Here is a 143,847-nt window from a genome sequence, read left to right as displayed (position 1 = left end):
CGACCTTTGGCACCATTTCGTCTTCTGTTTTCAGGAAAGGCTTTGACCTTCCCTGGTTAAGCCCTGTGAATATAAAACAAACAACCATTCGCCATTTAAAAAAAAAACACAGTTTATTTATTTATGGCAAAATTACATTTGGGTATTGAAGCAGTGATTGGAAAACTGTTTAAAATTTCGATCTAAATGTATTATCGGGTTTACTTTTTTACTCTTATAAGCATCAGGTAAATTTTAAGTTGATACCAGCCTGCTAAAAACCAAACAAGGATTTTTTCACACATTTTAAAGACTTACCAGAAAGGTGAAAGGAGTCGTCATAATCCACATCGTCATAATTCACATGTGAGACGTCGCCTAAGATAACGACCAAACATATAGAAACTGTTGTATATGGGCATTTTTTATTGGTGGATATTGTCATAAGAAGCGACTTAAGCAATAAACATCAAAATCTGAAAAAATAACCGGGCGCTTGTTTGGTTATGAGCGTGACGATATCTTTATCCCGCATGGATTTGTGGTTTTGTTTAGTAAAAAACAAGAAGTATTGACTGAGTCGCAAATATAAATCTGGAATCGGGAAACAATACTCGCATCAAAATAAGTTTGGCTAATCAACACAAAACATTTTTTTTTTACCGATACAACAAAAAGTAACGCAAATTCATACCAAATGGCGTCATTACTATGGTCAACCGTCCAAAATAGGAGTTTATTTATTTCCGTGTTATTAGGTCTAAATTTGTTATAGCTTTCAGAAGTTAAGTTATCCCCAGCATTTGTTGGCTTTCTGATGTTGTCGCATTTCCCTTTAACGGCAGAAATCGCTGACCTAATTCGCAAATCATGTCTAAATTCTCATATTAATTCGGTTTGGGATCAGCACCGATACCACCGTATTATCGGACGGGTACAGATGCTACAACGATATTATCAAACATTCCTATTCAAAATAAATAGAATATGCTCTTATGGCGCTAATCTACAATCTTACAACATTTATTTCAACACTATAACGAAACGAGTTGTCAAAGTTGAAATTGCAAAAAAGGGCATAAATATGTAAGAATAAATATAACAATAAATAATACTTGACCCACTCAATTCCAAACGCTCACTCTAATCCAAATATTGTTAGCAATATAAACCCCGTACGAAAGTGTTGTAGGATTCTAGACGAGCGCCGCGTTTGTTTTTCTAGACCAGCGCCGATTACCTAACGATGACTGTGTGTTGGTAACCGACTCATCCCCGTATGGAGCAAGCACAGGTGTAATGCTTCGGTCATCATTTGGAACATAGTCCTCTGTATTTGGAACCATATTGCCTTCAACAGACTTCGGCAACGGCTCTGGTGGCCTGAAAAGCAAAAAAAAAATAGTTCTACAAAAATAATGTCCGATAACTTTTTATCGGAGCCGATACCCGACGCCTAAAGGTTTGTATCGATACTCGTCCAATACTATACGGAGTTATCGGTGTCGATCTGACAAGTAGGTAATTAATGTATTCAGTCTCATAGTTAGAGAGATCGTGCTTTGTACTAAAAACATATTTTGTCTGAAAATGGTAGATTTTCAGCCTTACGTAAAATGTTATTTACCGCTAAACCAATTTGTGGGCATCACAGCAACTTGTCAATGGCTTATATTTTTTTAGTCTTAACAGGGTTTGATTAAAATAGGATAGATTATATGCTTGGATAAAACAATTTTGTTCGGCAGTTTATTCTTAATATTCTACTTTTTATTGCCTTTAAAGTCTCAAGCATTTCATTGTGCTTCCTTCAGGGCTGCGTACGCAGTTAAAACAAGTTAATACAGATTTCTGAGTCCGACTCCGCTCGAAAATATAAAGATGCGTCCTACGCCCGTCTGCGACTCTACAGCCTTGTATTTCGCCCGTAACACGTAACTCAAACAGGTGAGTATTCAGCAATTGACTCATAGGGCTGCCTCATACCTTTATCCACCCAACTTACAGGCGTCCTAACTAAATATTCCACCCTATTCTATTTCACTTCACGGTTTACAGCGAGTCTTAATACTTCTGCGTATGCGAACTTCGACAGCTTAATAAACAGACTTGGTTAAGTACCGAGTCCGGCTCCGACTCGGCAGCCCTTGATAAAATCGAAAGTTTAGCAAAGTTTGCAAACGATGTACAACCTGAATTGCGCTGAAACGTTTTGCTCTATTTCCTGCGTTGGCTGGACTTGAGATACATCAAAGTAGCCGTAAGGAACCTACAGTAACAGGGTATGTTATTTATTCAGAGACAAAGTTTTCAAAACCTTATGGGGAATTGTAACCCTACTCTTTTTTAGGCAAGTATTAGTACCGTTTCGTTTTACAATAAAGGTTATATAGTGATACAACCAAAAGCTGTATTGAATTTTTTTTATTCTGAGTAAAAATGTGTAGTGTTTCCCCAAGTTAGGCCACTTAAATTTAAACGACTTACAAGTGGACAGTAAATTTATTGCGGATCGTAACCCTTGATTACAAAAATATATCAAAAAATTGTATAAACACATGAGTCTAGAATTGATTCAACATCGCCTTGAAAGTTATTATTTAACACGAGCAAAGTAAAAAACGTCATAATGTATTCGAGTGGATATGTGGTCCCTCAAGAATGCAGTCTCTGCCTTATTTTCCAAACACTATTATGCCAACAAGGTAAACTACAGGGCGTTCCCAAGAAGCGATTATAACCAAACTACAGCATCGCGGTGAAAAGTTATCAAACACGTGACTTACAATGGCGCAATGACGCGTATTTGTTTAAGCTTTAAAGTTCAGGCAAACAGACATTCTTAAGCTTTGGTAAATTATTAAGTTCCTCGTAATAAATGTAACGAAATCAGAAACTAAGCTGTATAATCGAAAAGCAGAGGCGATTCCAGGACCTTTATTTGTGCGGGCTGAAAAACCTTTACACATGGCGCCGTATATGGCGTTTATAACTCTCGTGTTATAACGTGAAATCATGAAACAAGCAACCTGAAAAACACTTCCTGTTTTTTGTCATTTCTTTTAAGTTTTTTCTGTTGTGTTACCTTAAAGAGTGTTAATACATCCAAGAAGACAGCTGCATGGCGTTCGCGCTAAGCGTGCAAAATTTTGCGTTCTATGCTTGGAGAAAAAGTTTAGTTTAAAAATTACGTTACGTATTGGAACCCAAACAAATCACTTAGCTCAAAATGTTGAAAAGCTCTTACTTACGATATAATGCTATTTATCGCAATGACTTCATATTTATCGCAATGACTTCATATTGATCGCAATGGCTTCTATCTTGTAATTGAAATGCGACAATTTTAACAACAACAGATTGGTGCTTCTGATGTGCGTAATTTACCGCGAAATTTAAACAAAAAATGTTATCTGTAGGTTCTATATATAGCTACTTACATTTGCCTTAATCCGAATAGTAAAAACAAACGAATCTGTTGCACATTAATTGATAAAGATCAAATAAAGTAAAGAACTTAGAAATACAAAATTAGTTTGTTTTGATATATTCGATAAATTTATTTGACTCCTATGAACGTCATCATATTTTTTTCGTAACTAATGTTAAGATGCTCATAGTAGTAAAATATGTTTGTTATACAACATATATTCCAGTACTATGAGCATCATAGCGTGATATTCTAAACAAACTGATTCTAAGTTTTGTACTTTTATCGTAATTTATTGAAGGGTCCATAAATTAATAGCTTTGCCTCATGTCTGTACGTTTGCAATTCAAATAACTCAAGAAACTTACAATACGAAGATCTGGCTCTTCTGGTATAGCTTCGATCTCTTCGCTCGATTCACAACGTTTCATCTGAAATTACGAGTATTTATTCGAACAGTCATTTTCTCTGTTTAAAAATTACTTGACTTGCCTAAAGTGATTTAAACAAATGACTGAACTTAAATCAGATTGGGTTGTTCAAGGCAATTATAAAATTTGCTAAATGTTAACTTTCTATTTGATTCGGGTTTTGGTGAAATATTGCTCAACATGTAACGTGTTTACTAAATTTGTTTATTTTTTTTCATGCCAATTGTCAATCACCTGAAATAAGAAATCAACTGCAAGTCATGCCATTGACATAAAAATTAAACGTTAAATTATCAAAATTGGTAAGCTTGTCTTGTATATGAGCAATAATAACTCAACTAACTAATAACAAAATCCCAACATATAGCAAGCCAATTGTTTTATGCGCAAAAATTTAGATTAATAGTTAGTTTTATAAAAAAATATTAATTGAAAACATTTGATTTCAACCCAAGTCATTAGAATCAATGACTGTAGTCAAAGTCAAGTCATTTTTGTTCATAATACGTACCCAAAAGAAAATAGTGACTTCAGTCAAACCATTGATTTAAGTCATTTTAACACTGTGTCATATTAATGTAAAATCGCATATATGTTGCTTTTTATTTGTTGTTTCAGTTAAATACCTGTTCGTGTATTTTTCTAACCTCCTCTTTCAACGCGGTTGTTTCAGTTGACAAAATCTGTTAAGAAAATTGCTGCAGGTCAAAAATGTGTTTATGCAAAGACAGTACGTTGTTTTCCACAGTGGTCTTCTTATATAGCAGTGATTTACACGTATGTGCATCTTTCATAGTTTTATATTATATCATTTTCAGTTTACCAGGGTTTATTGGAATTGTACAAAAATAGTTAACAGAACACAAATAAGCGGCAAGTATGAAGTAAATAAACAAGCCTCCCTTATTTACTCAACGTACCCGAATTTCCGAAATTATGCTGTCTTTAGTTTCTTCCAACATTTCTTTGACTGTTTTATTTTGTAGTTTTTGTTTTTCTTCTTCGTCGAGTACCTGAAACGTAGTTTAGCTTGGTCGTTCGAAAACAACAAAATAACTGTCATTAGATTTTGGTATTTTTATAAAAGTAAATTGAACAATGTTGTGTCGAATACAAAAACTCGATAATGGAGGTTAAATAATTTTTATACTTTGATTTTTTAACTTTTAAAATAGAAAAAAGGGCAGTTTATCTGGCCATGAAAATCACTAGTTATAGGACTGCATAACACAGATGGCAATTCTTTTTTCCCAGTTGCTAACCTTGGTGTATTTCTTCAATTCGAATTTCGATTTAGTTTCGGTGCCTTCTCTCTGAAAGAAATCAAACCACTTTTAAGCTTTGCTACACAGTTATGTAATAAAAAGTACATTTAATTAAAAGTTCAAACATTTAAATAAAGTTGAATATTTACCCCTAGATTTAACAAAACATAAAGAATAACAAAATAACAGCATCCTAGTCCAGCGTTTTTCAACCGGATCCACAGTCCCCCGGGTATACAGTATTCTAAATAATAGAAACTTATAAAAGGTGATAACCACTGTCAAAGTCGAACACATCGCCAATTTGAATTTTCAGCCCGAAATTATTCAGTCGATTCTTATTACAAAATTTTTTAAAACACATTTTTCTCACTCACTGGTTTGTGGAGAATTAAATCTTCCTGCGTTTTGGACATCAGCTTTTTTTCTACTTAACTCGCTGTTCAATAATGAAATAAAAAAAAAAAAGCCGCGCTGGTAATTTCGCTTTTAAGAAACATAAGAGGTCCGTTTAGCCCCGCTCTGCCCCATATATAACCTCATAGTACACGGAATTTTATGAACTTAAACTTAAAAGTCTACTTTATACCTGACGTAAATTACCTGGGGTAAAGCCAATGGTAAAAACCAATCTGGAATCGTCTTTAGGCCCCAAGAAGATTGCGAGGTCCTCGCCTGAAAGTGGCCCATTTTGTGTTTGAATCCATACATCGGTTCAAAACGATTTTTGAAAGACCAGCTAGCACGGCAGTAGGTATTATCAAACATCATTTTGCACCTTTACGCTCGCGTAGGTAACTTGGCGAAAAATAAACTACAACTGTTTCATTTTGTTCGGCGCATGGCACAGTGCAACTGTCTGAGCAAACTTTCCCGAGGTAAAACCCGTCTTAAACTTTTTGACCCAACAACGCAAACAAATCACATAGTTGACATTTACAGGGGCGCTTGGCGACGTTGCCCTACCTTGCTTTTTTGCAAAGAGAATAACACTTTCTTAGTTAATTTTAAAGCTATACTTGTTGTTTTTCCTTCATATTTTATGAATTTGTGACGATGATAAATTGGTTATAATATTAGCACATTCTGTTCTGAGAAAATAATAATGGTAAAAACAGTTCCAAACGAGATTATTAATATTTATTATCACATGTGGTAATTTCACGAAAAACTCTTCAGTTCCATTTCAACCAAAATATCTTTAAAAAAACATTGCCAGTTTATGATCAACTGCAAAACGAGCCTCTCTGGTAAATGCTGGGCTACACTCAAACTAACCTATAAAAAAATCAAACAAATTCTAATCTGCTAACAGAAAACAACGAGACTCATGTATATATTGACAAATCGCTGAATCTAGCCCAAGAAAAGCACTCTCTAGGCCAGTTTTTTGAGAGGATTGCAACAACAGGTTTCCCGACTGCTGTGACTATTCAAACTCCCCAAAGGTTAATACGTATTGGCGCTTTTAAAAGTAGTCTCGTAAATCTAACTGGGGATTTTCTAGGTGGTAGCAAGATAGTTGAATGAGTAGCAATATTTGTTTTGAACATGCGTCACGAAAATGAATGCAAAACATCTTTCAAATGGAATTTTAGGTCAAAAGTTCAAAATGCGTCATCAAGGTCGGAATTCGAAAATATACAAATCCGTAACGCAACAAAAGTTAGGGTTTAGTATAGGCTTATGCAAAAATGTATGGGGTGATTAAATGGCTACTTATAAACCAATGAGCATCTTTACATTTTTGATTTATTTCGCGTTTTAGTCGTATCGGGGACTTACAAATTAAGTTAGCGGTATATAATTTAAGACGTCCGTTAATTCGCATTTCGTGGCAATTTGTCAAACAATATCGTTTTATTTGGTTATTTTATTGGATATGTCACCCAACAGTTTGCTGTATAGGTGTCGCAAGTGAGCTATGACGGCACACATAAAACTTCGATCTTTCTGCAATAATATGACAATGCTAAAGTTTAACGGGTTTAAATCTGGACTACATGCAAGTTTGTTTGGTGTTATGCATTTCACATATAGTTACGGATAAAAATTCAACAGCAAATGAACGAGTTTGGCAATATATATATATATTAGCATATAAATATATATGTATAGAACTATATTATATGGGTTGCATATAGGGGCTAGGGGCGGGTCCAGGGAGAGGGTCACAAGATCATGGCCCCAAATTGCATTTTGTGTTCACTCAAACTGTTTAAATGCAACCGTTTTTCGTGCTTATCGCGATTAACTTAACTTCAGTTGGACGCATGTTTGCATAGTAGCTCGTTACGATTTACTTGAAATGTGACGTTACGTTATAACCAAGCTTTTGTTGTCGTATATTAAAAAAATTTATGGAGTCCCAAAACAGAACTCCGAACCGCCCCTGGTTGCATATATAAATTAGGTGACTGCCTGCAAACGTTGAAAAGAAGAGAACAAACTTGTTTGATATGCATGCTTATATCAAAAAAAGAAAGAAACTGTTTGGACGAACGATTTAAAGTAACAATGGAAACTGAACAAGGTTAAATAAGAAAAACCAAATAAAAAAGGGTGTTTTGTAAATATAATTGAAGACTTCTATGCAATAACGAGACAGCTCAAAGAGCGAAAAATGACGTCAAACGATCCTCTCAAGTGGCCGTATAAGCCGCAGGGTTAACGAGCGACATAAACGTTGAGCGTTGGAACTAAGCAGTACCGTTAGACGGCAAACATCACGCGTGTGTACACTGAACAAGGACTCAATAAATCGGTTACAACATTTACATACAATTGGACTCTCTATATCTATAGTCTATAACAGTGTTTCTTAACCTTTTTTACTTGGGGGCGCACCTAGAGACGTATAAAAACGTGGCGGCGCACCTTACGAGCGAAGCGAGCGCGAAGTTTTTGAGGTTTACCGATATTTCTCTTAAATTGCTTGCATTTTTTATTATATGGGTTTTATAGTTGCATATCTTTAAAGGGACTACCAGCCTTTGAGACTAAAAACGTTATTTTGTCCATTTAAGTCTTAATCCGATTAAATTTGGACTTATTTCGAAGTGTTTTTTCATTTTGCTCGCGGCGCACCTAGCAGCCTTCCATGGCGCACCAGTACGCCGCGGCGCACCGGTTGAGAAACGCTAGTCTATAACAACATTTTCCCAACATAAACAATTCAGTGAAAAGAAGACAATATAACACATAGATAAAAGATTGCTATTAAATATACTCTTAATCTATATTAAAATCCTTTTGGTTTTTATATATCTGAATTAAATCAATTCTTACGTTATTTATACAAGTTAATTTTTTCCAACGCTACGTTATAAGCGCCCAATATATTCGTTAAAAATTCGTAAAGCAAATGTGCCTTAAATCGTAACTTTAAGTAATGCTTATGCGTAAATCCCGACACTCGGCACAAACATTTGAAACAGTCTCTGTAGATATGTGAACATTTGGCCAAATTGAATATAATTGTAATCTGGATTATATGTAATACACCAATTTTGGGAGGGTCTCGTAGGTTTTCAAGAAAATATAAGCCAAACCATTTGAACCATAGATTATCTTTACCATTAACAGTTAAACAAAAGACATATTATTGTTTTGACCAAATTATATTTTTGAGTGTAAATGTTGCAAGATATCTCTATTTTGTTGGACATCCCTACAGTTTTACAGAATATTCATCTTCGGTTTTCTTTAGCTCTTCTTTGGCAGTTGTTTTTCCGCTCTTTTTTTGTTTCCCTTAAAAGGATTCAAGTGAAAAAAGCCTGATTTGCGTCCATGGCCCTTCCCTGCAAAACGTACACAGTGATTATATTACATGAGAAAAATAGGACTTGGAAATGATAAAAAATACAGTTGAACCACATTACTGCATAATTAAAGTTAGTCTTAGAAAGATTTAAGAGTGTTTTTTTACCTTTTTCCCGTTTAGCATCGTCATTAGCTAAAACCTGCGGGATTTGTCGTCCGTGTTTTGAATTAAATGGTAACTTAACATACGTTTCGTCTGATCTACTGCTGGGTGAAGATGCTTCACTTTCAACGAGATAGTCTGCAGGTATAAAGTGCAAATTCAACACTTTCGAAACTTTAAATTAAAGTTCCGTTGAGCTAGTCGAGCCTTTTGCTGTTCATACAGCAGGATTTCTCGAACCAATCAAGGTGAGGTGGCAACACCTAATTTGGACCGTATAGTTTGGGCAAAATGACTTGACTTAAGTCTGTCGGACAAATGACTTGCGTTAAAATGACGTGTTTTTTTGAGTATTTTCTACAAAAGTGAGCTAATTATCCAACTTATTGCACATGAAACAATTGTATTGCTATATGTTGCGTTTTTCTTATTTTTTAAATCAGTTATTGTTCAAAATCGTACGAGTTTAAAAAATCTAACAGTTTAACGTTTTATTTTTATAACAAGAACGTAACTTGAAGTTGACTTGCTCTGACTATGACTTGACTGGGACTCGAATGGCGTAATTACTTGAACTGGGACTTATTTATTTAAAAAGACTTGACTGGGACTTAAGTCATTTTGAAATGACCTCCATCTACCGCAACTACATATCGTCTATCTAAATAACAAACCTACCTGATGTGTGAAAAGAACCTGCGGGCGAAGGAATGTAGGGTTCGTGGTACAACGGTGGTACATCTGAAAAAATAAGTTTTAAATTTTGCTGGAATAAGCCGAATAATGACACCTATAACATAAATTAGTATGGATGATTGAAGAACAGCTCTTGAGACAATTTTTGTACTTGTTCTAAGGCAGGGGTTCTTGAACTTTTATTTTTTGCCCCTAAAAATATTTTTTGCCTCGCGTGGACCAGTGTCAACAATAAATTAGAGATGACGTCATAAATTGACGTCACAATTTCAATAGACTTCATAAATCTACTGTTTTCGGTCCAAAAATGTTAAATAAAATACCGTACAGTCTAACTTTCAGTGATAAAACGTTTATTATTTTCAGTGATAAAACGTTTTGTTTTCAACTATATTATTTTCTTCGAAAAATTAATTACTTTTAAAATATGCATTATTAATTCAATTAGGCCCTCGTAGACCACCTAAACTAGTTCACGTACCCCCAAGGGGTCGATGGATCCCAATTTAAGAAACCCCTGCTCTAAGGCAACCGATGACGTAGCCCGGAAATTAACTTGTTATTTTTTGCGAAAGACTTTGGACTTATATATGTTTGTTACTATGCTGTAATTTCAAAACGTATAAATATATTCCGTTAGGCCCCTGCCATTTCTTATTATATGTGTATATATATTTTGCATTTATATAACTATTTCTAGAAAATTCCTTACTTCTGTACTATTTTGACGATAATATCAGTGTTTAACAACAATACACAACCATATCTCTTTCCTTTGATTATGTGGCCTGTTTAGCTCTCCCTATACCACTTACAGGGCGGTTACTGTATTTTTTGACTGGTTTGTCATAATGCTTACAGTAGGAATTACGTGCATATATTAATTAGCAAATATATACTTACCTGACGAACTTGCAGTGCTACTGCTTGCTGAATCGTCTCCATTTGGAGCATGAACAACCTTGTGTTTCACATGCAAGAGTCTTCCATCTATTGGCGTTTTTGGCAGAGTCCTTGATTTACAAAACAATATAGTTCGTAAAGAATCAACGTATTTAATTAATAATTTAGTCACTGTCAACCACTATTGTAAACAAGTCATTTTGAAGTGAGTCCCAGTTAAATAATATGTAAAAAACTTAATTACAAGGTACTTTAAATCCAAGGTTTTGCACTAAAAAACTTTAAATCCAAAGGTTTTGCACTTTCAGATAACATTTTTACCTATTTTGTCTTCCTTTAATCGTTTGTATTGTGAAGCGAGGCTTTATGATAGAATAAACAAGATATATTAAGGCACATATTCAGGATGTCTCAAAAAAGGGCTAAAATATGATGAAAAGCCAAGCAAAATCTGCGCGGCGAAGCTTAAAAATGTGTGTTTTGCGTATACGAAGTTTTAGGTTTTAGGCCGTATTTTTGTTTAGATGTTGTAACTTAAATATATATGCGGTAAAAGGTTGCAAATGCTACAAAATTCTACTATTTTAAAGTTTATTAACTTATCACTAATCTTGGGAGTTGTTGTTTTGCGGGCCAAAAAAACAGGCACGGAAGGGAACTAAATTTTCACTCGCCGGGCGGCAGGTTGCACACCCCTGTTCTAACCTATCTTCAATTGATCCATGGCTGGGGCGTATAGGACGATTCTCCACATCTGACGGTCTTTGGAGTGGTACGTACAACCTGTCGTTTTCATTTGTACGTGTCTGCATTGCAAAATAGAATTTTATTTTAGAATTAAATCGACCAAATTGCTTTAACCGCATAACAACACGCGAATAGTTGCATCGTCAATATTGCTTTTTTTTAATCTAAGACCCTGTTTATTGTTTCGTAAAATAACTTAACGGTAATAGGAACTCTGAGTTAGTGACACCTTAGTCACACGTATATAGGAGTTTACCGGTCGTAAATGTTTATCGTTCTCCGTACGACGGAATAAAATGAGCTTATAAATATAAAGCCAGTTAGAGCTGCTAACTTGTTGCAAAGTTAAAACCTAATGTTCTACCATCGTTAGGTCATCTACGCATGTTTGTAGCCGTGACAAGCTTTTTCTATAGAAATTGTTATTTTAAGAGTTTCTTTAAACAATTTTCGACAAAATGAATTCAATCCCATTAGTAGCTACCATTACATATATGAACGGTTTACTGATATGTATCCCAGGCCAAATTGGTTGATTGTAAATAATTTTGTTTCCGAGAGGCATATTTTTAAGCTAAAGCGATTTTTTCCTGAAAACCCGGCAAAAATGACTTTGAATGTTTCAAGTTCACTTGCTTGTTGGGTCATAGAAATGACGTAATTTGAGATTATAAGCCATAGGAGTTTACCGCAGCGTTAAAATGCTTAAAAAATAAAAAAAAATCCAACAGCAACAGTTGCAGCATTGTGGGCGTTCTCTGCATTTTATTTCGATACTGAAACCCAAAACTTTCGGCAAAAGTGTGTCCATCCTATCTGATACCAATTACGCACTCACTCGTGTCAAAATATTAGATATTCGAAGGCTATACAAATGCGTTGTTAACCTGATCATTAAGTCTATTTGTGCTACCGCCTGCTATAGGGTATCGTATATACGCAATATCGAATATTCCAACATGCGGGCCCAAAGGCACAACATTTGTGCTTGTTTTCTTGGCGAAAAACTGTACGAACAGCAACCCTTCACGACCAAACTGGTAGAATTCTACTATACTTTTGGTAAGAGTTGTTTACACTTTCATGCTCCGTTGGGCATTTATAACGATAGTATTTTATGTTTGTATTTGGTGATTGCATTGAAAAAAAACTAACACTCACCATTTTATAATACGGCTGTTCTTTCAATTTGGAAAGTTCCAACTCGTGCTGTAAAAAATGTGTAAAATATATCAAAACTTTGCTTACACAAGGCGGAACGCAGTTAATTATTTCAGTAATACCCTTTTTGGCTTTAAAATTCATTATTAAGCTACATTGTGGACCTGTGCGTAGTTCAACTTTGATAAAAATAGATTTCAAAGTAATACTAAACTAAGAGTCTTAGTCTTTTTAAGACATCTTGCTGCATTATAGCTGAAATATATTTTTAAATGATAGGTTTTTAAATGTGTTTTAGAAATCATTTTTCTTTTTAAATCGTCTTTTTTTATTACTATTTTTCATTTTTTTATCAGCATCCCCTAATATTTTTATATCACCCCAGAATCATTACCTGGTTTAGTTTTGTAAAGATTTCGTTCTGCATCGTCAATATCGTTGTTTGAACCAAATTGTTCCACTTTGCCGGCTCATTCTGTGTATAGTTATAACCGCTAATTACAATTAAAGCAGTCATAGGTAAGCTATCAGTACAATGGAAAAGTATTTAAAATCTCTTCAGCGTTTTTATTAATTTCCCATTGTTTAAATGTGCAACCATTTCGAAAAAGTCCCAGTTAAGCAATTTTCAACATATACTTAGTCAGGTCGAAGACCAATTCTTTGCTTTTCAAGTCACGTTCCATTTCAAAATAATAAGTTACTAAGTCCTGCGTAACGGTATTGTAATAGACGGCAACGTAATTCGCACTTGAATAAAAGTTTCAAACGATCGAAATTATTAACTTCATTTCATACCAAGAGTTTAATTTCATACAATCGCAAACCCAAAATAACTGTTTTGGGTTTAAGAATTAAGTAAATATCGCCATTAAACCGAAAAGGTAGTAGCCTGCGATACATTAAAACACTGAGTTTTGGCCAAAACATTTACTTAAATGACGATGCAAGTCACTACAACATTGCAAAGTCTGCATCGAAACAATTATGGTTTTGTTTGTTTTAAATGATAAACTAATAATTAATAAAGTAAAACGTTTGTTGTTCGTTACGCCCGTCCACATATTTCTTACGTCAATCTTTGTTTATATAAACTCAGAATTTAAGAAAACGTCAAATAAGCCTTTGTTTTAATAGCTTTTTAAATGTGTTTAACATTTTTTAGTGGTACCTGTAATCTAATGTTCTCTCGCTGTTCTTTCGCGAGCTCTTTTTGGAGTGTCTAAATCAAGATAGAACACATTAACTTTAATTACACTGGCCAACACGATTTTCGGCGCATCGTGGTTTAGGTGCCTAATGAAGTTCGTAAATCACTCTCATTTTTATCTATCAGGTTGAGTTCAAAAGTTATGCAATATCACTATTAATTTTGGAAACCAATTACAATTACCTTTTTTTCTATTAAGCTGGTTTAAATTTGGAATCATATACCTAAGAATTAACTTACAAACATGCTTTTTAAAATATAATACCCTCAGAAATAGCATTTCTCTCACTGCTATAAGCCAAAACAAGAACTAAATGAGGCATACATACTGTCCTGACGTTTAAAACAATTTCTTGTTGTCCAGTTTTATTATGACCAATAATGTAAAACGAGAAGCTAAGGCTGCCTTTGATTAGTCATTTCAGATGTTAGATGTGTACCTTATTTTTTGTTTCCAATTTCTTGATTTTTTGCTGCAAACTTTCAACCTGACAAATAGTGGCATATTTGTTTAGAAATATCAGTTAAATTCGAATCAAGCAAGCTTAAACTGATGATAAATAATGATAGCAGAGACCACTTGACGTTTTATGGCTTAGTTTTGTAAATAACAAAGATAATTATCTTTACTCGCCTTCAAATGAAGTGAGCACTAACAGTTTGCACTTCCGTTAAAAATTTAGACTAAAAGTAAAACGCAGGAAATAGTGGTTGAAAATGTTAAAGTAGTTTTACTGCTTGATGTTTCTAACGCTTAAACATAGCATTTTACCAGCATTTGCCAATTTTTAAAACAACTAACGGAAAAACTTACATTATCCATTGCGATGTGATGACTCTGTCGACAGGATTAATTACAATATGCAGTTTAGAGTTATAAAATATAACCTAAAAACGAAACAGTTGCATATACGCATCTAGGTATTAATTTTGCATCTAAGCTTTTTTTACATATCTTGCTAAATTTTATGGTTGGCAGTTAATTAGCAAGATTTATTAATCTAATAACGGTCTAACTGCCTATTATCATCCTCATGTTTGGTGGACGTTTCGCTATATTCGGTAACTCAAAGGACACAAGAAATAGAAGACTACTAATACTCATTATTTTACTTTAAATAATGTTTTATAATACGTCATATGAATTATTATAGCAAATTCATCGATGTTAAAAAATGTTTGTGAACTTATTTTCGGAATGCACCTGCCTTTGGAGTAAAAAAGCCTTGCCAATCTTTCTTTCCCAATATGGCATACCCTTACTGTTTCACTATGAAACCAAACCCTAGTTGTCTGAATGTGACCTTCAAGAAAACTGTACTTCGAACTTAGTTTGCCACAAACGAGAACCATGTTGACATAGTTTAACTAACTGTTTTTGATCGGTGGATGTCTCGAATTCCCCCTGTTACTGTCAGTTACCGCAGTAAAAACATAATTCCCAATCATGATATTTGGTATGTATTAGGGTGGGAATTGTACGATTTCATTAATTATAATTTTAATACCAATTATACCCCACCAACGATTGCAAAAACGCTACAATTGCAACAGCTTCGTCAAAAAATGTACTAAATGAAATTACAGATAAGACTATTCTTAGATACGCAAATATTTTATTTATTAACATTTATATGTCATACAATTTTCTACTTCTGTTCTTTTATGCAAAAACACTACGATACAATTGATATTTCTAAAATCTGTGCCAACTTAAAAATAGTTACCACAGCGACAAATTGAGTACTTTTCGCATAATAAACACTATTTATCTGAAAGTGAAAACCACTATTTTCCAAATTGCATAACTAAATTTTGGGCGCTCTTTTACTTATGTTCGTGAAAAGTTATGCAAAAAACAAAACAAAATAATACCGCATAACACTTTCATAAACTCAAGGAGTTCCAATTATACAAAACTTGTACTTAATTATGCTAAGCTCGACTACGTATTGTAATAATTTTAAGGCTGTTGTCCATATTTGCAAATAGCGTTACATAAGACTGGTCAAGACCTGACTAGCAAGATAGGCACCGTGCGCGTGCGGCCGTGCGTGTATTCATTTGGCTGGGTATTTTTCGATCGCAGTCAGGTCAAAAAAAAGTTAATGATTAAAGAAAGAAACGCATTTGTTCGATTTGATTTGGACAATAATAGTTTTTCGCTAATTGTTGCATCACAGGGCCTACAGGACCAGCAAACACAGTCGTTTTCAAAAATATAATTTTCTCCAACTTGAACTATGTAAATACAAATTTGTTTGGTGCTTGGCACGAACTTTTGTCCGTTTTAATACACGCTATTCACCTGAAAGGTGCTATGCGTACAATGGCATGTTGCGCAGTGTATCTCATAACTCTCTACATGAGTTCTGTTAAATTTAACTATAAATGCCGTTATTTCGAGCAATATTTAACTGATTTTGTGTACCTTATGCATCACCTATCTTATTTGTTGAAGTTTTGCGTATTTAAACAGATAAACGTTAAAAGCGATTAGACTTCATTTATCTGCATTTTTGTCCACGGGTTTGCTGCAGAACAGCGGGTGTTTTATGATTTTTTTACGTCATGTTATAACGTAAGTTTGTGACGTCATTCTATAAAAAATCCAGTCCTCAACTAAGAGTAATGGATCCGCTCATGTTGGCGAAGTAGTGGTTTTACATAGAGGACCTTCAATATAATAAAAAGTATTTTATACCGCTCTTGAGACAATGTTATTAGCTTGAATTTGCAGATTCGGCCGATTTGTACATTTTGCTTGTCAAATCGCATTTCACGTTTCACGACAGGGGTCGGGAACTTTTACCTATGGGAGCCATAAAAGCGGAATATTTTTGGCTGTATATAAGAGTCGTATAACATGTTTCAACATCTAGTTTATGTTGAAACAACATGGTGATTTGAGTAGGATTGTTTTTGCTGTTCTTATTTCAAAGACAGTGTAAATTGGGCTCGAAAAAGTGCATTGGCTAAGTTCATAGAAATGATACTAACATACATGACCTTTGGAACTATAAGAGATTCCGTCAAACGAACTAACAGCCGCCTTTAGACATACAGGATTTCGCGCAAAGCGCTGAAAAATTTGCTACTCGTCTTGTTTAAATTTTATTCATATTAAAGCTGGGATGATAGGTCTGATTTATCTGTGGTCAAAATTTCCTCATCAAAAGAGACATATGGCGCCACCAAAAGAGCCATATATAACTCGCGAGCCAAATGTTCCAGACCGCTGTTCTACGACCTATAGGTTAATAATTAATTGAATTAAAACTTGTGAGCGGTTGTCAAGCGCAAGTAAACCCTTTGTTAAAAGTGCTATACTAACAATTTAGATGATTTACATATCTTGCTAAATTTTATGGTTGGCAGTTAATTAGCAAGATTGATTAATCTAATAACGGTCTAACTGCCTATTATCATCCTCATGTTTGGTGGACGTTTCACTATATTCGGTAACTCAAAGAACACATGAAAGAGAAGACTACTAATACTCATTTTTTTACTTTAAATAATGTTTTTTATTTAATGCAATACGTCATATGAATTATTATAGCAAATTCATCGATGTTAAAAAATGTTTGTGAACTTATTTTCGGAATGCACCTGCCTTTGGAAGTAAAAAAGCCTTGCCAATCTTTCTTTCCCAATATGGCATATACCCTTACTGTTTCACTATGAAACCAAACCCTAGTTGTCTGAATGTGACCTTCAAGAAAACTGTACTTCGAACTTAGTTTGTCACAAACGAGAACCATGTTGACATAGTTTAACTAACTGTTTTTGATCGGTGGATGTCTCGAATTCCCCCTGTTACTGTCAGTTACCGCAGTAAAAACGTAATTCCCAATCATGATATTTGGTATGTATTAGGGTGGGAATTGTACGATTTCAGTAATTATAATTTTAATACCAATTATACCCCACCAACGATTGCAAAAACGCTACAATTGCAACAGCTTCGTCAAAAAATGTACTAAATGAAATTACAGATAAGACTATTCTTAGATACGCAAATCTTTTATTTATTAACATTTATATGTCATACAATTTTCTACTTCTGTTCTTTTATGCAAAAACACTACGATACAATTGATATTTCTAAAATCTGTGCCAACTTAAAAATAGTTACCACAGCGACAAATTGAGTACTTTTCGCATAATAAACACTTTTATCTGAAAGTGAAAACCACTATTTTCCAAATTGCATAACTAAATTTTGGGCGCTCTTTTACTTATGTTCGTGAAAAATTATGCAAAAAACAAAACAAAATAATACCGCATACCACAACGCATATTGTTTAGGTTAGGGTGCGGGTTAGCGTTTGGTTGAGGGTGGGTCAAGTTATTATTAATAGTAAACATAATATTACTTGACCCACCCTCACTCAAACGCTAACCCGCACCCTAACCTAAACAATATGCGTTGTGGTATGCGGCATTTGAAGAAATTGTTTTTTATTAATTTTCACGTACATAAGTAAAAGAGCGCCAAATTTTGTTTAAGTTTGGGAAAATAACACTTTCATAAACTCAAGGAGTTCCAATTATACAAAACTTGTACTTCATTATGCTAAGCTCGACTACGTATTGTAATAATTTTAAGGCTGTTGTCCATATTTGCAAATAGCGTTACATAAGACTGGTCAAGACCTGACTAGCAAGATAGGCACCGTGCGCGTGCGGCCGTGCGTGTATTCATTTGGCTGGGTATTTTTCGATCGCAGTCAGGTAAAAAAAAGTTAATGATTAAAGAAAGAAACGCATTTGTTCGATTTGATTTGGACAATAGGCTAATAGTTTTTCGCTAATTGTTGCATCACAGGGCCTACAGGACCAGCAAACACAGTCGTTTTCAAAAATATAATTTTCTCCAACTTTAACTATGTAAATACAAATTTGTTTGGTGCTTGGCACGAACTTTTGTCCGTTTTAATACACGCTATTCACCTGAAAGGTGCTGTGCGTACAATGGCATGTTGCGCAGTGTATCTCATAACTCTCTACATGAGTTCTGTTGAATTTAACTATAAATGCCGTTATTTCGAGCAATATTTAACTGATTTTGTGTGCCTTATGCATCACCTAACTTATTTGTTAAAGTTTTGCCAATTTAAACAGATAAACGTTAAAAGCGATTAGACTTCATTTATCTGCATGTTTGTCCACGGGTTTGCTGCAGAACAGCGGGTGTTTTATGATTTTTTTACGTCATGTTATAACGTAAGTTTGTGACGTCATTCTATAAAAAATCCAGTCCTCAACTAAGCGTAATGGATCCGCTCATGTTGGCGAAGTAGTGGTTTTACATAGAGGACCTTCAATATAATAAAAAGTATTTTAGACCGCTCTTGTGACAATGTTATTAGCTTGAATTTGCAGATTCGGCCGATTTGTACATTTTGCTTGTCAAATCGCATTTCACGTTTCACGACAGGGGTCGGGAACTTTTACCTATGGGAGCCATAAAAGCGGAATATTTTTGGCTGTATATAAGAGTCGTATAACATGTTTCAACATCTAGTTTATGTTGAAACAACATGGTGATTTGAGTAGGATTGTTTTTGCTGTTCTTATTTCAAAGACAGTGTAAATTGGGCTCGAAAAAGTGCATTGGCTAAGTTCATAGAAATGATACTAACATACATGACCTTTGGAACTATAAGAGATTCCGTCAAACGAACTAACAGCCACCATTGGACATACAGGATTTCGCGCAAAGCGCTGAAAAATTTGCTACTCGTCTTGTTTAAATTTTATTCACATCAAAGCTAGGTCTGATTTATCTGTGGTCAAAATTTCCTCATCAAAAGAGACATATGGCGCCACCAAAAGAGCCATATATAACTCGCAAGCCAAATGTTCCAGACCGCTGTTCTACGACCTATAGGTTAATAATTAATTGAATTAAAACTTGTGAGCGGTTGTCAAGCGCAAATAAACCCTTTGTTAAAAGTGCTATACTAACAATTTAGATGAAATTCCATGTCGCAACGGAACTATGAGCTCAATTTGGAGTGTTTTCGCATAACGGATTTTTAAAGTTTTTACCCTGATATATTAGAATAGATGTTGACACTTTATTGATTTAACATCAAGGTAACAAATTAAATACCACAGCAGTTTGACTCGCACTTTAATACTCTTTTAAATGGTTTATATACTTTTTAAACACAAACCAGCAGTGCTTACAACCATGTTTCTACCGCATAAGTTTGAATCATCGGTGTTTTTGACCAATGGAAGGCTTCGGTTTCACAACATTGCTCTTTGTGACACCTTCAATCAGTAGGCGTTTAAATGCTGATGGATCACTTGGAACTTGATGTTATTTCGGGTTATCCATATTTAAATTATGTCAAACAAGTGCTCTTTATAAAAGGGGGATATAAGACGTTTTTGAAACAGTAAACTTAATGTTTCTAAGGTTAATTTTCGTGTTAAAAAGCCGACTGGGAAACTTTAAAAATCATTTAGTGTAACCGATTCGAAAACAGCACGCTTGGATCTTTTTAGCCAATTTGATGCTTAGAATACACGATGTAGCAAGAGCGCCATGTTGTCCATAGAAATCTATTAATAAATTAAACGAGTTGTTTTGTGCTAACTGCTGTCAGATTTGGTACAAACATCCGAGTATTGGGTTGACCATTTAAAATACTTATAAACTACCATTAATGATATATTTATTCGTCTTTTCTTGGCTATGATCTTTCTTTTCATTGTGACGACGGCAGCGTTTAATACCTCGACTCTGGCAACTATATTCTGTTCGAACAAAACAAATAATATTTAATTTTACAAGATTATTACTTTTTTTCTAGTCTTCAACGTAAAGCCTGTCCCTTCAGCTTCCTTTTTCGACATTTTTTTATAAGTTGCTGTAAAATGGCAACAAACAATAGGTTAGGCTACTAAACGATACCATCGCATAAGTAACGGTAAGTATGGAGAAAAGGTCAGATAAAAAGTTAAATAGAAGAGCTAAACATACAATGCGAGAATGTTAAGGTGACATCGAAACTTATTCAAGTTTTAAAACCATCTCAAAACTTGTCAAGGTACCAGTTAAATTTAGTTTTTACCTATCCATCTAAGTCAGACCTTGGCAAAATACGGACCGGAGTTCTATTTTCTTAATATACAACCCAGGGCGACTTTCTACATGTTTGGTTGTAACATATGTATTCACTCTTTCCAGGGACGGATCTATTACACAGTATAACTCCATTTTTAGTTTGTTTAAAGATTAGAATGAAGTTGTTTTAGAGTTTCGGGCAATTTTTTGTCTTTTTGTAAGTTCCACACGCTTTTGGGCGTCTTATATACAAACGTCGCCCTATGTATTGTGACACTCCAAAAGCATAATATTTGTGAATATAGAATTTTGCGCTTCGATCGAAAATAAAGTATTCATTACGTCTTAAAAATATGAACGAAAATTAGTATGACGGCGGTCTCCTTACCTTTAAAACATACCGATTCACACTTTGTCAACCTAAGTTGTGTAATGTCATGTTTGTGTTTTTCCCGATTCGTTCACTCTTTGCAATATGTTCATTGTTTCGCAAGAAACATATCGGCAACCTAAAGCGTCAAAAGGAAAAAAAACAACCACTGTGAGTTCTGTGAAAAATTTTCTCGTATTTTAACCATGAGCTGTTGGGTTAACGCGATACGTATTGTTCTGGCTTATTGACAGTTCTTTACTCTTAAGGCCCGTTTACACTACAGCTGCACTGAGCTGAGCAAAGCGTAATTTGCATTTGAATTCTATTGTGGCGAGCGTTTCAAGCTTTGCTAAACTCAAGCCCCGTGCAGCAGCTGCAGCTAGCTTAAAAATACGCTTTGGAGCGATTTTCACGCTTTGCTAAACTCAAGCCCAGTGCCGCTATAGAAACACATTGATTTTTACGCCCAGCGCAGCTCACTGCAGCTGAAGTGAAAACAATTTCACGCCCAGTGCAGCTCAGTGCAGCTGTAGTGTAAACGGGCCTTTATTGTTCAGATTCGCATTGTCCAATGTGTTCGTTGTAAAAGCTATAAACCTCCAACCACGTTAAATCACACAAATAACACGGTTAGTCTTTACATTTTGCTTTTAAAATAGGCTTTTTCCATTCTACAACCTATGGGTTAATACATCTTTGAATTAAAACTTGTATAAGCGCGTTATTCCTTTGTTACACAATTAAGATGAAATGCCATGTCACAACGGAACCAACTATGTGAGGTAACCTTTGAGTGTTTCTTTTTTGCATGACGGACTTCAAAGTTAAACTGTTACAGCCTCTTTGGAATAACATTAACACATTATATCTTTGTAAACAAAGCAAATACACAATATACTGTATTTCTTTCGAGCATTCGAACAATATGTTTGGACTTTTGCAAACGGATACGTGAATGCCTTTTAAACCCTAGTTACCTATAAGCTACAATGGCGCATTAAACGTTAACAGTGTTGCCATTTTGCGATAAACTAGTTTCTCATAACAGTGTGGTCATTTTGCGATAAACTAGTTTCTCATTAAGTACAGGCAAATATTTTAAACAAAAGTAACGATTTAAAATCCTACGTTGTAAAGTGAATAATCACACACCCTTGCTTTATTGATGGGCCTTTTTACATGTGAGGTTCTGTTGCCATTTTTCTGGCGCAATGTTTGTAAAAACAATCAAGAAGGTAGGGCTGGTAGGGCAATTTGTTGGAAAACCTGTTTTAAACCAGCAATTTAGCATGTGTCATCGCTACAGTAATTTTTTGGAAAGGACCATACACTTTTTTTGAGAAAAGAGGACAAATCCTTCTAAAAGAGGACATATGGTAGGCCTAGCCTATGGTGTGCTACACTTTTGCCAATTTTACTAGGTAATTTTTTATCATGCCTTGGTCCGTGTAATCACTTTTAAAACAGACTTTAAATCTTCACTTTATAAAACAGACTTTAAAATCGAATTGAATCCAAATAAACGCAGTGTTCTTAATATTTATTGTTGTATGACGCCATGTTATGATGTAACTTTTAAGTCATCCCTAAAAGTCCATTCAACTTAAGTATTTGGCTTGCTGCGGCCCTTGTACAATTTAAGTAGTGCAGGCCTGGCGTTGATATGTTTGGTTAAAGCAAGATGCAAAACAAGTGCTAACAGAGAGGTCTACACTGCCACAAGATTTCGCATTTTTAATTTGCGACGCTAAAATGTTTTGTTTTGAAAGAGCAAAAATTTGTTTTACTAGGAGGAGCCCTTTCTAAAAGGCAAGTCACATGCGCCCAGTGATAATAAAACGCGCAGCATGGTGACAGTCGTTTTGTCCATTTGTGGGCTGACCAAAGCAAGCTATGTGGACTTTGTATTGAACTACGTGAACTAAGTCTGTATTGTTTTTTACCGCTAGGTAGGAGAAGATAGCTACAGAGAGCTAAAACGTTGACATTAATTTTAGGTTTTTTTACCTCTAATCCATAGCCCCTACGGGTACAGATGCATAAACATTGCATATACGCACCTACATACCACGTCATTTCTAAAAATTTGATTTTTCTGAAGTTCTACGATGTATACTTTTTGTATAAAGCTTCGGACAAAAATCGGTCTGAAACATACCATAGCAAACCATAACAAACCCCCCTCCCCAAACAAAAATTCGGCCCATATAAGTTAATGTTCTGCAAAAAACGTTGTTGAAAAGCAGCAAAAGTAAACTATTGAAAAGTTATGACACAGGAAAAAGTTGAAAAAAAAGTTTTGTAAATATCGCTAAATAAACAGAACATATGACGGCGAGTATATTTGCCAATTGTGCAGCTGTGTTGGGTAAGAATTATATACAAACAAAAGTAACAATTAAATAGTACGGCACCTTGCAAGGCCATTAAGGCACACTACATTTACTTTGGTGCTGAACGCGCAAGATATAAATAACCACTAGCATATATACAAAATAATATGCAGTTCGTACACGCAGAAAAACCTAAAAGAAAAAGTTTATTATAAAAACTACTTGATGTTACGTTTACAGGGCGCCCCTTTTACTTTTTATAGAGTGAAGAGAATACAATTTTGGAAATATATTTTAACGTGGCCATTTCAATATTTTTAAGTTTTCGAATAAAGTCTGTGCGTTTAGTTTTTGGTGTAGATCAGTTGACCATAATTTGTCGTATTTTGTTAAATAGGCTTGGCAGCGTCATCTAGCTTTCAACACTTCCTTCTTATTTTCTTTTGATCTTGAACGGATTAAGGCAGAAAAGATTTGATTTTTTGCCATTGCTTCTCTCTGACGACAACAAATAAAATACATGAGTTAAAATAATGCTTGCTATGGAAAAGCAACAATAATAGGAACTTGTTTTGATCGTATGCATTTTATGCTCCGAACGAATGTGTCTACTAAAAACAAAATAGTTACCATCAGCCATATATTGTGTTTTTTATTTTTATCTTACCGTTTGCCCGTGAAGTGTTAGCTTGGTCTGGTAAATCCCGTCCCGTCGTAGTTGGCTGTGCAAACTCAGCTTGGTCATTAAGCGAACCAACAGGTTGCTTTAAAACTATATCGTCCGTTGATGTTTTCCTGGATCTTAACTCTGTGATAATATCAGTTAGTGGATTTGAACCCAAGGCCGCCTGAATTGTTGTGGCAATAAAGGCTAAGATAACATGACGGATATTAAGTTACCGTTGTTCATTCGTTTGTTATATTTGGAGCTTATGGGTTAATTTGTTCATATGGTGCTGATCTTCCATTTTTGTTTAGGGAGTTGGGTGCATAAATTTTTTTAGAAAGAACGGTACAAGTTTACGTCATATAAAATGTCAAAACTTTTATTTTAGAAAAGTAAGATTTGCTTAAACAGGTTTAAAACTATCAGAAAATCCCTAAATTGCTTTATTTTCGTATTTACTTTGTAAAAGTCAACGAAAAATGTAGTTTTGGGGATTGGAGCACTATAGCCTTGCGGCTTCTATTCAGGTCTGATGTCAGCTAGGTTTTTGAACCGAAGTTACAGAAAGAAATTTCGGTGTTGTACGTCGTATGTAAGCGTACTAACCTGAACTGGCGAACGAGCTTGGTCGGTAAGATATTTCGTCGGGCTCTTGGTACGAATGATAATCACCTGATAATTGCAATTAATACGAAGTCAAAATGCAACTCGCTGCATTGCTTCATTTGCATAATACAACCACAAATGTACCGCAGCATACATAATTATGAATCTAAACAAGTTTTCCAAGTCTTGTAAATTTTTAAGCCTTTCAAAAAATGTAGGTTTTTTTTGCACGGGTTAAAAACAAAACTGCATTGGGTTTTACCAGCCCTATACCGACCAGTAAATTAACTTGAAAATATTTAAACTGTTCTGACCAGATGACAATGTGCTCTTGCTCGTTGATTGGTCTCCGCCGACAACCCTCACAATGGGGTTGTTGTTCGAATTCGATCCGTAGAGGTGAAGTCTTGCATCCACAGGTACTTTGGGAAGCGGAGGCAAAAGTTGTGAAGCGTTGCTTTCTGTCAGGTGCGGTCCAATTGAATAACGGTGGCTGCTAGGAATAGGCATACATGTTAGGTACCATTCAAAGTTCGACTGTAAATAGTTCGCGCAATATTGCGAAATTGTACGTCCGGAAAAATTTCTTTGGACTGGGGTGTTCAGGTTGTTCAATATGACGTTTCGATAAGATTTGACCATTTTTTATGACCCGTATCTTTTAAACATGAACCATGAAGCATATAAATCCGCTACTGAATTGCACCTTTTGTGCTTCCTGAATTCATTAATTTGTTAAACCATTCTTAATCTGTTAAATATCCAAGATAGTTGTTTGGTTTTGTGGGAAGAATTGTCCTCTTAACGTTTATGCAATTTCGAATGATATTATTATTATAACGCTTCATCCACAGTTTGGGATATTGTTTTACAAAAGGTTTTCTTGTTCGCTTTACAAGTCTTTGTCTATCAATATAATAAAACGACATTGTTAGCAATGCTTGCTTCCCGACCCAGCAAAATATATTTTGGCACCTTAAGGCTCTTATATCGAATTTAATAACTCTCCTAAAAGTGCTTTTTGATTGGATTTCAGTATTCATTTGTGATCAAATCCAGAGATTTTAACTTTGAAAGATTAAATAAAAAATAGTAACTGGAGGAGGTAACCAATATTCTTAACCCTAAAGCACTTTCGGCCTAAAAACCTAAAACGATACTCTTGAAAGTTTCAATTAGGGCTTCATGGACTTAACAAAATGCGCGATCAAGTAAAAGTCTACAAGTAAGACTAATGTCCGCCTAACCTCGCAGTCAACGAACGAGTACGGTGTGGACGATTCACGGTCGAAAGGTTCTCTCCATTTTGCGGTCTTTGTAGTGGCACGTACAATCGGTCGTTTTCGTTTGTGCGAGTCTGTTAGGCAAAAGAATAACTGTAACAGAGCAGCTGTTTCTATTTGCATTTTAAAGGATAGAAAATGATTATTATTCATTACTGATTCCAAAAATGTATAGAAGTTGAAACGACGAATGCTATAGTTTGCTTGCAAATTTAATGGTTTAGTTAGGCTATATTCGGTTGTTACCTTGCTATTTATTGACTAATTTACCATTCCAGGCTTGGGCGCCCCAGGAGGGGGCAAGGGGGGGTTGCCCCCCCCTGTAATTTCAAAATGCGATTATTTTTATTGTTAAAGATGTAATATTTAGGTTAATTTATGTGTAGGTTAAGTCGGGGCAAAACGGACCCCTTAATGCAGAACTGGGCAAAATAGGCCCGCGAGCCGGATCTGGCCCGCCAAGCAATTAAATCCGGACCGCGGCTCATTTTTCTTGAAAAATAAACCGGGGCGACTTTCTACGTGATTGGTTGTAACTATATATACACTCTTTTTGCAAGGGCGGATCTATGTCCTGCTAACTCAATTTTTAGCCTGTTTAAAGACTAAATGCTAATTGTTTTCGCGTTTCGCGCGAATTTCTTTTGTCTTTCTTGATAGTTTTTTGGCGTCTTTACAGCCAAAAGTCGCCCTCAGCACTGTAACACTCTTTGAAACGAAAGTTTGTCAAACTTAGCCAAATGTTTGTAAATGGATTTTTTGCGTTTCGATCGACAGTATAAGGTTTAAAAATATAAACAAAAATTAGAATAACGGCCGTTTCCTACCTTTTGAACAGTGGCTCTTGAAGTGGCAGGTGTAAAATTAATAGCTACCTATATATACACCGTTTGTTCAAACGAACTCGACTTTCAGACATCCGAATTTTGTAACAAAGTCTTGGCTTTTGACGCAGATGTGTCTTTTTGCAGTTTGACAATTTTTTATTTTATTTTTGTCGACTGTTTCCTGTAGGTTTGACTTTCTGTCAGCAGGATACTTCGAGGTGATAAATAAAAAAGGTGGAATACTTCATGTTTTTTCTAAAAAGGAATTGACAGTACTTGGGTTTGTATAAGGAAGGAAAGAAAACGAGAACCACTGCTCTAAAACATATATTCACATTTGTCATAAAACACATATATTCACATTTGTCATAAAACACATATATTCACATTTGTCATAAAACACATATATTCACATTTTTCAACCCAATTTAATTAGTGCCAAGTTGGGGTTTCTCCCGATTTATACCTTCTTTGCAATATGTCCATTGTATCGCAAGTAACACATCGGCAACTAGCCTCAAGAAGAAAAAAATGGCAACGTAAGTCGTTCTGTGCAAAATTTTAACATTGAGCTGTTCAACGCTCACCACTCAATGCCAACAGACCAAGGAATGTACATATGTACGAATTATCTGTGCTCAATGCGTCACCCTCTAAATCGAATTTAAAGTTTGCATCTTAAATCAAATAGCCGCGATTTTTAGGCGCTTCGCCCGATGACTTGTCACCATCAAATCGACTTCAGTTGTAGATTTGCGCACAACTCCAACGTAGTAACAGGTTCAAATGGCGTGAATTTGGACCCGGCGCGCCACATCATTTTATGTTTCTCATGCCTTAAGTCAATGATATTTTCCGATTTTTCGTTTTTTTATCAGAAAGGGTAGCAACCGAAGGGTCATAGGATAAGTTACTCTTATGCGAAACAAAAAACACTGAAAAAAGCACACATTCTCAATAAATTACTCTTTTTGCCGTTTTTTGTATCACAACGTCCAGCTGTCTCGGATTAATAAACAGACCCTTATCTACAAATTGTTTAGCAAGAAGTAACTTTACCTTTATTTAAACTAGTAGCAAAAACATAATTTTATTGTACTATCCTTATATCAACATACCCCAAACACATTTTTCCCCCTTCTACAGGTTTGTTTAAAATCGAATCAGCCTGATTTATATCCACAAACGTTTTTTCGACGATAGTCACTGTTCAGTCCAAAAATTTTGACGCTGGTAATTTTCGTTTACCAGAAAACTAAGGGATCCGTTTTGCCCAGCCTGCCTTTTATATTCATATTGCCCCGCCCCCCTCCCCCCTGGAAAATTTTCTGCGGGCGCGCCTGATTCCAGGTAAAAGAAGCTACATTACATCGCACCAGAGGCTTAACTGCCTATGTCAATTAGCTATCGGAGACAAGTAGCCTATCGTTGCTTAAACCTGGTATGGGGGTCTTCAAATCGATAAAATACATCCGTAGCAAAGCAAGTAAACGCAGAATGTACTATTTTCTATCTGCATCTATAAGCTGTTTTTCTCTTCATGAATAACCTACTTCTTGGGTAATTGGTTTATACATTTTGGTAAAGTGTTTAGGCAAAGATATCTTTTAGGTAAAGTGTGTTAAGGCAAAGTGTGTTTAAGCAAAGAAAATTGTTTTTCAAAAAAAACTCTATCCATTCACCTTATCAAAATATGAAAATATGTTTTATATCTAGTATCATAATTATTGCCAAAAAACCCTTAAACTTACCATTTGGTAATACGGCTGTTCTGGTGATGTTCTGAGAAAGTCTTTTAATTTGGACAGTTCCAGCTCCAAATGCTGTAAAACAATTGAAGGCTACATCTTACAGAAAAAAATGTGGACGTTGACTGTTCTAATTTGCACATTTGATTGATTCTAATAGTTCCTTAAATTATGCTGCTTTAGGTATTGTTAAGTTTACAAACAAAACTGTGGCCAATAAGGTCCTAAGGACACTCTCTAAAAAAATCAATTAATTACTTAAAGTAATACAGATGTCGTCAAAAGGATTTACAACCACACGAATCACACTACCTGGTTGTTTTTCGCGACTATTTCTTCTTTCATGTCATTTATTGACGCAGTAACGGTCTCCCATTTGTCCGCTGTACCCTATAACAGAAATTAACAGCAGTTACAATCAATAATGCAGTCAGTATCCTATCAGCGAAATTAATTTTATTGGGCATTTTTCTATAGAAACCGCGATAAGTTAATGTGAGGCTGAAAAGTTGCAAAAATGTTATAAGACTAAGTACAAAATAAACTAGGGATGTACAATACATTTTTTTCCACTATGTATTTTAAAGAAAAGTAATGCGACCTGTCCTGATATAAAATGACGTCATTATTATGATTAAAAAAGCTAAATTCATGAGTAAAACGTCAACAATTTTCATAATTTTAGGCTACAGTTTTTTTCGAAACATATCTTTGATTTTTAACATTATATTTTCTCCGGAATTCGGCTTGGATCGCAAAACATGAAATGCACAAATTAATTTGGTATCGTATCGATACGAATAGCACCATAGTATCGGACGAGAACCGATACAATTACTTGCTATCGGGTATTGCTTTCTATTCGATAGTACCGGGCATCTCTAATAAACTTAAAAAAAGAAGCTATTTTTGAATACGCATGTCGGCGACCTTTTGGTTGCTCTATTTCAGGGGTTCTTGAACTTTTTTTACCTAAAATTTTTTTTTTGACGTCGCGTGGACCACCATAGGCAATTTTAATAAATTTGTTGATTTCGGTTTGAAAAATGTTAGTGGTCCGAAAAATGTTAATGAGTCTAAATACAGTCAGTACAAAACCGTTTTGTTTTTAATTAAACTGCTTTCTTTGAAAAAAATGATTACCTTTTAAAGACACACTAATATTTCGATTTTGATCCTTCATGCACCAACTAAAACTAATTCACGTACCCCCAAGGGGTCCATAGACCCCAGTTTAAGAAGCCCTGCTCTATTTGTTTCGAAAAAAACTCTAATTCAAGGAAACGCAAAACACAAGTCTAGCTTTAATTAACATCGCATGGTAACTACAACATACATATACACAGTGTGTATTCTGTAATCAAACCCTTATAGGTTCGTACTGGTTAACGATAACGGCGCATATATATATATATATATATATAATAGTACACATAAAGTCTTTGTAGAGGCTTACCGAAATCAGTCAACCCCATCAGGAGGATAGTAATGCATGCCCGGAGGTCGTGAGTTCGAACCTTACCGCGACCAGTTGTTTTTCTAACCTGGCCTTGCTTGCATTATAATCCTGCTCAGGCTGACTGGTTTCAGCAAGTCTCTGCGAAAGCATCTTATGGGTCGAAAGGCATTGACTATTTTCATTAGCTACCTGTAGTTTTTTTCTCTCTTGTCGTTCTTTCGTCAGCGCTTTTTGAAGTTTCTAAATCACAGTAGAAGGAAATTAAACACTTTAGATTAATTGTAACTGTTGTAAAATAAGACTGCTGTGATTGATTGATTCTACTAGTTGTTTAAATTATTTTTTTTACTTACCTTATTTTTAATTTCCAATTGTTCGATTCTTTGTTGCAAACTTTCAACCTGACAAATAAGGGCATATTTACTTAAATTGTCAGTTAAATTGAAATCAAGTAAGACTAAACTCATGATAAAACAGCCTAAACACTTTCGAAATTTTAAGGCCCATTCCAAATTACATATTGATTTTAAAAATTTGTTACCATTTCCCTTTTAAGGTTTTAGTTTAAAAAATAAAGTACTTACATTCTCCATTGTGATGAGACGACTTGCTAAACAACAAGGATCATGGACACTTGAAGGCAATTTTAATAAAAAATATTTTAAAGCAGTGCTTCTCAACCTTGCTTGCTGAGAAATAATACAGTAGCAATAATAAAGTCAAATTTGTCAAATATGGGTTATGTCTTCGTAAGGTTTCAGTAAATGTCGTAAATTTTTTAAATTATCTTGCTGAGAACCAATATTGATAAATTGAGCCACTGCAGTCGGCGACCTAACCAAATCCAACGGCTCCCCGATTTTGAACCCACAGATTGAGTCATTACAACACTCAGTCTAAATAAATGATTATACGTACATGCGTCCGTCTTGGAGTATAGCAACTCTGGTAAACTTACTTTAATAATACTGTAGAATATACTACAATACTTATAAATTAACTGGCAAATATATTTATTATAAGACAATATTTCTGAAAAGCATTTAGCCTAGTATTGTCGAACTCTAAACAAGCTGCTATAATAGGAACGGTTATTTTGACAGGGGGTGCGATGAAACCAAATACCTTTTTATTGAATTGCTTCAAAAGCGGGTCATTTTTACTTGACCCTGTTTGGCTCGTATTACACCCTAAACAATAGCCTACACGAAATAAAGGTTGGCAGACCACAAAAGAAACCGTGTTCACGCTTTCGAACAACCTGCTTTCAAAAACACATCCATAAAGCCTCTTTTCGATGCAGAGAAAATATCATTTGGACAAATCAAGTTTGTACGGTTGGGGTCACGTACAAATAGATAACGTTATCGCAAAAAGAACACCAACTAAATAATATTACAGCAAAGTTGTACCACAATGGACGCACAGGTTTGTATAAACGTCGATCCGCCAACCATTACTTGTACCAACGTTACTTGTACGACACTTAAACTGAAATCGAGGATTCTAACCCACCCGCGAAAAACATGGGGTTTTTCGATGCGCGTTAATTTTATTGACATAAAAGTATACTGCTAAACTATTGAAGTTGGTAAAATTGTCCGATTATGAGCGACAATTTAAATAAAAAACTAACACAGATGCAATATACAGCACTTAAAGTGTTTAATGTGCAAAACTTAAAATAAGTTTTAATGAAAAACACTTAATTGAATCCCAAGTTATTTGACATAATGACTTAAGTCCAAGTCAAGTCATTTGTCCAAAAGACTTAAGTCAAGTCAAGTCATTTTGGTCAAAAGACTTAAGTCAAGTCAAGTCATTTGAAAACAGTGGCTTAAGTGCACTTAAGTCAAGTCAATGAAAAAAAAAAAAAAAACTGTGAAACAGTTACTAAAATATGTGGTAATCGGCAGTGTTTTTTAGAATTGCCTCACCAACGTACAAAAAGGCAAATAAACACACAATATGATAATTGGCATGTATTTCGCAAATAGCACCAATGTATTCAACTCATCAGTAACTGGCCTTTACATGTATATTATTTATGCTGGGCCTATGAAAGCCCTACATTTACGTTTGTGTTGAACCAAAAGGTTTATGAAAAAACTGCATTCATACAAAGCAATGTCAAGTGGCAGTTTGAAATCAACGCAATCAAAAAGATAGTGATAAAATATAAAATTTTTACTTTTACATCGGTTAAGCGCAGGGTTAAGGTTTGGTTTGGGTGACCGCTAAGTAGTTTTAAGAGACTGCAAGTGTTTCTTTTAAATACCAAAATGTTGCAAGTCCAAAATTTGGGAAACCGCTGGAGAAAATTTGGGGGAACCGTTTTAAAACACTGGTTAAGCGCATTATTTTTGTTTCTATTGTTGTCAGACTAGTAACGTAATTTTAAAGGTATAGAGAGACTGTTACAATGTATACAGTGGAAACAACGAATTGGTTGTATAAATAATTCTGTTTATTTTATTGTTGTAGATTAATTGCCAAAGCGGTCTTCAGCCAATTCTCCACAGCTTCGTTTGGCGTTTTACCGCCGCCTTACAGTTTATTTTTTCTGCTTATTTTCTTTTTCCACTTATTGAACCGAAGCAGAACAGGCTGGATTTGTGTCCATGACTCCTCTCTGAAAACACAAATGAAGAATAAATGGTAAATTTAGGGACACAAATATAGCAAAAAACGAAGAATTGGTGTATTGGTTATTATACATTATTTTTCATTTAATGTATGGAAGCATAAAAAATAATGATATGTTTGCGAATATTAGGTTAGTGTAACCTAATTTCGTTCCACACGCATATTAATAGTTCCTAAAAAGTTCTCACGTTTTTAAGAAGCAAGAATAGTGGTTTCCAGTGTTGCAATGACGTAAGTCACTAGTTTGAAATGACTTGAATTTGACTTAGGTCATTTCCGCAAATCACTTGACAATCAAGATGCTTTTATTCAATACATTTCAGTAAACATGTTTTTTTCAGGCCAATTATATTAGCAAATCAAATAAATGTTAACTACTATTAGTTTCGTTTTTGTGTGTTTGCTATGCGAAATATTGCTCAGAATGGAACGCGTTCACCTATTTTAAACGATAATATTTCTTGGCTTACTATTTGTTGACAATGACTTGCCTTGGACATATTTTGTAAATGACTTTGTTGGGACTGAAGTCATTTTGTCGATTACTTGACTTGGTATTGAGTTGAAAAATGACTTCTTTACAACTTTGTTTATTTATGAGAAACTGTCCAACGGAGGAATATATTTTCGTGTTTTCTTACCGTTTGCTCGTGAAACGTTGTTGTTAGCTCGGTCTGGTGAATTTCGTCCCGTTGTAGTTGGCTGTGCAAACTCAACTTGGTCGTTAAGCGAACCAGCAGTTTGCTTTGGAAGTGTTTCGTCCGTTTTTCTGTTTCTCAGCGGAGAAGTTTGCCTGGATCTTAACTCTGTGAGCAAATATTTTAAACAACTAAAGTTGATACTTTGTAATACAATACACGGATTTTCTTAGTAGTTTCAAAACGTTTGTAAACAATGAAATATCGATTTTATCCAATATTATGGCTTTATTGTTTTAAGTGTAGTTCGTACGATTTTAAACTACGATTTACATAGTTATGATCGTCATTTAAAATGTTCGAATCGAATTTAGTTGGATAATGTATCGTTCTTAAAAATCAAATACGATATTTTTTTGCGTTTTATCTTCGTAATTTTTTCACTGGTGATGGCACAAACGATTTTAAACTACGATTTGCGTTTTATGATTGTAATTTAAAGTCCAAAGTCCTTTTTCTTTCGATACTATATCGTTCATGAAAACCAAAGTGGAATGTAGGCTATTTTTTGTGCGGCCACAAAAGCTAACGCAGTATAGTGGAATCCTACTATCGTTTTTACTTGATTTATCGATACGGCTTCTGATCCTACATTTTCAGACTGTTATTTTGTTAATTTGCTTACCTGAACTTGCAAACGAGCTTGGAGAATAAGATATTTCGTCGGGATCTTGGTACGAATGATGATCACCTGGTAATTGCATAAAACACTGTCAAAACACACCCCCTCTGGTAATGTGGTAATTAAGGTTTAAAAACCGTAAAGTCGTCAATTCTGGTTCGTTTTTATTTCTGCTCTATGTGGCTATTGAGTTTAATTTCACACAATTTACACTCAGTAAGACAAGCCTAAAAGTTACACTGTACAGTTCTGTCTAAGGGGTCAAAAATAAAGTGTTTATATAGGGGGAAATTAACCTTACAAACGAAGACAAATTAACCTTCGAATAAATGAAGTGTGTATTTACATCATAATTCTACCTGTGAGGAAAAACAACCAGCTAAAAATTACACAGGGTCATAGACGTTTCTCCTACATATAGAATTTAATTTCAAAGTCTTCAAGAACATTTTTTAAAGAAAAGCACTGTGTATTGGTTGTCCACCAAAGCTGTAACGACCAGTAAAGTATTGGAAAATATTTTAACTACTCTGACCAGATGACAATGTGCTGTTGCTCGTTGATTGGTCCCCGCCGACAACCCTCACAATGGGGCTATTGTTGTTGCTGTTATTGTTTGAATTTGAACCAGATGATAAGTAAAGTCTTGCATCCACAGGGCGTCTTGGAAGTGGAGGTCTAATGTGTTTTGACGCGTTATATTCTGACAGGCGCGTTCCGGTTGAATAATGTCAGATAGGAAACAGGTATAAAGGTTTGGTAACTATCAAATTCGACTATAAAAAGGCTATGAAAGAATGCTAATTGCCTTTAAACTGGGCTTTTTAGGGTGTTCAACGTCACATAAATTAGATAAAACTAATGATCTCACTTCAATTACAACGTGCTTTCAAAACATGACTGCGAGTCATATAGCATCTTGACAGCATTCACTTTGAGAACCAGTATGTCACTTTAAAGAAGCAGCGAGGATTAAGTTTAAAGGTTTGTTTTTATATTTTGCACAACCATACACTTTCTTCAATTACAAGAACGTTTTTGAAGAAAATGAAATGGTTTGATTCACTTTTGTCGTCTTACCTTTGGCTTTAAACAGTAACTGACCAAGGCCACTTTTGCTAAAAATGTAAAAGATTGGAGGCTTCCGGAGTGATGGCCTAATAAGCGATTGTTAAAGGCAGCATCTGTTGTTTAATTTGTTTACAAGTGAAGCACAAAAGGTGACGGGACAGCCGCGTAAAGTTAACCAACAAAATTAGCCCCTGGAAAAGACTAACCTGACGTGTGATGGTGACGAACTTGAGCCGGATGACCTACTTCGGTCGTCTTCATCGGGTCTTACAAGTTGAACGTAGCGGTCGCGACGTTCAAAGTAGGTCTCAAAAACGCAACATGCAAATTAAATTAAATCCTAATAGAATATGAGGAGAGACTATAAAAGGGCGATCAGACCAAAGAAAAGAAAAAAAAATTGTCGTTTATTTGAAAATGTAAGCCTAATTGGACGATACATCCGGAATATGAGATTTGAGCTGTACATTGTCAAAGTAACGGATTACATTTTAAAGGACCAATTAACACTAGGACAATAATATTTTGCAAATGGTTGACCTATGTAGAATTGACCTAAAAATATTTTTTGACAAACTTCTAAACTATTAGGAATGCATTAATTTAAACAACGAATTGTTGTCGGAAGTGCTGCATTATGTTCATTAGTGTTGGCGCAGTCAGTGACTTGCTTTTGATGTTTTACTGACGACCGGTGGAACAAAATCAGTATTTTTGGCAAACAGAAAAAAATAAACAACGCACATTATCGAAATAGAAAATGGGTTCATTGCAAATTAACACCGAAACAAGACACAGCAAATACATTCTGCCAAATGTGTGAATTTTTACTTTTTTGCCAAACCAAAAAATATTCACTCTTATTATCACTGAATCAGAATTTGACATAATGCCTATCATTCCAGCAGGGTAGCATTTTTCGCATCTTTAGTTATGAGTCGGGTTGTGCAATCTCTTTGAGGCAAAAAGTATAAACACAAATAATTATAAATTAAAAAATACCGCTGCCTAAAACAAGCCTACTGCCTGCCAATGAGCCCTGTACAGTCCACAGCCTTTTTTAATTGAATTAAACCTGTAAGCCTATTGGGAACTACAAAGCAAAGGGGCGGTTAAACTTGTGCCTAATGTTTTCGTAACTATTGAGATGAAATGTACATGCCGAAACGATACTGAATTCAAGTTGGATTGTTTGCTTTGGCTTTACGGGTGACGGATTTGAATAGAGCATTCGTCAAAATTAAATCAACAACCCATTCCATTGTAAACCAAGTAAATATTGGCATTTATTGTATTCTGATACAGTTAGTGAAATCCTAAGGCTCAATGCTTAATCTATTACATACCGATTGATCACTTGGTGTTATTCCAAAGCTTTCTTTCAATTTCGCAAATTCCACCTTTAAATTCTGTCAAGCAAAATGCGCTCTTTATTAAGGGACTTTAAAAAAAGGAGATTTGAGCAGTCGAAAACACAAGTACTTTCACAGATTTGAAAAGAGCACGTTTAACGAACAATGCAGGAATGTCTATCTCTATTTTTTGAACGTAAAACAAAAACGTCTGGTCTTACATATTAGGAAACAATGGAAATTATATGTTGGGCGTGGGTGTGGTAAGCAAGCATTACCATTTTCATGTGTGGTTAAAAAAAGCCTACCATATTTAATTCGTCCCCTAAAAAGACAATTTTGTCAGCAAGTTAAAATGCAAATTTTTTTTGTGTAGTTATAGGCATATTCAGAAAACCAGAAAAAGATTTTTCCCCCTGACTTTCGTAATACAAAACATAAAAGAAAAAAATAATTAAACATCATATGCTTTCGCCGAAAACTCTTAGGTATTATGCCAAATTAGTTTGACTTAGGTATTATGCCAAAACGACACAGAAACATATAATTGTTTTAAAAATGGACATAATTATGGTAAGCTAGGGAAATCGGAAACCACCAGAGCGTTCGTAAAACGTAAAACCCTTTTTCCACACGAACGAACACACGCACCCTGTTATTTTTCGCTATGATCTCTTCTTTCATCGCTACCATGACGGCGTTTAATGCTTCGACCTTGGTAACCACATTCTGTACAAAAAAAACAAACATCATTTTGACACGACATTTTCGACACGGACTGTACAAGCACCCAACCTGCAATCTGTTCAGTTCTTTTTCGAGCTTCTGCAAAAAACAAACAAGTTACTCTTTTTGACACTGCTTGAAACGCAACGAATAACTTTAACCGATAAACTGAAAGCACAGTTTTAGTTAAAATAGAAACATAAACAACATGACAATAGTGATAACGTTACAACAAGATTAGATTTTAAACTTTTGCACCATGTTTAATATATCAATAAACTTCATACCAATCGTTTTTTCCTGGTTATCAAATTAAATGTTAGGACTGTTTGCAAAACAATCATTGCTAAATTACTACTGTAATATAACTATAAACAGACGATAAACGACTAGTTTGTCATTATGACAAAATCATTTACTAGTCAAGTTGACGGGCTGTGTACCTTGTTTTTTTCTTCCAGTTTTTCGATCTTCTGTTTGTTATTGAAATCTGCAACCTTATAAATAAAAAAAGAACAGGCAAACCAAATTTAAAATTAAAATAAGTAGACATTCGTCGTTTATTAGAAGAGTTATACTATTTTGGCAGCGGATACTTATTTCTAAACTGTAGGTGCTTGCAAAATGGCGTAGCCTACTAATGTACGCCCAATGTTGCCAAAAGTCATGTTGCAATAAATTTGTCACTCATAAACCAGTAGTGTCAAACGTAGCGTTGGTTCACAACATTGATTTGTCACGGATTCTTTTCCAAAATCATCCAGCTTACAAACCCACATTTTTTAAATGAATACCTAACCAATGTTACTGACGGCAAAATAGTGATTTCTAAACATGTTGTTGAAGACGAATTAAAACAGCAAAGGCTTAAACATATCTGTATAACATAATGTTTATTAAAAAACTTTGCCTTGTGTATATAAAGCGTTTTTTTTGTAGCCTACTTTTCATTGTACTTGTGTATCCCTGGTTGGAAACGGCTGTTATAAAGTCCAGGAAAGAATTTTCAACAAAAGATTTAGGCGAACCAGTGAAAGTTAGCATGTTGAGTAATTGATATACTGGTCGAATCATTGAAAAGCCAAACCAATACTCAGTATTGCAATGATAAACCTTCTAATTTAAAAATACATATAAAGAAAACCTATATGTTAGTGAATTAACGCAGCTTTATTGAATAGTCCTGTTATGTGTTAATAAAACCACCACTAAGCTGTACTAAATTGAGCAATTTAATACAATATGCTATATATTTACCGACATTATTGTAATGCCTTTACTTGTTCAATTAACACAAGGTTATTAAAACTGCCAACAGAGTCCTGTCTGTTTTAAATAATATATACTTACGATAAGCGATATACATCGGGCTTTGATCTCTTCGTCAGACGAGCCAAGCAAACATTCGTAGTTGACGTTTTGTTGTCCACGGTTGCTCATCGCGATTTCGTTCAACACACTTGTTACCAACTCTTCTTTAGGTTTAGGCTAACTAAAGCCAACCAGTTATCAAATATTAAGCTTGCCAAAGCAACCAGTCAGCCAAGACAACTCGGCCCCACCTGCAATCTCCCCAAGCGTAAATACCTCGCGGGGAAATTTCCGCGAGCAAATATTAGGCTTTATTGCCCACGTGATCCACTGTTGTTGGCTTTACTCAACTTGGATTGCGTCACGCTGTTTTTATCTAATGGCGACAAATCACTCTTGGCTGCTGCTGGCGATTGAAAATTTGAGTATTAAACAAAACACTTGGGAAAGATTAACGCTGGGATAAGAGCGCGTTTTTTTCCAACTTTTTAAGATAGTACCTAAATGTTACTGAACGGTTTATCAACGGTTTCTGTTGGAGAAATTGTAATTTCCTTCTATAGAGAATTTGTAATTCCTTATTTACATGATGCCTCAAATCATTATCTTTGGCATACGAAATATTGCTTAATTTAATGATGCTTTTTATTTGGCACCATTGTGAGTTATTTTTACAATTTTCACCAAAATCCATGGAACCAGAATACACATAAAAGTTAAAAAGGTAAATTCAACGATTAAAATCAACCATTAGCACATGAGTTGATAGTCTTTTTTTGTGAACCTCGAGAGATAAGCAAATAATCTTGTGGCCCTATTTGTTTGACAAACCTGACTTAGATAATGAAAAAAAATTCAGGCTTTGTCAGACAAAACACTTTTCACTGTCAACCTACGGCCTTTGTAAAAGGGTTAAAGCGAAGGGACCGCAATTCTTATTTCCGCCTACAATTTTATGACTTTACCGAAACGCCGTTCCAGACTGTTCCAGCTTACCTTTAGCCATTGCTGTTGCGCCACAGCCCAAAAGACAAGGAATACACTAACAATGCTAAATGCCTTTAAGCAAAAATTTACTTTCTAACGTCTCTTTCTTGGAGTCCGCCATTACTATATTGTACAGTTGTGCACGCCTTTACAAATATTCAAGGTCTGATGGACTTCATAGAAAATCTCAGTAAACTGCGGAGCAAGACTTTTTTTTGAAAACGTTACAAACCTGTAAAATCTTTGTTTGTTTTGTGGAAAACATTTTTATTTCTTTATATAAGCAAAAATCAGATTTCAGGGTAACTGCTTTACGTGTCCGAATTTACACAAATAATACTATCATTGGGGAAGCTCATGAGACGCATTGTCAAAATATAATTCAAATTAAACTGAAACTCAGGTTCCTTAATGACCATATCCCAAGTTAAGTTTTTTTTAAATGTCTATGGTCACCAAGCTTGTTTCATAAAGGTGCGGATAACTAAAAAACCGGCGATCGCAGACTGCGTAGGCCGTATGTATAAATTTCCTTTTAGTTAAAATTGTCATTAAAATTTGACTTATTTGAGCATCAGACAAAAATTTTCGTTGAAGTAGTAATAGTACACTGTTTTCACACCCGATCCGTTAGAAATCAGTGCATTTCTAAGCAAAAAGGTCTACGACAATCAGGGCATCCAATGGAAAAAAGGCTAGACTTTTAGACCTTGAGGTCCTGGCAATGCACTGATTTGGACCTTTAGGTAAACTCCCGGCGTAGATAAATTAAAAATATTCATTAAAAGTTCAGAAAAGATAGCAAAAAATATGAGATAGGATTAATAACACTTTACCCACCTAAACCCTAACGCTAACCCGAATCCTAACCCAAATAACGTGCGTAATTTTAATAATTCTTCAAATGCTGGGGAAAAAGGCCCAAACTCGGATGGGCATAAGATGGTTTCTCGTCCATTGTTTTTAAGATTACTAAGTCACAAATTGAGGTATTGGGGCCTGAAGCGTTATAATTATTAAATTATCGCACATTATTTGGGTTAGGGCGCTGGTTAGCGTTTGGGTTTGGTTGGGTCAAGTATTGTTAAACTTAATCTTCTCATGCACATTTGTTAATGCAAATTAGTGCATTGTCCAAGACCTCAAAGTCTAAAAGTCGGACTTTTTGATCCTTTGAATGCACTGATTGTCGTAGACCTTTTTGCTTAGAACTGCACTGATTTCTGACGGATGGGGTGGTTTTCAAATCATTACGGAAATAGGACGAGGTAAAAAAATTTAACGGAAGGGTCGACAAACTAGGTCATTTAAATTCGATGACTTGTAAACTTGATGCAACACGCAACACAATTAAATTTGCCTAAAATATAAATGTATTTCTGGACAAACAATGGCTTCTAACTTTTAACCTGTTGGTGATAAATGCCGACTGGATTGTTCTGGCAAATTCTGCAGTTGTAAGTTTAACGCCTAAAGCACAACTAATAAATTAATAAACCTTTTATTCGATTAGTTTGAGAGCGCAATTATAATAAAATAAAGCTGTTTTATTTTAATAATTTGCTTTAAAATACATTTAAGCATGTTTGTATACGTTTAAAAGAAATATTTTGTGGTTTTAGTATGCGCTTTAGGGGTTACAGAGGTGGTGTTATTCGTGATATATACATGATGATGGTTTTGATTCGAAGAGTGGTAATTACAAAGTTGGTCAGCTGTGGTCTCAGTCTCGCCTTAGTTTTTGTTTCAAGTTTATTTGTTGTTAATGTTCAATTTAAACCACTCTAAAGTCAATATAAGTTTACCCTAAAGACAAGAGGTTGTTTATATTATTCAAACTGAATTTGGTGAAATAGCGGAACTGAACTTTACGGTTGTTGTACTTCCTGTTTAAGTTAGAACAGCTGATAGTGCAATATTTGGCGCTGGTCTAGAATCCTACCACAACGCACATTATTTGGGTTAGGGTGCCATTTAGCGTTTGGGTGTGGGTAGGTTAAGCAATATTATTACATAACAATAATACTTGTCTTGACCCACCCTCAGTCCTCACCCAACAATAATCAACACCCTACTCCAAATATTGTGCGTTTATTTAATAATTGTGGTAGGATTCTAGACCAGTGCTTAATACTTTTTGGGCGCTGATCTAGAATCCTGTCACTTTTTTTTCTTTTACAGTGACCAAACAAGTTTTCAGAAATAAAATTGCTAGGAACAAATAAATTTGTGAGAATAAATATAATGTTAATACTTGACCCATCTGAACCCAACTGCTGACTCTCACCCTAACCCAAATAACGTTAGCAATTTAAGCCCCCAGACGAAAATGTGGAAGGATTCTAGATCAGCGCTGTTATTTGCATTAAGAAAGTTTTAAAAAGCATTCTGAATTTCACATATCAAATTTAAAACGAAAATTTTTTTTTTAATTTTATTGTCAGGTTTATTATTTTCCCTGAAAGAGCTTAATATGGGAACAAACTAAAACACTAAGAATCCAATTTTAACAGCTGTACTAAGTTACTAATTATACCCCATAATTTACAGACTTGAAATAATAGAAAAACTGTGAGAAGTGTATTTTTCTACTTGTTTGCAAAATGTCGCGGTTGGACTACAGCAAGTGGGATCACATTGAGGTTTCGGACGACGAAGATGACACCCATCCCAACATCGACACCCCAAGCTTGTTCCGCTGGAGGCACCAAGCCAGGGTTGATCGCATGAAGGAAAGGGACCAGGAATGGGAAGCTCTGAATAAAGGTAAAAGTTCGAAATTGTTTTAGTCAACAGAAAACATCAAATTTTTTGTTTCAGTTAATGCACAGTGGAGTGCGGTTTGTGACAAGACTTTTTCTATATTTTTTAGCACTCAAGTCTTGTAACATGTATATCATAAGCCTTAGACTTGTCTACTTTTAATACTGCATGTCTGTCTACATAGGCGAACGTGGGTGTGCAGCCGAACGTGGGTGTGCAGATCGTTTTTCAACGCCCTGGGTTTCTTGCAGGGCGTCAAAACGCCCTGGAATTCGCCCAAGTTTCGTGTGCAATTAGTGTACAACTCCACTTCTGTGAATACTTTATTTCAGCTAGCGTAATGTTCACTGCAAGTAGCACAATCGTGGCTCACTAACAGTATGCGCGACTTTCCTGAATTACATGGGGAGAAGTACCATCTGCGAAAGTGTTCTTTATCAATTTTACATTTATATTCACCAAGTTATTTAACCCAGATTATAACAGTAATGCATTAAATTACATACTAACAATGGATTGTGATTGACTGGTTCCAAAAACGCCCTGGGATTTTAAAAGTTGGGCGCCTATGTCTGTGTATAATTATTTGGATTAAGCACTACTAAAACAACTGAAAAGCTTTCGTTTCTGACATTTAATAATAAGAATTAAAACAGGATTGCTAAAAAGTACTTAAATCTTAAATGTATTTCAATGTCTTTAAATTTAAGTTTGAATTGTCTTGAAGTATTTTTAAATCCAGCCTCATTTATGTGTAGAAGGTTTTGTAGTAAAACAATTTTTGTTTTGTTTTTTTATTGTTTTGACCATGGCATATCTACCGTTTTGATTTGCAAATTACATTCAATAAATTTCAAGCTATCCAATTTGAAGTATGTATTTAAAAACCTACAAATTTTCTTTGAAAAGTGTTTTAATGTCTGTGAGTTTTTTTTTCAAGTGTGTGGAAATGCAATTTACAACTCTTTTTAGGAAATAAAAAACTATTGTGATTTTAAACAAATAACTACTTCCTTTGTAGAGTATCTATAACTTTACTAAAAGTTGACTTAGTTTTTTTCAAAATTTACTTCTTTGAAGACTTTAGGAGACAGTTTTGTATTCCTTCACACATTAAGATATGCACACTTTTTTCATCTCATACATGACAAAAATTGCTTTTTACTTTATATATATACATAAATGTTGCAATTTTTTATTGTATTGTTTTTGTCAAAATAACATAATAATTTTATATCTAAACTGTTGCTACCAGGCATAGTAATACAAAAAAAGTGTAGTTAATTACAATTACCAGAGGAGCTGTTTTTTTTATTTGTATAAGAATTTTATGTTGATTTATTTTCACCCTAAATTCAATCACCTCTGCTTTCAGGCAAAGAAGAATACCAGAAGAAGCTCAACGAAGTGGAGAAGAAATTAAAGAAGAGTGACTTGAAAGATGGGGAGCTGAAGAAGGTCCTCCTCACCAAGGAAGAGCTTGCTAAGCAGGAGGCGGACTTCAGGAAAAAAGAGGAGGAACTTCGTCAGAAGGACAAGGAAACGCCGTGGAACATCGACACGATCTGCAAGGAAGGTTTCAGCAAGTCTATCTTGAACAAGTAAGCCTTTTGCTACATTGCATATACGCTAACATTTAAAAAGATTTGTAATATTTTTGGGGAGCTAAGCACCCCAAATTAAGCGCCCATGGTACTTCGGTTTATGTTTGAGTTTGACAATATTTGTCTTACTTCTAATTCTTCATAATTTGGGTACTGTACCACACAAGTTTCTGAAATAATTAGGGTTTCATGCAAGTTTCAAAGTCGGATTGTTCCCAATACCAGCCTAGTATCAGAAAATATAGCGATACTACCACTTGACGCCAGTCATCGGCTGCTACTCCACATCCCTATACTTGGAAATTTATTTGCATCAAACAAAAATTGCTAGTTCAATTCTGTTTCCAAATGCTATTATAGTTGTACAAAAAACACTTTAACAGTAAAAAGACTAAATTATTTAAAACAAACAATTTTTTTAAAGGGAAGCGCCAAAAGAAAAAGAAGCGGAAGATGATGAAGATGAAGCTTACGAGAAACAACGTCAGTTCCAAGAAAAGTATAAGAAGGAACTCCAGCATTACGGAATGCTTAGCAAAGCTGATGAGAGCAGAAAGTTAGTTTAAATCTTAACTGCTGCTTTATATCATGAAATTCTCTTTTTTATAGTTTAATTCCTGAATTCAACAAAAGTTTTTTGGTTAAATGCTGTCATTTAGTGCGGTTATTTTGAGTTGCGAGTTTAGTTTCTCTATACAGCTTTGTATTGCTGTAACATTTACTAGTACTTCATTATGACCAATACCTTAATGTCAGGTTTTGCATTGATCCTAATATTGCTATAATATGATTGCGCTCAGGACAATAACTTTAGAATGACAATTAAGAAACACATTTTGTGTCATAACAGTTGTTGACCGAGCTTTGCGATAAATTTTCTGCTAAATTGTCTGTTAGAACTTGTAAGTTCCGCTTTTATTTTTGAATATGCAATAGCCTGAAATACACCATATATTGTGTAATTTTGTTATATATTTGTGTATTAACTGTTCATAGCTACTAAAGACTAGTAAAGGTTAATAGTAACAATTTTCTGGCATTTTACATTAACTGTTTTTTCTTAGCCTTTAATACTAGCTATTTTTTCTAGATACCTGCAAGACAACCCATACTTGGTTTGTGACAAATCAGCAAATTACCTTTGCATCTGGTGCATAGATCTGGCAGTGGCCGAGGTAAAATTAAATAAAATATAAATTGAAATATAATGAATATTAATTAATTAAAGTTAATATTTTTAAGCTCATTTTGAACTTCATTTTTTTTTAAATTGGCACTGCTAGGTATAAATCTTCTAAATTGCCTTTTAAAATCATATTTTTTTGATAAGTCCATTGCAAAATTTAAATAAATTGGTGTGCCTATGCCTTTTTGCAAACAATTAGGACTTCCCAAATGGTAAACCACAAGATGCAAATCCTAAGAAGCCAGGTTTTTTGTTTAGGAAATATGTGAAAAATCCAGGCAACCTACAGATCAATCCTGGGCCATTGCCTATAATGATCTTCGGTTTCATTTGATCCAATTAAAGCGAAATTAAACACATGATATATGTGTTAACTAGAAAAATAGTACATTTGTTTGAACTGTACTTATCCTTAAGGAAATATGCTGTTGGCCAGTAGATTTTACTCAATAGGCCATATCTAGCCTGTGGGCTGCAGATTGGTAATCCCTACTATATAATATCGATCAACTGTCTTTTTTGTGTATAACTCAATGTAATCTTTTAGATTTTTTTTTTAGAAAGACAGTCTAATGGAACGGGTCGCCCACCAAGCAGTGATCTTGCAATTTGTTCTTCAACTTGCTTCCCAAATGAAGACTGACCCTCGCAATTGCTACAATGCTTTCTTTAACCGATTCGAAAACTTGAATGCAGATTATATGGAGAGTTTCTACGACGAACTCAATGCATTCAAGGGAAGGGTAAAAGGTAATAATAAGCTTGGTTTCAAATTCAAACAAATATATATACATAGGCGCCGAACGTGGGTGTGCAGAGGGTTTTTAGAAGCCAAATATTACGCCAGTGTTAGAACCTCTGAAATATTTTAATAGTAAATTTTTTATACTATTCAAAAATATAAAGCGCTCAATTAGATAATGCATTGCTGAAAGTCTTTATAAATTTGTACCAAACCACTCTATTATCAGACTAGTAACACTGCGTATACCTGATATTGGGGGTCGGCTCCGATGTGACATGATCTGACATACCGCATTTATAAAACAGTTTAGATATGATCTGACATAACTACTTCTTGAACTTGAAAAAAAAAGTTTGAGATTTCACTGTTGTTATCTTGGTTTGTAGCCTTATTTGTCTTACTCAAAACCTGAAAAAATGTGGCTCTGTTGGTTGACAAACTATATTTTTAAATTGGTAAAAACTGTTTTAATGGTTTCAAAAAACTGTGTTTAGTTGTCTTAATTTGTTCAAGTACAGGGGCTAGTCAGCTGTTTTAATTGTTTTGTATTCAAAGTGTAATTTATTGTCGTGTTTCAAACTCTAATAACCATATAAACCTAGCTCCTTTAACTTGTAGAGCGCGCCCAGGCTCGCCTCGACGATGCAATGAAGAGGTATGAAGAGGAACAGAGAAAACAGGAAATTGGTCCTGGTGGATTGCATCCTGCTGACGTCATGGAGACCCTTCCTCGAGTAAGAACAAGCTTTCAATTTTATAAATTTTCTATTTGATTAACTTTTAACCATACGAGTGTATGTTTGATAGGCATCTGATACCCCATTTTGCTCTTCTGCTGAATGAACATAAAAGTAAAATATATAGATATGAAAGTTATATTTTAAGGCCCATTTTAAGCATAAATTTCTGATAAAGACTCCTGTTAATTTTTTTCCTTTTGCTCTTTATAATAGAGATAATGATTTTTTTTTTCTTGATTTAAAACACTTAAACTAGAGATTGGTCCCATATTATAATGTGTATTTGGAACAAATCTATGATGTTATGCAGTCCTGCTTTTTTCGTTTTTATTTTGTTTGCACCAAAAGTGTCGTATCAAATGCTTATGCAAAAACTGGTTGGTTGTTTTACGCATTAATGTATTTTCTGTAACTTGATAATTAATGAATTAGAAACTGAAGATTATACAATCCGTATTGAAACATCTTTATCAAAATGACCTTTTTGGCTTTGGACATTCGTCATCAAGCTACATTACAGATCCGTGTAGTCGATTATAGTCTACCTGAATGTCTTTTTTACAGAAACTTGCCGAATGCTTTGAGTCACAAGATATCCCGATGCTGCGCCAAGTAATCAAGGAAATGGACCCAGATCAAGCAGCCTACCACATGAAACGGTACGAGCCAATGTTGTAAACAAGTCATTTTTAAATTACTAAAGTCCAAGTCAAGTGAAATATTAATAAGTGACGTCCCAGTTAAGTCATAATTAGAGCAAGTCAAGTCCTTGCCAAAAAATTAAATGTTAAACTTATTGTATTAAAATTGGTAAATTTGTCCGATAACTTAATTAAAAACTATACCAAAACGCAACATATAGCAAGCAAGTAGCGTTATGTGCAAAACCTAAGATAAATAACCCAATTTTATAAAATATGCCCAATGAAAACACTTTATTTCAACCCAAGTCGTCAAAGTCAATTCAAGTAATTTGTCCAAGTGAAGACAAGTTATTTTTTTCAAAGGACTTAAGTTAAGTCAAGTCATTAAAAAATAACGTGTTGAGTACACTTAAGTCAGGTTATTGATTTAAGCCATTACAACACTCTTAGCTAACTTATATTTCCGTATTTTCTGATAAAGGTTGTTATTTTCGTTGTTTTAAATATGAGATGAAGCTGGTTAAATCAACCACGCGATCGCGACACATAGTATTTTTTGGAAGAAAAAAAAATATTTTTTTCCTTAAAAACATTTATAAAATGCACAACATTTTTTCCAGATGTGTCGACTCCGGCTTATGGGTTCCAAACGCCGACGGTGATTCGCTCGTTGAGGAGCCCACGCCCCCCAAGGCGGCCCCCGGCGCCGAAGAGGCCACCTACGAGACGGTTCCCGAAGCCCCCCAGGAACCTGACCCCCAAAAAGCCGACGGAACGGAAGTGTGACCCCCTAATCACGGTTTCCAGAACAACTTGTTGTTTTTTGCGAATTTCTGTCGCGCGAGGTCGCTGCTGGACGCTGTTTTTTTAATTAATTCGGGGAGCAACATTTTTTTTTTACTTTTGGACTTTTTGATTTCTCTAATGGATTTCGGATTGGCCTGACGAAACTTTTGACAACATTTTTTTTCAAAAATAGCTTTTTTTTTAATGTTTACTGTATTTTTGTTGAAAAACTACCCTAACTTTTTTTTTAAAGAGTTAATTATTATCCATTGCGAAATTAAAGATATCGCGATTATTTAAAACTCTAACAGCTATTCCACATTGAATTTTCGAATGGGAAACAAACTTCGCATTCAAATGCTGCGTCTGGTACAGTAATTAATGTATCAATGTTTAGCATTAACACCGTTTTAGTAGTAAAATGCGATTTGATTCTAATTGATTGTGAAATATACTTCGTTTGATTAAATTTAATTCTATCCTAGTTTAATTTATAAATTTTGCTTTTTTAAAAAACATTTAAATTGAAAAAAAAACGAAGTTCTAGTTTTAATCTGATTCCTAAAGTTACAAAAATACTGAAAGCTCAAGAAAAAACAGACGCAGCATGCCGAACAATTTTGGATTTCGGAAACTTTTCTTAATGTGCTGATCGCATATCACCCGAGTCTGCCGTGTGCGTCATTTTGGTGTCAAACACTCAAACAGTCTGTTGTTTTCGTAGCTTTCGATGCTTTGTAATTAGAGTCGCCAGTTAATTTCATGTACTGCTTTATTCGTCGATGGTGAAGTTATCTGTGTGTTTTGCGCCCCGCGCTGTGTACAATATCCGCCACTTTCTGACATGTTGTGTAAATATTTTTATTTCCAATAAAGCAAAAAACATGCAACAAGTTGTATTGTATCGATGTATTGTTGTTTTCGGCCATAATTATATAAACCGCTGGGTCAAATGACTTTATATACCACCAACTAATCCTGCGTAGATTTGAGGGGCAAACTGTATGTAACAAATGAGTTCTTTCGGGTCGGAGATGTGAGTTTCTTAGGCCCACGATGGGCAAGCGGTTGCCATTTTGTAAAGAAAAAGGCAGCTCCGCTAACTAGGAGTTCCCAGGTACTAATTAGTCTAATATAGACTATATAATCAACAAATCGTTGAGAAACAATTGTTACCTTGGGGATTCGACAGAACTGCTTTCCGTTGTAATGTTCGCTGTGTCTTTGAATGTAGTTTTTGTCTTTCTTTTGTATATTCCAGAAGCCTGTGCGTTTATTTTTTTACATTCTTTGCAAGTTATTTTTTTTAAATCGCCCGAGAAAAACATTTTTTTAACTGTTTGTTATTCTGTTACGATTCGATTTTGATATTTAGTGTTATTTTCAAATTGTATTCAAATCACTTCAAAAAAACATAAATTTCCAAATAATAATTCGAAAACAGGGATTTATTATTTTTTTATTTTTAGACTGCTGATATGTTTAACTTTAGAGGTCAAACCGCCTTTATAATGATTTCCTTGGTAAATTTTCGTAGCCTTAACCTCTTATGTATTTCTGTTTGCTAACTGGCTTGTTTCAAATGTTTGTTTGTGCAACCAACCACAAAATCAACCGGTCCGTTTATGAGAGCATATAATTAAGCGATGAACATTTAAATCGTATACAAAGAATACAATACTGGCTAATTAAAGGTAAAGATTTTGTCAAAATTAAAAAGTGAAATGTTCTGTATTGTATTCTAGCTTTAGTTTCACTTTAGTGGTAAATATCGACAATTAGGAAACGTTATAGCAAACGAAAATTGATTCATGAAGCAATAATATGCACAGTACAAATATACACAGGAAAATATACGTAAATCATGGAACATTCTTTGAAATCCGTTCTTTATAGACCCACTGAAAAGAGAGGAAAGGCGTTTTGAGAAAAAATGCAAAACTGAAATATTGTTTTTTCTAAAATGTAAATATTGCAGCTGTCTTAAGGCCTATTAATAAATATAGTGAATTGTTTATCAATAACGTAATGTTTATTTATAAGCATAGCCTAATAAAATAAAATGATACCTAAAATAGGAAATTTATTATCACTTTACCCAATCTCTAGTTGTACACCTGATTTTTTAAACTTCAACTTTCGTACCAAGCTTGTAAGATCCATAGAACCCTGAGTCATGCTGAGTCACGTTCCCATTGGAGTGGAACCGAACTTTGACCTCTACGCCTGGAGCGGTGACCGTGACCTTGCCAATGTTTCCACTCATTGTGCGAACCACTGACCCATCAGCCAAGATCTGAAAAGCAGGGTTAAATGTTAAATAATTGTCCTTTTTTACAGTAATAAACAACAGCCAAGTTGTGTAGCCGCCTTCTGTAAGATAATATTTGAAAATCACAACCATTGTTACGTCACAGGCGCACAATTCACCTTGGGGCCTTTTAAAGCGAAAAAGAAAGAAAGTGCCTATATTTGGGAGAGAGAACATTAATTAAAAATGACTGACGAAAATTTTAGTTTATTGTCTTACTTCTTCGGTAAAATTCGTTTAATTGCCACTAATTCTCAATTAAACTACCAACAAATTGTTCCTAAACCTATTTAAAAAAGAAACTAGAAATATAAATTTTATAAACAACAACGGAAATTAGTTCGACCTAAAATATTTGAAATATCATCGATTTACTTGTTTAGGGTAGGCTGTTAGATTTTAAATACGGGAATTGCTTTTAGTTTCATAAAAATATAATAACCAGTTTACGGTTTACAGAAAGATCGTATATAACACGGAAACGTTTGCCCTGTATTTTTGCCAATATTAGTTGCTTCGCCAACCTGCAAATAGTCGTTGTTGGTTTCGGTCCTGAAAGCAGTGAAGCTAAATACAACGCTGTATCCGACTCGCCCCTTTATATTCCATTCGCAGTCTGTGTCAGTTGGGTAGGGGGATCCCCAATTTGGCGACCTGATAACCGTTGATGAGGTGCTGGCTGTTGTATTCAAACCACAAACTGCGAATAACAGGAAACTCGTAGGTTAGAAAGTGCCCGAAACACCAAAGAATACACCGAAAACTTTTGTAGACTACGATTAATGCGTAAAAAAATACGTTGTACTATTGATAGGTAAGCAGCAATCGTTGGTCAAAAAGAAGCTTTAGAGGGGCTAGGTCACAGTTGTTAAACACAGTTGTGTGTATCGTATTTACAAAAAACACATTAAAAAGTTTTTAAACACGCGCTAAAACTGATTGAATAATTGTGTCAGTGTTTTTTTAGCATGCATCAGGGAGTATGTTTGATTTGATAGTTTGTAATACATAATATCAATCCCGAAACATTGAGTGACTTTTATTAGGGTTTCATGCAATTCTTTATTCATTGTGTTCAGAGTCATTACGTTTAACGGGCAACCATCTATGATAAAAACATTCAGTTTTCAGTTTTCTAATGTTTCACAAACCGAAAACCTAGCGTCATGAAAAACGAAATTCCAGTAGAGTGATAAAAAATGACTTGCTTTACTGAGTTTGCTTTACCTAAGAGTAAGAAAAAAATCAGTCAACGGAATGCAATACGAAATGTATTACCCAGCACGTAGCTCAAACGAAACCCGAGTCCGTGACTTGCCGCATTTGAGGAGAACCTAAGATATGTGCTTGATCTGTCCAACCAAAAGTCGTACGTTCCAACGTTGCCACTTAAAGTTGGTCCAGTAGAAGTCTAGAAAAAGAAAACATATTGTCGTCGGGATGGTGTTTTGCTCATAAACGCTTTCAATCCCGAGTAACCTTAAGTCGGTTTCCGATGAGCACTTGTTTGAAAAGTGGTAAAAACGATTGTAACAAATTTGAATGAAGTAACGATTTTGGCGATTTGGGGGGTTTTTCCGCAAAAGAAACTAAAAAGTAGCGATTTAGAGGTTTTCCCCTTAAAAATAAAAAGTAGCGATTTGGGGGTTTTCCCTCTAAAAATAAAAAGTAGCGATTTGGGGGTTTTCCCGAGAAAATAGAAAGTAGCAATTTGGGGGTTTTCCCTCTAAAAATTAAAAGTAGCGATTTGGGGGTTTTCCCCTGAAAATATAAAGTAGCGATTTGGGGGTTTTCCCAAGAAAATCAAAAAGTAAAGATTTGGGGATTTTCCCCCAAAAAATAAAAAGTAGCGATTTGGGGGTTTTCCCAAGAAAATCAAAAAGTAGCGATTTGGGGATTTTCCCCAAAATATAAAAAATAGCGATTTGGGGGTTTTTCCCAAAAAATAAAAAGTAGCCATTTGGGGATTTTCCCAAAAAAATAAAAAGTAACGATTTTGGGGTTTTCCCGAGAAAATAAAAAGTAGCGATTTGGGGATTTACCCCAAAATATAAAAAGTAACGATTTGGGGATTTTCCCTCTAAAAATAAAAAGTAGCGATTTAGGGGTTTTCCAAAGAAAATAAAAAGTAGCGATTTGGGAGGTTTTCCCCCTAAAAATAAAAAGTAGCGATTTGGGAGGTTTTCCCCCTAAAAATAAAAAGTAACGATTTGGGGGTTTTCCAAAGAAAATAAAAAGTAGCGATTTGGGAGGTTTTCCCCCTAAAAATAAAAAGTAGCGATTTGGGGGTTTTCCCAAGAAAATCAAAAAGTAGCGATTTGGGGGTTTTCCCAAGAAAATCAAAAAGTAGCGATTTGGGGATTTTCCCCCAAAATATAAAAAGTAGCGATTTGGGGATTTTCCCAAGAAAATCAAAAAGTAGCGATTTGGGGATTTTCCCACAAATATAATAAGTAGCGATTTGGGGGTTTTTCCCAAAATATAAAAAGTAGCGATTTGGGGATTTTCCCGAGAAAATAAAAAAGTAGCGATTTGGGGATTTTCCCAAGAAAATCAAAAAGTAGCGATTTGGGGATTTTCCCACAAATATAATAAGTATCGATTTGGGGATTTTCCCCAAAATATAAAAAGAATCGATTTGGGGGTTTTCCCCAAAAAATGAAAAGTAGCGATTTGGGGATTTTCCCCAAAATATAAAAAGTAACGATTTGGGGATTTTCCCAAGAAAATCGAAAAGTAGCGATTTGGGGGTTTTCCCGAGAAAATAAAAAGTAGCGATTTTGGGATTTTCCCCCAAAATATAAAAAGTAGCGATTTGGGGGTTTTCCCGAGAAAATAAAAAGTAGCGATTTGGGGATTTTCCCCAAAATATAAAAAATATCGATTTGGGGGTTTTCCCCAAAAAATGAAAAGTAGCGATTTGGGGATTTTCCCAAAAAAATAAAAAGTAACGATTTGGGAGTTTTCCCAAGAAAATCAAAAAGTAGCGATTTGGGGATTTACCCCAAAATATAAAAAGTAGCGATTTGGGGGTTTTCCCCTAAATATAAAAAGTAGCGATTTGGGGGTTTTCCCGAGAAAATAAAAAGTAGCGATTTTGGGATTTTCCCCAAAATATATAAAGTAGCGATTTGGGGGTTTTCCCAAGAAAATCAAAAAGTAGCGATTTGGGGATTTTCCCGAGAAAATAAAAAGTAGCGATTTGGGGGTTTTCCCAAGAAAATCAAAAAGTAGCGATTTGGGGATTTTCCCCAAAATATAAAAAGTAGCGATTTGGGGGTTTTCCCAAGAAAATCAAAAAGTAGCGATTTGGGGATTTTCCCCAAAATATAAAAAGTAGCGATTTGGGGGTTTTCCCAAGAAAATCAAAAAGTAGCGATTTGGATATTTTCCCCAAAATATAAAAAGTTGCGATTTGGGGATTTTCCCGAGAAAATAAAAAGTAGCGATTTGGGGGTTTTCCCAAGAAAATCAAAAAGTAGCGATTTGGGGATTTTCCCCAAAATATAAAAAGTAGCGATTTGGGGGTTTTCCCAAGAAAATCAAAAAGTAGCGATTTGGGGATTTTCCCCAAAATATAAAAAGTAGCGATTTGGGGGTTTTCCCAAGAAAATCAAAAAGTAGCGATTTTGGGATTTTCCCCAAAATATAAAAAGTAGCGATTTGGGGATTTTCCCGAGAAAATAAAAAGTAGCGATTTGGGGATTTTCCCGAGAAAATAAAAAGTAGCGATTTGGGGATTTTCCCAAGAAAATCAAAAAGTAGCGATTTGGGGATTTTCCCCAAAATATAAAAAGTAGCGATTTGGGGGTTTTCCCAAGAAAATCAAAAAGTAGCGATTTGGGGATTTTCCCCAAAATATAAAAAGTAGCGATTTGGGGGTTTTCCCGAGAAAATAAAAAGTAGCGATTTGGGGGTTTTCCCAAGAAAATCAAAAAGTAGCGATTTGGGGATTTTCCCCAAAATATAAAAAGTAGCGATTTGGGGATTTTCCCGAGAAAATAAAAAGTAGCGATTTGGGGGTTTTCCCAAGAAAATCAAAAAGTAGCGATTTTGGGATTTTCCCCAAAATATAAAAAGTAGCGATTTGGGGGTTTTCCCCAAAATATTAAAAGTAGCGATTTTGGGATTTTCCCCAAAATATAAAAAGTAGCGATTTGGGGGTTTTCCCGAGAAAATAAAAAGTAGCGATTTGGGGATTTTCCCCAAAATATAAAAAGAATCGATTTGGGGGTTTTCCCCAAAAAATGAAAAGTAGCGATTTGGGGATTTTCCCAAAAAAATAAAAAGTAACGATTTGGGGGTTTTCCCAAGAAAATCAAAAAGTAGCGATTTGGGGATTTTCCCCAAAATATAAAAAGTAGCGATTTGGGGGTTTTCCCCAAAAAATGAAAAGTAGCGATTTGGGGATTTTCCCAAAAAAATAAAAAGTAACGATTTGGGGGTTTTCCCAAGAAAATCAAAAAGTAGCGATTTGGGGATTTTCCCCAAAATATAAAAAGTAGCGATTTGGGGGTTTTCCCGAGAAAATAAAAAGTAGCGATTTTGGGATTTTCCCCAAAATATATAAAGTAGCGATTTGGGGGTTTTCCCCAAGAAAATCAAAAAGTAGCGATTTGGGGATTTTCCCGAGAAAATAAAAAGTAGCGATTTGGGGGTTTTCCCAAGAAAATAAAAAAGTAGCGATTTGGGGATTTTCCCCAAAATATAAAAAGTAGCGATTTGGGGGTTTTCCCAAGAAAATCAAAAAGTAGCGATTTGGGGATTTTCCCCCAAAAAATAAAAAGTAATGATTTGGGGATTTTCCCCAAAAAATCAAAAAGTAGCGGATTGGGGGTTTTCCCAAGAAAATCAAAAAGTAGCGATTTGGGTGTTTTCCCCACCCAAAAATAAGTTTCAATTTCGGGGTTTTACTATCGATTTTTTTTTTTTAGTATACTATCGATTTAGTGTATTTTCCGTTAAAATGCAACGAATTGGGGGGTTTCTCTGCAAAAAAAGAGCTCTCGGAGTTTTTTTAGATTTTCGAGTTTCCCATCAAAAACTATTTTTTCTCCCGAGTAACCCTTTCGTTGTTTGAATCCGCAAAAATCTTACCGTGAGCGCGTCGTCAGAAGTGTGGAACTGGGTTACGTCAAACTTGAGATACCACCCAGTTTTACCCTGCACATCCCACCGGCACGTAACCCCACCTGGGTAAGCGTGGGGCCAATCTGGTGACGTAATAATTTGGGGCGAAGTGCTGGCGGTCGTCGTGAAACCACAGGCTGTTTGAAGTCAAATCACGTTTTAAATAATTTGACATTTAATTTATTGAAAATAGGTAATAAGCGATCGTAAAAATCAGTTATTAGCGATCGTGAAAATCAGTTTGTTAATTTGTTTGCCTTTATAAATATAGTTTTTAAGTATTGAAAATAGGTTAAACAACTCTAGTTTGTTTTAATGCTTCAAGCACACGTGCTGTGTAAAGACCTCCTAATTCACCAAAAATATATCACTCTTTTAAGCTTTTAATTAATCCTTATTTCATACAACAAAAATAAAGCGTTAAAGTTAAGCAACTTTATCTTTGTGCATTACCGTTGAACCATATTTAACTTTATACGATTAAATAAGCAGACAACAATTTTCTTTAAATAATGACATAAATCAACTTCAAGGCCGCATTCTTTTATAGAAATATACTGTGTAATATTATAAAAGAAGGCTTAATTGTTTAAACAATATTGTCTTGTTTTGAATTCTGTTATTTTAATTTAATAAATTAGGGCAAAATGCGGCTAATTCTAATATTCTAATCTAATTGTTAATTGCTTGTATGCTTTATTACTAGTTCTAATCTAGTTCAAGTTTTACAAAAAATGCTATTTTTTCAACGGCAATTTATTCTCTCAGTCGAAACAAAAACCTTAAAATAATGCTTTTAAAACTACTTACTTATATTCATAAAACTACTTACTCAGCTTAAAAGAACCGAGAAATCCGATTCCCTCAGTGTCTTGGTTGGAGTGAAATCGCAGAGTGAATTCAGTCCCTTCAAGAATCAACTTGTTAGCACCAAGGTTGCCCGTGAGTTTATGAGAGCTGTTGTAATTGCTCTCAATCTGGACATAAAAAAGTTTTTTTTTTCTTTAACAAAGTTCGACAACAAAAAGGGAAACGATTTTAGTTTTTTTTTTCCAGCCGACAAAAGTAACGATTTCGGGGTTTTGCCCACATAAAAATATAGTGGTTTGGGGGTTTTCCCCGACAAAAAAGTAACCATATCGTGGTTTTCCCATCAGATTAGGTATTGTAATTGCTCTTCCTATTTTTTCATATGACGCTGATTAACCAGATTATTTACAAGATAAGCTAACAACCATTTCCATTTCCTGAGAGTTTAGGCAAAAATACAGGGTAACTGTAAGGCCTCATGGTTGCGTGCGGATTACTGAAGGCTTGACGATTGCAGGCCGAATATAAAAATTTGTGTAAAAAATTTCTTAACTTGGTTATGGTTAAACGAATAAAATATAAGTTAATTCGCCAGAAAAACGGCAGTAAGTCTTAAATGATTTTGGATCAATTGGAAATAAATTTTGTTTGCTATTGCAGGCGACAAAATTTGAACTGTACTATATTTTCGTTGAGAAAGTATGCCGCGGGCTGGTAGAAATTAACGTGCGAGTTGTATAGTTTGGTGACCCTTCTTTTGTTGCGCCATGCTCAAATCTTTTGTGACTGATAATTTGTAATAATAAACATCGGTAGGGATGCATGATACTAACGACCGGAGCCGATAACCGATAACCATTTTCAAAATCGGTACTTTTGAGATACTAAGGTGTCATCGGTGTAGATCCGATAAATAAGTTTTTGTATTACAGCCACGGTTTTCCATAAATAGCAGCACTTTCTACCATGAAAGGTAATTTTTTTTATATATAAAAATTTAAAGTTTAAAAGTAACTTAACTTATTAATGCTTATGTAAATGACAACTTGATACAAAAAAACGTAACATTTGCAGGTCGGATTTATTAACTTGATAATTTTGTCACATTAATGATTTCGTAACATTTAATAATGAATTTCGTATCGGAAATCGGAATAGAATAAAATACCAAGTTTGGGACATCAATAATAACTGGTAACTAATGTAAAACATAATAATTTTTTATAAGGATTTCTCAGTTTTCTCAGTTTTCTCATATTCAAATAAAAACGTTTTTTGTCTTAATTTTTAATTAGGTTTTAATTTTTAATTAAGTTGTTTTAAAATAAAATCCACAGGTTGTAATTGTTTTATAAATTGCTGCGATTTTACGGCAAAGGCTGTATTTATAAGCTTGGCTTTACGCTTTATCACAAGACATGTTACAACCACGAAAAACTAAAGATCTTAAAATGTGTTTTCGAATACAAATATTAAAAATGTAAAATAAACACGCTTTCCGAATCAAGAACATACCTATGTAAATGTTTGGTTGCATAAACCACTTCACTCTAACCATGTAAAACTGTATACTATAATTCGTCGGGTTACATTTGTTTTGGTCAACACTTTTCAATTGCCCTAAAGTTTTGTTTTGCATTTCAGAATAACAACTTACCAAAAGGTAGTCGTTTTCGGATTCAGTCTGAAACCGTGAAAAAGTGAAGGTAACGTTCCATCCCTGTTGACCAGTGATGTGCCACACACAGTCGGTGTTAGCTGGATAATTGTCGGGCCAGCTTGGTGAACGGATAGCTTTGTCGCTGGTGGTAGCTTGGACGTCTATACCACAAGCTGGAACAACACATTGTTGGGTGTTAAACTTGGTCGTTCTCAATCAACAGTGTTGTATTTGTAAAACCATATGTTTCGTTGTCTTTTTACAGGCGTTTTTTGTTCGTTTATGGTCTTACGACAGTTCGAACATCTCAATCGCCCAAGATATTGTAGATCACCGATTTTATAAATAAGGGCTACTTGAATGAGCAAGCGTAACACTTTCTGCATAAATTACTTAAGGTAGGCCAATTTTGATTCCTCTTTAAAGTGCAATATTGAAGACATATAGCTTTATCAAAACTTTTAACGTTAAACTAAGATTCTAATTATAATCCATCTACGGTATATACGCTTCAAGTTAGTTCCTTGAAACGTTTTGGCAATATTTTCCACATCTCAAAGTTTAAGTTTTTATCCTCAAGTTTAAACTACCGGAATCCCTTATCCAAATTAAAAGAAAATGGTTAAAAATTGCAAACAACAGAAAGCATCTCCAATTTTGTACATTTCAATGGGGGTACAAAACGCACACAGACTTACTGAGATAATAGGTTCCGATGAATCCACGGCCCTGGCTTGTGGCACCCGGGTTGAACTTTATGTAAGTGGAACTCCTATCTACGTCGAATGATGTGGGACCGAGGTTGCCAGTTAAAGTTGGGCCGTAATGCACCTGAATAAAGAAAACAGGAATAAAAGGGTAAACATAGATCAAAAAGTGTGACACAAGGGATCAGTGCTGAAACCAATATATTGAAAGATAATAGTAATTTTAGAAATTTCTGTGAGCCATAAATTTGGCGATACAACACGTTTAAGACGATTAAGACGATTATTTTAGAGCTTATACCAAACAAAAATTGCGACTGTGCAGAAAATATTGCAACGATGCACAAATGTTTAACAAAAAAACAAATTGTACTTATTTGTCTTTCGATATACAAATCCAAAACCAAAGCAAATCAAAACAACTAACTGAGTTGCACTTCTTTCAATGGTTGCAGAAGCATAAAACAATGGATTCCGTCAAACGTAAAGGGTTTCCAAAGTTTTAAAGGGTTCGCAGGCGGAAGTTTGCCTTTCCCAATACGAAATTTAAGGTATTCCAGTTTTCCGAAAATTAAAATAAATTGCTTAATGAAAACACTTCATTTTAACAAGTAATTTATCCAAAAGTCTTAAGTCAAGTCAAGTCATTTTGCTCAAAAGACTTAAATCAAGTCAAGTGATTTAAAATCAGTGACTTAAGTGCACTTAAGTCAAGTCTTTGCAAGTGCGCGTCTAACATTCACTGCGACGATAAAACGGTTTTTAAACACAATGTGTATTCCAACCAACTGAAAGAATTAATAAAGATTGGGCATCAAATTATCGCTGACCCTAAACTACATTTTTGTTTTAACTAAGTTAATTTAATTTTTTCGCAAATGCCAATAATTTTGTGTTTAACTATATGTAATTGCAAACGTTTTGGTGTGTAACACTGGTGTGTGTACTGTAGCGTGTCGTTTAGTAATAGTATTTTAGAAATAGATTTCGACTTACGGTCATTGTGTCGTCGGAGACATCCAGGGTTGTAAAGTTGAAGTGAATGTACCAGCCTGTCTTTCCGACGAAGTCCCAACGACAAGTCATACTGGGGGAGTAGCTCCCCGGCCACCCCGGTGACGTAATAGTTTGCGGGGTCAGCGTGACGTGAGTCGTAAAGCCACAAGCTAAAAAATGAAAGACTATTTTAGCAATTCACTTATGTGGTATCATTTAGGTGGTCTAAGAAGGTTAGCATCTAGGCCAGGGGTGGGCAACCTTTTTAACACAAGGGCCAGTTAGGAAATGTAATGCTTACCGGAGGGCCACACATCAAATAAACACTAATTCATATTTTCAGCTTTCACTAGAAAAACTAATGAACACTAGGCTACAACTACGGCAGTTTTGTCAGTGCCGTTTACTTGTGGATTCGGAAATAACTTTTTCTACAATCACAATGACGCCTTTTTCGTACGGATCGGCTCAGTACAATTTAATATACAGCCTTAATTCAAAACCAGCTGTTAAACTTAACATCTCAGTCAAAATGCGTAGCAAAAGCCTGTTACACCTTGACCGTACTAGACAAGTGTAACTGTGGCAAAACAATTCTTTATCACAACAACGTGACACAAGTAAAACTTTATGAATGAAGATTGTTTTGTAATAGATGCAACTGTCATTAGTTTAGCGCCTAAGATGGATTACATCGCACTTCAAACAGGAAACTGATAGAGCAAAAGTCCCAACATGGTGCACACGCATAGCCTTATTGGGGGTAAATAGCTGGAAGAAGGTAAAGGGCCGCACAAAAAATGGAAAAGGGCCGCACGTTGCCCACCCCTGATCTAGGGCAATAGACAATGTAGTATGAACTCCCGAGCTACATTTTGTCAAGTTTGGTAAACTTGTTTGGCCTTTTTCTATCTATTTACAGGGAATCCCTGGTTTAAGTGCATTTTATCTTGAAAACCAAACTCAAAATGAAGATGGATTGCTTATGTGTACATACATTATTAAACTATGCCCCGAGGGTTGTAAAAAATGTGTGCTTCAAAAAAATAAACGATCAGATATGCGCCGAAACTCATTTTTTCCACGAAGAAACGATTAAAAAAGCAAAAACATCTAAAACATTTTCTTAAGCGTTGGATGACAAAACAAGCCAAAACAAACCATATAGTACAATTAGTTGAATATTTTATCGTCAAAGGACAGCAAACGACAAATGGATATTTTATTGTCCCATAAAAGACAGCAATTGGCAAACGTACATCTTACAAACTTCTTGGGCCCAAAAATAAAGTGATATTTGATGTATTAAAAATAATTTTAAGCATTTTGTTGACTGAAAACTAAAAATTTACCACAACTACAATTTAACCATGGTTAACGAAACGTACTGAGCTTAAACGTTCCGGTAAAACCAATTCCCTGCGTGGCGGCGTCCGAGTGAAATTTCACCTTTACGTCATCCGCTTGAATCATGACGTCATTGGGACCAATGTCACCAGTCAGATTGCTGACAGTGAGCTCATCTCCAGTAATCTGAACAAAAACGTGATTTACACTTAAAGAAATGTGTTAACCTTTTAATAAATGGTACATTTATATGGCGTTTGGTAATTCTACATTATCGCACCTATATAAGGATTTTTTCTAAAATCTATAACCATTCATTAATTAAATTTGTCTATTTTGCCAGTAGTTGTGGGAAGCATGACTCGATGACCGTAAGGTTTTCTCGATGTCCATGTCATATTTTTATGTTCTTTATTTTTAAATGTTCACCAGTTACACAAACAATATTATGAATTTGTAGCGTTTGCGTTCCATATTGTTACCGAGTTGAAACTTCGGTCATTCAATTGAAACAGCCTGGTGGACTGTGTGGTCGCCTCGCTAGCCTGCTGTGTGTATTCATTAATTTAACAGCATATTGCTGATCGTGTTTCCAAAATTTCCTGTTTTTTGTTGCGTCGCCGAACCGCATTGTCACGATATTTAATTACCGCCAGCTGGAATGCTGTATATAAGAGATTTCATTTTATACCAAAAAGAACAGTCTTGCATACTGTTCATTGTGGAGTCCAGATCGCGTACGTTATACGGAGGTAATTTATTGTATGTATCGTAAGTACCTGTGTAAGTACTGATTGTCGTTTGTTTGTATATTTGCAATAAACATTATATCATTGTGCTTAAACCCACAAATTAAAGTGCGAGTGTGAGTTTAAGTTTGAGTTTAAGTGTGAGTGTGAGAGTGAGCGTAAGTGTGGGTGTGAGTGTGAGTGTGATTTTTAGTTTGAGTTTGAGTTTTAAAAATTGTGAGTGTAAGTTTGAGTTTAAGTGTGAGAGTGAGTGTGGGTGTGAGTGTGAGTGTGAGTGTGTGTTTAAGTTTAAAAAAGGTTGAGTGCAAGTTTGAGTCTGAGTGTGCGTTTGAGTTTAAGTGTAAGAGTGAGTGTGAGTGTGTGTTTGAGTTTGGAAAAGTGTGAGTGTGAATCTGAGTCTCAAAATGATAACGTAATTTAATATCGCATCAGATGACAGTACTTTGCGGTAAAAATGTCGGGTATTCCTGTAAGTAAATTCATTTGAATTACCAGCAAGTAATCATTTGACCCCTGCGTGCCGAACGAAGTGAAGCTGAAGGTCACATTCCACCCGGGAGATCCCCCGATAAACCACTCGCAATCCGTAGCGGCGGGGTAGTTGTTGGGCCAACCGGGAGAGTTGATCACTTGGTTGGAAGTGGTGGCCGATAGCATAAATCCGCAGGCTGGATAAAAATACCACTAAGTACTGTACAAAATACAAATTCTTTTTAAGACAAAAAGCGTACATATGTAGTAAGAGTTTCGGAGGTGGCCTATTTATTTTGCAGGATTTTTTCGGAATAAAACGACAATTTGGAACGTCAATATAAGTTGGGAATCTGTGTGAATCGGAGTCTTCCTTTAATATAAAAAGCAAATCCCTTTTTCGTTTGTACAGCTAATAATATATTGGCTATCTAGCATTGACAAAGTTAAACAAATTAAAAAAGCATGAAAGAATGTAACTAAAAAAAACACAACAGTTTACATTTCTTTTTTACGTAAAAAGAGAAACAAGAACGTTAAAATCGGTATGGTTAGGCTACCCACACATATCTAATGAACACTGTACCGTTTTGAGGCTATGAACACAACGTCGCTCTGAACAATCTGTCTCACTGAAGTTAGGCCATCTGTCTAAACTGTAATGACTGACAAGGCAAACAGCTAGATTTCTTGGAAACAAAATTTAAAAGATATGGATTTCTAAGACAATGATTAAAATCATCTCAAAATCAGTAAAAAATCATATATACTGAGTTTAGTTTTTCTGTTCGGCAATTCATGATTACAGTTTAGTTGAGAATGCTGACACCGTCGTACTAATGCGCCTAACACCTTACCAATACTGACGCAATTCAGTTGAATCTTATCTGTTGATTCAAGCAGGATAACTTACAAAGATAGTAAGTGCCGTAGAAGCCACCCCCTTCGCTTGTTGCGCTCGAGGAAAACTGCATGTAAGTTGACGCATAGGTGCTGTAGTAGACCGGTGGAAGTACGGTTCCTGAGTAAGACCCGCCGCCGTAAAACTAGACAACACATAATATTTTATTTAAATTAAACACATGATTCAAACTGATTGCATAACTTACTTCGGGTTTTTTACATGACAAATTTCAAAAAAATGAAACGTTAACCAACACGATTAGTAAATTAGTCCGACTGTAAACAATACCTTCTATTAAAATTAACAAAATCCCAACATATTGCAAGAAAATTAGTTTACGTGAAAAAACCTAACATAAATAACTCAATTTTATATTGAAGCTGCTTAGTGTAAACACTTTATTTCAACCCAAGTCATTGGTCCCAAAGACTTAAGTTAAGTCAAGTTATTTGTCGAAAACACTTAATTAAGTCATTGCAACTATGTAAAATGCAAGCAAATCCGAAGTATTGATTCCTTCCACCCAAGTTTGACCAATACACAATTTTACAATTATTTCGTTACGATTTTGGTGCTGTCAACAAGTAATACAGTAGATCTGTCGAGATCATTAACAAGCCTATCCAAACCACGCTAAATACTCACTGTAACTGTGTCGTCCGCTGTGTGAAACTTCGTGATGTTGAACACAGTTCTAAAACCGGCCTCTCCAAGTATGTCCCACCTACAAGTCATACCACCAGGGTAACTCTCTGGCCAACTGGGCGAGGTGATTACTTGAGGTACTTTGGTAGCCTGGGAAGTGAATCCACAACCTAGAGAAACATAAAGCTATAAAACAACGCGCAAACCAAACTAAGAATTTGTCAATTTAGCTTCTACGAAGAGTTAGAAAAATTGCCTTTTTAAGTTAAGTACAAAGCTTAAATTTTATCCCAATCTGAGATTAAGTTCTACAACGGATATATTGTGTACAGTAGGCTGGAAGCTACAAAGCTACAGATGTACCACATATAATGCTATCAGTCGTAAAATTATTGGTGAACAAAACTGGGCCCAGCATAACTTTTAACACATTCTGACAAAAGTTCGTCGGAAAAGGGAATTTAAACCTCATTCGACATTCGTGCCTGATTTTAGCCTAGGTCTACTGTCCATATTGCTAACCTAGAAAAGAACACTTATGGTTTGGAACATGCACAGAGTGGACGTTTTTGTGGTGGTGACAAAATGTTTTGGGGTATAGAATATGTTCATAGTAGGTTTAAAGGGATAAGTAGTTGAATTCAAAATTAGAAACTAAAGTTTAAGTTTTAAGGTTTCAAAATTTATGGGAAAAACATTTCAAAACGACCACACCAAATTGAAGAAGTTGGATATTCAACAGCTTTTTTGTGGAGTAAAGTTAACTTTGCTTACTTTGAACAAATGTTCCCAAAAACCCCGTCCCTTCGACTTCATCATTTGACTGGAATCGGACAACGATATTAAGGCCGGTTACCACGACTGAATCTGTTCCGAGGTTACCATGGAGACTCTTCACCACGACTCCGTCACTTTCAATCTGAATATTGCGTCACAAATAAGTCATATTTTAAATTTTAAAAGACTCTGTTCGTATATTAGTTAAGGGAAACTGAATGCTTAGTGTCGCTGGATTTGCTTTAAGACTTCATAATTATTTTTTTGTTATAAGAAAAAGCATATTTTAAATAAGAAAACATGATGTATTTGAAATCGCTTAGACTCCGTTACAAATCACCTTATAACCATCAATATTTATTCTTATAGTATTTAGATGTAAAATGGTTTATAGCAAATTACTGTTATAACAAGTGCAATGAAATAAATTTATATTATTAATAAATGCTGCTTGTTTAGGATAGTTTTGTTTTATTCCGTTTGTTTAGCAGAGAGGAATTTTTTTAAATAGGAATCTAAACGTAACTAATTAAAGCTATTTTATAACAACATCTGATTGCAATATTGATTATTAAATTAAATTATGTTGTTGATATCACCTACTTTTAATAGTTACACTTTATAGTTACGTGCATAATGACAGGATTTAAAAGTAGTTCATCCCATCAAACCTGCAAAGTGTCGCCAGCTTTTCCAAGGTCAAATTTGGTAAAGGTGAAGGTCACGTTCCACCCGACTTTGCCCTTAATCCTCCACATGCATGTTGTGTTAGGGGGGTAATTAGACGGCCAACTAGGAGACCTGATGGTTTGGGCAGACGTGCTCACGTTGACTGAATAACCGCACGCTAAAACGCAAACAAATATTTATTTTTGTACACAAAAAAAATAGTAAAACTAAGATATCAATCTTTGTTCATAGCCGTGTAGCGAATCAGCGTCTGTATTTGTTATTTACAGTACTGTGTTTGTTGTGCGTGGGCTAAAGTCTTTCTGGCGTATTTCCTGTGCGCTGCATACTGCTAGTTAACTGGCCAGTTTTAATCCTCAACACATTCGCTTTGAATGCAACGTTAGTCGTGTCCTTTCTACTGCAAAACAGTCAACGATGCGCTCCTTACTGGCAACACATGTTTTTACTGCGCTGTAAGCTCTTTTATTGAAAGCGAAATATGCTAAATTATGTGAATGTACAATAAATCTATAAGCGACCTGACAGTATGCACTTTGAAATGCTGCGACAGTTTGTTTAGTTTCGATTTAGTGGAGTTCAGATAGCACGGTGGTCATGTCTCACCTGTTCAAATATACAGCCGTATTTGTCGCAGTATAAATATGGACATTTCCAGATCAAAGAGATACTAATAATCTAGTTTGCCACAAATCCTTTAAATTTTTAAAATCCACCTTTTTTGGCAAAACTCTTTAAATTTGAACTAAAAAGTTTATGTTTCCAAAAACATGTCACTTTATCTGCTGCGCTAGACTCAGTACCACAGTGGTAGGATATACTACTGATCCGACATAGGAAGGACATATTTTAGGTAGGCCTATACACATATGTAGCCTATCCTACAGTAGAGTGAAAAATAATACAATTTTCTTACTTAACTTCTATGGTAAAGACAATTTAGTTGGTTCAAATGCATAAATGAGTAAGTATGTTTTTACAATATGTCAGACATGAACAACTTGAAGCTGCCAGCCTAAAAATTTAGAATATAGGCTACTATATTTTTTTTAAATATTTTTTTTAACGTTTTATGCTGCAAAAGATTTTGCAATATTTTGTATGTTCGTTAATACAGTATAACAATTAAAAAAAATCTGAATATGACAAGAATAAATCCTAAGTATTTTGGTTTAAAGGCCACAGTTTAACCGTTGAACTTACACAGGTAATATGTTGCCCTAAATCCGCTGGCTTGACTTGTAGCACCTGATTTGAATGTGAGGTAAGTTGAAGCTCTGTTGAGAAAGTAGCTCGTTTGACCAAGTGCACCTGTTAGTGTTGGACCGCCGTATGTCTGCAAAACAAAATAGCAACTCAAGGCTTTCAAGTTGTAAGAAACTTTTTACACAAAATAAGTGTCGGACTATAATTTGCTGAAATAAGTACTTTAATACCTCTTCTTATATGCGTTGTGTTAAATATAAAGCCTTGCTTTTTTACCGCTTGTTGGATAACCGTATGTTTAGAAGAATAAAGTTTCTAACAAGTTACACAAAATAAAATGGGCAACACAGCTTCAAACAAAAATCAGCAAGCAAAGTGTGAAAACGTATAATGTAAAGTATGCATTTCGACAAGTAAATGACAACATCGTTTTTCCTAATTCGAACGACAAAACACGTTAATACAAAGTTCTTGCGTTTACATCCTATAATACCATTGTAATTTGCAGTTGATATATTTTATAGATAAAGTATACTAATTTGGACACAACGTTTTTCTACATAACCCTTATATAGAGGGATTAGTCGAATTTAGGCTATACATGCAATATGGTTTAAACGCGGAAAAATATTGTTTACAACGCATTTAACATGAGCATTGGGCTGAGCACTCCTTTGATTTGTATTTCAAAAAATAAAAAACGACATATTTTTCCTTAAGTATTATATTGATAAGTGAACGTTGTAAAGAAAAAAATGCAATGTTTAGCAGAGCACCCTCTTCGTACCTGACTTTCTACTTGGTGTGAGTATAAGTAAGTATTATGCTTATACAAAATTACGCAATATTCTATTACTTAAGTCAAAGCCAACTGTATTCACTGTGTTAAATTGAGTTGACTTGGCTTAAGTATTTTAGGCAAAATTAATTGACTATAGGAACACGTACCGATAAAGTGTCATCTGATATGCTTAAGTCGCTTAAGTTGACGTTGATGTACCAGCCTTCGAGCCCCACAATGTCCCATCGGCAGGTCGTGGTCGTAGGGTACTTCCCTGGCCATCCCGGTGACGTAATAACTTGCGGGGTCAGGCTGGCGGTGGTCGTGAAGCCGCAAGCTGTTGAGAGAAAATAATATTCTTTAGTTTCGCTTTATTCACCAACTTGATATAAAGTTAACTATTTTGGTCAAACACCATTTAACCTTGTGAGAGAAAATGTTTTGCCATGAAGAATTTATAGTTTCACATTCCCTAACTTTCTCTGAAGTATTTACTATTTCGACTGAAAACTTCTTTTAAGACCATTTTAGCTTAAGAACAGTTTTACTTTATTTCCTAACCTTGAAAACATCTTTTAACATCAGCACTTTACCAATACGAGAAATAATTTTATTTTGGAGTTGGGAATAAAATAAAAAAAAATACCATAGCAAAACCTTTCTTTATTTTACTTCGAAATATCAGTATATATAATTCTAATAGGCTGAGCTTATATAGTCGCAAAGTGAATTATTATATATATACTTATTATAGTGAAAATTAAAAAAAAAATTGTGGACGTTCAACTGTTAACCATTTAATTAATTTCACAATCATTTGAAATTATGTAGTTTGAAAATAAATACAAAATGGAATGTAATTCAAAAGTCTTACTCAGAAGGTAACTTCCATAAAATCCAGGTGCCTCTGTATTGTTGTTGGAGTGAAAGATGACCTTGACATCTGGACCTTGAACCATGACCTTGGTAAGACCGAGCTCGCCAGACAAAGATGCCACAAGCTGGCCTTGACTCCAAATCTTTTATATATTAAGAAAACATTTTCGTGAAAATTTTTCGGTAAAATACACTTTTTGTGATAATTAAAGCCTAAGTTTCTAAACACAAAATTTATCAAATTTTTTTTTGTTGCTTTAGTTTTAAGCTAGCTGAGAGGTAATGATAGTCTAGCGATAAAGCAACTAAGAAATGGGTTTGGTGTTTTATAGTTTATATTTTGTATGTATAGTGTTAGTATTTTGGCAGCAGCAACAAATTTATATGTGGATTGAACTTAATCATTAAATCAATAAAATAAAAACATAATGGGGTTATTTTGTGATTTAAAGCAACAAAAAATCCACACAAGTAATATGGTATTTAATTAGTTTTAAAGAGAGATGTTGAAAATTACATAAATGTTGCGGTTTTAAAAGCGTTCGTATAGAAGTAAAAAAACTCCATTACAATTACCTGAAGGTAGTCATTGGGTTCGGTGTAAAACGTGGTAAAAGTGAAGGTTATGTTCCATCCATCTATTGCCTTGATATTCCACACACAGTCGTTTGGGCCTGGATAGTTGTCTGGCCAGTTGGGCGAGTTGATCACTTTGTTCGACGTGGTGGCGTTCACGTCAAAACCGCAAGCTTTTAAAGTAAAAGTGACTTTTGTGCTACATAAACTTCCTATTTTACCGTACAAGTGATTGAATTTTGCAGTATAAAGTTGCTGTTCGAGCAATGTCTTTTCAGGATTTGCACTTCACGATTAGGTATTCATTGGAGCCATCCATTTAGGAAAAGTGGTAATTTTTGCCAAAGTGCGTTATCATCTTGATTTTCAGAAAATGCACCAGGGATTTGTTTTCCAAAAGATCGTATCGTTATCATAAATCATTTTTGGTTGCTGTCAATTTTACAAAATGTTCAAACATTGCCCGATCTATCAGCACGTTCAAAATTTGTATAATAATTAGGTTTAACAGAAGAAACATATTTCTGCTTTTAACGTTAGGTGAACTCTACATTGTAACCTGACAATATTTGACTACGCAAGCTCACTTCCAGCATTTATTTATTTCAGAAATGACTTTGCCCGAAAAACATTTACTTTAGGCGGTACAAACGTCCTTTTTTCAATTTATAGATCATGTTTAAGTACTACTAGAAACCATTAGTTGACGATTAGCTATCTTAACATAAAGAAACCTACATGAAAATGTATGGATTTAGAAAACTATTTATGCTCAAAGTGGCATTTTAAGCTGTTTTGACTAATCGAAAAGTCCGTTATGTTTTTTCAACGATCTTAATTTTATTTATTTATTTTAACATACTTAGATGAAATCGTTGCAGTATCTTTAGCGGTAACCAAAGCAAAGTTTTATATTTTAACTGGGTCAAAATATTTACAACTATATATATAAGTTTAGTGCTACAATGTATGTTTCTAAACACGTACTTAAAGTGTAAGTCCCCGAGAAGCCAGTGCCCTGACTGGTGTCTCCGGGTACAAACGTCAAGTACATTGACTCTCTGTTGTCGAAGTACGAAGCACCATCGTTATTACCTTCCCAGCAAGGACCACGGTAGATCTGAGCAAATTTTTTGGCAAAATAAATATTTTTTTTCATTGTTGTAAGACTTATTTTCAGTTAAGTCACCGATTTCAAAAGACTTGACTTGACTTAAGTCATTCGGACAAATGACTTGGGCTGAAATAAAGTATTGATATTGAGTTTTTTTTTCGAAAATTGGTTTATTTATCTCAATTCGTGCACGTGAAAATATTAGCTTACTATATTTTACGTTTTTGTTATTTTTTAGTTGAGTTATTGTTCATAATTGGTCGAGTTTACCAATTGTAGTTCCCTTAACGTTTAATTTTTGGGACTCGGCTTGGGATTGACTTTCTCTAATTATGACTTGACTGGTACTTTCTGTTTATTCGAAAAGCCTTGACTTGGGCTTTGTTAAACAAATGACTTGACTGGGTCTTTTTTAAATGACTTGTTTACAACACTGATTTTTTTCTAACATGCTTAGAAAGTGATTGATTTGTTATTTCCATGGAAGGTCACGTGAATTTTCCAAGAAATTCCCGAATATGTTAAAACTTTAACTAATCGAAACCAATTTAAAGCTATATATGAAATGTTAAAATAGTTACCCTTATGTACTTAAACACAGGCAAATTAAACATTTAATTGACATATTTTTTGTCCTTAATAAAAACTTATATACAAGTTCACGAGAAGCAATTTAAGTAAACGTTCTTGTGTTTCTTCTGATTTGCACGTCTTGTGTACCCCCTAGTTTTGTGTACCCCTCCCTCTAAACACTCTGTGACCCCCCACTCTTGCTCACGAATTGAAAAACGCCACCTCACGATAGCGATTCATTTAAAAGAGCGACTGCCGCGACAGCGACATCAATATACTTTTCCTCTCGTTCACCTAACCATTTTAGCCAAAATCCTTTATTAAATATATACTGACAATTGTCACAGATATAGGAGAAGCACTTTTAAACTATTCACAGCACTTACACAAAGCTCATCGTCGGAGGTATCCAGGGTTGTGAAGTTAAAGTGGATGTTCCACCCTGCTTTACCCACGATGTCCCAACGACACACCATTTCACCTGGGTAAGGGTGGGGCCATTCCGGTGACGTCAGAGGTTGGGGTAGGGTGCTCGCCACAGCGGTGAACCCACACGCTGAAAAAGCAATAGAGTCCTTTCCTTATGCAACCATTTGTTTAGCTAAAGGCAGCTGGAACTCAATTTTTTTAAATGACTAGTTAAATGCAGTTTAATGCATTGTTTTTAAACGACTTAAGTATTTTTACTTGACTTATGTCTTTTAGGCAAATGATTTGACTTGGGCTTAAGCCATTGTGTCAAACAACTCGCGTTGAAAAATATTTTTCATTAAATATATTTTAGTAAATTTGGTTTAATTATCTCACTTTTGCACGTAAATGTTACGTTTTTGATGATTTTTTGGGTGAGTTATTGTTCATAAACAGCCGCTAACAGTTGGACTTGACTTAGTCTTAAGTCGACATCTTTCAAAACACCAATTTAAAGTTACACTGGTATTTAAACAAATCATTTTAAATCTCACCTGAATTACTTTTTAGTTTACGAGATCTTCAAAAGAGAAAACTGTTGATGTTCTATGCCTATGGCAACGTTTGGCATTTAACGAATTGATGACTGATGCTATTCAATATCACCATCATGAAAGTCTGCGATGGCTTGTGTACAGCATGAAAGTAATGCCAAATTAGGTAAATTTGAAAAAAAAGTTAAACATCAGTTATCCATTCGGTAAAAGACTGAAAACACGCTAAACATCATTAAAGGTTGAAAGAGGAAAAAAGAGATAATAAATTTAGCTAAGTAAACCAATACAATCCAGTTTTAATGCTTTACACTGTAATAAACACTTACTTAACTTGTAGCTCCCAATGAAGCCGATTCCTTGACCTTCATCGTCCGAGTGGAAGGTCACGCTGATGTCGACCCCCGTCACCATGACAACACGTGCGCCTACCGACCCGCTGATCCGTTCCGCAACAACCCCGTCGCTCTGGATCTAGCAAATAGAATATATACGGGTGTTTAGCTTTGAAATACTAAATAAAATACGCTGTATAAATTAACTAATGTTTTAACACGGTTAAGATTCCAAATACTTGCTAACAGTTAGTTTGCTCATTAACCACTTTGTGAACCATGTTGAAACATTATTCAATTAACAACCCGGTTACTTAACTCGAAAATATATAATTGAAGCTAAAACGTTTTAAAAGTTAAACAAATTGAAAACACATTTTACCACGGTATTTCGTATAGCTAGTTGTGAGTGGCTGTTTTTGGCACGTTGAGAATAGCGGTGCTTCTGCCTTTTTTAATGTTTTAAAAATTTTAACATTGTTTTTGCAACAAACGATATATTTTCCCTCTCACAAGAGTTCAACTTTGTAATGTTTTTAAAATCGGGACCAAAAACAGAGTTTAGATTAGTTTATTCTACAACTCCGCAAAATTCGCACAGCCAAAATAGCTTTATTGCCAGAGCCGGAAAATTTTAATATTAAAGATGTGATAGGTTAAAAATCGTACACTACGACACATCGTAACACGCACAAAACCAAATCGCTCTTCCCATCCTTGTATAAATGCACTTTTTCGTGTATTAGTAACAGCTGTTTAATGTGAAGATTTGGGATAATAACAAATCCTAAGAAATCGTAAACATACACTTCATTTGAATACTGACTAAGCCAAACATCATTTCTACAAATCCAAGTTACGTCAATTACATTAGCCGAAAATTGAAATAATTTACCAGCAGTAACTTAAACGCACTTAAATAAGTAATGTCAAGTTACTAACACTGGGTATAACCAACCTCGAGGTAGTCTCCATACGCCGTGTCGAAAGTAGTGAATGTGAATGTGACGTTCCAGCCAACTTGCCCCTTTATGTTCCAAACACAGTCAGTAGAGGGCGGATAGTTGTCAGGCCAGCCTGGGGACTGCAGACTTGAGGCGGTCGACGATGCTGTTTTGTCGTAACCGCAGCCTAAATAACAAAGTAAATATGTTGTTACAGTACGATTAGGATGCAGCAAGTAGCGATGACGTGTCTTGTTTGTACATACGATACAACATGGCCTACTTAGCTAAGTCGTTTTGCACAATTCCCCTGAATTTACAAGGTTGCTAGCTGGAATCTTTTCGAACGTTACCTGGTCTATGCCATGCTTACAACCAAATCTAACAATTTGATTTTTTATTCGCTACGGGGTATAACAAATTTCGTTGGACTGAACAAAAACAAGCAACTTGATATTTGAACAGAAACTAAACAAAATGGTTTTCAGCATACCCCAGGTGGAACCTGGATAACACTTACTATATAAAACCTTTTCCTGAGTCAGTTTAAAGTACATTGAAGTAAACCATGGTACTTAAAAAACTAGGTAGTCTAATTATATTACAAAAATCAAATCGTACTCTACTTTCATCCAATTTAGATGGAAACTTAGGCATCATTTTAAGTGTTAACTAAGGCAGCAACAGTGTGAAAACAAACTAGTTATTATGTAAGATTTCACCTGACGTCCAATACACGCTTTTTACTCAACGCATACAAAATAGTGTAAAATTAGAAGCAAATCATTGTTTTGATACTCATGCATACAAGTTTTATTCCAGCGTTGCCCGCTAAAAAGTAAACAAAAATACATCAAAATCAGACACTAAAATAGTTCTCCAGTAATGTTGAACAATGCTTCGCTGAATCTTAAGCAGACGATAGAAAATTGTCCAAACCAAAAATCAGGGAGTCGAACCGGAACCGAACCGGAACTTTATGAACCGGTATTGGGTCAATTTTTTGCGAACCGTAACCGAACCTGAACCGGTTTTTATAAGATTTTAAGGAGCCGAACCGGAACTGAACCGAATAATTTTAAAGTACCTGAACCTTAACCGAACCCGAACCTGTAAACAAAAGCGGTTCGCTCCTGCATGACGTCACAACTTCTATTTTACAGAGTCAAGTTACGCCATGCTCGAAATTTTATGAAAAAATTATGAATATTGAATGAAAAAATCGTTTATTTTTTATTTTTTAGATATTTCAATATTGAGTTGCTGTTTTTTTAATCAGTCACGTAACTTAGATTAAATGACTTACAATTCAAAGATTATTCTCTACATTTATCGACCCGCATTTTGAGATTTAACGCAAATTATATTGTATCTGAACCAGAACTTTATGAACCGGTTTTGAAATAACGATGGTTGAACCGGAGCTGAACCGAAACTTTTAAATTCCTCCGAACCGAAACCGGAACTGAACCGGATTCCGAAAAAATCCTTGAACCCGAACCGAACCTGAACCGGAAAAGTCAAACGGTTCGACTCCCTGCCAAAAAGTAAAATTAAAACGGTCTAAATAAAAACAAAAGATTGTTTCCTACTCATCCAGAATGTTCCGTTAAATCCTCGCGCGACTCCACTCGATCCGCTGTCAAACTTAACGTCGATGTCGCCCGCAGTTAAGGTTACAACTGACTCGGTCGATATGCGGGTTTGAAGGCTCGACCCGGAGTAGAACTAGAAACAAGGGAAGATGTTTACTGTTTTAAAAAAAGATCTGGCTGATTAGGCGTCTCGGGTGTAAATTTACCTGGAGCGTAAGAATAGGGCATACATATGTGTAAGCTGAAACTCAGGCCAATATTTTAAGAGATTTATCCCAAAACTTTTAAATTTGAAGGTAAATCTTTGAAAGTTTGAGCCTTGACGCATTATTGATATATCTGACATTCTTGAAGAGAGATTGTTTAAGTTGGGTCTGTGTAGAAATGCTATTAAAATACGCTATTATAATATTTCAATCAAGAAGTGTAAAAGTGTTGTTTGACTTTTCGTTGTAACGCATCCCAACTTAACCTTCGTAATCTTAAAGATCTTACCAAGACTTTACCGTTAGAAACCTTAGAAATAGTTTTCGAACAAATATTTCTAACGAATTGTTGATGTTTTAATTTACATTTTCCATGAAAGTAAATGCTGAAGATTAATTCGCTGCAGAATGATCCTAAATAATATGTTCCATTTATTTCAGACGGTACGAACGAACAGTATTTTATTCGCCAAATTTAAATTCGAAATAACTTTGCAAGCAAAGAAGAACAAAAGTTCTCACATATATTTGATCGTTGGAGATCTCGACCGTGGTAAAGTTAAAGATAAGATACCATCCAGAAAGGGAATTTATCTTCCAGAGACAATTCCGTGATGTTGGGTAAGGCTGGGGCCACCCGGGTGACGATATAACTTTGCGGGTAGCAGAGGCCGTCATCGGAAAGCCGCAGACTACATTTAAAAGAAGTCTGCTATTAATTACATCAGGGTTTCTTTGTTTATGATGGCGCGTTAAACCTAGTTAAAGTTTATGGTTGCTGCGTGCAACCTCGTTTGAGAAAGAAAAGGTATTTTGCCCAAATCTATGTTTAGTTAAAACCACAAAATAAATTGAAAAATCATCTTGCTCACATCGTAAGCGTATAGCAAGACAATTTTTGATTATAAGTCGATTTAATATTGCGAAGAGGCTTAACTTACATCAATGCATTTATCAAAATTTAATCTAAGTTGTGGACAAAACTTAGAAACTGCTGGCGTTCCACCTGCCACAGTGCACTGCTTTTAGGACTTTTTTATTTCTGCGATTACTTTTGTTTCTACCTTTCAGGATTAAAGCGGTGACTGAAAGTGACTGAAGAGTGTCTCTTGTTTATTATTGGTCGTTTCTCGCGCGCGCTGAATTAATGCTTCATCGCCAAGGTTTATTTTCTCTGTAAACCTGGAGGACTCTTTAATTTAAGACGAGACTCTTGGTAAAAGCAGTTTTTAAATCTAAGTTCCACAGACAACTCAACTCGTCACTCAGCATTAAACAAATTTGTCACGGTGAATTTCATTCAAATGTGTAATATATTTTATAACAACAGCCGAAAATAACAAATAGCCGGAAAAATACAGTTTTCATCGTTTCTTATCGTCGCTTGTTGCTCTTGATACATTTGGTAAGTTTTTATACATACCTAAACTGTAATAGATTGAGAAGCCCTTATCTTCCAGAAAACCATCTGAGTGGAATATTAGCTGGACACTTTGCGAGTTTACGGTTATCGTGGTGGCCTCAAGAATGCCCTCTAGTGTTTGAATCAATCCCCCGTCAGATTCGATCTGAAAAGAAAAAAGAATTATGCAAAACCGACAGAAAGATTAAAAAAAATAAATAAATAATATCAATGATCATGACAATTATAAAACTCTGAAACCTTTTTTGAGGCTTTTTAGATAATTTTCAGTTATTTGGCGTTTTCCTTGCCAGATTCGATCTGGCAAAAAATAAATCATGCCCAAAAAAAATAATATAATTATGAAAGTATCCAAGCTAAGGAAAGGCGAAGAATCATGCCAAATGTAACACTGTAAAGCTTTTTTTTGAGGTCTTTTTATTTAGGATACATATTTAGGTGGCGAAACTAGCAAAAATGCAGAACAAAATGTAGTTTGTTGCTGCAACATTTTCAATGCTGCTGTAGTCTCTCCTTTGATCGTATTTTGTGCTACGTCATACGAGTCATAATGCTTTACTGTAAAACAAACGGACCCTATTCTGATTTAACTGTTCGTGCCCGAGGTTTGGTTTCAAGCAATAAGTTGACAATGTTCAAAGCGCACATTTGCTCAAGATATAAAACAAATAGTAGTTAAACAAACATAGGAAATCATGAAACGCTTTGAATACAGAGTTACAGTGACATTAGTAAATGACTTGATTTAAGTCTTTTAGAAAAATGACTTGGGTTGAAAATAAGTGATTTCATTATGCAATGTTTTTATAAAAGTAAGCTATTTATCTTATTTGCTTGCTTTATGTTGTGTTTATGTTATTTTTACTTGAGTTTTATTGGACGAGTTTTCAGTTTAAATAGTTTAACGTTTTATTCTTAAGGCAAAAGGACTTGAAGGTGACTTGCTCTAGTTATGACTTGACTGGGACTTGACTTGGTATTTATTTAAAATGACTATACCTCGACGTAAGTTATTTTACAAATGACTTTGATGGAATTTAAGTCATTTCAAAATGAATTGTTTGCAACACTGGCTGAATACCGACCCGCAGATAATCGTTCGGCTTGGTCCTGAAGGTCCTGACGTCAATCAAAATGCTCCACGCGAATCCGCCGCTAATAGTCCACGTGCAGTCGGTAGAGGGCGTGTAGGAGTTGGGCCAGGCCGGTGACGTAATGGAAAGTTGTGACGTAGTGGCCTGAAGGTCTTGGCCGCAGCCTAAAAAAGTCGTGCTTGTGAAACGAATTTAAAACAATGTTTTTTTTAGATCCATTGACGAGCGGGCGAGGAGATTCCATAGTTAAGCCACTGTTTCTCATAATTTTTAATTCAAAACTCTTAGGGAAAAACAAGTCAAAAGTTTGGCAATATTTAGAAAACTGCAGTAGAGATCTGTGCGATATGCTAAAAGACAGCAAAATACAGTATGATGCACTATGATAAAACAACAATATGGCAAAAAACTAAACACAAGTTCAGTTTTGCAAGAAGCATTTCATTGAAAATATACACTCTTTCATACAATCCATGGTGTTTGAACCGTTGTTCAAAACTATAACGTATCTCAAGTAGAATTAGTTGGAAGAGGGTACAATATAGTGAATCAAACAAAATTTAGGGAATACACTTTTTAAGTTCAGCACATTTTTTCTATTTGGTCAATTTTTGTGATTTTTTGTTTTGGCTGTTTGATTAATCTTAAATGGCAAATTTTATAACAAAACAAACATCTCGGTTTTATAAGGGGTGTTGTTCAGAAGGAGAAAATCTTTACAGTATCACGTTCTATAACAAGTTAAAAATCACTTATCAACGCCTAACATCAATAAATAAATATACTTTTATGACGACTTGGTAATACGATTAGAAAACGATCCTATATAAAAAAAAATGGAATTTGTTTTACCAACCCAGGGCATAGGTGGCGTGGAAACGGGCCCCATCAGCACTCGAGTTGCTCACAAGCTTAATTGTGATGACGTGACTGTTCGCTACGACCTTGGTAGCTCCGACGTGACCTTGAAGCTTTCGAATGACGCCACTTGAGCCCGCGACCTTGAAACAAAAATATATCAGAATTTTTTTTGGAGGACCTGTAAAAAAATTAGAAAAAAATATTTCTTCAAGGAATTTTATAAAATTGTCGCAGTTTTTTATTTTCATTTATTTATTTGTGAGTATCGTGTCAAATATTGAGCTTAAGAAGGTAAAATGGGTTTCCATAAAAATACAGTTTAGCAGAAACAAGTCTCATTTGTTACTTTGTTTTATTAGGTTTAATTAAACTAATCAGTTTTATGTAGGGCAAGCTATGCTTAATAAAAAAGTGTCCGGATTCAGGTATTTAATGTAAATGCGCAACCTATTTATTTTACTGCATTGCTACTTGTGTTTATTCTGTCATTCCTAGAGAGTCATTAACCCTGATTAAAGAGGCTTCTACAAGATGTGCAAACATTGAAATAACATACAATAGCCAGATGAGGGTTTTTATACAGGTTAAACTCTGTCGCTTTGTTTTGTTTTATTACTTTATACTCGGTCGCTTTGACCAAGTTAAACTCTGTCGCTTTGTTTTGTTTTATTACTTTATACTCGGTCGCTTTGACCAGGTTAAACTCGGTCGCTTTGACCAAGTTAAACTTTGTCGCTTTGACCAAGTTAAACTTTGTAGCTTTGTTTTTTATGACTATGCATTAAAGTCTGGCACTCTGTTTCACAAAGTATGACTTCATTACTTCAAGGTAGGCGTTGGTAGATCGAAACTCGGTGAAGGTGATTTCAGTTGGCCAGCCGGCTCGTCCAGTAATGACCCACGTGCAGTTCGAGGCGTCACTTGGGCCGTCGGGCCAACCGGGGGAGGCCAGGTCCTTGTGCGAAGTGGTGGCGATGGACTTGAACCCACAACCTTTGGGAACACGAAATAATAATTTTAAAAACTGTATTTGGAATAATAATTAAAAAAAAAAAGAAAATAATGATAATTAACAAATATTATGGAAGGATTTTACACTCTCTTCAATCTGAATAAAAACATTTTAAAAATGTAATTTGTAAATTAAAGGGCGTTGTTGTGTTTTTGATAAATAAAAAAAAACATTTATGTAAGATTGAAACATCAATAAAAAGTGTTTCGGATTGAACTGTATTTCTGCTCAACCTAAAAAAAAATATAAAAATAACATTCAAAACAAAAATAACATTCAAGAGTATAAATTTAAGAGCCTATATAGTTGAATTAATGATAGTCAAATTATTTTTTTTAAATGAAACAATAATAAAGCGTTTACAGAGTTATATAAATAAAAGAGTTGCAAAAGTTTAAATTAAAGGAGGATTTGTGATACCAAAAAGCTAAAAAACTTTTAAAAATGTTTCAAACAATTCCAAGTTTCAAAGAAATTTTGCTGCTAAATCATCTTTGTATTTTTTAAAGTAAGTAAATTAAAAATTAATAAAATATTAATACTATTTTTCTGAAATTAAAAATAAGCAGTTACGGTGCTGGAGGAGTTCGGTTTAAAACAGTTAACAAACCATTAGTTAAGCCCGATGTCAACTTGCTGACATTAAATAACATAAAAAGTATAAAAAAACAGACCAAAAATGAACTCTCTATCGCCACCAATTATTTAATATTATTCTCGGAACAATTGTTGCTCCTGCAGAGAGTGGAACAAAATATTTTAATCATGTTTTAGCTACAAAAAATAACAAAACATATCGTTCCGTCTCACAAATTTTTTGAACAATTTTGTTCCAAATATTGCTCCCGGAAAAAAATTTGCCATTTTTTAAACAAACTATGTTTCCGCGGAACGGAATTGGGAACAATACTAGGAGCACAATACAAATTCCCATAAGTGACCTTCTCCTTAGCACATTAATAATAACTTACCCAGCTGAAATGTAGCATAGAAACCGATCCCGGGAATGTTTTCATCGGAATGGAACTTAACTTGGACGTCCACTCCATCCACAGATACATTGGTCTGTCCTTGACTACCTTCGAACCTTTTCACCAATAATCCGTCGCTCTTAATCTGGAGAACATTTTCAGAATTCAAAATGGTTGTGATACACAACAACATGCGCTGTAGTATATTTATTTTTAAAAGTCCAATTCAAGTCGTTGGCAAACGAACTTAAGTCCGAGTGATTTTTAACAAATAGCAAGTCGGGTCCTAGGCCAAACATTGCTATTGGGCAGGGGTTCTTAAAATGGGGTCCATGGACCCCTTAGGGGTCCGTGAACTAGTTTTAGGGTCCATGAAGGTCTAATTGAATATTAGTGTATATTTAAGAAGTAATCAATTTGTTAAAGAAAACAATTTAATTAAAATAAAACGATTTTGCACTGAATGTATTTAACTCCATTTCACTTTCACACATTTTTGGACCAAAATCAGCAAATTTATGAAGTCTATTTGTACTGTGACGTCAATTTATGACGTCTTTTTTTGAATTTTTTTGTCTACAGTGGTCCACGCGAGATGAAAAAAAATTTTAGGGGTCCGCGGTACTAAAAGTTTAAGAACCCCTGCTATAGGGATTGTACACTTCAAGTTATCCGAGTAAACATTCAAACAATCGCCCTTCTGGAGAAATATTTCGCATTGAAAAACAAAACAAATAGCAAGTTAACTTTTTCATTTAACAATTTATATGTATTGTATACTCCAATTTTACCAAATTATATTTATTTAAAGCACTTTAATGTAAGTCAAGGTCAAATCATTTTCTACTTCGATATTAATACATCAAAAATCTATAGTTTTTCTTGTACGGAAATTGCTGACCAGTAGCAAGCATTCAGATATGAAGCAACCACAGCCTAAAGATTACCGAATTTAACAAAAAAAAAAAATTGTCTTTTTTATTCTACTTTTTGAGAAATTAAGTGGTTTTCATCACTTAAGTAAAATGAGTATTTTTCGGATCTTTACATTAACATTGACTCCCTTCTTAATAGGTTATACATTTTCTCTGAATATTTTAGGCTAACGGCAAATACTGGCATGGCGTCCGTCAAATATTCTTTTATTATGTCGTCACAGTACACACCTCGACGAAGTCGCCAGGACTTGTGCTAAGTGTGAGAAAGTTAAACTTGACACTCCAACCAAAACTACCGCCGATATTCCACAAACAGTTCGATGAATCAGGGTAACCGTTCGGCCATTCAGGCGACGTTATTACTTGGGGGTCGTGGTTGGCAGTCATGTGGAAGTTACAGTCTGAAAAAAAAAAATGAATCACCGGTTCAACTCCATTCGGAAGCCGAACACCGGCCCAGCGACCCGTTGCAACCACGGATCAGATATCAATAAATTTAACAAGCAATCGCAACCAAAATAAATTTAGGAAGTTACTTAACTGAAGAGCCGCAAACACAACGCAAAAACCTTACAATTTTAGTTTAAATTGCCGTAACAACTGGACAGATAAAGCATTGATTGTTATCGTGATGTTTCGTGAAATTTGTGGATGATTTTCGCTTTAGAGCTGTAAAAAATTAAATAAGCTCCAAACGAACTTTTCCTTTAGAGTTTACTTTCTAGAACTTTTGTTCTTCATTTCCTCTTATTATACTTTAAAATGTGTTTTTCAAAACAGGGTATGTGGAGTTGTTACTATAGTTCCTAGTCCGGTGCATAACGTAACAAAACAGTTTTGTCCTACACAAAGTCAAGAAAAAAACAAGTGTACTTGAACAGGCTGGAACCGGATTTGACCAGTTTCCACTGGCGCCGCATCTAGTTGAGGCAGGACCGACCAGTCTGTAGCCATCATCGCAAGCGAAATGGGCGGTGTCCCCGTTGGACCACGTGACTTGGGTGGGTACGATCGCCCCATCTTCTGGAGCCGCGAGAGCCGGACAGCTCACGTCTGTGTAAAGCAATAGGGCTACGTCTTACTGGTTGGAACTGTGTTGTGTGTCGTGTTTAGTGATTCTTGAAGTAGTTAAATTAGCTTACTTAGCTTACGTGCTGGTAGGACAAGTATATAAAACAGGTCAGCAAGGCGCTCACGATTTAGGCTTATACAGTTTACACAAACGCGCGTGCACACGAACAACCGCACACACACATATACATACCCACACGCATCTAGGCACACGTGCCCACCACACGCACAAACACATATGCGCGCACACACAATGATGAATGGTAAAGCCTACCTAACACCTTAAAGTTGTACCTTTCCTGAACTTTACAGAACCTACACTTTTTAAAAATATGAAATAACAAAATCGAAGCAAAAACATGTTTGTGTCGTTAGAATCCCGGCAAAGATGAAAGTAAACTTTTAAAAACCTCAAAAACACCTCTTGGCCTGATAAAACCAACATTAATAATCGCCGTCTAAACCGTATAGTGCATTCCTTAATTTTATAGGATCACTATTCCATATAATTTCTAATTTGTCCTGATTCTCAGGATTGCAATACAATTTGTTTTCACATAGTGCCACCTGATTACCCTATTTAGAATTAGACAAATACGCCCCTTTACAAAAATAGGTATTCCATATCTGTTTCCTTTAAAAGCCTTAAAACCGCGAAAATAAACAAGTCGTTTTCTTAACTTTCCATGAATGTCTTACCTTTGCCGCAAGTTGGGAGATCCCCCGACCACTTGCCCGTCGCCATACAAATGAGCACGTTGGATCCGATCAACTTGTATCCTGGTTCGCAATTGTAGATGGCGTATTCCCCGAACATCCAACTCGTCTGTTGAGGTACTACGCTCATGTGGGGTGTTGTTGGCCGGTGGGGACATTGTTTGGCTGGAATATGGATGAGTTTTTGTTTGCGATACAATACGTTGTACTAGTAGGCCAACTGCAGCCTATTGTAGTAGGACTTTAACACAGATTACTTAAAACGCACACAATTTAGTATACTGATTGTGCAATAATAAATTAGAAAAAAAGACAAAATACCCTGCAGTGAGGTTCGAACTCACGACATATATGTCGTCTCTTTAAAAACTTCTATAAAAAATGACATCTATAGAAAAATTCTGCTGTTTTGCAAAACACCAAGTCGAGAATTGGAAGCCGTGAAAATACCGGGACCGTCTCTTTGCAAACTGAGCGTCACAGCCTAGGAAGCTGCGAGTTGAGTAACAACCATACGCCAATGCTTTCTAAATTCTGTTAGTGCAAGCAACTTCACATTGTACTGACTGTTTTATATTAATAACATGCGATATCTGTGTAACATTTATTTTTTAGTAATCGTATAACCCGATAATTTTCTATGACCTGTAATTGTTTTTAACTTTTTTTTAAACAATGAAACAAACATAATAAAAGTACACACTAATAAAATGGTTGACTTTCATAAAACGGTAACCAATGTCTTGTTATTTTTGCGAAGATATTTTTCAGCAAGAAGCGATTTGCAAACAATATATATTATTCTAATTCATCATATTTACGTCAGGATTGTTAGAAAAGCAAACCATTTAAACCAGTTTTTAAGTTATCTTTTATCTAAAATAATAAGACTGTTAAAAAGTTATTTTTGCTAGACGAAAGATAAACATCATTTAGTATATGAATACTATTTTTTTAATTTGGTTTAGGTTTGTATATCTATCTCACACAACCCGCAATTCAAATTGCCATTTCGTGTGACTATGAGAAAAACTGAACACATCAAAATCCTTTTTTTTCACACAAAGCACTCATTTAACTTCACACAAAGCACTCACCAACACAAGTCGGCAACGATGTAGACCAGATTCCTCCATCATTACAAGTTACTTGTTCTTCCCCAGAGATCTGGTATCCGCTGTCGCAAGCGAAAGTAGTCGACTCTCCGATCGCAACAAGCCCTTCTCTATCGCCGTAACCGTGTGTAATGAGTGGGACTGTACAGTGGGTGGCTGTATAAAGCAAAAACAAGGTGGTTAAAGCGATTAAATTACTCTAAGGCAAACCTCACAAGCATAAGAACGTTATGAGGTTCATTGCTTAGATTTTTATTAAGTGGGGACTTGTTTATGCATTGCTTCAACATTTAGATATTCGTGGTACGCCCTGTTAAAAGCACATTTTTTTGTAGTTGGTTTTATATTTCATAATTTGGCGATATCTCTATTATGGGAAACATATAATAAAAACTTTAAAGCAAAAATATCTAAAACGGTATTATATATTACTGCATACTATTCAAACCAGCGTCAAAACAATCGAAATATGTAGTCATTTCTAAGACGTAATAAGATATAAATTCGGCATTTTAGCATACACATTTGTGCAAGTGTTTCTGCAAAAAGATTGCAGAAAATAAGGAAACTGTTTTTATAGTCTTTGAAAACATTTTACTTTAAAAAACTAATAAAACGAGCTTTTGTTGGTTGAAATAGCTTCATTTATAATCAAATAGAATGATGGAATGAGAATGATTCTATTTGAATAAACAGTTGTTGTTAACTTTGCTAGAGTATTTCTGCTGATAAATTCAAAGTAACGTAACGTTGAATCTCTTTAAAGTTGACTAATCTTAAGAACTGCAACCTAAGTGACAAATTCGGCCAACAAAACTACTTACCAACGCATGACGGTGGTTCATTGGACCAGGATCCGTTTGAAAGACAAGTTGAGGATTGGGATCCTGAAATCTCAGTTCCTTCAGCACACGAGAACGTTACTTGGCTCCCATTGGACACAATGCTATCGGACGGGTCTTGGCTCATGTTGGGAGGTAGGGTTTGAGAAATGCATCCACCATCGACTGCTTCTAAAAAGTATGAAACGTTGTCGTTTGATTTTGAATTTAAAAGTGACGTCTTAGTCTTTGGATATATCGGTAACAGTTTGTTGATTAAGTGACGATCATTTTCTCTACGAGTACTTGAACATTTGAGATGCAGTTTAACAAAGGTTAACGATATAGTATAAGTGCTTATTAGCGTATAGACATAGATTATTATGTAGTTTAACGTAAAGAATTGTTAACATTTCCCAATTAGTTTGTTAAAACTTAAAAAATCAAAATATTGATAATTTAACACTTTTGAAGCGTTGAAATTAAAAAAAATAAGTTTCTGGCATTTTAAACATGGTTTGGTTAATGAACACAAATCGCTCTTCTGGTGTACGGGAAGTTATAAATCGACGTTTCAGCTGCAAAAACCAGCTGACCTCATCAGGGTTGAAAAGGTTTATGACGTCGCTAAAACCAAAATAGCTATTTCTGTCTGTTGATATGTTGTCTGTTGGAGCAACTTCTATTTTTAAGTATACCGTAGACATACTGATCAGTGGTCACTAGGGCCATTTTTATTTTAACCTAAAAAAAATGTTTTTAACTTTATTTTTATCAAATTTTAACTTTATTTTAACCTAACGAAATTGCTTGTTTGTAGAGGCCACAGTTTTTCCTTGAAGTGATGCCAGTTACCCAAACATAATATTTTGTCTATTTCAGACGCAAACGTAATATTTTGTCGCAAAGTTAAGGTTATGGATTATAAAAAGTCCGTCAGGTTTTTTGGCGATAGATTTAGCTTGCTTAGGCATTTTTGTATTACAGAATGTCAGTAGGCTATTCCTAAAATCCAAATTATTGATCTTCGAAAAGACCACGTTTATGAAGATGAAGTGTTTTATAAGAATGATTTAAATACGTAAAATAATAAAAAAATGAACAATTTGCGATAAAAGTTACTGCTGATCAAAGTGGGCATTGTGACAGATTTCCTGCTTTTATTGGTTAATATGGTTTAATTGTGTCGCAGTTCCTGATTTAGCCTGCATCCACGACGATTTTTACAAAAATTACTTTTAAGAAACACAAAAACTATGTTAAAAGCCATAATTTGACAAAATTTGACTTTAATAAAAAAATCTAACTTTATTGCAAATTTTAACTTTATTTTGACCTATAAACTTCTTAGAAACAGTCCCCTAGGTGCTCAAATCAACTTTATTCTTTGATTCGTGGACAGACGAGGTCCTTAAAAGTTTTAACTTTATTGACTTTTGCGGGCCCTAGTGATCACCTATAAAATGTCAAAATGTCAAGAACACGCATATTTTATTAAAAAGTTGAAATAAGCCTCGGTTAGTGTTAGAAACATGCGATTACCAACACAACTGCGCAATAATGTCTCTCCATATGTGATGGAGGAACAAGTGTTATAATGCAATTTTATTTAGCCCAATACCTCCACAAGTAGGTACAGGATCACTCCACTGACCATCGCCTTCACACAATATTTCGCTTGGAAGAGAAACCTGACGACCTTTGCGGAAATATTAGTGGCAATTTTATGTTAATACTTCTTGCACTTCAGAAAAGATACATTAACCTTCAGAAATGAAACATTTTGACTTTTGTCATAACCGTTCGTATGCTAAACCAATTTCGATTTTAAATCAATTCATTTTTAATTGATCAAATGAACTATGCGTATGTATTTTAATTTAATTTTTAAATTTAAATTTTTTTTATTTTTTTTTTAGATTTTTATATTTCTAATTCAAGTTTTTTGTTTTGTTTTTTTATAATTATATTTTTAATTTTAACCTAATTAGATAAGCTTCAATGAAATCACGTTGTCAAAGTGCGGCATCCAGTATTTGTACTAGACTTACCGCTGGAACATGCAAACGCTACAGTTTCTCCTGCCACGAAATCCCGTTGTGTGGTTGTCGGGAAAGCTTGACCGTGAATCAAACTGGGAAGTTGACATCCAACTGGAAAGAAACGAAACGAACCAAAGTCATGTCACGAGAATAATGCTCACAACAAAAATTAGAAATAATCAGCGCCATACATTTCTACTAAGTTCCACAATTTTACTGTCTTAATATTGGATTATTGCGTTTAAAGAGAGTTTTCTACATCGCTTGCGTAAAATGGAAAAGTATGTGTTAAAATATTGTTGAATTATACGAGACTCCTACGAGTGAATTGCTGAAATTTCCTATTTAATGGCGTAAGGTGGAATACAAGCTGTAGAGTAGGAGCCGGACTCAGAATTGGCTAATTTGCCGGATACGGACTCGGAAGTCGGACTCTGGTAATTGTTTTATCCGTGGTCGGAATCCTAAGTCGCACTCATGTTGTTTTTAACTGACTCCGCAGCCCTGGTTTTACCTTTAGTTAAGCCGCATCGTCCAACCATAATGACACATAACAACATGTGGGAGCCTCCAAGTTAAAAACGTTAAATTAGCTTATTTCGTTAGAATTCGTCCAGGAATATCGACCAAGAAAAAAAACGCTCCTGAGTTCTGTAAATCAACTTACCGGTGGACACGGGCGCATCTATGTTGCTCCTGATCCAGGGAATGACTCTGAACAGGTCGGTGTAGTAGTTCGGGTAGAACTGAGTCTTTCCGTTCACATCCTTGTACGTTGATCTGCAGCCGTAGTTCCAACTGGAGATTCCAGACTGGACCCAACAACTTTCTTTCGTGGAGGGATCGTAGACCTGAAGAAATCATTTGGCTCTAGTACGTGGGATACGTAGATTTTATCTTATTTTTTTTGTTCTCTTTTTAATACAGTATATTTACTTTACCAAATTTTTAGGCTTAAGTGTTGGTTTTCAGACATCAAACAATTTCTACATTTTAACAGTAACTTGGAATACGCCTTTGTTTAACCGTTTTTTCTGTCTGTTTTTAACTTATTATGTTTACACAAAAGTCAAAAACACGCGTTTTATAGATTAAATCGTTGGATGTTACAAACAATATACATTAAAAACTAATGCGTAATTAAACAAGCAAAGCTTCGCCTGTTTTCTGAAGTTTGTACACCCTTCTAAAAAGCTGTTTTTGAAGTTCAAATAGGGTTTGCTTAATTATGCTTTCCAATTTCCTAGTTAGGGAAAATAGCTAATGAAGATAAACCGTTGGAAAAACAAAATGGCGTTGAATCTCCCTTAGAAAGAATTGGCAAGGCGAAGCTAATGTAAGGAGGAGCCAATTTAATTATTACTGATTTATTTGTGGTTTGAGTTTTAGGACTTAAACCAGGGGTGTCCAACTCAAACATGCCGACGTGCCAATTTTTATCCTATAACTTCTTCCCGTGCCAAAGTTTATTAGCAACTACTTTTTTATAATATTAAAAGCGCTTTTATACAAAAAATAAAAACAGTATAATGGTATAATATCAGCAGTAATTGTTTGTCGTCGTAATTGCTGTATTGTGAATAAACGTTAACAATTGGCTGTATAACAAATTTAGCTTTTTTGACAATTGGCTGTTTTTTGGGGCGGCTTGCGTGCCATTTTTTATTAGGTCGCGTGCCACATTTGGCACGCGTGCCTCATGTTGGACACCCCGACTAAAACTGTGGCCCGCGGACCAAAGTACTCCAACCATATATAGGCTAAGCATAACACCGACAACAGATATAATAGTTACCTCTCTTGCCAGCGGTCCACCAATATCCCCGACACAACCCTCACTTGCAACTCCGCAGAACATTCTCTCCGTGAAGGTAACATTGCAAGAAACAGTCATGTAGGCTGAAGACATCGAGCAACTAAAACAAGAAAAAAAAGTATAAGTGCTGGCCAGTGCAGTGCCTTGATTTAAGTTTTTCGGGTGACATTAATTAACTCGACCAAAGTAATTTGAACAAAATATTTGTCTTGCTGCTTTTTTGACAAAAAATAGTTTCGAGACTTAGATAGGCCCTTGTTGCGTTTTAGGTTTTCTATGTCAGTGATTGCCCAGGATTGCATCAGTTTACATCAGAGTTGGATCAATTGTAATTTGTAATTGTAATTGATGTAATTAATTACAGGTTTTAATGTTATTGTAATTGTAATGTAATTGGGACATTTTCATTCTGTGTTATTCTAATTGTAATGTTAATTTGCTAAAATTTTGCCTCATTACATTGATATTGAGAAAATTGAAGTTTCAATGTCGAAAATTGTATTTCATATAATTAATTACAGTTTTTAATGTAATTGTAATGTATTTAAAACATTTAAGGGGGTAATTGCAATTGATGTGAAATAATGTAATTGATCCAACTATTGTTTACAGTATATGAAATAGTGCACTCCAGCAATAAGACAGACGAGTCCGGAGGGCCGATAGCAGTACCGAACAAGTTATTAAAAAGTTTCAAAGTTGTTCGTTTGTTTACCCTTTTGTTTATTCGCGCGAAACAACAAAACACCTGTTGGTAAAAAAACAAACTGGTTAAAGCTCATGACAAAAGACGCAATTTCTCAATCGACGACTTGTCGTCACAAAGAGCGTTTCGTATCGTATTTTAACCCTACTTGTGAGTATAAATTAGTAAGCCATTAGGCTAGTCAAAAAGCAGAGCATTTTACTTTCAAGTTAGCAGCCAAGTTGGTGTGAGCTGATTAAATCCTGTTAAGAAAGTTGTAAGCTTAAGGTTTAATAGTGTATTGACGTAATTCACAATGTGTTACCATGTTGAACAGTTTCAATATTACGAAGTTTAACTAGACGACTCTATTGACAACAATGACGATAGAAAAAAGTAGATGTTCGTTTGATGGAGCTAGTAGTCAGTACCTTCGCACTTTTTTAAGGAAATTTGACAGGTGAACATGTTACCTATTCCGTTATAAATGTGGAGTAACTTTGTATTTAAAATCGTATTATGTTGACTGTTGAATAATGTAACTAAATAGTTTAGGGATCTGGTTTTGAACATTTCTATTTTTTCCGTTAAAAAAATACCAAAATTGGCATTTGTTAAAAATCTTTTTTAGATTTTAAAGAGAGAAAAGCTCGTTTTTTGTACAAAGCTTGTGTTATAACTAAAAGTCTGAAAATGTAAGTCTAAAAAATGCTGTATGGCCAAATTTTACTCTGTTAAGAATTATAATCAATAGTTAAGGCTTTATCGAGACAACGTATTACTCAAACAAAATACTAAAATGAAAAACAACCGTAAAAAGTAACTCGCGAATTTTAAAAGGCAAACCAGCCCTTTTCACTTTCCAGTGATCGAGTGAACGCGAACGAATTCACAGACGCGAAACTGGTGTGCGACGGTAGGGAATTCCCCGTCCACAAGATAGTTCTCAGTTTGCTGTCTGACTTTTTCAAAACACTATTTACAACAGAGGTGAGTGTGTCGCAGCATTTCAATCTATTCATGTTCAACCGAGTATTTTCGGAGCCCGCAGTAATAATAAATGCTCGTTAACTGATGACCATTTTATAAAACCATTGCTGTAAACAAGTGATTTCAGGAATTAAGCTACGTCAGGCCATTTTCAACATTTATAAGTCAAATTCCAGTCTAATTTATTTTTTTAAGAAATGACTCAAGCCATGAGCATAAAATAAATGTTTTAAACTATTAAAATAATCAAATCATTTCATCCCTAGAATGCATTTAATTAAGAAACATTATTACAACCAAGTCTTTGTCTACACCAGGGATATCCAACCTTTTAGCAGAATGGGCCGAATTGCCACTTTAGAAATTTCGATGGGCCGCAAAACCTATTAAACTAAAGGTGTGACGTCATAAGTAACGTCATATCGTGACGTCATAAACCCTCATAAACAAAAAATGTACTCGTGCGCAAAGATGCAAGTAAATCTCGGCCTTAACGCGCGAAGCGCGAAAAATTGAGTTTACATAACGTATCATGCCATGGTACGACACCTTTGTGCTGATATGTTTCCTTAAAACAGCCCGCAAAAACACACATATTGCTTAACAATGATGGGTGCACAAGTGTTCGATGGATGTTGAAATGCGACATAGTCTTAGAAAAAACATAAGATTAGGCTTATATGTACACCAAATACTGCGCGTTCCACACGCTTTAATGATGGTCGAAACAATTGTTTAAAAATAAAGCCCATTGAAAGTTAGAATAGGCCGCACGTAAACATCAAGGCCACGGATTGGACATCCCTTGGCTACATGGTTTAAGTTTAAGTCGTGTGTTCAAAAGATCTAATTTAATCAATTTATTTGAAAACGGTGTCCCATGATTAAACTTAGATTAATTGACTCAAGCCATTACAACACCGAAAAAGACTTTTATTTAAGCTATTTTTTTTTAAAACTATTTTTGAAATGTTTTCATAACCACCTTGAGACGTAGTATCGGGTTGCACAGATGTCAGATTCAAACCAAGACAAATTTACCATCAGTGGTGTGAGTGCTGGAACGCTGAAAACGACCCTGGATTTTATTTACACCGGTGAAATCAAGATCGACAAAGAAAGTGTGTTCGACCTTTATGCGACGGTTAATTACTTTCTTCTACCCAGTAAGTCATTTAAATTTTGCCGAGTAGGTGGTTTTAATGTGTGTAATGTGTTTTGTCATTTTTCCTTGGTGCAGTAGGTATATAATGTAAAACATTCCCGGAGTAAACAAATAGCGGTAAAGACTGCAAATTTGTCAACGTTTTTTCAAGACGTTACGTAAACTTTATGAACTGTTCCTGTCAGGAATAACAAGATATGAAAATACCTCTTCTAATAACCGTGTATTTGTCGCAACATGTAAACGTCATGTTCAGATCACCTTCAATACAAATAACACTGTATTGTAGTGGTTAATTATCGAGTATTCTAATTTGTCCGCTTTAACTGAACTTTGGTTCTCGTTTAGTTTGGTCCAAATTTATATAGTTTTGTTCTGATCTAATCCTTTTCTCTTTCTTTAATCTAATCTTTCACTTCTCAGTTATAAATATTGTCAAACCCTGCTGACATTCTTGATATTTGATATTGAAATACAACCCTACCCTTATAGGTTTGGAGAAGGAATGCTGCAACTACATTACACCGACGTTCAAACCGAACAACTGCTTAGAGAAGTGGTATAACGCCAGAAAGTATGGCTACAAAATGCTGGAGAAAAGATGCGCTGCTTATATAAGACGACACTTTCCAATTATCAAAGGCGGCAGCACCGTTGAATCGTTGGACGTTAGTTCCGTGACAGCGCTGATCAATATAACACCATATGACGTGAGTCAATAGTTTATGTACTTGGTTTAAAATATGCAGCATGACATTTGGTTAAGCACAAATCAGGATTTGGGGAAATCTGATAGTACTAGTTTTTGTTGGTTAGTACTCGCGCGCTACCAAGTATACCATTGATGTCGATCTCATATGTTAATAAGCAAAGTTTCTTGCAAAGCAAACGATTGCGTACCGTTATTTTTGGGCCCGCATCAGCGATAGTGTAATTTAGGATTGCGGTGTCGGAGTGGGACTCTGGACTCGAGTAAGACTACATGAGTCCCGAGTCAGACGTGTGCACGCACAGTACCAAATTCTATAACTGATATTGCCAACTGTAAATTCTAAAAGTGGAATAGCAAATGGTAGATATTTTGCAAACAGGTATTGTGAGTGGATGAATTATATGACACTTTTATAAGGGGATTGCTGAAAATCAATCTTATTTTGATGAAATACATGCCATAGAGTCGGAGCTAGACACGACGAAATCGCACAATTGGCCGGAGTCGGACTCGGAAGTCGGACTCGGGACTCGTTTTTTTTACCCGTCCCGCAGCCCTGGTATAACTTATAATATTTATCCTTGTATATCTTATTTACACTTTAGGCCGAGTCTGAGGAAACTGCGTTAATCCACTTGCAAAACTGGACGGATTTCGATTTGGAAGAAAGGAAAACTCTATTTGCAGTTTTGTTTTTGCTTCGTAGCTGGCAGAATGTCCGTGCTAGATTTTGGGTTAAAGAATTCAAATTGCAGGTAATATAAATGACATTAAATCCTCAAAATTAATCTAAAATTAATCGTTGAGAATTGGATTAAGTGTACAAGGGCAAAATGTGGTTGTTTTAATGCGGAAGGCGTTATCACACGCTAAACGTCTTCATATGGTTGTTAGTTTCGCAAAAGTGTTTTTTTTTTTTTTCAAGTAAAATACATATACGTAACAAAATACTTATTTAGGCGAAACATATACTCCTTTAAAAAATGTCTGATCCTGGTTTTACTCGGGTTGTTAAACTTTGAGTTTTATTGTTTATATACGCGTCCGCGGAACAGTGATCGACAGGCAGAAATGGCTTTTATGTATGTATATTAAAAAAGTAATCACGATGCTATGGACCGGGACGAAACCGCGTCACGATGCAAGCTTGATTGTTTACAACAACTACTGCTACCTGGTTGGTGGCTACGCAAGGGATCCAGAAATATTGTTTCCCCAAGTTCTGAGGCTTTACATCCTGAGTTTTTCCAGTGAGTGGACACGTTGTGGCCGTTTGTCCAGCGGACGCAAAAATTGCGGACTGGCGGCATTGGACGGTATGTTAAAGCGATTTTATTGGACTTCAGCCAAAACACCAAAATAGGAATAACCTCAATGGTCGGAATAAAACACAGTTCGAAATAAAACCAAATTAGGACTAATACTTAATAGTCGTAATAACGAATAAACCGGAGTAAGTCCTAACAGGCCAGAATTAGGCCTTTACAACATTTTAACTAACCTCAAAACCAACCCCTAAATACATCACTAACTCCCTTAATAATTTCAACACTAACCCATTTTCTAACCCCACCCATTACCCACCAATAAACCCAAACAGGACCAAAAAGCCGTTGCCAAAACAGCGGCACCCGAACCGCCCGGTACAATAGGGCGTCCAAACGTAGTCACCAAAACGGCCGATGCCAGACCGATGGCCCCCGATCGTCCCATACCCTCTCCCAAGTTTCGTTGGTTTTATTACTATGGTAAGTTTCGTTGGTTTTATTACTATGGTTTTATAGATTTTTCTGCTTAAGGTATTGTTGCTCTTTAGGTCGTATTGTTTGTAGCCATTTTAATACAGGTAAATTGATTGTGGAGTCAAAACATACACGTGTGGTACAGATATCATTTTTTAAATTTAGAAGTAATGCAAAATCTGGTTAAAATACACAAGCTACTGCAAGTAACAATTTTGATTAGATATAACAAAGTCTCGACTGACCAAAGCTTCTAAGAAGATCGTATAATGTTTAATGATTTTTGTTTGGAAATATTCACTTAATTCTTGAGCTGCTAGTGGCCACGATCCAATTTGAAACTACTAAATTCATTGCTTAGCAATTTTAGAGATTTTAGCCAAAATTTATGAAGCTAAATTGTAGTGAAATCGACGTGCTCACGTGGTTTTGAAACGACTTTATTAAAAGATATGCTACAACACAGATTAACTGTTATTTGTAGGCTAAACCTGACTGACATATTTTAGGTTGCGTGTATGCGGTTGGATTTACCTTCGACCAGAATGTGTTAAGGTTAAAAAATGGATCTTCCGATGCAGCAGTAAGAAAAGGTTGTAGATTTTTGTTATATTAGAAAAAACAGTGTTGTAATGACTTAAGTCATTGACTTGACTTAACTGCACCTAAGTCACTATTTTCAAATTAGTTGATCTGACTTAAGTAATTTTGTCAAGTAACTTAAATAAAATGTTTTTTATTTAAAATGCATCTCAAGTTTTGCACATTAAACACTTTTCTAGTTGTATACTGCGTGTTGCTCATATTCGGTGTAATTTACTATTTTTAATAGTTTAACATTTATTTTACTTTTATGTCAATGACATGACTTGAAATTGACTTGCTCCCATAATGACTTCACTGGGACTTGACGAGGGCAACCAATTATTTGGATTTGACATCTTATTTTTCCAAAAGACTTGTCTTGGACTTAAGTTATTTTTCAAATGACTTGACTGCGACTTGAGTCATTTCAAAATGACCTGTTTACAACACTGACAAAAAGTATGCTTTCTAGGCAGTCTGCTTGGGTTCAACTACGAGAAACAAATTTGCGAGGTGTACGATGTTTCGAAAAAGCAAACAACAGATATCGAAACAATTCCTCCAAACACGGTTAAGGCAATCGTCATCGCGGATAAATTGTTTATGCTGTCAATTGGCAGGTTTTCCGTATTTCCAATCAATAAATCTCCACGTGTTGTCTATTCATTTTTGATATAAAATTTAGGATTTTGGGCTGTCAACAGCGGATAGGCTATAATATTCTGTTTTAATTATTATTGATTGAAATAAACGTTTTTAAAGACGTGTTGACCAGGCGGTATACTATTTACATCCTTAAAGTAACGGAGGTCTCCTTCATTTTGTAAAACATTTAAAATTTAAAAACACATTTTTTTGAACATATTTAAAAATTAAAAACAAAATAATGTATAACAATCACCCTGATGTTTAAATCAGTGCCCATACAAACTATAGCCTGTCTTTCTCTTTCTCACACAGCCCAGTATGATAACTGTTGATTTGACATAACGACACTGCTTTTGACTGACGGCAGATTTTTTCTTGTTGTTCATTTTCAGAAAACAACGAGTTGATATTGAAAGTTAACGAGTCACGTGGTGTTTACAAAACTGTCAAACCCAACTTGGTTCACGTAAGCAAGTTACAAGACGCTTGCGTGGCGCATGGAAAGATCGTGGTTGCTGCTATCGGGTTAGTCAACCGAAATAACGATCACGCTATTACAAACTTTGACTTAAACCTACTGGTGTTTTTATTGTGCTGCAATGTAATGACTCTTTTAAATCTCTTGTATTAGTTTTGTCTTTTTGGTACAACGGATTGACTTGCCTTAAAGCAGTGGTTCTCAAACTGGGGTCCGCGGTCCTTTTGGGTCCGCGAGACAATTTTCTGGGACCGCGAAGCACCTAACAAAAAATCAACACGACGCTCCTAAAGAAGATTTTTTTCTCTGCATTAAAATTTTCAGGCAACTTACTTTTCCAAACAAACTAATTAGTTGTTCATTCACGTTATTGTACGCTTCGAGTTAAATTGTGCATTGTGACGTCACATTGTTGCATTGTGCTACTGAGAATTACGTTTTTACAGCTACTGCGTTGCCACGTGAGCTGTGAGCTGTACGGTAACGGTTTTAAAATTGTACATGATTGCTTTACTTAAATAAAGTGGTTTGTTCGAGAAGGGTAATATAGCCGAGCTGATAGCAAAGAAGCAAGTGCACCTGTCCCATTTTGATACCATTAAAAACAACGTGTTATTTTGTTCAAGGGACCGTTAGCAATTTAAAAAAAATGGGGGGGACCGTTGCGTAATTTTTTTAAAAAAGTTTGAGAACCACTGCTTTAAAGTATCTTAAACAAATGACTTGACTTAAGTCTTTATATATTTGAGTAAAATGTTGTGGTTTTAGATGTTTTAAAACTGAAGACTATAAAAACATTCGATGATATATTACTACGCTTTGTATGGTATTGCAATTTAAAATGTCTTGATAAAAATGTGCATTTTTGCTTGACAAATGTTAACAAAATACTTTTCCTTTGTCATTTTTTAGTGAAAACGAAGACGAAACCAACAAGAAAAGTGAGAGCGTTCTTCGAATGTATGAGAGAGATCTGTCGCAACCGAAGTGGAGATTCATTTTCGAAACCACTGAGGTTTCAAAATACTTTAAACTTCTTCCATTTACACTCAAGTAGCCAAACTGATGCAATAATTAAAACTCAAATAGTTCACCCAAAGCTATAAAGAAACAACTTTGAAACTGACATATCACCTTAAGCACGGTCTCCAACTTTTACGTGTAGTGATTAGAATTGTAGTGATTGTTCACTATCGGTGCCCATATATTAGAAATGTTTCTCACTATGACACGTCAGCCGTTATTGTTGGTTAAAAAGTGGGTCTAGTAGGACTAGATCACAGCTGTTGAACACGTAAATGTGTGTATCATTCTCTAAGAGATATAGTTCTGTAGATCTATACATCCCATGTAATCTGAAGATGCTTGTACTAACAGAATTTAACAAACATTGGCGTCATAATTGTTTCTCGACTCGCTACCTTTCGAATCTGAGCTCAGTTGGCAGAGGGACGGTTTCGGTATGGCCTAGGTCATGAGTTCGAACCTCACCGCAGGTTAGTTGTTTTTCTTGCCTGCCTTGCTTGAATATTATTGATCGACAGATTCGTTTAGTCTGCGATGGCCTTTGGTGTACTATGATACGTAAGCCGTAATCGTTGGCCAAAGCTAGATCACAGTTGGTGAACACGTATGCGTGTAAATCTTTCAAAGATTGCTTGTTTGATTTTGCACTTACCTTATAGCGATATATATAATCGGATTAAGCTTGTTGAAATAAAATTAGTCAGCAGGACACACCAGCCTGGGAAACTAAAATTGTGTTATAATAAACTGTATTTTAATGCAAGTACGAATTACCGTTTTCCTTTATTTATGATAGGACGAACATACATTTAAGCGACTATTCAGAAATATTGAAACAAAATATTTTCATCACAAATGCTTACGCGCGTTTGTCGATTTGTTGCAAATATTGGTGGGTAAATAAAGATTTCGACTAGAGAAAAACGAACATAGAATAAATTTTTAAACGTAATTATAACCTCCTGGTGCGTTATACCTGCTAACTCCGCTTACAGTCAGTCGGTCGGAAGGGTTCGTATGATACCTCATGTAGGTAAAGTGACCCATTAAAACGTGGCCTTGGTGGTCATTGCCAGGTTCTTCCACGAGGTTTTTTGCTTTTTGGGATAGGAATGCTTTTCATAGTAGACGTCACAACGGTCTACAGTGTGACGTCATAACGAAAAATGTCTAGTAACAGCACACAGTTGGCTTACGTCTTAAGATAAAGTTTTCGGTTGAACATGTGTTTCTTATTCAATACAAAGGCTACATTACAAAGATGTCACCGACTCACACAAAGCACAAAACGACTTAATAAGTTTGCCAAATTGTCATATCAGTGTGCGATGAAACGTAAGATGCTTTGAGCTGAAAATCTTCATCAAATTGGGCTAAGACATACTAGAACATATTTAAAATTCGCCAAGTTATTTCGAAAAAAAACTTGATTTTACTAACACAAAGTCACATTTCACCAACTCATTAAATGGGAACATTAAAACATTTTAACTTGTTGACAAATAAAGTTTTGTTGCTGGAATCCCGATTCGATAATAAGGTTTACTAGCAATACTAGCTGCCTAACTATTCTATGTACAACTCAAAATAGAAATTCTATGCGAAACCAGTCACGGGAAGTTGTTAGCTATAGGCCTTGAGTCAACAGAGGAATAGTTCCGCTTTTTGCACAGGCCTGTCTAGTACGGTTGTAAAGTTATTAACTCGTTGCACACAAGGTGAATGAAAGTTATATCTGATAGGAGTTGAAGTTACAGTCAGGTAATAAGAAAACAAACTTTCGTTCTGTTTGCTACCGCGATGCTTAGAACAAGGGTAGTTGCATACTCCCGGTATAACAGTTGCACTTAAACGACTATAAGAGAATGGATTCGCTTTCAAAGGCAGCTCATAACGAAGCAGTTATGAGCTGGTTAAACAGGTAAGCAAGTTTTACCAGTTCTGTTATACTACACTAAAGCTTACTATAGATTTTACCGTGGCTGGTTAAGTCTTTTTCGTAATCATTTCGTAATCAACAATTCATAACATTTTGGAGTCGATGAATAATTATGTTTCGAGTATATTAGGTTTACCCACAAATGAAATCGTATATGGCTGTTACCCCGTCTTACCAAATCAAAATTTTACGGCCATAGTTTAATTGCTTTTCAAACAAGTTCGTTAGTCAGTTAGTTAGGCCTACTGGCGTTAAGTTACATAATAATACAGTTAAACGAAATATAAATCTAGTTTTGGGGCATTTCTTACCTACTACTGTAGTAGGTAAGAAACTAGCCTAAGCTACAAGACCAATTAATTAACGCATTTAGATACTTGTTGTGTACATTGTAAATTAAAGGAGTAATGTTAAAGTTTGCAATTTCTAGCGACCGCAGCAATGCAAAGGAATTCACAGACGCGAAACTAAAATGCGACGGTAGGGAGTTTCCCGTACATAAGAACATTCTTGCATCGCTGTCAGAATTTTTCAAGGCGATGTTTACTACCGAGGTAGGATATGTAAATGCTGCCGAATCGAATTATTTTTTGTTTAAATTGGTAAGGTATTGATATAAACCTGACATGGTACTTTTATAAAAGCAAAATCGCGGTATCCAGTAATTTTATTTTCGATTTTTGTATTTTATTTCGATAACGATGCCCAAGGTTTGGGAAAATGGCCTTCTAATCCAATACCAAATGACGTCATTACCATGGTAAAATAGGCCAAACGAGAAAATGCTTTTCAAGGATAGTTTTAATTATTTTGGTAAAATCAGCAAATTAATTAAATGTAACCGACATAATTTCAAACGTAGTTTTTTTAGGGTTCTCAAGAAAAAATGATTTTGCACAGAAAAGCTTATATTCGGCTTTGTTGCAGTATTGCTATCTAAAAATGCCCTTCAATGTGGAAAATGCTTGTTAGATAACTGAAATTCCTCAATTAAGTTTCCATTGAATTGGCACCGATACCGCTCTAGTATCGGACGAGTACCGATACTTCAACTTGGTATCGGGTATCGGCTCCGATCAGATGATATCATACATTTCTAGTTGACTGAAATTCCTCAATTAAGTTTCTATTGAATGGCACCTATACCGCTCTAGTATCGGACGAGTACCGATACTTCAACTTGGTATCGGGTATCGGCTCCGATCAGATTTTATCACACATTTCTAGTTGCAACCCATGACTGAAATTCCTATATTAGTTTTTTATCAGACGGGAACCGATACCACTAAATTATCGGTTAAGAATTTTATTTCATCACTTGATATCGAGTATCGGCTCGGAGCCGATAATATCGTACACCCTTAGTCGATAATAACATATTGTAACTAAGGCTTGTTTCCAGATGTCGGGGAAATACAAAGACAGCTTTGAAATAAAAGGTGTGAGTGCTGAAAATATGGAGACAATCTTAAATTTCGCTTACACCGGTGAAATCGAGATCGACCAAGAAAATGTGTTTGATATTTACGCAACAGCCAATTACCTTCTAATTTCCAGTAAGTAAAAAACTATAATAATGCGGCCCGAATCCCAACGTATATCATGTCGTATTTGCAACCTCACCGTGTATTTAGAGTTGGTCGCATAAGGAACTTAAATATATCCACATCTCCTTGGTGTCAAAACGTGGTTTAGTGTTGTAGTGACTTGACTTAAGTGCACTTAAGGTGATATTCAAATGACTTGACTTGACTTAAGTACTGAAGTGTTTCCATGAAGCAAGAAATGAAGTGTTTCCATTTAGCATTTTGTATGAAATTCAGGTATTTATCACAATTTTTGCACATAAAACATTGTACTCGATGCATGCTGCGTTAACGATATTTTTAGTTGAGTTAATGCTTACATTCGGATGCGCGGTTTAATTTTCATTACAAGGATTTGACTTGGAGAACTAAGTTTGACAACTGGGATTTGACTTGTTATTTAGTCAGAAAGACTTTTTTTTACGAAGGCATTTTACAAATGAATAAACTGGGACTTAAGTTATTTCAAAATGACTTGTTAATTCAACGAAACTCGTGATTTCAGGCTTGGAAAGGAAATGCGACCTGTTGGTGCCAAAACTGAACCCAAGAAACGCTTTAAAGATCTGGAACAAAACAAGAAAGGTCGGATTAAACCTTCTGGAGCAAAAGTGCGATTTGTATATGAAACAAGATTTCCCGATTCTTAAAGACGACGCGACCATTTCTTTGCTGGAATTTGGATCCATGAAAGCACTCATGCAAATTACACCTCCCAACAACGTAAGAGAAAACGTGGCCAAGCTAATTTATTAAAACATATGGGAAATATATTAAATAAGGATAGCATAATATTGTAAAATTATTAAAAAAATGCTTTTTTTGCGTTTATTTGATTTGTTATACGTAAAGTGTTTAATGACATCATAATTAAAATTATGGATGTCCGATAATTTTGGATCGGATACGATGACCGGGACTTAAGTAATTTCAAAATGACTTTCAAAATGCTAGCATTACACAACTGACTCACATCCAATACTCAGTGGCAGAAGATACAGTCCAAAAGAGAAAAACAAACAAATGGACCACCTATAGTATCAATGCTCAAACTGTGCGTTTTTTAAATTACGTGTTTACAAGTAGACTGACGATGCTAGGGTGGTATCGGTGCTGTGTTGTCAAGTTAATATAAAAATATCTGCCGTGATTTACGATCCAATGGTGCGATTGAATCGTTTATTTATCAAGAAATAGTAGGTTACCAACCGAAGGTAACTTAACTTTTTAAGCAAAGGCCAATTTTAACTTAATATCTTAAAAATAATAATTATCGTTAAACGTTACAATTTGATTTATTTTGCTTCTTCGAGCAAAGTAGTGACGTCATTTTGTATCGGATCGAATCGCGATACTTTTTATTCAAAATATCGGGTATCGGTATCGGGGTGAAATATCAAGTATCAGACATACCTTATTAAAAGTGACTCGACTGTTTATTCCTGGGTTTTAATATAACTTTGCATTTGATTTTTCAAGTGTGAATCGGAAGAGGCTGCATTAAGCCATCTGCAAAACTGGATCCTGGCTGATTTGGAAAACAGGAAAAAACATTTTGGAGAATTGTTTTTGCTGAAGAGTTGGGAGAACGTCCAATTGAGGTTTTGGGCAGAGGATTTTAAACTGAAGGTATTTTGCTTGTTAATTCTTCAAACACACTAAAATAATCGTTGTCACAACTCGGGATGTCCGATAATAACGATTTAATCTATTAGTTTGTTTGAGCTTAATAATGACGTCCTTGGTGTCAAATCGGATTGAGGTAGCTTTAATCTAAAATATCGGGTATCTGTTTTGGATTAATATCGGAATTTCAGCAATAATCGTGCGAATCCAATTTATTTTTATTACTAAAGATATGCAATGTTGTTTGTAAACATTCGTTTGTTTTTTATTGCAAACTAAATTTTTTTTCTTGTGATAAGAAATCATATAGTTTTAAAATAGAACCCTTGGCCTGCAGAAGGGATTTTGTAGTACGAACGTTTTTATTATGAGTTATTTTTCATGATTTATTTAGAAGGTTTGCAGTGAATTCCCGAAATGCGCCGCCGAGCTTTTGGAAATAATGTCCGCGCAGTACAAATCAATGGCACAACCGGGTAAGTCGGGAATAAACCTAACTTGCATATTAAACACGTATGTTGCTGGTTTTAAAGACATAAAGCTTTAGACAGATTTACTCATCAAAATATCACTTAACATTTTCAGATCCTTTGCAAAGACTTTTGGTGATGAATCAAGATTCAACTATTTTGAGAATGTTCAACCTAAAGACTAGGGAAGATAAAATACTTTCAGTAAGCAAAATTCGGTGCATGTCAAATATACAGGATCGCAGGAATCGCAATATACTTTATGTTTCCTCGATCTTTGTGTACCTTGTCATCCTGCATATTTTAGATGCACCCAGAAAAAATAAATTTTAACCTAGGGATCATTTAACACATTTTCCAAATATTTGCTTAAGGCGAGGACAGAACGAAACTGTGAAGCTGGATTTGTTGCCCATCAGAACTATGTCTATCAAATTGCTGGTTTTGATAATACCCAAGAGCCGCCTACAATTTACAACTACCGTATTGATTTGGAGAATCCCTCTGCTGGTTGGATTAAACATGGATATCTTGTTACCAAACTTCGAAAGTGTGGAGTTACAGTCTTAAACGGTATGTTTTGTTATTTGAAACAAAATTCAACTTATCGAGTGAGGGTCAATGTGAAAATAAATGTATATGCAATAGTTATTTGTTTTTTCGCCGATTGTTATTTTGGGTTCTTCCGCAGATACTATTTATGCGGTTGGAGGAATAAATACATTAACAGAGAATAATCTGCATCCTGAGATATGCGGAAGTGATGGAAAAGCTAACAAACTTAAACCTTGCAAAAATGGTTCGTTCGATGCAGCAAAGCGAAATGGTAAGGTAACACAAGCTTTGGTGCTACACATGAACCTCGAAAATTGTTTCGGTTTTTCGAAACTATATTGGAATTACAACTGCCAAATAACAATAGTCAAAATCGAAATAGAATTCTTGCTATAGAATTACAATAAATCATATTGTACTATGTAAATGTCTATATTTGTCTAATTCTATATAGGGTAATCAGGTGACACTATATTGTAAATTCGTATCGCCTTTTACTCGCGCTTGTGCTTTTATTTCTATTTTGACCTGATAATGCACGAACGAAAGCTTGTCTAGAATCAAAACGATTTGTCTTTATATAGTGCCACCTGATTGGCAATCATTCATTTAGTGGCTATCCCCTCAGAATTATCAATTGAGTTGCATGCCTGGTACCATTTGATTTACACCTTTAATGACAGGCCAAACAGGGTCAGTTGTGTGTGGGGCCAATTGGGCGCAATTGCTTGGGCATTTTTGTTACTTTAATGTTGCTAATTAGCGGCACTTCATCGATGTTTACTAAACCTCTTTACAGTGGATCCAACTTTGCAAGTGGATCGCGCTTTAATGAATACCAGCTGCCCTTGTTTTAGGTTATGTGCTACTTTAACAAGAATATAAATTTTCAGTGTTGTAATGACTCAAGTCAATGACTTAAGTTGATTGAACTTAAGTCAGTGTTTTCAAATGACTTGACTTGACTTAAGGGTTTCAGACAAATGAACTTTTTTAAAATGAAGTTTTTCATTTAATATTTTTTTATAAAATTTTGTTATTTATCATAATTTTTGCACATAAAACAATTTGCTTGCTGTTTACTGCGTTTTAAAACTATTTAGTTTAGATATTGCTCATAATTGAACGAGTTTACTAATTGTAATAGCGTAACGTGTATTTTTACGACAAGGGACTTGCAAATGACTTGCTCTAATTATGCCTAGACTGGGACTTGACTTGTTATTTATTCAAAAATAATTTGACTTGGCCTTTTTTTAGGTTATTTTACAAATGACTTGACTGGAACTTTAGTCACTTAAAGATGACTTGTTTACAACACTGGGTCGGGCGTGAAATAGAAAGACGAGCAAACCAGACATCAGTTAATTACCATCGACGCCAAGCCGCCAGTCGTAATCTGAACCAGCCACTTATAGTACCGTAACATAGCCATGAGGTGAAACTAATAAACTATTCATTTGAAGTTATAAACGTTTTTCAAAGGAATGTTACTTGCATTCAACTACGAGCAAGGCACGTGTGAAGTATATGACGTCACCAAGCAAGAAACCATTGACACCGAGCATCTTTCACCGAATACAATCAAAGCTCTCGTGCTAAACGACAACCTTCATCTCCTATCTATAGGTTTGTGGAGTTTAAAAGATTCTACAGGGCAATATAATCATGCTTCCTTGAAAGGAGTTTTGCTAAACCATAGCATTTATCTATGAAGAAGTGACTGGGCGTTTCGCAAGCTTGAGTCAAGTTGTATATTAGAATTTAAAAGTTCATTCAGTTTATTGAAAGATTTACACAAATCGTGTCCAACTGCGATCTAGCCCTATTGAAGTCGCTTTTTGACCAACGATAACAGCTTTTATATCAAAAGTACACCGAAAGCCATAGCAGATTATTCAAATCAGTCTATCAAAAGGCAAGGCCAGGCTAGAAAAACAACTAGTCTTTGGTGAGGTTCGAACTCACGACGTCCGATCATACCGGGACCGGCGCTCTACCGACTGAGCTCAACAGACTTGGAGGGGAGCAAGTCGAGAAACAACTATTCAATTAGTTTTGATTATTTAGTTCATACACCGTTTTTTGTTTCTTTTAACGCTAAATACTGCTTTTCTTTCGGTAGACAACAGGGGATATTCCAAACTAAAATTAAAGAAATTACGTAAAAGACAAATATAGCCCACGTGTAATTCGATTCCTCTGACTTATACAGATAAAACATTTTATGACCACTTTTATAAAACCTTTACAGAAGACAACGAGTTATTGCTGAAAGTGGGAACGTCACGTGATGTTTACGAACATGTCGAACCCAACCTGGTTCACGTGAGCAAGTTACAAGACGCTTGCGTGGCGCATGGAAAGATCGTGGTTGCTGTTATCAGGTTGGTTTATATTTGTACTGCTAGTCATAAATATTTCAAAAAAAGGTGGTAATCAAAACCTATAGGTATCTAGCACATACCTGCACGTAAAAAAAGGTTATATTTTTTAAACCTGTCCAGCAGTTGGCATTAATGTTAGAAACAATTTTACCTAATTAAATTTAGCAATCGTGTGTGATTTTTAAAGCTATACAAAAGAAGGTAGCATGTTATAAACGCTTAGAATAAAAGTATTATTTCGAAATATTTGCTACTTATTTCAGTATGGGTTTTGTTATTCATTCTACGTCTAACTAGAACCTCCAGCCTTTAAGCTATAATGTAATTTTCATTTATTTTAAAAAAGTGACACATCTCAAGACAGCGAAGAAGCTGAAAATTTTCTTCGGATTTACGAACGAGATCTTTTGCTAAAAAGCTGGAGATTCGTTTTTGAGACAACAGAAGTCTTGACGTATTTCAAACTTATTTCATTTACTCTTGACTAGGGATGTCAATTCTGTACGTTGTTAATTTCGCTTTCGTGTTCTTCTTCGTAATGTCAGTTTAGTTAAAAAAGCTTTTTTGGGGGGATTTCAGCAGTGAAAACAACTGGAAATTTACTTTTTTGATTGAAAATAATTTAAAAAATACTTTAATATGTGGTAAACTATATCCATTGTCCGTTCTATATACAGCTCGGGAAATCTGTAGAGCAACACCTTCATTGTTTTTTTTATGTATTATGTAAGTTGCTTCGTTTTTGCTGTAAGTTTGCATATAAATAAAAACTTTGCATATAAAATAATATAACAAAAAGTGTATGTATCACTGCAGTAACCCGATAGTCATTGTTGTTAGCCTATTTTTTCTGTACGGTTTTACTCCTAGACAAACATAGCCAAATCAATATCAGATGGATGAAATACAAACTATACAAACAGGGAGCTTCTGTTCTAAATAAAAAATTTCACCAAACTTAATTAAGTTACACCATTGATGTCAAAAATAAGCGAGAACTATAGTTGTTGTCAAACCAATGTTCTGTACAAAGATGTCAGTAAAATTCAAGAAATTGTTATCATTTTAATTAAATGCTAATAACCAAACTTAGGGTTTCTTTTCTAAATAAAACTCAGTTCTATCTCCCTTGCTACATAAACTGAAAAAAACACTACAGCAGACTTTCAAACAGCAAATAATACCTGAAGCTGTCAACAAAAAGCATCACAGAATTTATTACAACAACACTCAAACAGTTGCCCGAGAAATTAAGATCGTTCGTTAATGTAAGAAAGGTTAAGTGCCTTGGCTCCATTCTGTTCATAATAATCCTACGCCACTTGCTGAACCCTCATTGAGTCAAACAAATATTTACAATCCGAGAAAATAAAATTTTATTGTACATTTCATTCAGAAAACACACAACAACACTTTTTACTGTTCTTCTTGACAAAAATATAACAGTTTCTTCAACGAAAGTAACCTATAACACTACGGCGGCGACCTATAGCTTTTATTAGGCGAGCCCAAGCTCAATATTCGAGTCGAACTGCTTTGAAGTTTCTGTCTCAAATAAATCAACTTCCATTGAGGTGTAAATGTAACTGTGACTTACTGTTGACGTTGATCGAGGGTGAAGAGTTCCTGGCGAAGATGATCGGTTGAATGGGATCCGTTTTCTTTGTCCAAGGCTCTGTTGTAGCCGATCCCGATGTCGGCGAAAAGCGCAGAATTCTGAGAGTCGAGCATCCACTTTTCTGTTGGTAAAGTAAAGTTTAAAGTTAAGCCTGTGTAGAAATCATTAAACGCTTTCCCCCCTAAGTTCGATTCATTCGCTGTTGGCAGCTTATTTCTAGTTGCGATTCCAAATATATAAAATGGCCATCAGCTTTGAGACTAGAGCAGGGGTTTATTTACCTATTTTATCGCGAAGCCCCAAAAAATGTTGGTTTGCATGGCTAGAGTTGACTTGAAGTTTTTCAGAGTTGATGTCACAATACTGAGTTGATGTCACAATAATTGTTTTTTAATAATCTCTTTTCTTTTGAAAAACTCATCTTATTTTAAATAACACACTAATATACGAAGTGCCTTATAAAATGATTTTAATTTCACTTTTGTTTTACAAAGCATGATGGAAAACAGTTATTTTTTAAGGTTTGTTTGGGTGACCGCTAAGTAGTTTTAAGAGACCGCAAGTGTTTCATTTAAATACCAAAACGTTGCAAGTCCAAAATTTGGAAAACCGCTGGAAAAATTTGGGGGACCGTTTCGGTCCCCCAAAACACCTTAAAAAAAAACACTGATGGAAAATGTTTTTTGTTGAGGTGGACCCGTATCTATATACCTTCAACAACATTTACGTCTTAGCAGAGTAATATAGCTATTCTTTAAAACTGGGTACGTAAAGCATTTTTCTCCTGTGTCTGAAATGAAGTTTATGTTATACATTTTGATTCGATAGTCGACAAACATGGAAAATAAGGAAAACGAGTGTTTGTAATTAAATATGATTTTGTACAAATGTACACACAATGCTACATATTACGTATGGGCGAAAAGTCAACTAACCCAATTCCATTTTATGAAACGTTTTGAATAAAATATTGTTATTTCGAAACACTTTTTATATATTTTTTTCATCTAACAGTCAAAACACAGGGGATTCAAATATTCTACAACCAGCCCAAATCCATCCACCTAAACGTATCAAATAAAAATGAATTTAGTCAAAACGATTATACAACTTTTCCCATTGTGTATGAGCCTTGATATTTTTTTAACGGCTGACTAGAAACCCAAACTGTTATATGCTTAAAAAAACATTTTCCGAACAAATAATCACCACCTAAACGTACCTTCCGCCATACACTTCAACACATCTCCGCTGGCCTGACTTCCCGCTTTCTGCAGTATCTTGTCCACACAGCTGTGTTCGCTACAAGGAAGGCTGATGGGATGGACGTACTTGCTAAATTCCACCCAACCAGTCGAACTCACCGCTAACAAGCTGGTACCTGAGACCACGTACTCCGACCCAATGCGGATCTGAAGGACCAAACACTATTAGCTGGTTGCTCTATTTGTAAGCCTTCTTTAAAAGCCCGTGTTGAAAACAAGTCAATTTGAAATGACTTAAACGCAGTCAAGTGATCTGTGAAATAACTAGGCAAGTCATTTTGAATGAATGACAAGCCAAGTCCCAGTCAAGTCGTAGTTAAAGCAAGTCAATGTACTCTGAGCCAATGCGGATTTGAAAATAACAGTGTTATAATGCCTTAAGATAATGACTTGACTTTAGTGCGCTTACTTTATTGTTTTTAAAAGACCTGACTTGATTTTTTATGCCAAAATGACTTGACTTAAATTAAGTATTTTGGACAAATGACTATAGACTTGGAATTAAGTCGTTAGGTCAAAAACTTTCAAAAAATAGGTTAAAATTATGTATTTTCTTTAAATATTTTTTACAAAAATTGACGGTTTTGTCTCAATTTGTACACAAGAAACAATAGGCGTTGAGTTAAGTATTTTCAATTGAGTTCATAACCAGACCATTTTATCAATTTAATGGTTTAACGTTTTATTTTTATATGAACACTTGACTTGAAATTGATTTGCTCTGGCAATGGCTTGGACTGGAACTTATCCTGTTATTTTTAAAACAGATTTATGTTAAATCTAATTTATTTTACAAACGACCTGCCTGGGACTTTTAAGGGTTTGTTATTTTCAAGTGTTGTAAATAATTTACTTTGAAGTTATTTCAAAGTAAATTATTTACAACACTGGAAAATAACAAACCCTTAATTTGGCAAATACAACACTACCTGTGAGAAAATTACTTTTTACGCTACTATCTTGCTTCAAAACTCACCAAAGCGACGTCGTAGTCGGTTGCCTCGTGTTCAAAAGCCTGAAGAGCCACCGCAAATTTTGGATGAATCAAAACCCGAGCTGATCCAAATATACGGGCGCTAGTGGGCGCTCGCAAGGCGTGCACTGTTAAACTGGTGGCGCCTTGAAGGAATATAAACGTATTTTTGCCACTTTGTGTGAAACAAGGGGCCATTTTTCTTGGAAAAAAATGAGGTAAGATTTCTACTTTACAAAATAAATGACAAAGAAAAAGAAAAAAAGAAGTTTTAGAAAAGTTTTCACTTGTTGAAAAAATGAAGCCCATAACTAAATATTTAAATAGCAGTATGCCGTTTTAATGCCTTTTAATACTACAAAGGCAAGAATTAGGTTGCATTGGTATTTTAAGGTTGGGTTTTGGAACATGTACGTCAAATAATATACAACTTCCCAAGAATGTTTCACTCATGTGCTAAGGACATGCTTTACTTCAAAAAACAAAATAATTAAATGACTCATAGTTATAGGTAAATAGATAACACAACTATTGCGACAAACAAAAGCAACCTCCAGCTTTTGTCAAACAAAGTGCGTGTGGTTTTAACCCGTACATTTCGTCAAAAGTTTATGTTCAAGTTCAGGGTTTTTTTAAGGGTTGGTTTGGGTGACACCGCTAAGTAGTTTTAAGAGACCGCAAGTGTTTCATTTAAATACAAAAAAATAGCTACTGTAGTAGCAAGTCCAAATTTTGGGAAATCGCTGGAGAAATTTGGGGGACCAAAAACACTGTTCAAGTTTATATTACAGTTTAAAATTTATCGACAACGGTAAATTTGTTCTTTCATTTAACGCGAAACCGCGGTTTTACACAGAACCAAAAACATCTTGAACTGGATTTCTATCGAAGGTACCACAATAGCATGACGTCATTAATATGACGCAGCTACTTACCGATGACGATGCGATATTGACCCATCCATCCGTCGACTCTTGGCACGAAGTTGAACAGCCTGGCCGAGGTTAGGATCCAAGCATGGTTGATAAGAGATCCGCCCCCGACGATGTTCTTTAGCAACTGGGTGGTGGCGTAAAAAAAATAAAAAGGTGCTCAAGTAAAAGTGCGTTTTACAATGTAATGTAAACACTGTTTTAAAAATACTAGTGAATGTGACGTTAAAGTCAAACAATTGACTTATAAAACATCTTCGTCTCACTTTGTGCAACCTATTTCAAAATGAGGTAATCATAACTATATTAATTCTTCTTAAGCTTTTACAGTTAACACAAGTTAGACGGTGCAAGGTTAGGAAATAGAAATGTAAGTCGTGACACGAGTGTGATTCGATACTAAATAAATTTGTACACTCCGTCTTTGATTTTGCCATACAACCAGTGCTGGGGAGCCGGAGCCGGAGCTGGAGCCCGGAGCCCGGAGCTAAGCAATTTCTCTGGAGCTAGAGCCGGAGCCGGAGCCGGAGCCGGAGCCGGAGCCGGAGCCATTGTTATTATTTTTGTGAAGCTGGAGCCGGAGCCGGAGCCATTTTTATTATTTTTGTGGAGCAAAAGGATATAAGTTTTACTACTCCGGAGCTGAAGCCGGAGCCAAAGGATTGAGTTTTACGACTCTGGAGCTGGAGCCGGAGCCATATAATAATTGCCTGATGGCTCCGGAGCTGGAGCCGAGCTAATGCTATTTTACGGTGGCTCCCCAGCCCTGCATACAACGTAGAGTTTTCGATTTTAAAAGGTAAATTTTCTAATACAATGTAAAATTAAAACGCAAGCAATGCTTTATTTGACTGTAGTAATTCTGTAATTCGGTATCAGATCGGATCACGCTACTTTTTGCCTCAAATATGTGATATCAGTATCGAAAACAAAATCCAACATCCTTTCTAGATACTAACCATGTCTTGTGCTTAACACTTTATACAAGTGTTTAGTTAAGTAAGGTATATTATCCATTAATGCCATACCTGTCCCACAGGGTCTCCCAGCAGTGCCGACACCGATGATATACTGGTGTACCATGGCCAAGCACCAGGCTGTAAGCCAGTGTGGCCTTGAGTGTGGGTTATTGTTGTGTGTGCCAGCTTCTTGATGGCGGCCACACCAGTCGAGCTGCCGTATACGACTGGGTAGTGGCTTCCTGCAAGCATTAGTAAAGCAAATAAAACTTTTTTAAATTGCGAATTTATCAAAATGCGCAGATTTTGTGTAGTGGCCTATGTATGAGTACCGGTACCTGTTTAAGCGGAGTATTTGGCGAACCAATAGGTATAAAATGATCTAAATCAACTATATTTAAAAACAGAATACTGCAGTTAGGCCGAAAGAGGTATCATCAGTTCTGGTAAAGTTACTGACTTAAAATATCATTTTGGCGTAACTCTAATCGATTTTTTGAAATAATTATTTTGTGAGTAATTTGGCATTGGACATCAGTAATAGGTGTGGCACGGAGGTTGTTTACGAAATTTGTTATACCAAAATTAAAAAAAATCAGTTTCTTAAGATTAAACGAACTGTACATAATGCATACACTTTCAAGATGGTCGGGATAGGGTATTACATAGTCATGACAGGTTACCTCTGACGACTGCAATATATCGGTTTAGGTAGACACCCAAGTGATAAGGATCTTTGCTGAGCAGGATGTACTTGTTGGAGGTTGCAATTGCTCGCAGAACCTGACTCATTGATGCCCACGAAGTCTGGCAGTTCACACAAGGGTGGATTGCAAAAAACTGTAGATAAGATATACGCTTTGTCTAAAATACAAGGGTTTATGTTAAGAAAAAAATGAAAAATAAATAGTTCAAATTTTAGTAACAAAATCAAAATACTCCGAAATACTTCTATATCGTAGTTGTTGAACATGTATGTGTATTGTGCACGTATTTCAGTTATTTGGTGATAACAAAAATGGTTCAAAGGTGAACACTGGTTGTTCAATTCTGGCTGTGCTAAATTAAGTTGTTTTCTTAAAAAAATTATAACTGGATTTATTTCTAACGAACACTTATCACATGCTTACCAGTGGCGCACTTGCACCGAATAGCTCTTTCATTCGGTTGACTACAACGATTCCGTTTGCAGGTAGACCTAAATTCAAAAAGGTTAAGCAAAAGATTAAAGAAATAGTGCACTGCAACAAGTATACCATGAAGTGAAAAACGTACAATTAAGTGGATAGTATAGTGCTGAGTGTGAGTATATATTTAAGCAATGAATGTTTTCAGTGATAGATAAACGCTCTGGTAAAAGATGTCCAGTTAAATAAGAGGTATAGGCTATCACAAACGGGATAGTATTAAATAAAACATATACCTAAAAATAATAAAATTAAACAAGTTGCATACCATTAAGTGAGAAGTACACGCGTCTTGATCTGACAGCAGTGTGCTGCGTATAGGAGCTGCTTATAATTCCTTCCAAGCCCACCAATGCCACGTCAGCACGGTTACTGACTCCAAGGAGTCGGTGGTAATAAACTGCGCAAGCATGGAGAAAAAATATATAAAATCACGGTTTGTATAAGGTGTGAAATGCGATAGACAGCAGATGCTAGTTGAATGCACCGCATAGCTAACTGCGTGATCACAACCTCCAATTGCAGTGAAGTATTTAACAACGTATTAAAAAAAATATGTATACGTATATATATTTTTTTTAATGGGCAGCATGAAAGTATTTTTGATTAGGATTGGATAGTAAGTGTTTTTAGTTAGCGATGTGTGACTTTTAAATTTAATAGGAGTTTTATTTCAAAATTTTAATATATCTTATAGCTCTAGGCAAACTGATTTTAATATATCTTATAGCTCTAGGCAAACTGATTTTAATATATCTTATAGCTCTAGGCAAAACTGCACGTTTTTAAAACCAGTAAAATTTGTTTAAAATGTATTTTCTTGTGCTCACCGCGATTGACACGAACTCTATCTACGAAGACTATCACGTCGTGAATCGTGATTGCCCGAAGATGGAAGTCCTTGAGAATGATCATGGTTTCGGCGTAGGCCAAGATCACGACGCGACCGTACGGCGAATTGCTCTGCGAAGCCTGTACAGAAAAGGTCGTTTAAAGTTTGGGACAAATTGGATACTGTGCATGCGCACGTCGGACTCGGGACTCGGGTAGTTGTACGTAGTCTTACTCGAGTCCCGACTCCGACACAATAGCCTTAGTTGTAAGTAAGTGTATATAGGATTTAGCTAGTTTATATGAACACTTAAATCAAGGGCAAGGCTTGTACAATCAGACATATATTAGGATCATTAGGATTTCTGCACCTTGTGTATCCAATAACTTATTGACATAACTGCTATAAGCGGGTGGGTCGTGGTTTTTCATAAAACTACTACAAAACTCGGTCTTAATTTTTTTTACAGAAAAGGTCATTTAAAGTTCGGGAATGCATGTTAATTCTGTTAGCAAAACAGCTAATGGCGATATGTGTCTGTTTAAAAAAGAGTTATTAAATTTTTAAATAAAAATCGTGAATTGTTTTTGCTGTGTAATTTAAATTAAAGATTCTTCATGTAACACAAACTATAAACGTAGATTTATTGAGGAAAAAGTGTTTTTGCGTTAAATATTACGGCGTATTTGACTTAAAAATTTGAGGTGGTCAAAAACACCGAGTAAAGAAAGCTTATTAAATTATTGAGCCTTTGAATAAGTTCAACGCAAACAAGGTTAGAAAAAAACTCCCATGCGGCCAATACGTGACGCACAACAAACCAGGTCGAGGTTGTGAGTTCGAATCCCTCCGCAGACAGCTTTCTAAAATGATTATTTATTTGGGGTCTGTTCTCGATATTGAGGGCGACTTTGATATAAAAGAGATATCTAATAGTATCCACATGAATTCTAACACGCTATATAAAATATTCATTTTGATATTTGTTCTATATCGTTGTGTTGTATAGTTGCTTGTGCGACACCAAATTGTTTTGCGCATTTTGGGCCGTTTTTCACCTTATGAAAGCTTTTTGAGAAACTAATACCTATTTTAATTGTAGTTTAAAAATCTAATTAAAAGTAAAGCAAATTTAACTCAATCTCCTTCGCACGTTTCGTCTCAACCATTTTCGCTAAATTTGACCATGATATTGATATCATTTGATTTTGGACCAAACGGCTGTATTTTGACCAAAATACCGCAAATCGGTTTTGGAACAAAAAACAACGTATAGGACATCCCTATTTACATAAGTATAAACTCGTGTTATTCTATCGGTGTCTATCCGGTCCCAAGTTAGTGATTTTATTTTAGTGGTCTGTTGCAATTTAAATTGAAAAAGAAAAACCAAGTTACAGCTAAAGCAAATTTGACTTTAAAACCTGAAAAACATTGTTTTTTGCACTTTTCAATTAATACAGATTCGCTTTATTTAGCCATTGTAATAACGTTCGTTGATGTCAAACTAAACTGCGGCATTTCCTTACCAACATATGGTGCATCTAAACGTGTGTTATTCTTATACTTACCACGACGAGCAAGCTTCGAATCGTCGCCAACGATTTGAGCAGCATTTCGTCACTTCCCGAGAAATCGATGACGAAGTAAACCTCACTTCCGGTGTCCTGCTTGCCGCAAGTCTCGTTGTCCATCGGGGTCAGCGAAAGGTCAGTGCTGTCCACTACTTGGGCAGCCACCTGCTCTTCGTGCGCAGGATAGTCGGGGTCTACAGTATAACGGGGTTTAAAGCGGGGCTGGGGGGGCGGTTAAAAATAACCCGAATCCGAATCCGGGTAAAAAAATGAACCGAGTCCGACTACGGGTAAAAAAATGAAGTTTTCTAAAGTCATGTATATATTGGCGATATGTGTAAGTTGTGTTCGCATTGCGAGAAATATTTTGTTGTAAAAAACAACTAGAAGTAGCCTGCCTTAAATTATTTTCAACCTTAGGAATTTATGAAGATTAATCGATGGTATTTGGAATTTCAAAAGGTCAAAATCCAGCGAAATAACAGCAAATGGGATATAAGCCTTTAGAAGCGGGGATTTTCAGAAAACGTGTTCGGCGTAAAAATCAAACTCATTCATCGGTCATTTCAGGTGTTCAGGTTTTTTCCGAGGCCGCCTACGTGACACGGGATCTGTGACGTAATAAGAAGCGTGATTCAGACAAGGCCGAACAAAACAAATCCAGGGGAATCCCCAAGTGGTTTTGCGCAAAGCATGAGAAATCATCTGGCGGTTTCAGGATTTCCGTCTAATGGGGTAAATAACTGAAAAATTTAGGTAAATAACATATTTCCATTTTCCGCTTATTCCGTTGGTCTTAATGGCCGCTCCAAAAACCATTGAGGACTTATTCAGTGTTTGACGTATGTGTTCTTAAGTCACCGTTTTCAAATGATTGAGTTAAGCCTTTTGGCCAAATAAATAAAGAAATCTAGTGTTTGGACTACTGATTTGATTTGAAGAAAAAAGTCGACTCATGTTTTCAGTGAATATTTTTTATAGAATTTAAAAAGCGATAAAAATGGTAGAGATGTTGGTTCCTGGTCTTATTTGCTTTCTTTGGGATTTTCGCCGCATTTAAGTAAATAACAGAGATGGTATGTGGGTATTGTTCACTTGTCCGTGTGGATCTCAGTCAACATTAATACCACTATATTTGCCTAGCTCTCTATATTTGTCCACAGTTTCGCATACACTTCCACTAAAACTGCTAGTTAAACGGGCCACGAAACATGTACAAAAGGGTGTCTGGAAAAGAGAAAAATAGCCTATCCCGCGGCAATGTAAGTTACCGGTCTATTAACTCCATTAGTCATTGGGGATTCCGTCAACTTCCTGTAAACAAGCCCAGAGTTATCTCGGTCCGTTCAGAACCTCGCATCGACGTCAAAAACGTCGTTAAGTGACTCACAGCTTAGTCTACGTGACCGAAAGTGCTGGGAAATATTTCCATTTAAGTGAATACCAAGTCTACCCAGGGGGCCGCAGACAATACGCTTTGAGGCTCACAAAATATGTTTGCTCACAATTTTTGCAGTTTTTGCTCTATTGTATTTCACCATTTATCTTGAACATTCTTATCTGACAAAGGATCGCTTGTTTGCCTTTAAGAGATTGTAAAATCGGCCAATATTTGAACACAGGTTTGATGAATGCAAAAAAAACTTGATGCATGTCAAGAAAAGGGTGATACTCGAAATTTTATTACTGTGTTACGTCCATTCATTCCACTTATAAATTTTACGGGGAAGGCTTTGAACCTGTGCTGTTCAACCAGCTAAACTTCATACCTAAGTATATACTGAATCAAAACAAGGGTATGACAAAACGGTATACAAAGTATATACAGATTGAGTCAGTATTGGTGCATGCCACAACTGTGGGTACTTCTCATTTATTTAACACATGATGTATTGTTAAAGCTGCCTGGAAGGAGATCTTGACCCTGGTCTATGCAAAGCGGTTTTTGTACGTACAGATGTCAGACCCATAAAAATCACTTTTCAAACAACTAAGTATTAGAATTTTCTTGTGCGTTGCTTTTTGTAAACTATACAAAAGTTATAAATAAGTTTTTTTATCAAAAAAAAATTATACAACGAAGAAAAATATTGAAGAGCACTGTTCCGAATATTCGCGTAATTTTTTATTTTTTTGATAGGGTGGGGCATAGTTGAAAGGTATTTTAAACGATTCCTTGGGACCAATAATCCAGTTTTGCGATGGTATTTCAGGTATCATCAATTGTTTAACTTAGAAGCTATATTACATTACTCACATCACACTATTAATTTTGCACCACACTATACATTAAACAGAAATGACTTCATGAGAACAGCACACCTTGCATGTTGCTACCTGACATAATAATAATCGTACAACTTTTCGTTGATTAATTTACAACTCACCCAGACACTTAGGGGCGCCACCATCGCTCCACTGCCTTATGTAGATGCACTCTTGTCTCGAATCGCCCGACATAATGTACCCGGAGCCGCACTCGAACTCGACAACTGTACCCACAGCAAATTCGGTTATGTTCGACACAAGTTTGCCATTGATCGGAATACCAGGGTGGGGACATTGGCTGCTGGATGCGTCTACAACAAACAATATTATAATGACATGACGTAAAAGAGGCTAACTTATGTTTTTCATGCAACCAAATGACTTGGCTTGACTTAAGCCTTTAGGGTAAATGACTTGAGTTGAGTGCGCTTAAGTTACTCTTTTCTAAAAAATGTTCTTTTGAATAAAAAAATTTTTGACAAGTATAAGCAGCGACTGGATAAATCCCGTTTGTTGTGACAACATTTACAGTGAAGTAACAATTTCTAGGAACAATATATTAACAATACCACATAAAACTGTACATTAATAATAATAAAAATAACAATGGCACAAAATTGTTCGTTTGTAGTCTCACCGAAACGCATTAACAGTTTTAGAAATAACTTCCTAACGGGATGTCTGAAACAACTAATTATGCGAAACAAATGTTATAGTTCGATGTAGTGCACAAATATGCGACTGAAATATTAGTTTAAATAAATTCAAGGGAGATGGCGGAATGGCATGGTTAAAAATGAACATAGCCTGGTAAAAAATACCATTTTTTTTTAATCTGCAAAAAATATCTTACCGCCGTTCCGGGCATTTGCGCATTACGTTCATCAATGATTCATTGATGACTTACTTTTCTCTTGGCATATTGGGTAACATTGGCGCACAGGATTCAACCGCTTAGTAAGCTGATTAACAAATAAAGAGAAACTTTACATAAAAATGTAGCGCTTGACTAAATAACAACTTACTTTTCTCTTGACATACTGGGTTCACACCGCTCCACAATCCACTAGCTGTGCAAGTTGAGTTTGTGCTCCCAACCAGTCGGTGAGAAGATGGACAACTGAACTGAACCTCGTGCCAGACGTAATAAGGCCCGTTACCTCCGCTTACCACCGTTCCTCCTGTACGTCCGATGCCCCGGGTCGGATCACCGCATTCTACTCCTAAGCATTGAAATAAAACTTTTTATTTGAGTAAATAAAGCTGTGTTTTATGACCAAATTGCTATTTCATGTAGGCTTAGATTTATTTCAGTGTTGAAATATTACACACATATCAGAAACTATAGTTCACTTAGGGTTTTTCTAGGTCAATTTACAGTTGTTGTTCTTGCGCCCCTGGCTAGCTGTTTTTCTTGTTGAATGATGTTGTATCATTTAGTGCTGGAATCGTGGTCTCTTATGCAGAATACAGATGAATACTTGTAAACAAAATCGACTTGACTTGGACTTCATTTGATATGGCAAATAATTTAGTTTAAAATGAAGTGATTTAATTGAATACAATTTGATCAAGTTGGGGGTATTTATTTTATATTGTGTTTAAAACATTTGCTTGCTATTTGTTGTATTTTGATGGTCGTCAGACAAAACAGAACAAAGATGAAATTAGTTCAATATTTTTTTTAGACTCGGACTTTTTCAGACTCGGACTGAGTAAGTAAGACTTGGATTTGTAATTTGGTGAAAATGATAATTTAACTTGGATCTCATTTATTTTGCGAATAATTCGACTGTGCTTTAGTGACCTTAAGATGAATTTTTTATTTGTTGAGTATGGCTTAACGTGGGCTTAACTTATTGCGAATAACTTGACTGTGACTCGAGCCCTATTGAGATGACTTTTTTGTTATTAATGAAGAATTACTTGCCTTGGGCTTAAGTTATTCCGAACAGTTTGACTGCGACTTTAGTCACTTTAAATTGATTTTTATTTGTCATTTGTTGAGAATCACTTGACTGTGACATAAGTGACTTTAAGATAACTTTTTTGTTATTTGTTGAGAATGACATAAGTTGGACTTAAATTATTTTACGAATAACTCAAATGTGACTTCACCCAAAAGATGACTTTTGTATTGCTTGTTGAGAATGACTTGTACTTAAGTTATTCCGAACAGCCTGACTCTGACTAAAGTCACCCTAAAATGACTTATTTAACTCTGGATTACTAACTTTGCCCAATCAAGCAGCACTTACTGGCACAAGTGGGAAGTTGTCCATCGTACGTTCCGCCACCGGTGCATTTTCTCGCCACGCTGCCTACAGTCGGGTAGAACCCCTCAAGGCAGATGTAGTGGACCACCCGGTCCAGACCCTCTCCCGTGTATTCCAGACGGGAGTGGTTTGATGGGGGAGCATCGCCACAGTTTAAATCTGGAAATTATTCGGATCTGGTAAGCTGGATGTGAAAATGCATGTTTTGCTCTTTGCAAATTTAGCGTTTGCAATTTGACAGCAGGTAATTGTAAAGTATAACTGAGTAATTTGTAATGTTTCGCAGCATGTGATTACAGAAAACAGTCATTTTCGAATCACTGTTCTTACGCTTGCTGTTTAATTCGACCGTAAAAGACTTATGAGGCAATTTTAAGTACAATAAAACGCAGAAAATACTGTTTGAACACTGACATTTTTTAGCATCGAACACTAAGTCAGTTTTTATTAGGCCTATATAGGCGTTTGCAAATATCTTTTTCAACTGGTGATACTCTTTAAAGTGTTTCAAAGGGTCTTTTGAACATCTTCCTTACAAAATGGTAATTTAACATCCCCGTTTTCTGAAAAACTATAGGTAGTAGGCTACACCGGAATCCATTGACTAACTGAATCTGTCAACCTGTGACTGACTATGATACGTAAGTCGTTATCGTTGGTCAGAAAGCGACTAAATATTTCTTCGTTTTTGATGAAAATATATTTTGGGTTTCGGTTTCTTGGTTCGTTTTCTCTTTAGATTCAATAACAAGATACCAAAATTTCACATCCAATCAAATCGCTACCCCCGACATTTTATGTATATAGGTGGTACGTTAACATTGTACACAAAACATCCATTTGGTACAAGCACAGAAAACGTTTAGGAATCAACAACTTAAACGATGATAGGGCTTTGGTATTGACCACAAAACCTAATGAAGCGGTACCACGCCCTACATAAACTTGTTAATTTGGTGCACTAGCAATGATTCAGGGACAATAAAGTTTACAGCTTTATTTTATGGCGTCGAAGAAGTTAGAACTTCGTTTTGTTTCGTGCAATAAAACTTGGGCAGTTTGAGATAACAGACACCGTAATAGTTTAATTCAATTTGACTTGTCTGCGACCAGCTGTCTCGGTGATTCAAACTTAACCAGGTGAAGTTACAGGGTCATAAAATGTAATTCAACACTCTTTTTAAAAAAAAATTGGTAAAAAGTATGTAAAATTGTAATAAAAGTTGGCCAACAGAGGACCGCTAAAACCTTTAATGTTTCTGGTAAAAACATATGCTGGAATTATAGCGTAAATTCAAAACCACAAGACGAACCTCTTTCAACGCATGAAGCTCCACAACTCCCATCACAACTACATCGTTTACTCTCATTACAGTCACCATCAGTTGAGCAAGGTTGTCGACATGTCAAGTTCTCTGACTCAATTCTTGTCGGATCCTGAGCAAAGCAGTCAGCTGCTGACAAAAAGGTAAGATGGAGATTTCGTTTCACAAAGGAATATGTTTACTCTGACATAGTGCCTTGATACTGTTATGTCAAACGATTGCAAATTGTTTACTTTTTATCTTCACCAAAAAGTGTTTACTCTAGCGTAGTGCCTGGATACTGTTATGTTAAATAGTTGGATATGATGTATTTTTCAGTATTTAGCATTAGGAAAGGTGTTTGTTATAGACAACGTGAAGACTTCGCAACTTAACAAATCGAATCAAGGGAAAGACGCGTGTTTTATGGACAGCACGCATTGTACGGGTCCGAAACGCACTTTAGAAACGGACAAGCAACCTACGCACGCAATCACGCACGTACGCACGTAACTTCTGGTCACAAACGGAGCTTGCGAACCCGCACGTAATTCATACCCACGCTCTCGCAACTTCAAAACACACTTAAGTTAAGCAAACACATGACTTACAGATGGGTATAACACACACATAGCCTACACGAAACCTGTTGGCACACATAAACATTAGGCCATTTACACACCCCACAGACAATTAACCTAACCACAAATATATTACGAAAACGCATGTAATTTAGTTGAACATGAAAGGTAGTCAGGCACTCATTCAAAACCTATGCACACACACACACAATCACACACGTCCATATGCGCACACACACACACACACACAATCACACACGTCCATATGCGCACACGGAAAGCGGAAACACACATAACTAACAGGCGCATAAGAACTTTACATACACATAAGCAACTTACAAAAACGAATTGAATTTAACAAAAGGACAGAACTGTATATCAGCAAATTAAGCACTTTCGTAGCATAATATGGCTCCTATGCAACTTTCAGAAACACACGGCAACGACGCACGCAAACGGAACTTACGGACGCAAGGGTAACTTACGGACGCATACATAGCTTACGGACGCAAACGTAACTTACGGACGCATACGGAGCTTACGGACGCAAACGTAACTTACGGACGCATACGGAGCTTCCGATGGTCCAGCCCTTCTTGGCGTGGCACATATGAGTGGCGTCACTCGATGCCAGTTTGTATCCAGGAAGGCATTCGTAAACCGCGAAGTCGTTGTAGCGAAACGGCGGGAACAACACTGTGTCAGTGACCTGCCCGTTTGACCTCTGAACCTTGACCTTCTCCATATAGCGTATTGAAGGCGGCTGTCCGCATTCGGTTTCTGTGATTTAAAATCTTTTTATTACTGTAATTCTTACTTTTGTTTTAGTTAGAATCGGTGTCTTGGAGATAAGAATAGTTGGTTTAAGCAAAGGTTCTGTAAAATATGAGTCGTTACAACTATTTAAACGATTATGGAATGTTTTACGAGTAATATCATAACCATATTTAAATGCTTAAAAGTAAAAAATGTGTTACATTGACCTAAACTGTTTTTTTTTAATATACTTTCTGTTATTGATCTTTTTTACAATGATAACCTCTTTAAGTGTGTCGAGCACAGAATTCAATTTTGTTCGATATAAAGTGTATCTTTGTAATAAAAAGACAACGAATATTCATTTCCACTGGTAATTAGTCAAAAAATCGTCTTATGATAGAAACGTGAAGGTAAATGTTCGTAAGGAATGTAGTGTCCAAAACTATTTTCGCTAGAAACGACGTCTTTCTGTTTTTGACAACTTTGGATTTGCAGTGTTTAAATTAATTATTTATAAAATGCTTTTAAAATTGTAATATTGTAATCGTATAAGCTAGTCTCACCCAAGTTCAGGCAAGTCATTCCGCACTGGTGGTCGCACACGCACTGATCCGGACCATTGCAGTCGCTCTCGTTCGCGCAAGGCTTGAAGCAATGTCTTCCCACTTTGGTAGCTGCTTCCTGATCACGTGGCTGACATGATGGTGACGCTTCTGGGAAGAAATGTAAATTTTAATAAATCCATAACTTCCAACATTTTCACCAAAGTTAATATTTGAACGTTTCAGGAACAGCTCATCAATAAAAAAATGTGGTCAAAAAAATGTAAAAGCGCAATAAAAAACTTTTCAAAACTATTAAACTAAGCATTATTTTTATTTCCAAATATGTTTAATTTAGCTCCATCAAAACATTAGTTAAAGCCTGGACAAATCTTAATTGAAATATGTGCAATTTAACCTAAATGGTTATTTTTTAGTAGTATATTTGTAAATCGATAGGTAAAAGAGTTGCAATGAAAAATTAAATTTGAAAAAACAAAAGCAACAAGTATGAAAACAGTTCGTTTTTTTATAGTCTCATAAAATATCTAAGAGTGACTAATAAACCTACTATAAAATGTTATTAACGATACTCACCGTACGCCTTAAGTTGAAAAACTAACAGCACGAAGCATATTGTATAGCGATTCATTTCTGAAGATTGCACATAAACCTGTTGCAATCTCTAAAGTTAATAAGCTTAAAAGAAAACAAAATTAGACTCATTTGTAAGACCAATAAAAATCAAAAAGGATGCTTCGACATGCTACGTAAAATGAAAAAAATACGATAAATAATACTTTGTTACCAAGTTGTATTCGAACAAAGCTTTCTTATTCAAGCTTACACTATACTTGCTGTTAAGTGAACTCGCTTAATGTTTATCGGGTCAAATCACTAAACCTCAGATTAAGAGTTTACGGCCCCGCGGTGTAACGTATTTAATTTCTTTAACGACATCCTTTTTCTAACAACACTTAACTTTTTCTCTCGTTCATGAATGAATTCAAAAGGAATAAAATTTCAACTGCGTAAAAGTTTTTTCAGCGCCAGGTTTTATATGCTCGTTTTTTCGTGGGCGCTTTTTTCGAAATGTAGAAAAAGTGTTTATCCCCGAAGAAATTTCCACACGAAATTTGCGCACGAAAAAGTAAAGAAGGCTCTACGCCGCCCAAAGTTACGCCGAAAAATAAATTAAAATTGAATCGTGTTTTACGTCGCAAGTACAATAGAAACCCAAGTCTTAAAACACTCTTTCAATATTGACTCCTTTGCCTGACTAAGCCAAAGATTTATCCGCTGACTCAAAAGATATTTACAAGGTGTCTAAGGCAAGGTACATCCATTGTTTACCGTAAACTTATTCTATAACTTTCTCTTGTTTGGGTACTGTGTTACACACCGGACGTCTAAGCCAAGAGGTTTGGGAAAGGTTTATTGCTTGTCAGTTCGGTTGCAATTTCCTTAACACAAACCGAAGCCGTGTATTTTTTTGAATGCGAGAAGTAAGCCACGAATTCGTTAATCGTCAAATCGTATTTAACCTTTTCTACCGTTTTACAGTTAAAAGAAAAAACTACCTGAATAATATTGCAATTGCAAGCTATAAATCGTCAAATAACTAACACAAAAAACGTTTCTAGAGTTCATTGGGTACCACCGGTTTCGTGGCATATTTACCCTGTTTGCCGCCCCAAGCCTACACTATACATATATGACGCCCTATTTCTATTGGGGTTGATACAGATAGCCAGGGAGGAGACAAAGGGGCCATGCGCCAAATTTTGAAATATTGTACTCTTAATAATATATAAAGTCGACTTATCTTTGTGAGGTAGCGGTTTCCGTCAATATATCAAAAATAGTTTGCATACTCAACATATCTTGTCTTTTTATGCTTTGATAGACGGTGTACCAAACCAAATACTCTTACTAGTTTATATTCAAAATATTTGACTCCTAAAAAGCTTTGTTTTCAGCTGGCTACCTCTCTGGCTATGAATGCCCCCTGAACGTAAATCTGACACTTTTCGCAAGCATTAGCAAATAACGACAAGAAAGTCTAAACATTTATAGCCCATCGACCACAAATCGAAACCGACTTAAAATTCCTCGTCCCTTTCTCTGGAATTTGCCTTCTTCCTCAAAGTTTAACTTCTGGTAGTTAAATTCAGTTTTGTCAAACACCAGAATTGAAAGCTACCCTGTGTCGACTGAAACTACATATAGGTACACAATTTGTATTCTGTAATCGAGCCCTTTCAGTAGTTCCGTTTCGACATTGAGAATACATCCAAAGTCAAAAATCCAATACCTTGATCGCCTAATCACACTATACTAAGTAACCGCAGAAACAAGAAAAAAAGTAGACAAGATTCCTCTACCTTTAATTTACCCCTTATTGTTCCAAACAACCCCAGTATTTTTTCTAACAACCCCAGTATTTTTTATTAAAAACAGAAACCTATTTGAGGAGGATTTACCGAAATGTAGAACCCCGATAAAACCATTATACTGATAAAAAACGAGTTTTACAAAAAAGAAACGTATATCGACGCTGCAATCCTTATTACTTTTTAAATGTGCCTTTAACTTTTTCTATAAGCGTCTTATGTGTGGCACCTTTGCAACCAAACGATAGACACCTAGAAATACTTGTTTATAGTGTATCTATAGCGAGGTAAAAGTGGTCGTGACTCAAACAAGTCAACAAACACAAAGGGCGGAAGAAGGAGATGAGTAATTTTGCTTGAAGCTCAAACAACATAAAGTTAAATTCTGGTAAAATTAGTGAAGGAACAAAATTATAAAGCGTTTCATATCATGCCTACTGAAAAATCAAATCAACTAGCATTAAATGCAACGGAACTTGCTATTTTGCTAAAGGGGATACAGGGAGAGCAATTAAAGGTTACGGTTTGACACGAGTTTGTCAAACAGAATAACCTGCATTTAACCCTGTCTGGCACTGGCTTTTGTTAATGTCAGGGTTCTATAAACTTCAAAAAACGTTACGAAACTGAATAAAGCCAAACACGTTCTGCGTTATACGAAAAATGTTACGCCTGATTTGGGTACAGCCTAACCTAAAGTCGTCAGTTTTTTACACGTTTGCTAATTTGCTTGCCAAAAAATCTATTTTCAGCGCTCTGCTCAGTGAAAACTTTCACGCTTTCCAGAAAAACACAGACTGATGAATTGCCTATTAAGTTTAGGTTCCTGTTACTGAACTTTTGTTTCTCGTTGACTTGTTAATTTAAGTTCTTACCTTTTTATTGGTGAAAGTTATGCGAAATTTCAATGATATTAAAGTCGCCTGACCAGGACACAACCAAACTTTTCTTCACAATAACTTAAAAAGTGGGTTACTTTTTAAAATCAACAAATAATTCAGATAAAACCAAACAGGGTATTTACCCAATATATTTATTTTTTTTGTTTTTTTAACAAAACATATATTTTCTAAAGTAGACACAATTACTATTAAAATTCCTGTTGAAGTTTTTTGGATACGACATAAGAGAAATTAATAGTGTCCACACGTTTCCAAAGTTTCAATAATTACAAATATTGAAAAAGTACGCAAGCTAAAACTTAAACGACGAAAGTAGTTAATCATATATTTTTGCTAAATGTGCTAAAGTTAATTTTTTGCTATATGTGCTAAAATTAATTTAACATTCAAATATAGTATTTCTATTAAAAAGCAAGAAATTATTAAATATTTTCTTTATAGTGAAATGTCACGTGAACTTTCGCATGGCTAGTTCGTTTCGCTTGATTGCGTGGTAAATTTTGTTAACGTTGTTGTAAACATTTGGTATTTTTAAGACGTAAAAATATAGTGTTATGGAAGGAAAGGATAATTTCAGTGGAAAAATCGGAGATGGTGGTGTGTATCTTTGTATATTTTATCAAGTTTTTAGTATGTTTGCCTTAAAAAGCTTAAGAAACTTAAACTCAAAACGGTAAAAACTGAAAAATTTTAACTATTTTTAATAGTTTGTAAAAATGGTAATAAATACCGGCGCTCTGTTAACACTATTTGTGTGGGTCAAGTATCATTTGTATTTATTCTTTAATATTTACTTCTTTCTTGCAATTTCATTTTTAACAACTCATTTTGTTACTGTAAAAAATGTGGTAGGATCCAAAATTTTTAGACCAGATCCAAAAAAATTTCATAGTTTTTATTTCGATAATGTCTATGAGAAACAAAATTTATAAAGCGGACAGTATTCTAGTAATCTTGTATAGTTTTTTGCTTATTAAATTGTTTTAAAAATATTTGATTGGATAAATAAACACTTATATCTATACCTCATTTTTTCAGATGCTCCTACTATCAACACAGATGAGCAAGGCGCCGACACTCACACATTTACGCAATTTCCCGATTCCGCAGTCGACGTGGATGAAGAAAATGAGAACACATCCGATACCGCAAGATTAGTCGACCAAAACAAAAACCCGATTTGGAGTTTTGCCTATTATCAGACACTTTTTGACGTCGACACCAATGTTGTGCTCAATAGAATAAAGGGCTCTATGATTCCGATGCCCAGTCGTAGTTTTAAAAGTGCCTATATTGGAGGAAAACCGGATTTGTATGGACCGTTTTGGATTTGCGCCACCCTAGTTTTAGTTGTTGGGGTGTGTGGAAACCTTACAACACTCCTGAAGAACTACGGCGATGAAAAGTATCACTACACTCCGCAGTTTGAACGCCTGTCTGTGGCTGGGATTATAGTGTACAGCTACACTTTTCTCGTTCCCTTGATTGTAAAAGGCCTTATGTGGTGGAGAAAAAGCTCAGTTGGTTTTTCCATCCCTGACATAATGTGCATATACGGATATTCCCTGTTCATATTTATCCCCATTTCGTTTTTGCTCCTAATACCTATTGCCTGGCTAGACTGGGTCGTTATTTCAGTTGCTATTTTACTTTCTGGGACTGTACTATTGTTGAGTTTGTGGCCTGCGTTTAGGGATGACAGCAAGAAAATGGGAATCATTCTCTGCATAGTTTTGTTTGCGCTTCACACGGCCATGGCAATGGGACTAAGGTTGTACTTTTTTTCAACATTGTCTACTGATGCTGGTGTTAATACAACCACTTCTACACCATCAAATTCGCCAGCACAGATAAAATTTCAATCATTACCTAAAACAACAACATTAACCAGTTCCCCAATAGTCAAGTCATTTAACGTTCCAGATCACAGTTAAAACTTTTTCTTGACAAACAAAATTTTAATTTTGTGCATATTATAGTTATTTATGCTTTATACAATTGTGTATTTTGTTGAACAAACACTTTTAATAAGTTTTGTTTAAATTTATATATTAATCGAGATACATGTATGTCTGCTAGCTCTTTAAAAGGTGGCTTTTTTACAGGGACATATTAAATTCTGTAAGTATAAAACCATGTACTAAAAAGCAAATAAAATGTTTTTTTATGAAATTGCATGTTAGAAGAGGCAGTTGACAGTAACAAGGTAGTACTGATTACATTTAATCACACTTTTTGTTCTATTGCGGTTGTAAAGCATATAAAAAATGTTCTGATTGCTAAATAATGTATACTGATGAATCTTGAGGAAAGAATAATAATACTAAACATTGGGGCAGTCCATGTTTAATCATTCGTAACATGATTGCAGCGTTAAACACATAAACAAAGAACAATAAAAAAGGTTCGTACATAAAAAACAACAACAAGACAAGCAAGATACATAGTAATAGGATTTAAATAGCTGTAACTGTTGAAAATTCGTTTTTTATGTTACCATATAAATAATTATTGGCTGGGTTTCAACAATTAATATAATCTTCTATGACTGAACAAAAACCATCCATTTAAGACCCAGAAAGCAGCCGTAACACCATAAATGACATAGTTAGTTTTCATCTGACTGTCTTGTTGTTGTTCCAATGATGTCAATCGTTTGTGCAGCTTAAAAACCTACAAAAAAACAAATTTAACAGTGACTACAAACTTGAAAAAGCAACATTGTAGGTCTAGAAATAAAGCCTAGGTAACTCATCTGGCTATGATTCTTAAAGGTTGCTAATTTAGGACTACTTTAAAAATTTAACCAAATACCTGCTTTCTCAATAGAGATAATTCGTCAAGGTCTTCTGCTTCATTTTCACTTGCAACAAATTGATCATGGCGGACTAGGCCATTGCTGTGAAATAAAAACAAATCCATTAACTTATATTAGACTAGAGGAACTCATGCAAATACAAGTTATTAAGGCGTTACAAATATAAGGTGGATGCCTTATATTGGAAAAATGCTTTTCTACAATATATCACTGTAAAAAGCCTTTTGAACAAAAAAACTTAAGCCATATTTATAACAATAACTTGTATACTTCTTTTACATCAACAACTAAGAACAAATAAATGCATGAAGCAGGGTGAAACTGAAAGTGCACAACTCTGACTCTTTAAAGTAGGTTGCCAAATGTCTACTACACAAATGAATATTAAAACAAAGATGCCAAGCAACACCAAACATAGCTAAAACACTCAACATAACAGCTTTACAGTCACAAGCATTTACTTTTTAAAATCACAAAGTGTCAGTCTACATTTCTGCAGCCTTTAAACAGCCATTGAAACATAACTTTCAAGCTTTTGAGCTGCCAAACATAGAATTTCCCAACAGTAGGTTTGCGTAGTCATGCTTTGAGTCAAACCTTGGAGATGGTGATGGCGTAAGTTCAATGGACGACAAACTAGAACAACTATCATTTACAACATCATCACCAAGACAACCATTAGCTTCTAACCAATCGTAATCGAGCGATTCGTTTGACTCATCGCCGCTCGAGCCTCTAATCCTCGACATGACTCCTCGATAGAAGTTCTTTGTTTCATTTTGAAGTTCCTTGAAAATTCCTTCCGATGATGATTTTAGATCCTTATCCAGTCTCAGCTTTCTTCTGTGGTGAAAAACTTCAGGCTCTAAGTCCAACTGTGATGGTCTACCAAGGTTTCGTGGTTCAGCTTCATTCTGAATGTCTTGCCTCTCCATACTTATGCAGAATTGAAAGATTTAAACGACAGTGTCTACAGCCTCGTTTTAAAGCGCAACGTTATGACAGGCAATCACAAATAAGTGTCATATTGACGCAATTTTGCAACAGGAAATGTGATCATTATTACGCAAAATGTGTTCATATCAATCATCAATTTACTCTGGTCAAACAAAAACTACTTACGCAGGTAACGATGACTCGGTTGCAGAATTTTCTTCAAATGTAGGGTTATTAATCTGTAATAACAAAAAACATAAAAAATATCTTCTTATCAACAACACATTCTAAACATTATTTCTGAAAAAAAAAGTTCTATTTTGTAAAGTAAAATCTATCATATTGATTGACATACATCCATTGCATCAAGATTTCTGTCTTGTAAGGTTAAAACTCTAGGCGGTGTCTTCAGCGAAACAAAATGACCATCAGCATAAGGGGCGTTGTATGTCGAGGGCAATGCTGTTTCACCCTGGTCGTAATGCACACCACCTTCTCCCACTGCAAATATAAACAGCTTTTTGATAGATATATATATACCATGTACAAATTATTTGTTTTGTGGGATCATACACACATACAAAAAATAAAGGAGATCCCACACGTGATTTAGTTTTCAAGTTTCGTAATTTTGCTTATTATGTACATCAAATAAAATATAGGTTAATTTTTCAAAAAGGTTTTATTTGAATGTTGTCATGTACTTGACTAAAACAAATCAGCAGTTAAGAAAGTGTCAATGTAAAATTTAATAAAAATAAACAAAACAATAAATAGTTAAACCATAACTTACATACCCTAATGTTAAGTAACTACACAAATTAAACTTGCCCTGCCAAGAATGTACTGAAGTTGTTTAATGATTATAATTTACATTCTATGAACTGCAACTGCTGGATTTTAACTTTGACAAACAGTTGCAGGTTAGGTACATATTTCTTTACATAAAACAATTGCTACCTCAAATGATGACACAGTTCGAGGCAAGTCTGTATTTCATGGAATTTTTGTCAATATTTTGGGTGTGCAGTGCCAAATTTTAAGGTGCGCATTTGTGCATCATGTACTACAATTCAAACTACTTATTTTATTTAGGCAATTTACTAATTCAGGTGTGCACACAAATTGTTTTAGAAAATACCTCGGATGTGCACCTGCCATAGAATACAAACTGGGATTTCGGTAAGGTGTAATCTTTCAAAAAAGAATGCAATCCTATTAACAGAATTTAAAGCAAAGTTTGTTAATGAATTACAATGCTTACCAGCAACAACAATTCTTTCAGGCACTGCCATTCGAACGGCAGCCATGTTGGTGGGATTTCCTATATCCATCTTCGTTTCAACAGATTGATGGAAGAAGTTACGACTGTCACCTTGGCTATTGCTCTCCATCGTTATTGTTTCTGGAACTCGCATTTGGGAATTAATGTTCTCTGTGAAATTACTGGCGTAGGCCATTTGCTGCAATACAGCTGCATCTGTATCAGGGTCATTTTGGGGATTCATGCCGAATAGTTTGCTAAAAATCCCTGAAATACATATTTTCCTCCATAAGGTTCATTACATTAATATATTTTTTATATTTATATACAAAAATACAGCCTGCTGCAAATTAACTTAATTTTTCAACATTATTCCTATTAAATTTCTGGTGTGAATTGTAAAAAAATCTCCCAATAAAATTGTATAAAATTTACACCAACTGTTTAAAAATTGTAAACAAATCAAACAAAAGTTTTATATATTATATACCGATGTAAAACCTCACAATTTTGCTTTGCCAATAAGCTAAAACACATCTCAAGCTAGCATAACATACTTTTGGTACCTAACCCTGCAGTTCATTATTTAGACGAGTCGGTTAATTGGACTGTCAGAAGCAAAGGTTGAATTCAATTCAGCTCGCTACAATTTTTTCACATTAAGTCAAGTTTAAATACTTCAGCTACCTCACAATGCAAGTTTTCCATATCAATATCTCTTCTGTGTAACAACTATCCTTATTGGCTGATTAAACAAGCAAAAGTTCTGCGTTAAAATGCGTAGTAGCCACAAATAACATAACGCCTGTTCAAAGGTAAACAAACACATTCTGACGTCCGCTTGTGACCTCACAAAGGGTTTAAATTACTAGAAGCCATTAATAAATTAATCAAGGCTTCAATAGGCAAATATAAAATTTAGATTCTCGCTACTCGCTTTACAGTTTGTTAAACTTTAACACTGGTGTAACAGTCTATTACTTTCCTGTAGTTCTGCCTAGTTAAAACGCACACTTTTGCAAAATAAATTTGTCGTGACTACATGGCAAGCAGAGAAACATATAGCACTAACTGCGAAAATATCAATTACGGAAGTCTAACTTTAACCTTTACATTTTAAAGCTTATACAGGCGACCGATTACACCTTTTTTACTGAGCATTTTGTTGTTTTGCGAATAATAATTACGTTGCACGATCTCGTCCTATTTTCCTGTATTTGGTAGCGCAAGTTTAAAATTCACTTTAATAAATTCAAATAGAGTACGAATATACAACATCAAGACCACCATTTTCGTCTTTCGACCCATTTTGTTTATTCAGAAGTAGGAGTTCTTTAAACAATATGGACTTTTGTCACCATGAATCCTTAATGCTACTGGATCCCAGTTTAGAATCATGTTTCTAGGGCCGGCCAATTATAAAAAACAAAAATTTCGTTTGGGTATATAATGCTTCCTTTAAGCACTTATGCTCCCTTAAAGCACTTATACACATCACATAACAACGGTGTTTCAAATATTTTTTTGTTTTATATAAAGAAGTTCTCTTCTGCTGAACCTAAGAATACGAGACTTAAAATACTATTCATGATATAATAAACTGCAGCAATAAATACTAATCTCGTCTTTAAAGTCAAACAATCACAAACAATATTTGTTAAGTGTATTTCTTCGATCTAAAATTCCAAGTTTGCACAACTCTGTCCAGCGCTAACCACGGAACTATAACAATATTTAGAAGTGAAAATTTACACAACGGCTTGTACAATATATGATAAAACATCATTCAAACGACCACAGCTCCCCTTAATTACGCCGCCAACAATTGGCAACCTCCAGCAAAAGTTCATTCGACAAGACGCAAACGTGTGTATCATCAATCAAAAAGCTTTGTAGCAAATTAGCTTGGATCTGAAACTAGATCAAAAGGAGGCATTGGTGGCGGATTACTGACTGACAGTTCGCTCACTCCACCGACTGTTCGCGGTTCAACCACCGGTTGTTCTTCAGTTATGAATTTCTCCACCTTCTTGAAGGTCGTGTTGGATTCGTCCAAGTTTTCCACGTCTACTAGTGAGTCGTTGGCAATGTGAAAAGAGTCGGATATTCCGATTGGATTCAGCTTGGGTTTCTTGACGTCGACATTGAGGGTGCTTGTGAAGTCATTGAAAGAGACGGTTTCCTGAATATGGTTGAACACAGTTTAATACATAGAATAAAAATAACGCGATTGGGTTGGAGTAAAAGATGTCATTAACAACACACAACTTTTAGCATGATAGTGCAGATCATGAAAACTTATAGTTTGTATGTACCGATGTTACCACATGTTTGGCAAATACCAACAGTGCTATATAAGTATTTTTATATTGCCTACAATACTGATATTAACCGTTAATTGACATTTTATTCAGATCCCGATATTATGAACAAAAAGTATTGCAATCGGACCCAATAGCAAATGATATTATTATTATGGTCAAACAAACAAATGGGTGAAATTAAAACGTTCAGCAGCAATTTTACTAAGAGATATTAGAGCAAATTGTTTTACTGTGAAGACGTTTAGTTAACTTCAGCTGTTAATCTGCTATCGTTTCATAATATTATCAATATTTGTGCTTGTCATGGCTAACGTTCCTATGTTAATTTGGTATAACACCAATACCAGCCTAGTATCGAACTGGTATGGGTAGGCTACTATTCGATATTATAGGACAACCCTACATGTATAATTTGTACCCCAAATCAAATTTTATCACAAAAAAATATCAATTAATAGTTTTTATAACCAAGAATAAGAAATTCTACTTAGTCTTTACAGAATAACGTTAAGTATTCGCTTAATAATTTAGTCAGCAAAAATACAATCCTTAATTGCACTTAAAAAACTACAACCATAGCATTTTTAACTCCACAATCTTTTTAGACTGACTACTCAATAAAAATTGCAAATTGTGACACAAAACAAGTACGTACTGCTGCCAATGAGTCTGATAGGCTTGCATCGCCTGCATTTGACGACCTTTTTCTGGATTGTGGGGGCTTTTTGACAACCTGGGGCATTCCAGCTTCAGAATAGATTTTTCGCTTGATCGCATTTTTTAATTGACCCCTGAAAAAAATAGTTTTTCAAGATTATAGGTAAATATATGCCTTTGTATTTTTGCTGGATATATCTTGAAATCCAAAAAACAAAATCAAACAACATACAATTTTCTTGATGTTACAATTTTGCGAAATACTTTAAATTCTACTTACAGCGATCTAGTTTTGACAACCTCGCTGATTTTGTTTAAGTCATTTCCAAATGATCCAACGGCATTACGTAACATCTCAACCTCTTCATCTGTCCACTTTGATCTGGCAGCAAAAGATTGAGCATTTTCAGACATTATTTTTGTGTAGAAAACAAAAATGTACATTGTACGTAAGCAAAAGTTCAACCAGTTACAAATAGCATTTTTAATTTTTTACAGAAGTTATTTAATGAAAACATAATGTAAGCGAAATAGAGGTAACATGTCTAAACTACTTAACTTTATTTATTGGCCAACTACAGAACTATAACTGATGATTTAAAATGTTTGAGAGATAAATACCCTTCAATAAAAGTCAAAATTTGTTTTGTTATAGACAGATTGTTCAAAACAAATTGGCTGTATTTCTAATCATTTAAAGGCAACAATGACTGTTTTTACATAGTTAGACAAAAAGTTGCTTTGGTTTTGAAATATTTAAGTGTCACCCAAGCCAAAACCAAAAAACTTTTCACAAAAACTTTGATTTACGATCTAATTCTTCTGTGGTTTATAAATTGTTTTTATAGCAGCTTAGTGCAACGAGTTAAGTGGAGTTGTGAGATACAAACCACAACACATTCCAACTGCTATACTCATTGTCAAACCAAACAATCTAGAATTTTAATTTATCTCGTCTAATGCTCAGTAAATTTTTGGTTGTTCAGCGAGATAGTTTGGAGGTACTATTAACCAAGGAAAATCTTATATAAGAAATTACATACCCAGCTGGGGCTTCCACTTGTGTATTTATCTGCATTGTGAGTTCCGAGAGTTTTGTGAAAGCTTCTCCAGCAGTTGTGAAGATCTGGCTCACCTGTTGACATTCAATTGTTAATACTGAGGACCTGAAGTGACAATAAAACTACTTGCCTATTTTTGGAATCGCATGTCATAATACCCAAGGCAAATGTCATGGAAAAGTATTTTAGATCAACATGTAATAACTAAGCAACCCCATAAATAGCCAATAGGGGCTTGCTATAGCCATTTACCAGGCTGACAAAGTCATTTAAATGGGTTAGGGAATAAATTACATAAGTAACACAAAACTCAGGAAATTAAATACAATAATAACACAACACAAACCCAAAAGCTTACCACAACCCTAACTACTGTAAAAGCGCTAATAGGTCACACTGTCACACCGTACAAATAGCCACTTCCTAAAACTTATCTAAACAGCTTTACAAATCAATATTAGATAAATAGCAAGAACCAGTCACAATATTAGAAAACTATAAAGTTACAAATTGTTATGTCTGCTTTAAAGTGTTTTTATTTTTTACTATACATCTGAAATAATTGATACAGGGCTACTTTTTGCCCCATCTGGAAAGTATGACAGATCTCGTTGGTGCACAGCAGAAAAAATTGGGGTGACCGAGTGCATGCAACTAAGGTCAAAAGTACACCCCATGATTATAGCATACGGGGAAAACCTGGTACATATTCATTTTTAGTGGTGCTAGTCTAGTCTGTTGAAAAAAAACGAGTGTGCACTACGTCATACTTTCCATAGTGGCTTATTGCATAAAATTAGGGAGTTTAAAACCAGGGCGCTGGTCTAGAATCCTACCACAACAAACATTATTTGGGTTAGGGCGCGGGTTAGCGTTTGGGTTAGGCTGGGTCAAGTATTAGTATTAAATAAAGAATATTATAATACTTCACCCACCCACACCCAAACGCTAACTCGCACCCTAACTCAAATTTTGTGCCTTGTGGTAGGATTCTAGACCAGCGCCAAAACCAGTATATGCATTATAAAAATTTTAATTTTGAGTAAACATCAGGGTCTAGGTTTGTTTTCCAAACTTGAACCTGTTTATAAATCAATTGGTGCCTTTATGGTAAAGTTTAGAAAACATTTTTACAAAAAAATCCGGGCTTTGCGATCTTTAAGTTACAAACAAACTATGTTTTAATGATTGCCTGTCTTGAAGTTGTCGTTCACCCCAGAAGAACATAACCATAAACTTACAGCTCTTCTACACATTTTAAGAATAAGTAACAGGTATGCTCACCTTTGCAGCTGTATTAGAGGACATCGTGCTCACTTTAATGTCCCAAATCTTGAGCAAAAACTCCGCTTCTTTATTGTTGTTTATATCTTTAAACCTATAATAGTTTTCACTTGGTGGCGCCAAAATATTTGCACATCGGTGGCGCTGTTTAATTATTTTTTTGTCGATGGGGAACTCTGTTGGTTTAAAGTAGATGTTTTTTTTTATTTATGCGTCTGTGACGGTGGTCTACAGTCCTACCACTTCTTTTCGGTACAACAAATAAGCTAGTCGCCAAAATTGAAATTGGGAGAATATATTTGTAAAGCTTCTACAACACCCTACCTAAATAGTATGCCTTGATTTATTAAATAATTGTTTTAAAATTGCGAAATTTCGCTGCAAGCAATCAATTCGCTGTGACTTTCACTTCCCTTTGAGTGGTCTTATCAAAACTCGACATAAATGCAGCTTTTCCGAGGAGATAACAAGATTACTTTATAAATAATCCGACTACTAACATAACGTTGGTGGTATTTCTTCGACTCCATTTCAGTTTTAGGTCCTTCTGGCAACAGCATTAACAAATGGTAAAGCAAAGAACGACGCAAAACATTAAACACATAAAAGTAACAGAATTAGCAAAGAGGCAATTTGATAATTAGAAAAAGTAGAAATATCGACGACATCACACATTCTCAGAGTCATTTGTAGGACTGTATTATTAGTTTTATTGCGCAAGATGGCATTGCCTAAAACTCACACATTTTCCCACATTATTAAATAAAATAAACCGCCCGAGTAGCAATAAAGGTTTCCAAACAACGCGTGGTCGTTAAGAAACCGGTCGTTAATCCGTTTCAGCCAGTTGTTTTGGAGGATTGTAATGATCAAGGTAAACGACCTTGACCTGCAACGCTGATGGATCGGTTCCATTGGCGTAGTACGTAGTTTCAGGGGTCTGAAAGTCGTGCGAAAACGCGTCGTTCGTTTGGTGCAAGGGCGGCATGGCGTACTCGCTTTCAAGCAGCCCGACATTGTACCTCCCCGGGGACCTTTTAACCAGCGACAAAGCGCCTTTGCTGGGCATCAGTCGCTTTCTTTTAAGCGTCCGTACAACTCTCTGCAGTTGGCCTTCGTGTGCCGGCGGTTCGCTCGGCTGTTTAGCGATGGACACTACCCGGTCCAGCCCGTCCAGTATTTCGGCCAATATTTGTTGAGATGATTCGCCGTGCGTTAGGGTCTCGATTTCGGCCAGTCTGGCCAGAATGGCCGGCGCGTAGTCGGGTATCGGCGCCTTAACCACAGCGGTTCTATGCGCCTGTTGCTCGGCGTTCGCTTCACGCATTTGGGCTTGGAAGATCTCGGCGCCCTGATAACACAAATATTTTGTTTTCGTTGTTAGTTATATATGATGGAAAATAAAGGTAACTGTAAATGTTGGGCATTAGGTACTTACAATTCAAGCTTTTTAAGTGCTCTTCTATTGCTTGTCAAATCGAAGTTAAATTAAATTAGTTTTAACCATGATATTTAACAACAAATTAATTTTGGGCCCAACGCGTTGCTGTATGATTTAGAATATGCAAAATTTCCCATTTGCATTAAGGGTTAACAAACTCTAAGAATTATTATTTTTATCACTATATATTCGGGAATAACATGTTTTGAATTATACCTAATTGTCAACCATTATAACTATCCTTTTGCCACATTTGGTCAGGGTCTAAAAATCCCAATTGGGGTAAATTTTCAGTATAATCAACGACGGTTACACAATGAAGCATACCACCACTCATGAGTTGAATAGCAATATAAAAAAATAAAAATACTCTGACACTACACAGTACAATTGCTACTACAATTTGCAAAAAATTGAAAAAAGCCCTTATGTGTGCTATTCTCTTGTTGCAAAAATCCCAGTGGCATATCTGGAAAAATATAAGGTTAGGTTTACCTCTGCAAGCGCGTGGCCCGAATGCTCCTCGTTGGTTGGAAAGTAAATTTGACAAACCGTTTCCCTTAGCAGATTTGTGTCATGGCTTACAAGAGAGTGGTGAATGAATCGGTTTATCGCCGGTTGCTCAAACGGGTTTTCCTCAGGCATCTAAAAACATTGTTAATAAGTGGTTAGATCATTAACATAGACTGCTGTCAAGTAACTTATAGTAATGGAATTCTTGTAAATAAGTCATTTGGTCGCAGTCAAGTTATTTCAAAATAACTTAAGTCCAAGTCAATACCAAGTTAAGTCCCAGTCCAAGTAATCAATTGCCAAAGTCAAGTCATTGACATAAAATAAAACCTTACAACATTAAAATTGGAAAACTCGTCCGATTTGAGCAATGCAGTAACTCGAAAAATACAAAAACACAATATACAGAAAGCATGTTGTATCACGTGTAAAAATTAGGATAAATAACCCAATTCTTTTTTAACCCAAATTATTTGACAAAATGACTTATGTCCAAGTCAAGTCAAATTGATCAAAATACTTAAGTCAAGTAGAGTCAATACAGTGACTCAAGTCAAATTAATTATTCAAGTCAAGTCAACACTGAGTAATTTGTGGTAATTTTTATAAAAAAATGGCCATTCTGTAAACATCGTGACAGCAGTGAAAAATGACTTTAAACCAGTGTACTTGTTGTGCTTATTGTAGTATCTTTTAAGTGGAGAATACAGTTACGATCTGCCTTATATTGTTGAAAGTGAATTCTTACTAAACAACTTACCTGATATTGGGGAAACCTCAGTAAAAGTTTAATTTGGATTTTCGCTTGACAATCCATCTTTTTCGTTCTTTGCTTGTATTGCCTCTGCTTTTTATATCGATTCGTTCGAATTTGCTAAAAAAAACAAAAAAAAATCAAGTGGTTTAGTTGCTTGTAGAAGATAGTTATCTGCGTCTTTAAAGAATTTAATTCTACTGTGTAAATTTAGACTTGTTTCGAAAAGACCAACAGTGCTTTAACCAGATTTTTAATTGTCTGCAAAGCCAAACTGATATTCTGCACATTTTAGAAAATAATACTCGTGACATACAAAATTTTTAAACTTTTTAATTATTTACTTTAGTTTTCAAAATAAATACAACTGAAAGTAGGGCTGCTATGATATAAATATTAGACATTACTTTCTCTGGGGTACGTTTATAGCGCATCTCGTTGTACGCCTTGTTTCGATCTTTGCCATGTTGGCATTCCAATGTTTTCGATTGTACAATAACGTACGGTGTGAAGGTATCGTCCCAGCGAATGATGGATTGTAAAATGTCTAAAACATAATAAATTTAGGTAAAATATAAACGTATGTGCAATGTAGCTTGAAAATTAATGTCAAAGACGAATAGGTCAAGTTAATTGACATCTTCTTTCAAAAGTGACTTTGATTTACTCGACATATTTGGCTATGACATTCAATTTAAAGATAAATAAATTTGATGAGAATTTTTTTTAACCCCCATAATTTAGCTGCTGCTTACCAAACTTTTTATTTGAATAGACAATAAATTTTGTTGCAGTTGATTTTTCAAACTCTTGGATCGCAATCTCAACCTCTTCCATTGAAGACACACACTAAACAAAAAATAACCATTAGTTTTAATCAGCACAATGTGCAGTTCATATATATATATGTGTTAAAAGCAAACATTCCGATTTTAAATAAACACTATAAAAGACAAAACTGTGGTTGAAAAACTAGCGGCCTGTGACGACCTTATAATTTATCCGGTGAATTAAAAATTTATTCCTAAACAATCTGCCTGAAAGGGAATAATGAAAAACAAAATATTTTGGTTGGACCTCAAGTAATTAAAAACAAACAACCAAGCAATAGAAACCAAAGATCAGTTTGTTTGGATGTTAAGATAAAGAATTGAAAACCGTACCTTAAGTATGTGTCTTTTGAATGGAGCTGCAGCTATACTTTCAGCACTTTTCTGAAAAATAAACAAAGCCATTAGGACACAAAATAAATGCTAATCACACAAATACCAAATGACTTACTTGAAAGCCAGGCTCAATTGGGATTGGGGGAAACTTTACCAAATAGGCAATTTCTTTTTCTAATTCTGGATCATTGTCAGATAAAGCTTTTCTAATTATTTTGCTGGCAACTTTTCTGCGAGATGTTGTGTTAATTTTCAGCTATAAGAAATTAAAAGAAGGATTAAACACTTAATTTAAATTGTATTTTGGAGTAAATAGCTAAAGGCTGTAGTTGGGTGGACGTTGAATAAATTTTAAGCCCATACAGAAGTGTGTAGAATTTTGTGAATATTTTAAATACAAGTGTTTTAATATTCCTCAATGAAGTAAATTTATATTAATTGAAAATGATTTAGGAATTATTTTAACTGTTCACAAAATACTAGCTACTTCTGTATATGCTTTGAAATTCATGCTAAATTAGAAAAAAAATTAAATTTTTTCTTAAGTCATACATTATAATTACTATTAATATTAATTAATTCATAGTTACCTTGTGCTGTGGAAACTTTTCAATTATGAAAAATGTCACATTCACATTCGATTCTGAGATTGTAACTGAATTTTCCTGGGGGGATATTTTAGAAGTTTCGCAGGCAACGACAACATACGGAGTTGTAGATTCGTCCCAATAAATTTTTTTGCTGGCATAATCTGAAATAGTTTAAAGAAATAAAAAGTGATTAAGGTATTGCAAAAAACAGAGCTACATTGAAAAACCTCACCATAGGTGTGCCTTTTTCGTTTAATTAACTTCATGTTTCGAGAATTTACAAATTCTTGCAAAAACCTTGTTGCTTCTTCATTTGTTTCAAACCACTAAAGATACATAAAATAAGAATATAATAATTTTATAACAGACAGATACCTCCAGTTGAAAAAAATATAGGATTACAACCTTTGCGCTGCGATTTTCAACACCCTTCGAAGACTGACGTGTATTATGTGATGCAGAGCTACAAAACATAAAAACATGTGTATTATGAAACTTACAACACACATGTGTTTAAAAGAAATACAAGGTTAAAGGATAGTTGTAACTTACATTTACCCAGCAGACAACACAATATACACAAGGACTGAGCAACAAAGCTATATAGGAACACATTAGTGGTTACACAGCAAATAAGAGAATCAGCTATACTTTTACAGTGTCATTTGGTAAAGTCCTTGGTACATATTTTAATTGGTTTGGCATAATTAAAGGTGGTATAAAACTGGGGTCAATTTTATTATTTTATGGTTACGGAAGACTCTGTTTTTCAAAATTCTATGAAAATATAATTTATAAAATGCCGCATAATTTTGTAGATTCACTATGTCTATGGTGGTGTAATTTCATGTCAGAGGAAGTCACTGACAGGGTTTTTGGAAATTACCAGGCTAAAATCTTTCTCAAGACTGGGTGCGTTTTTATGGCATTTCACACCAAGACATCAAGTGTACAGCACCAAATTTTTAAGCAGTGTATGAGTGCAATTAGGATTTATGCACACCAAGTTCTGAAATCTACCACAGTTTAACTTTTCTCTGGAATTTAGGCGTGCAAACAAATTGCTTTTACAAAAATCTCAGGATTTTAAACTGCCACAGAATAAGACCTGGATTGTGGATTTGTTTTGTTTAGGAAAGTTTGCCTTCAATAAGTTATATTATTTATCATGAATATTTACCATTTGAATAAGGGTTAATTTAGATCATTTCATCTACCATACATGTTGACACAGACGCCAGTCTGCATCACATAGCAAGATCTTGGGTGTGCGGTAACAAATTTTAAGGTGTGCAGGTGTGCAGTGCAATTATGTTTTTCTGCATACTCTAGGTTGGAAATACTACCACAATTTTCCTTTTTTAATTTAAAGTGCGCAATATACCAATACAGGTGTGCACACAAATTGTAGAAATGCAAACTGTCACAGTACAAAATAGTGATATTTGTATATAGAAATTTACCTTATACGCAAAAGTTCTTCTTCTTCACATTCAATCGTCACATGTATTGGACATTGATCTACATCTTGTTTAATACTCTTTAAATTTATATTGTTTTGGGTCATGTTTTTGCGGTGATTCAATCTACACAACACAAATATTAATATTTTTAAAAATATTCATATAAATATTGGGCGCTTGTCTAGAATCCTACCACAGTTATGAAATCAAGGCACAAAATTGAGTTAGGTTGCGGGTTAGCGTTTGGGTGTCGGTGGGTCAAGTATTATTATATTCTTTATTTAATAGTAATACTTGACCCACCTTAACCCAAACGCTAACCCGCAACCTAACCCAAATAATGCGCGTTGTGGTAGGATTCTAGACCAGCGCCAAATATTGATATTTTAATATTTTTTGATAAAAGTCTGATTGCTGGCTATGCTAGGTTGCTTTGAGGGCGCTGGTCTAGCATCCTACCACATTTATTTTAACCCTAACAAAACGAGTTGTCAAAGTTAAAATTGCATGGAAGGCATAAATATAATAATAATACTTGAACCACCCAAACCCAAACGCTAACTCTCACCCTAACCCAAATATTGTTAGCAATATAAACCCCAAGGCGAAAATGTGTAGGATTCTTGACCAGCGCCGTTTTGAGTAATGTGTAAAAATTTCTGATCGATATCTTGTTTACTTCCGGAGATATTACACGATAAAATTTCGAGCTGCATGCTTCCCCTTTGGTACATTTTCAACAGTAAACAGCGTATACACATACGGTAAAACGTGCAAAACAACGCTACAGCTTATAAACTGCAAAGCGGATATGACTTTGCCAATCGTTAGGTTATAAAGCCATTAAAACATAAGTTACTTGTGAAATAAAATTTAGCTTTACGTTTTGCTGAAAATGGTTAATGTTTTCGTAAAGTAACGCTAACGGCGCTAGAAAATTTAGAACGTTTTTCCGTTAATGGGGAACATTTTGACATCGCATATTAAACACGCAGCAGGGTTTTACAAACACAAACGTGCAAATAACAATTAGAAACACGAATTTATCAGCATTTTATAGGTCTAATGATGCACAAGACCTGTAAAATATATTTTAATGAGAGGTAAATATAATTTAAATGAGCTCCCAAAAATTTATTATAAAGACAATGTTTGGAAATGACCGTATACAAGTAAGTGCTAAAATTTTGCAATTGTGCCCTTGGAATGCAGTTGTTCGTTTTAGAAAAGTAACAAGCTGCTTGATAAAAAAAGATAAAGCACTGATTTTTCAAATTTAACTCGTTTGTGTTGTCATAATGCATTTAAAGCACAGAAATAGGTCGTCAGTCCAAGGTTATTGTTTATTATGAAAGTGGAGTTGTTTATATTGTAGTCTAAAATCTCTTGACTGTAAGATTAGGTTTCTAACGCAAATGTTTTACTGCAAGGAAATCAGCTGAAATGAAAGGTTGGACATTTATGTGCAAAATATAGTTCAGTTAAACAACGAAAAACCAATGGACTAACTTGACAGCAATCTGTTTTCTCAACTAGTTAGAACCACATTTGTCATGGAAAACTCGCAAGTAGAACGGACAAACTCTGTTGCAGAGCACAGGGATTCTGCAAGGCGAGACAGTACCAGTAGCAATTACAGGGCACGTAGAGTAAGCTATCCGAACGACCTTAGAACGCCCAGGAACTTTGCAAACGAAACCAGGCGGAGATCTTCTGCTAGAAATCGTATGCCACAAACTGATGCAAGTGCCATTTGTCGAACTTATCCGATGGCAGTCGGTGTGCTGGCAGTCTGCGCTGTAGGCCTAGGTGTTGGGATATACTGCGGCGTTTATTTTACCGCTAAAGGCGGCGAAAATTTGAACACTGATAAAACTGACAACACAAAAGAAGATAATTTTATCGCAGTCGAAACCCAGTCCGAGGATAATTACGAAGAGTTTTTTTGGGAAGAACCCGCACCGGTAATGCCAAACGGAGGAGGTAGGTACTGTATTTATCTGAAAGCCAGACTATTAGTTCGAAAAGCGCCAGTTTAGTACCGTGTAGCCCAGTGGTTCCTAAAATTTTTTCAGTGCGACCAAAATTTGAGGACAACCTGTACCGGTATGTAATAAGCTAGTATTAGTCAATTCTGAGCAAACAGTTTAAAATGGTTTTGTGGCGTATTACAATACTTACTTTTCAAAGAGACGTTACAAAGTTAATTCATGTACAAAATGTACATGCTGTGTAATAACGCGAAGCGGAAAACAAATGCGCTTATGTACACTATGCACGGATCGGTAATGTAGCTTAATAATAAATTGCAAAGCACATTAACTGAAGATGATACAAGCTCGTATCGAAACGTCTTAATC

At 35.2% G+C, this 143,847-nt stretch overlaps 9 protein-coding genes across 17 annotated transcripts; 4 read left to right on the top strand and 5 right to left on the bottom strand.

Annotated features, from left to right (window-relative positions):
- Window positions 1–32,150: 32,150 nt before the first annotated feature.
- LOC146165449 (uncharacterized) lies at window positions 32,151–38,785 on the bottom strand. The gene is made up of 10 exons (XM_083381828.1): window positions 38,593–38,785; window positions 37,686–37,739; window positions 37,312–37,341; window positions 37,168–37,245; window positions 36,511–36,573; window positions 35,371–35,471; window positions 34,629–34,771; window positions 34,097–34,162; window positions 33,415–33,579; window positions 32,151–32,759 (listed from the first exon to the last, which is right to left on the bottom strand). The coding sequence occupies exons 1-10, from the start codon at window positions 38,680–38,682 to the stop codon at window positions 32,695–32,697; spliced, it is 855 nt and encodes a 284-aa protein (XP_083237954.1). The 5' UTR covers window positions 38,683–38,785; the 3' UTR covers window positions 32,151–32,694.
- A 3,312-nt stretch (window positions 38,786–42,097) lies between these two features.
- On the top strand, window positions 42,098–48,901 carry LOC146165448 (hsp90 co-chaperone Cdc37-like). Its single transcript, XM_083382070.1, has 8 exons — window positions 42,098–42,306; window positions 43,679–43,904; window positions 44,332–44,463; window positions 44,998–45,082; window positions 45,654–45,843; window positions 46,457–46,572; window positions 47,143–47,237; window positions 47,843–48,901. Exons 1-8 carry the CDS (start codon window positions 42,144–42,146, stop codon window positions 48,006–48,008), a joined length of 1,173 nt encoding a protein of 390 aa, XP_083238196.1. The 5' UTR covers window positions 42,098–42,143; the 3' UTR covers window positions 48,009–48,901.
- An 840-nt stretch (window positions 48,902–49,741) lies between these two features.
- On the bottom strand, window positions 49,742–122,573 carry LOC146165445 (cubilin-like). The gene is made up of 56 exons (XM_083380928.1): window positions 122,519–122,573; window positions 121,943–122,092; window positions 121,182–121,400; window positions 120,049–120,189; window positions 118,718–118,894; window positions 117,485–117,682; window positions 116,579–116,770; window positions 114,189–114,385; window positions 112,616–112,757; window positions 112,054–112,185; window positions 111,729–111,796; window positions 111,282–111,462; window positions 110,668–110,840; window positions 109,643–109,766; window positions 108,711–108,853; window positions 107,692–107,881; window positions 106,449–106,590; window positions 88,237–88,357; window positions 87,109–87,292; window positions 86,451–86,552; window positions 86,021–86,098; window positions 84,403–84,591; window positions 83,561–83,734; window positions 82,446–82,628; window positions 81,549–81,728; window positions 80,904–81,076; window positions 79,738–79,882; window positions 78,578–78,747; window positions 77,750–77,894; window positions 76,885–77,057; window positions 75,800–75,944; window positions 74,899–75,068; window positions 74,168–74,303; window positions 72,590–72,762; window positions 71,626–71,770; window positions 70,718–70,887; window positions 69,632–69,764; window positions 68,645–68,817; window positions 68,067–68,211; window positions 67,360–67,529; window positions 66,409–66,541; window positions 65,187–65,362; window positions 64,513–64,657; window positions 63,739–63,908; window positions 63,103–63,235; window positions 62,211–62,386; window positions 61,011–61,155; window positions 59,623–59,792; window positions 58,618–58,750; window positions 57,917–58,092; window positions 56,282–56,426; window positions 55,417–55,586; window positions 51,598–51,730; window positions 50,844–51,019; window positions 50,154–50,304; window positions 49,742–49,909 (listed from the first exon to the last, which is right to left on the bottom strand). Exons 1-56 carry the CDS (start codon window positions 122,571–122,573, stop codon window positions 49,899–49,901), a joined length of 8,544 nt encoding a protein of 2,847 aa, XP_083237054.1. The 3' UTR covers window positions 49,742–49,898.
- On the top strand, window positions 89,158–97,686 carry LOC146165447 (kelch repeat and BTB domain-containing protein 8-like). Of its 7 annotated transcripts, XM_083381683.1 has the most exons (8): window positions 89,158–89,402; window positions 89,809–89,932; window positions 90,945–91,098; window positions 91,590–91,807; window positions 92,415–93,557; window positions 94,061–94,144; window positions 94,609–95,309; window positions 96,175–97,686. In XM_083381683.1, exons 1-5 carry the CDS (start codon window positions 89,323–89,325, stop codon window positions 92,571–92,573), a joined length of 735 nt encoding a protein of 244 aa, XP_083237809.1. In that variant the 5' UTR covers window positions 89,158–89,322; the 3' UTR covers window positions 92,574–93,557; window positions 94,061–94,144; window positions 94,609–95,309; window positions 96,175–97,686. The 7 variants fall into 7 exon arrangements, with proteins under 7 accessions (XP_083237809.1, XP_083237811.1, XP_083237810.1 ...); XM_083381685.1 differs by having other exon boundaries at window positions 92,415–92,564; window positions 92,910–95,309; XM_083381684.1 differs by having other exon boundaries at window positions 92,415–92,564; window positions 92,865–95,309.
- On the top strand, window positions 97,927–105,408 carry LOC146165446 (kelch-like protein 12). 2 transcript variants are annotated; one of them, XM_083382451.1, is made up of 12 exons: window positions 97,927–98,209; window positions 98,658–98,781; window positions 99,630–99,783; window positions 100,319–100,536; window positions 101,293–101,442; window positions 101,837–101,915; window positions 102,025–102,113; window positions 102,284–102,482; window positions 102,601–102,735; window positions 103,950–104,093; window positions 104,719–104,851; window positions 105,198–105,408. In XM_083382451.1, the coding sequence occupies exons 1-12, from the start codon at window positions 98,154–98,156 to the stop codon at window positions 105,337–105,339; spliced, it is 1,623 nt and encodes a 540-aa protein (XP_083238577.1). In that variant the 5' UTR covers window positions 97,927–98,153; the 3' UTR covers window positions 105,340–105,408. The 2 variants fall into 2 exon arrangements, with proteins under 2 accessions (XP_083238577.1, XP_083238576.1); XM_083382450.1 differs by having other exon boundaries at window positions 101,834–101,915.
- Window positions 122,574–125,704: 3,131 nt separating the features above from the next.
- Window positions 125,705–127,381, top strand: LOC146165444 (protein YIPF1-like). Its single transcript, XM_083381706.1, has 2 exons — window positions 125,705–125,813; window positions 126,255–127,381. The coding sequence occupies exons 1-2, from the start codon at window positions 125,771–125,773 to the stop codon at window positions 127,148–127,150; spliced, it is 939 nt and encodes a 312-aa protein (XP_083237832.1). The 5' UTR covers window positions 125,705–125,770; the 3' UTR covers window positions 127,151–127,381.
- A 22-nt stretch (window positions 127,382–127,403) lies between these two features.
- LOC146165443 (mitochondrial fission factor-like) lies at window positions 127,404–130,496 on the bottom strand. Of its 2 annotated transcripts, none has more exons than XM_083381707.1 (6): window positions 130,235–130,496; window positions 129,326–129,471; window positions 129,157–129,209; window positions 128,725–128,970; window positions 128,031–128,115; window positions 127,404–127,889 (listed from the first exon to the last, which is right to left on the bottom strand). In XM_083381707.1, exons 1-6 carry the CDS (start codon window positions 130,476–130,478, stop codon window positions 127,746–127,748), a joined length of 918 nt encoding a protein of 305 aa, XP_083237833.1. In that variant the 5' UTR covers window positions 130,479–130,496; the 3' UTR covers window positions 127,404–127,745. The 2 variants fall into 2 exon arrangements, with proteins under 2 accessions (XP_083237833.1, XP_083237834.1); XM_083381708.1 differs by having other exon boundaries at window positions 128,725–128,877.
- A 1,400-nt stretch (window positions 130,497–131,896) lies between these two features.
- Window positions 131,897–135,639, bottom strand: LOC146165442 (BPTF-associated chromatin complex component 1-like). The gene is made up of 5 exons (XM_083382509.1): window positions 135,561–135,639; window positions 134,259–134,350; window positions 133,496–133,597; window positions 133,214–133,349; window positions 131,897–132,416 (listed from the first exon to the last, which is right to left on the bottom strand). The coding sequence occupies exons 1-5, from the start codon at window positions 135,582–135,584 to the stop codon at window positions 132,135–132,137; spliced, it is 636 nt and encodes a 211-aa protein (XP_083238635.1). The 5' UTR covers window positions 135,585–135,639; the 3' UTR covers window positions 131,897–132,134.
- Window positions 135,640–136,066: 427 nt separating this feature from the next.
- On the bottom strand, window positions 136,067–141,606 carry LOC146165441 (uncharacterized). Its single transcript, XM_083382593.1, has 11 exons — window positions 141,488–141,606; window positions 140,430–140,487; window positions 140,257–140,350; window positions 140,025–140,185; window positions 139,550–139,690; window positions 139,432–139,482; window positions 139,024–139,117; window positions 138,676–138,815; window positions 138,275–138,388; window positions 137,497–137,646; window positions 136,067–136,911 (listed from the first exon to the last, which is right to left on the bottom strand). The coding sequence occupies exons 1-11, from the start codon at window positions 141,589–141,591 to the stop codon at window positions 136,390–136,392; spliced, it is 1,629 nt and encodes a 542-aa protein (XP_083238719.1). The 5' UTR covers window positions 141,592–141,606; the 3' UTR covers window positions 136,067–136,389.
- Between the last annotated feature and the right edge of the window lie 2,241 nt (window positions 141,607–143,847).

This window comes from Ascidiella aspersa, chromosome 2 (assembly GCF_963924565.1).
Source record: "Ascidiella aspersa chromosome 2, kaAscAspe10.2, whole genome shotgun sequence".
Lineage (NCBI taxonomy): Eukaryota > Metazoa > Chordata > Ascidiacea > Phlebobranchia > Ascidiidae > Ascidiella > Ascidiella aspersa.
The sequence above is the reverse complement of the archived record's forward strand: the minus strand, read 5'-3'. Positions and strand labels throughout refer to the sequence as shown.

Coding starts and splice junctions, on each gene's coding strand:
- LOC146165449 (XM_083381828.1), bottom strand. CDS start 38,682: ATGAGCAACCGTGGACAACAAAACGTCAACTACGAATGTTTGCTTGGC. Junction 37,740..38,592: donor CCCGATGTATATCGCTTATC/GTAAGTATATAT, acceptor TTTATTTATAAG/GTTGCAGATTTCAATAACAA. Junction 37,246..37,311: donor AAGAACTGAACAGATTGCAG/GTTGGGTGCTTG, acceptor TTTTTTGTACAG/AATGTGGTTACCAAGGTCGA.
- LOC146165448 (XM_083382070.1), top strand. CDS start 42,144: ATGTCGCGGTTGGACTACAGCAAGTGGGATCACATTGAGGTTTCGGAC. Junction 42,307..43,678: donor ATGGGAAGCTCTGAATAAAG/GTAAAAGTTCGA, acceptor CTCTGCTTTCAG/GCAAAGAAGAATACCAGAAG. Junction 43,905..44,331: donor AGCAAGTCTATCTTGAACAA/GTAAGCCTTTTG, acceptor ATTTTTTTAAAG/GGAAGCGCCAAAAGAAAAAG.
- LOC146165447 (XM_083381683.1), top strand. CDS start 89,323: ATGACGATAGAAAAAAGTAGATGTTCGTTTGATGGAGCTAGTAGTCAG. Junction 89,933..90,944: donor AAACACTATTTACAACAGAG/GTGAGTGTGTCG, acceptor CGGGTTGCACAG/ATGTCAGATTCAAACCAAGA. Junction 91,808..92,414: donor TCAATATAACACCATATGAC/GTGAGTCAATAG, acceptor TTTACACTTTAG/GCCGAGTCTGAGGAAACTGC.
- LOC146165446 (XM_083382450.1), top strand. CDS start 98,154: ATGGATTCGCTTTCAAAGGCAGCTCATAACGAAGCAGTTATGAGCTGG. Junction 101,443..101,833: donor CAGAGGATTTTAAACTGAAG/GTATTTTGCTTG, acceptor TGATTTATTTAG/AAGGTTTGCAGTGAATTCCC. Junction 102,736..103,949: donor CGATGCAGCAAAGCGAAATG/GTAAGGTAACAC, acceptor CGTTTTTCAAAG/GAATGTTACTTGCATTCAAC.
- LOC146165445 (XM_083380928.1), bottom strand. CDS start 122,573: ATGAATCGCTATACAATATGCTTCGTGCTGTTAGTTTTTCAACTTAAG. Junction 83,735..84,402: donor TGAACCACCGTCATGCGTTG/GTAAGTAGTTTT, acceptor TGCTTTATACAG/CCACCCACTGTACAGTCCCA. Junction 69,765..70,717: donor CCTCCGACGATGAGCTTTGT/GTAAGTGCTGTG, acceptor AAATTTGCTCAG/ATCTACCGTGGTCCTTGCTG.
- LOC146165444 (XM_083381706.1), top strand. CDS start 125,771: ATGGAAGGAAAGGATAATTTCAGTGGAAAAATCGGAGATGGTG. Junction 125,814..126,254: donor TGGAAAAATCGGAGATGGTG/GTGTGTATCTTT, acceptor TCATTTTTTCAG/ATGCTCCTACTATCAACACA.
- LOC146165443 (XM_083381707.1), bottom strand. CDS start 130,478: ATGAATCCCCAAAATGACCCTGATACAGATGCAGCTGTATTGCAGCAA. Junction 129,210..129,325: donor GAAATCTTGATGCAATGGAT/GTATGTCAATCA, acceptor TTGTTATTACAG/ATTAATAACCCTACATTTGA. Junction 127,890..128,030: donor TATCTCTATTGAGAAAGCAG/GTATTTGGTTAA, acceptor GTTTTTTTGTAG/GTTTTTAAGCTGCACAAACG.
- LOC146165442 (XM_083382509.1), bottom strand. CDS start 135,584: ATGTCCTCTAATACAGCTGCAAAG. Junction 133,350..133,495: donor GTTGTCAAAACTAGATCGCT/GTAAGTAGAATT, acceptor TATTTTTTTCAG/GGGTCAATTAAAAAATGCGA. Junction 132,417..133,213: donor TATCAGACTCATTGGCAGCA/GTACGTACTTGT, acceptor AACCATATTCAG/GAAACCGTCTCTTTCAATGA.
- LOC146165441 (XM_083382593.1), bottom strand. CDS start 141,591: ATGACCCAAAACAATATAAATTTAAAGAGTATTAAACAAGATGTAGAT. Junction 140,186..140,256: donor ACGAAAAAGGCACACCTATG/GTGAGGTTTTTC, acceptor AAACTATTTCAG/ATTATGCCAGCAAAAAAATT. Junction 137,647..138,274: donor TGAGGTTTCCCCAATATCAG/GTAAGTTGTTTA, acceptor CAATGTTTTTAG/ATGCCTGAGGAAAACCCGTT.